Below are 144,179 nucleotides of genomic sequence, written 5' to 3'. Positions count from 1 at the left end.
TCACCTTTTTCTCTCTGGTTATACTGTTTCTCTGGGCTTCCCAGGTGACACTAGTGGTAAAGAATCTACCTGCCAATGCAGGGGACATAGGAGAGGCAGGTTTGATCCCTAAGTAGGGAAGATCCCCTGGAGGAAGGCATGGCAATGCACTCCAGTACTCTTGCCTGTAGAATTCCAGGGCCTAAGGAGCCAAGAGCTGGACGTGACTGAAGCAACTGAGCACACATGCGTAAGAAGCCAATCACTGTGGCCACTGGGAGCATGAGTCAGACTTACTAAAAACGACTGGAACTTTATTCAAACAATGACTTAAAATTAAGCACCAAAAACTATTATCTCCTAAGAAATATTCACTAGCTTCCTTACAGTATAGTCACCAGCCTTCCATTTAATTAGAGGAAGGCAGTGAGTGAGGACGGAGAATGCAATGGCACCCCACTCCAGTGTTCTTGCCTGGAGAATCCCAGGGACGGCAGAGCCTGGTGGGCTGCCGTCTATGGGATTGCACAGATTCAGACACGACTGAAGCGACTTAGCAGCAGCAGCAGCAGTAAGGAAACTTTCCTGGAGATAAGGAAACATCAGTGGTCATAGTTGACTGTGATTATCAAAATAATCTGAAAATTAATCTAGTAATACTGAAACCTGCATGTATCATTGAAAGACAGAAGTGCATCCAAAATGTATCCAAATAGGCCATGCCTCCTCCAACAAAAAGATGACTAAATGGCAATTCCATGTGACCATAAAACTCCAAAGAGCTGCTGAAACACATTATCAAGCATCAGCTCAGTTCAGTTCAGTCGCTCAGTCCTGTCCAACTCTTTGCGATCCCATGAATTGCAGCACGCCAGGCCTCCCTGTCCATCACCAACTGCCGGAGTTCACCCAGACTCATGTCCATTGAGTCGGTGTTGCCATCCAGCCATCTCATCCTCTGTCGTCCCCTTCTCCTCCTGCCCCCAATCCCTCCCAGCATCACAGTCTTTTCCAATGAGTCAACTCTTCGCCTGAGGTGGCCAAAGTACTGGAGCTTCAGCTTTAGCATCATGCCTTCCAAAGAAATCGCAGGGCTGATCTCCTTCAGAATGGACTGGTTGGATCTCCTTGCAGTCCAAGGGACTCTCAAGAGTCTTCCCCAACACCACAGTTCAAAAGCATCAATTCTTCAGCGCGCAGCTTTCTTCACAGTCCAACTCTCACATCCATACAGGAAAAACAGCCTTGACTAGACAGAGCTTAGTTGGCAAAGTAACGTTTCTGCTTTTGAATATGCTATCTAGGTTGGTCATAACTTTTCTTCCAAGGAGTACGTGTCTTTTAATTTCATGCCTGCAATCACCATCTGCAGTGATTTTGGAGCCCCCCAAATAAAGTCTGACACTGTTTCTACTGTTTCCCCATCTATTTCCCATGAAGTGACGGGACCAGATGCCATGATCTTCGTTTTCTGAATGTTGAGCTTCAAGCCAACTTTTTCACTTTATCCAGCTACTTTAACTTACCCCATGTATAACACTATTACTTTCAAAGCTTCATAACAGATTGTTCTATATTTTACACATATTTTACTTACAAATTTTTCAATTTGAAGCTAATATAGTTGTTTCAAATTTTTCAAAAGTATGATATAAGTAATGGTAGTTGAAACTACCTAGCAGAAGAAATGAAGGAGACTTTGACCGTGGTCAGGCCCTGGACACTGGGTTTAAGATTCTCCATCAAAAAAGGGGAAGTAAGACTACCCTGGGTTTAGGATCTAGATGTAGCAGGGCAGGAGATACAGGGGAAGGTCAGGACATCTATCTAATGTTACAATAGAAATATTTGAGTCCCTTATCAGATCCTGGGGCTGCATCAGAGGAAAGTGCTAGATAAGATCATCTCTCTTCTGCTACCCACTTTCTTCCTGGTGATTCCTTCCAAGCAGTAGCCTTTAACTTGGAGTAACTGGGTGGCTGCTTGAGGGTTAAACCATGTAGAGGTCATTCTTTCTAAGGGTTGGTAGAATAACTGGTCCATCTGCAAATTCTTTCTTTAGGGAAGAAGCACCATGGTTCTCAGAAAACTTCGATTTAATAGCACTGGTAGAAATGGGGCAGGAACAGAACCGGTGACAGTTATCTTCTTGTTATCTTCTGCAGCCAACGTATCATCTCTTTTCCAACTCTGCCTGACTTCAACACTTCCTCCTCGATTCCCCAATTTCAGGCAGGCCCCACCATCCACCTTGTTACCCAAATTGCACACCTGGATGTCCACTTGACCCTACCCTTTTCTGGTCAAATATTTTCTTATGCACATATGAACACTGCAATAAATAGAGAATCTAACCCATGTCTAAATATTGTCAAGTGGTTGAAGGAATTACTGAATAAGTGGACTCAGAATTATTGAAGATTTTTCTATATGCAGATGGCCAACAGGCACATGAAAAGATGCTCATCATTGCTAATTATTAGAGAAATACAAATAAAAACTACAGTGAAGTACTATTTCACATCAGTCAGAATGGCCATCATTTAAAAAGTCTAATAAATGCTTGAGGGGAATGTGGAGAAAAGGGAACCCTCATGCTGTTGGTAGGAATGTAAGTTGGTGTATCCATGATGGAAAACAGCATGGAGGTTCCTCAAAAAAACTAAAAACAGAGTTTCCATATGATTCAGCAATCCCACTTTTGGGCATATATCCAGATAAAACTATAATTTGAAAAGATGTATGCACTCCTATGTTCATAGCTGCACTATTTACAACAGCGAAGATATGGAAACAGCCTAAATATTCATTAACAGATGAATGGATAAAAAAGATATGGTGTGTGTGTGTATATATTTATATATGACTATTACTCAGCCATAAAAAGAATGAAATAATGCCATTTGCAGCAACATGAGATTATCATACTAAGTGAAGGAAGTCAGAAAGGGAAAGAGAAATACCATATGATATCAGTTATATCTGGAATATAAAATACAACACAAATGAACATATCTATGAAACAGAAACAGACTCACACAGAGAACAGACTTGTGGCTGTCAAGGGGGAGGGAGGTTGGGGGAGGGAAAGATTAAGAGATTGAGATTAGCAGACACAAATTATTATATATAGGGTGGATAAACAAGATCCTACCATACAGTGCAGGGAACTATACTTAATATCCCATGATAAACTAATTGAAAATAATGTGAAAAAAATATATACATATATGTGTATAACTATCAATTTGTTGTACAGCAGAAACTAATGCAAATCTGTAAATCAACTATACTTCAATAACATTAAAAACCATTTTTAAAAGATTCTGTGTGCAGAATGTGGAAAACTGGAGCTATTTCTGAACATATTTATTACTACACTTCTGTGTATGTTGTTTCAATTAAAATAATTCGGATCAAACATGATTTACTTCAGATTGCTTGTGCCTGGCATACAAGAAGAGTTTAATTGAACTGATAGAGTTTTCACATGAGGTCCATAACCACTAGCAAATTTTTAGTTATTTCTTACAGAAGACAATGATTCAAACAGGCAGAATGCTCTTCTGCTGTGTTCAAAACTTTAAAATTAAAAAAATCTTCTAATCTTGTTTCTTTAACAAATAGATAGCAAGGGAAAAAAGTAGGAGAAGGTGAACTGCAGAAAACCAGGGAGACTTAAGAGACATATGAGAAATATTTGGATCCTCATGTAAATAAACAAAAGGTTAAAAAAGTCTGAGACAAACAAGGGGATTTGCACTATAAACTATAACATTAATATTATAACTTAATAATATTAAAGAATTAATGTCATTTTCTAGATGTGCATTGTGTTTTCATGTCAGAGAAAGACAAATACAGAATGAGATCACTTATATGTGGACCCTAAAAAATTTGAACTTGTAGAAACAGAGTAGAATGGTGGTTGCCAGGGGCTGAGGAGTGGGAGTGAGGGGAATGCGGAGATATTGGACAAAGGGTATAAACTTCCAGTTACAAGATGAGTAAGTTCTGGGGATCCAAGGTATAGCATAGTGACTATAGTTAACAGTGCTTTGTTATATACTTAAAATTGCCAGGAGAGTGGACCTTAATGGCTCTCACCACCGTCACCTCCAAAAAAAAAAAAAAGGTAATTATGTGAGGTGATGGATGTGTTAACTAAGCTTATTTTGGTAATCTTTTCACAATATGTATGTGTCAAATAATCATATTGTACATTTTAAACTTACACACTATTATATTATATAGGGCTCATCCTAAAAATGTTGCTGGACTGAGCATAGTGAGAAATGAGAGGAGAGAAGATAAAATCGAGAATCCAGAGTCAGGCTTTGGATACAGCTTCTGTGATAGCCAGCAGTCCTTTTATTTCAGATCTCCTATTGCTGGTGACATTACTTTGCACAACTTCATCACCTCTGTGGAATCCATTCTACTCTTGCCCATTACGATTGTTTGCTTATTCTATGCACCTACGCAGAGCATTTCTCACTGAGGCTGTCCCCATTCATGACCACATTCCAGTTTTCCTAGTACAGAAAGTTTATTCACTGGTGATTAAAACCTGATTCACTAGTGAGTCGCATACCAAAGTAGATCATATTTTACAAAAGGTCTGAAAATTTCCTTATTTCCAAGAACTGGATAGTTGGTTTTTTCTTGACCAGGTTTAGAACAGCTTATCATGTATGTGAGAGTCCTTTTTTGGAGAATTTCTATTTTAGTAGGTGCTAAGCTACCTGGTAGAATTCATGGTTTCTTTCTTTTAGACGTATCCCTGGAATGTGCCACTCAGGGCTCAAAATTCTTTGCTAAAAAATGGCTGGAGAGGAATTCTATAGATATGAATCTCAAAGGCTTAACTATCTTAATATTTATTAGTGCTTTATGTTAATACATACCTGTAAATTTTCTCGATTTTAATTTTAATATATATTCATCAGCTGCAAACTTGGCTGTAGTAAGCACCTGATGAGGTCAACAAAGTGAGGACTCATTACTGTCAGTTGTGGTTGTTGCTGCTGTTTTTTTTTTTTTTTAACTTTATTTTTAAAAGTTTTAGATTAACAGGAAAATGTTACTGCTATTTTACACAGGTTAGCTACATAGAATCCTTGTGTACAGGAGACCCTGGTTATCCTCTTAGAATCAACCACTCAGTCCTGCCCCTTTCACCATTTCCTAACCTATAACACTGGCTAAATCACTTTGGATTTTTTGACTAGAAAATTGCACTAAGCAGGGGTCCAGTACCCCAAAACCAGACTTAGGGAGGAGGGAGTGGAGGGAAGCCAAGATACCAGACGTGGCTCATTGGATATAACCTGACCATCATTACCAGAAAGTTCTTGAGGCCAGCCAAAGGGGTCAGTTACTGTGTAACAAAAAGATGCGTAAAACTAGAAATCACAAAATTCCTAGAAGAAAAACACAGACAGAATACTGTATAACATAAATTGTAGCAATACTCTTTTGGATCTGTCTAGTAAAGCAAAGGACATAAAAGCAAAAATAACACATGGGACCTAATTAAGTTTAAAAGTTTTTGTACAGCAAAGGAAACCATTGACAAAATAAAAAGACAATCTACTGAATGGAAGAAAACATACACAAGTGAGGTGACCAATAAAAGTTAAATCCAAAATACATAAACAGCTCATACAACTCAATATCAAAAACAAAAAACAATCTGATTTTTTTAAATGGGCAGAAGACCTGAATAGACATTTTTCCAAAGAAGACATATAGATGGTCAACAGGCAAGTGAAAAGAAGCTAACCACTATTAATCATCAGAGGAATGCAAATTAAAACTACAAAGAGATAATCATGCCACACCTGTCTGAATGATTATCATCAAAAAGAACACAAGTAATAAATGTTGGTGAGAATGTGAAGAAAAGGGACTCCTCATATACTGTTGGTGGAAACATAAATTAGTGCAACCACTGTGAAAAATGCTATAGAGTTTTCTCAAAAAGCTAAAAATAGAACTACCACATGAGCCAGCAATTGTACTCCTGGGTATATATCCAAAAAAAAGAAAACATTAATCTGAAAAGACACATGCACCCCAATGTTCATAGCACATTATCTACAACTGCCAAGATATGGAAGCAACCTGAACTTGCACCGATGGAAGAATGGATAAAGATGCAGTATACACACACACAACAGAATATTACTTACCCAGAAAAAAGAATGACATTTTGCCATTTGCAACAACACGAGTGGAGTGGACTTGGAAGATATTATGCTAAGTGAAATAAGACAGAGAAAGACAAACACTGTTTGATATCACTTACGTGTGGAATCTAAGAAATAAAACAAAGTAATGAACATAACAAAAAAGAAACAAGGAGGAATCAAGATGTAATAGAAGGATGTGGAACTCACCTCCCCCCACAAATATATCAAAAATTCATCTACATGTGGAAAAATTTCCACAGAATACCTTACCGAACGCTGGCAAATCATACCAGATGCCCAGAAGTGCAAGAAAGATCTTCATTTAATGGTAGGGTGAAAGAAAAAAGAAGGGAATTAGGACCAGACTTGCACACTGGGAAGGGAGCTGTGAAAGACGAAAGATTCCCACACTCTGGGAAGACCTTACACCAGTGGGAAGATCAGCCAGGACAGAAAGGGAGCTTCAGAGGTTCAGAGAGTGCAACAGCCAGCTGTCAGCAGGCAGTACAGAGACTGGCAGAGAGAATCCATGTACCTTGCTGCAATCTCCAGCCCAAGATGTGTGCCTGCTAGTATGTATGTGGGCAGGGTGCTGAAATGGCAGTTTCCGAAGACAGACCCAGGGAGATGACTGGGGTTGGTGGCTGGAAGACAGCCAGAAGTGGGTGTAGTATGGGCCAAAAATGACAGAGGAGGAGGTATACTCAGAAGCAGCTCAGGTCTGCCTTTGAAACAGAGTATCATTGCTAAACAATGTGCAAAGGGAGGGGTAGGGCCTGCTGCAGCAGCCTCTTTCTTAGCTCTGCCTCTATGAGCTCTGAAGTGGAACACTGGGGGCTTCTGTGGCTAGGATGGGTCCAGCCTTAGCTGTGGACTTTGTGGGTGTGTGCTTGCCCCCTTTTCAATGGAATAACAATAGGCACAATAAAGAACAGAAATCGTATGGACCTAACAGAAGCAAAAGATATTAAGAAGTGGCAAAATACACAGAACTCTACAAAAAACCTTAATGACCTGGAAAACCAGATGGTGTGATCACTCACCTAGAGCCAGAAATCCTGAAGTGTGAAGTCAAGAGGGCCTTAGGAAGCATTACTACAAGCAAAAACTAGTGAAAGTGAAGGCATTCCAGATGAGCTATTTCAAATCCTAAAAGATGCTGTTGCTAGGAACAGCAGATAGAAAGTCAAATACAAAAAAAAAAAATAAAAGCAATACACAAGACCAATGGAATAATATAAAGTTTGTCAATCTATGCATAATAGATACATCAGAAGGAGAATAAAGAGTTCAGTTTAGTTCAGTCGCTCAGTCATGTCCGACTCTTTGCGACCCCATGAATCACAGCACGCAGGGCCTCCCTGTCCAGCACCAACTCCCAGAGTTCACTCAAACTCATGTGCATAGGGTCGGTGATGCCATCCAGCCATCTCATCCTCTGTCGTCCCCTTCTCCTCCTGCCCCCAATCCCTCCCAGCATCAGGGTCTTTTCCAATGGTCAACTCTTCACATGATGTGGCCAAAGAATGGGAGTTTCAGCTTTAGCATCAGTCCTTGCAATGAACACCCAAGACTGTCTCCTTTAGGATGGACTGGTTGGACCGCCTTGCACTCCAAGGGACTCTCAATAGTCTTTTCCAACACCATAGTTCAAAAACATCAATTCGTCAGCACTCAGCTTTCTTCCCAGTCCAACTCTCACATCCATACATGACTACTGGAAAAACCATAGCCTTGACTAGATGGACCTTTGTTGGCAAAGTAATGTCTCTGCTTTTGAATATGCTATCTAGGTTGGTCATAGCTTTTCTTCCAAGGAGTAAGCGTCTTTTAATTTCATGGCTGCAATCACCATCTGCAGTGATTTTCGAGCCCCCCAAAATAAAGTCTGACACTGTTTCCACTGTTTCCCCATCTATTTCCACTGTTTCCCCATCTATTTCCCATGAAGAGATGGAACCAGATGCCAAGATCTTCATTTTCTGAATGCTGAGCTTTAAGCCAACTTTTTCACTCTCCTCTTTCACTTTCATCAAGAGCTTTTTAGCTCCTCTTCACTTTCTGCCATAAGGGTGTCATCTGCATATCTGAGGTTATTGATATTTCTCCCGGCAATCTTGATTCCAGCTTGTGCTTCTTCCAGCCCAGCGTTTCTCATGATGTACTCTGCATACAAGTTAAAGAAGCAGGATGACAATATACAGCCTTGACGTACTCCCTTTCCTATTTGGAACCACTCTGTTGCTCCATGTCCAGTTCTAACTGTTGCTTCCTGACCTGCACACAGGTTTCTCAGGAGGCAGGTCAGGTGGTCTGGTATTCCCATCTCTTTCACAGTTTATTGTGACCCACACAGTCAAAGGCTTTGGCATAGTCAATAAAGCAGAAATAGATGTTTTTCTGGAACTCTCTTGCTTTTTCCATGATCCAGGGGATGTTGGCAATTTGATCTCTGGTTCCTCTGCCTTTTCTAAACCCACCTTGAACATCAGGAAGTTCACGGTTCATGTATTGCTGAAGCCTGGCTTGGAGAATTTTTAGCATCACTTTACTAGCGTGTGAGATGAGTGCAATTGTGTGGTAGTCTGAGCATTCTTTTGCATTGTCTTTCTTTGGGATTGGAATGAAAACTGACCTTTTCCAGTTCTGTGGCTACTGCTGAGTTTTCCAAATTTGCTGGCATATTGAGTGCAGCACTTTCACAGCATCGTCTTTCAGGATTTGAATAGCTCAACTGGAATTCCATCACCTCCACTAGGTTTGTTCATAGTGATGCTTTCTAAAAGGCCCAGTTGACTTCACATTCTAGATGTCAAGGAGATTAAAAATGTCTTTATGCTGAAAAATTCCCATACTTAAAGAAGAAAACAGATATCCAGTTACAAGAAGCAGAGGGGTCCCAAGTAAGTTAAACTGAAACAGAACTACACCAAGACATATAATAATTAAAATGACAAAATTTAAAGATAAAGAGAGAATTCTAAGGGCAGCAAGATAAAAAGAGAGTTAGTTATAATGGAACCTCCATAAGGCTATTTGCTGATTTCTCTACAGAAAGATTGCCGGCCAGAAGGGAGTGATAAGATATATTCAAAGTTTGGAAAGGGAAAAATATGCAACCTAGGATACTCTACCCAGCAAGATTACCATTTAGAATAGAAGAAGAGACAAAGAATTTCTCAGAAATTAAAAACTAAAAGAATACAAAATACAAAACCTATCCTTAAAAAATATTGAAAAACCTTCTGTAAGTTAAAAAGAAGCAAGAATCTAGGAAAGAGAAAATTCCCAAAGTAAATCACTTATATAAACCGGTATAAAAATCTTTTTAATCAAAAATATTTTATGAAAGCAATGATAACCACAATAAACAGCAAAAGGGAAAATATGAATGTGTAAAAGAGAACATCATAAAATGCAGGGGAAAGGAGTAAGAAAATGCAGATTCCACACTGCCCCTGCCATGCCCTGAATGTGTTTGAGCCTATATAACTACCAGTTAAAAGCAAATAGATATCGGAGGAGCCTAACATACATGAAAAATGGAGTAACTGTGAATCAAAAATACACAATAGATTCACAAAAACTAAAAGAAGAGAACAGAAACATAATACAAAATAAAATTGTAAAACCACAAGAGAAAAAAGAAAGGGACAAAAAAGAAATACAAAATTAATGGACAAACAAGGTTTAAAATGGCAATAAATACATATCTCTCAGTAACTACCTTAAATGCCAATGATCTAACTGCTCTAATCAAACGACATAGAGTGGCAGATTGGATAAAAGAACAAGAGCCCATAATATGCTGCTTACAAGACATCCACTTAAGGGTGAAGGATCCACATAGATTGAAAGTGAGGGGATAGAAAAAAATACATTTCATGCAAATGGAAAAGATAACAAACCAGGGGTCACGATAGCCACATCAGACAAAACGGACTTTAAAACAAAGGCTATAAAGAAAGATACAGAAGTACACTATATTATGATGATAAAAGGATCAATACAAGTAGAGGATATCGCTAACATGTATACACCCAACATCAGTTCAGTTCAGTTCAGTTGCTCAGTCGTGTCCGACTCTTTGAGACCCCATGAATTGCAGCACGCCAGGCCTCCCTGTCCATCACCAACTCCCGGAGTTCACTCAGAGTCACATCTATCGAGTCAGTGATGCCATCCAGCCATCTCATCCTCTGTCGTCCCCTTCTCCTCCTGCCCCCAATCCCTCCCAGCATCAGAGTCATTTCCAATGAGTCAACTCTTCGCATGAGGTGGCCAAAGTACTGGAGTTTCAGCTTTAGCATCACGCCTTCCAAAGAAATCCCAGGGTTGATCTCCTTCAGAATGGACTGGTTGGATCTCCTTGCAGTCCAAGGGACTCTCAAGAGTCTTCTCCAACACCACAGTTTTTGTTTTTTTTTTTTTTAAGAGCAATTTTATTTATTTTTATTTATTTATTTATTTATTAAATCTTTAATTCTTACATGTGTTCCCAAACATGAACCCCCCTCCCACCTCCCTCCCCATAATATCTTTCTGGGTCATCCCCATGCACCAGCCCCAAGCATGCTGTATCCTGCGTCAGACATAGACTGGCGATTCAATTCTTACATGATAGTATACATGTTAGAATGCCATTCTCCCAAATCATCCCACCCTCTCCCTCTCCCTCTGAGTCCAAAAGTCCGTTATACACATCTGTGTCTTTTTTGCTGTCTTGCATACAGGGTCATCATTGCTATCTTTCTAAATTCCATATATATGTGTTAGTATACTGTATTGGTGTTTTTCTTTCTGGCTTACTTCACTCTGTATAATCGGCTCCAGTTTCATCCATCTCATCAGAACTGATGCAAATGAATTCTTTTTAACGGCTGAGTAATACTCCATTGTGTATATGTACCACATCTTTCTTATCCATTCATCTGCTGATGGACATCTAAGTTGTTTCCATGTCCTGGCTATTATAAACAGTGCTGCGATGAACATTGGGGTACATGTGTCTCTTTCAATTCTGGTTTCCTCAGTGTGTATACACAGCAGTGGGATTGCTGGGTCATAAGGTAGTTCTATTTGCAATTTTTTAAGGAATCTCCACACTGTTCTGCATAGTGGCTGTACTAGTTTGCATTCCCACCAACAGTGTAGGAGGGTTCCCTTTTCTCCACACCCTCTCCAGCATTTATTGCTTGCAGATTTTTGGATCGCAGCCATTCTGACTGGTGTGAAGTGGTACCTCATTGTGGTTTTGACTTGCATTTCTCTAATAATGAGTGATGTTGAGCATCTTTTCATGTGTTTGTTAGCCATCCATATGTCTTCTTTGGAGAAATGTCTATTTAGTTCTTTGGCCCATTTTTTGATTGGGTCGTTTATTTTTCTGGAATTGAGCTGCATAAGTTGCTTGTATATTTTTGAGATTAGTTGTTTGTCAGTTGCTTCATTTGCTATTATTTTCTCCCATTCAGAAGGCTGTCTTTTCACCTTGCTTATATTTTCCTTTGTTGTGCAGAAGCTTTTAATTTTAATTAGATCCCATTTGTTTATTTTTGCTTTTATTTCCAGAATTCTGGGAGGTGGATCATAGAGGATCCTGCTGAGATTTATGTCTGAGAGTGTTTTGCCTATGTTCTCCTCTAGGAGTTTTATAGTTTCTGGTCTTACATTTAGATCTTTAATCCATTTTGAGTTTATTTTTGTGTGCGGTGTTAGAAAGTGATCTAGTTTCATTCTTTTACAAGTGGTTGACCAGTTTTCCCAGCACCACTTGTTAAAGAGATTGTCTTTACTCCATTGTATATTCTTGCCTCCTTTGTCAAAGATAAGGTGTCCATATGTGTGTGGATTTATCTCTGGGCTTTCTATTTTGTTCCATTGATGCAAAAATCCTCAACAAAATTCTAGCAATCAGAATCCAACAACACGTTAAAAAGATCATACACCATGACCAAGTGGGCTTTATCCCAGGGATGCAAGGATTCTTCAATATCTGCAAATCAATCAATGTAATTCACCATATTAACAAATTGAAAAATAAAAGCCATATGATTATCTCAATAGATGCAGAGAAGGCCTTTGACAAAATTCAACATCCATTTATGATAAAAACTCTCCAGAAAGCAGGAATAGAAGGAACATACCTCAACATAATAAAAGCTATGTATGACAAACCCACAGCAAACATTATCCTCAATGGTGAAAAATTGAAAGCATTTCCCCTAAAGTCAGGAACAAGACAAGGGTGCCCACTTTCACCGCTACTATTCAACATAGTTCTGGAAGTTTTGGCCACAGCAATCAGAGCAGAAAAAGAAATAAAAGGAATCCAAATTGGAAAAGAAGAAGTAAAACTCTCAGTGTTTGCAGATGACATGATCCTCTACATGGAAAACCCTAAAGACTCCACCAGAAAATTACTAGAGCTCATCAATGAATATAGTAAAGTTGCAGGATATAAAATCAACACACAGAAATCCCTTGCATTCCTATGCACTAATATGAGAAAGTAGAAAAAGAAATTAAAGAAACAATTCCATTCACCATTGCAACAAAAAGAATAAAATACTTAGGAATATATCTACCTAAAGAAACTAAAGACCTATATATAGAAAACTATAAAACACTGATGAAAGAAATCAAAGAGGACACTAATAGATGGAGAAATATACCATGTTCATGGATCAGAAGAATCAATATAGTGAAAATGAGTATACTACCCAAAGCAATTTACAAATTCAATGCAATCCCTATCAAGCTACCAGCCATATTTTTCACAGAACTAGAACAAATAATTTCAAGATTTGTATGGAAATACAAAAAACCTCGAATTGCCAAAGCAATCTTGAGAAAGAAGAATGGAACTGGAGGAATCAACTTGCCTGACTTCAGGCTCTACTACAAAGCCACAGTCATCAAAACAGTATGGTACTGGCACAAAGACAGACATATAGATCAATGGAACACCACAGTTTAAAAGCATCAATTCTTCGGCGCTCAGCCTTCTTTACAGTCCAACTCTCACATCCATACATGACCACAGGAAAAACCATAACCTTGACTAGATGGACCTTTGTTGGCAAAGTAACGTCTCTGCTTTTCAATATGCTATCTAGGTTGGTCATAACTTTTCTTCCAAGGGGTAAGCATCTTTTAATTTCATGGCTGCAATTACCATCTGCAATGATTTTGGAGCCCAAAAAAATAAAGTCTGACACTGTTTCCACTGTTTCCCCATCTATTTCCCATGAAGTTATGGGACCAGATGCCATGATCTTCGTTTTCTGAATGTTGACTTTAAGCCAACTTTTTCACTCTCCTCTTTCACTTTCATCAAGAGCTTTTTAGTTCCTCTTCACTTTCTGCCATAAGGGTGGTGTCACCTGCATATCTGAGGTTATTGATATTTCTCCCAGCAATCTTGATTCCAGCCTGTGCTTCTTCCAGCCCAGCGTTTCTCATGTTGTACTCTGCATATAAGTTAAATAAGCAGGGCGACAATATACAGCCCTGATGTACTCCTTTTCCTATTTGGAACCAGTCTGTTGTTTCATGTATAGTTCTAACCGTTGCTTCCTGACCTACATTTAGATCTCTCAAGAGGCAGGTCAAGTGATCTAGTATTCCCATCTCTTCCAGAATTTTCCACAGTTTATTGTGATCCACACAGTCAAAGGCTTTGGCATAGTCAATAAAGCAGAAATAGATATTTTTCTGGAACTCTGTTGCTTTTTCCATGATCCAGGGGATGTTGGCAATTTGATCTCTGGTTCCTCTGCCTTTTCTAAAACCAGCTTGAATATCTGGAAGTAGGAGTATCCAAATACATAAACAAATAAAACAGCCAAAAAGGGAGAAACTGACAGGAACACAGTAATGGTAAGTGACTTTAACACCCTAATCCCAGTCTCTTCAAAAAGTGGTTTTGGAAAAGTTCGACAGCCACAGGCAAATCAATGAAGTTGGAACACACCCCCACACCATACATAAAAATAAACTCAAAATGACTTAAAGCCTTAAATATAAGACAAGACATCATAAAATGGGAACCCTCTTGCCCTCTTGTTATGAATGTAAATTGGTGCAGCCACTATGGAAAGTAGTGTGGAGGTTCCTCAAAAAACTAAAAATACATCTGTCATATGATCCAGGATTTCCATTCCTGGAGATACACTCAGACAAAACTATAATTCAAAAAGTTGCATGAACCCCTATGTTCATAGCAGCACTTTTTTTTTTTTTTACAATAACCAAGACATGGAAACAACCTAAACGTCTATCAACAGATGAAGGGATAAAGAAGATGTAGTGTATCTACGTATACAATTGTATATAATGTATTTATTTGTGTGTGTATATATATATAATGGAATATTACTCAGCCATAAAAAGAACAAAATAGCGACATTTGCAGCAACCTGGATGGACCCAGAAATTATCATTAAGTGAAGTAAATAAGTAAGATTACTTAAGTGAAGTAAGTCAGAAAAAAAAAGATATCATAAAATATTGCTTGTAATGGAGTCTAAAATATGACACAAATGAACATATCTATGAACATATCTAGAAACAGACTCATAGATAATAAAGAACAGACCTGTGGTTGCCAAGGGTGAGGGTGACAGGGCGAGAAGTACTGGGAGTCTGGATTAGTAGATACAAACTGTTATATATAATATGGATAAACAACCAACTACTACTGTATAGCACAAGGAAGTATATTCAATATCCTGTGATAAGCTAATGGAAAATAATATGAAAAATAATATATACACACACATATATACAGTCAAATAACTTTGTTGAATAGCAGAAATGAACAACATTGTAAATCAATTATACTGCAAAAAAAATTTTTTTTAAGAGAAACGGACTCACAGTTACAGAGAACAAACTAATCATTACCATTGGAGAGAGGAAAGTGGGTGAGGGCAAGGCAGAGGTAGGGGATTAAGAAATACAAACTATTATGTACAAATAAATTAGCTACAACATATTCTTGCCTGGAAAATTCCATGGACAGAAGAGCCTGGTGGGCTTACAGTCCATAGGGCTGCAAAGAGTCAGACAGGACTGAATGACTGAGCACAGAACACAAGGAATATAGCCAGTTGTATACAGTGTGGTACAGTATAAGGGAGTGAAGGCAAAGCCAGCAGCCTAGGTTGTCAGACTAACGTATCTTGGAATAGCAGAAAGAAAGAGAACTGCAGGAAAGGGCCACCGTAGAGCAAAGAGCACTGGCGTGAGACTCCCGCCTCATGTGCTTCAGAGATGCCAGGTCCCAACCATCACAAACCCTTCACACATGGTTTGAGGGCTCTGAAGTGGTTGGGGTTTCTGATGTTCCACAGAGAGACTACCTTGGACACTGTGCCTATACCCCTTTTATCCCAACAACTCCCAAAAAATTACCTGCCAGGGTCATTATCTAGAACACCTAGTTGAACATTGGACCCATCTAGGTGCTTCTGAACTTTACCAATGTCCAGACACCAATGCGTTGTGAGTGACTTCTCTCAAATATCAAGCTTCCTTTCTTTCTTTCTTTTTTTTTTTTTACATTCCCAGAGTGGAACCAGAGAGAAGGGAAAAATAGACCCCAGAGGCTGCAGTAAAGCTGCTGGCTAGATGGACTCTTTCCTGGCTTGGAATTTAATTTCTTCTGTCTTGGGGCACCCAGATCTCTGCTGTGCCCTAATCCACCTGCAGAGAACAACTGCATCAGTGCAGTCTCTTACTCTGTAACAAGGCTCTGTCAGATGGGTCCTAGCAGGAAAACCGTGGCACTAAAAACAGGGAATCCAAGGAGGATTAACAAAAGAATCAGTTTCAAAAGGCTGGGCAGTGTGAAGGGGAACCAAGCACAGTACTGCTTTTTGTGCTGGAAGGGTCATGAAAGAGGAGAAGGGCTGGGCCCAGTAAGTGTAGCTCTAGGAAGGGATTGTCAGGTGGCAGCTGAGGGTTCAGTACAGGGAATCCACCAATGCACAGAAACTTGGTTAAGGAGGGAGCCCAGGATCGAAAATCCCTGACGTCACTCTCTTCCTATATGTCCCAAGAGCGACTGATCCTTTAGCTAGGGGCCCTGGATTTGAAGACAGATATGTGGAACAGATTTGTAGTGCCCCATACCCACAGTTGAGCCACAGAGGTATTATCAACTCTCAGTCCTTGTGTCACACGAGAGAGAAACAGGTATTTGTTTGAAACTAATCTGGGCAAAGTTACCAAGGGGAGAAACCCATAATGTCAGCCTCTATAATCATCAGAAGGGTTGTGGAGAGTGGAGACTGGACCTCGAGAGGCACACCAAAGGCATCCAGCTCAAAGGCCTGAGATCCCCATCTCTAGGCATCTTCCTGGGGCAGACATCTCTGCCAGAGGACCAAGGGTCTAGTCGGGGCAGAACTGGCAGTATGGTCCCTGGGTATCTTCTCAGATTGACAGCCCCTCCTAGATGCAGTTCCTAATGTCTCATTCTTCTTTGTATCCTCTGTGCCCAATACCTGCTCATGGAGACATAGTAGAGACATAATAAACACATAGGTGCTGAGTGCATATAAAGCCACTTATTTCTGCCACACGAATTTCAGAGAATCCTATTACTCAAGACCAACTGGATAATCTCTTAATAATTAATCTGAAAGGTTTTCTCCCCTATTGTCATAATGTCTGTTGAGCAGAGTACGGTGTGAGTAAAACAATGTGGTTGCTCAAGTAGTAAATGCTTCATCATAAGTCTGTAGCTCTTAGTTCCCACTCTTCTTCAATTACGTACAAACCAGGATTATTGAAACGTTGATCTTCTACTGAAGTTAAACAATAGAATCCAAAATATTGAGGCCAGTCAAGATAGAAAGGCTGAAAGTTTAACCCGAAATGTTGACTCAGCTATAACTAATTCTCCCCTCCAGTTTTCTCTTGACTTAAAAGCTCTTATTGGGTAATCTGATTCTTCATAGATGCAGAAAGATGAATTTGCGAGAGTGGCAAAATAAAGAGACTCACAAGTGTGTCCTCCTCAAGAGACATTTTAGTAAATAAGATTTATGGTTGGCATCTCCTACAGTCATTGTGACTGGGCATTTCTAGCCAACATCAAAGTACTTTATACTTCAAAAAAGTTTCTATAGTCTCAGTTTTATCTGAGTGGCTTCCCCAAGGAATTTTAACCATAACCCCTTCAAATCTGAACTTGTATTCAAAATACAAATATTTATTTCAATTAGTACTTTTGGAGGGCATAAGTGAATGAGTAGATGATTTTCTGAATTCTTTTTAATAAGACTTTTTGCTTCCATGCCCTGTTGCTTACTTTGAGCCATGCACCATATTAAACACCTTACATGTACTATCTCGCTTAGTCCCATAATACCTATAAAAGGTAGATACTATTTTGTCAGGGAATGTTTAACGGGAGGATTCCTACATGCTGTTTCTCATAAATCCTCTGTTCCTTATCAGCCTCTGTTGGAGGTGAGTAGAACTGCACGCAGCTCTCAGGACTGAGGTCATTGTGTGAGACAGGCTTGGGTCTCCTTTAGTAAACATTCTCTTTATAACAAGACTGCTTAGTCTTGCCCCCCTTTTTCTTGAGATATGGATTGTCTCCTGACCTTGTGACCATTATTATCTCTTGTTCCCTTGGTAACGGTTACTATACGTTTGGTTTTCTGATCTTTATCATTGTCGAAAGAAATTTCTTATACAACAGCCTATATATACACACATAAAAATCATTAAAGCACCTTTGCTCCATTAGAGCTTGGGTCCTGTGTCTTTCTTTCTTTCTCTCTCTCTGGCTGTCTCACTTTCTTATCGTGGACTCCGGACTGCCAGGTCCCGGTCCATTAAAGGACCCCAGCACTATTTATCTTCATGTTACTGATTTATAACTAATGTTCAGAGATGTTAAGCAACTGACCCAAGTCAACCTTCATAAGATCCAGAATTTGATCATTTGTTACCACTTCCATTGCTCTTACCTGGTCTACATCACCATCACCTCTTAATGGGATTATGGCTATAGCCTCTTTTCAAGTCTCCCTGTTTTGACCCTAGACACCCTACAGTCTATTCAGATTAAGCCACTCTTCTGCTAAATGCCTGTGGTGGCTCCCCATTTGTCTCTGAATAAAAAGTCAAGTCCTTTCTTTGAGCCTTAAGGTCCTATCTAACATGCCACAGTCACCTCTTTAAACAAACCCACAGCATGTCCCTTTACTCTCTTCCTCCTCAAAGGAATTCTTGCTATTTCTCAAGGCCAAATGTGTTACCCTAGCCTTGTGGCCTTTGTCTCTGCTGTTTCCTCACACTGGAACAGTTTTCCCCCAGATACCTGTATGATTACTTCTTAATATTCTTGATGAATTTGCTTAAATGACACCTTCTCAATGAAGCCTACCCTCCCTCACCTTCCTATGTTAAATTGAAACCCGTCTGCTTTATCCCTTTGCATTCCTTTCTTTGAGAGCCCAAACCCTCCAGATCAGTCTGAATTTGAGATGTCTTTTTTTGCTTACTCCAGGTTGTTGTGCAAATGCAATTGTTTTCTATATGTCCTAGGTCAAAAGGTTTGACAAGCTCTGCTTTAAGCAATCATGCAGATAATTTAACTTCTCAGGTTTCTTACTATTAAGCAAGACAAATACACAAGAGAGAAATTACAAATGAAAAAGATTTTTTAAAAAATCTTAGATAGATATTCTTAGATATGATACAGAATGAATATTCAATTACATACATTGAAAAAATAAAGCTATACTAATTAAAACAATGTGATACTGTTACAAAAATAACAACGATCAAACTTTTTCTTTGAAAGAGTCTTTGAAAAACAAATTTCAAGTTTTCCTTACTTTAAGTATAGTAACCATGCCACATTAGAATTCCAGGACTTACTCATTTCATAACTGAAAGTTCGTACCCTTGAGCAACACCTCTCCACTTCCCCCGTCCTCCCTCCTGATAACTACCACTCAACTCTCTGTTTCTGCAAGCTCAATTTTTTTTCATATTTCACATATAAGCAAGATCATGCAATGTTTTTATTTACATGTCTGGTTTATTACACTTAACATAATGTCCTCTAGGTTCATCTATATTGCCATAAACGATAGGATCTCTTCTTTTTAATGGCTGAATAATGTTTCTCTCTGTGTTTGTGCAAGTTCTTGTGCCTGATGCACAGTGAGGTTAAACAAAATGAAACGTCAGTTTGGAGCAGAGAAAAGTTTATTGCAAGGCCATGAAAGGAGATGGGTGGCTTGTGCCACCCCAAACCTCGAACTCTCTGTGTTTGTGTATGTTGTATTTACATGTGAGTACACATCCATATTTTCTACACCCATTCATCCACTGCCAATTAGGTTGTTCCATGTCTTTCCTACTGTGAATAATGTTGCAACAAACATGAGAGTACAAATGCCTTCTCAAGACAATGATTTCATTTTCTTTGAATATATACCCAGCAAAGAATATATACTTCTTTGAATATATATTCAGCAGTGGGACTGCTGAATCATATGGTAGTTCTATTTTTAATTTTTTGAGAAGTTGCTGTACTGTTTCCCATAATGGCTGAACTATTTCACAAGCCCACCAACATTGTACAAAGGATTTCCTTTTGTCCATATCCTTACCAGCATTTGTTACTTTTTAATTTTTAAATAATAGTCATCCTAACAGGTGTGAGGTAATATCTTACTATAGTTTTGATTTGTATTTTCATGTATATTTTCTGGCATCTTTTTCATATATCTGTTGATCACTTATGCACCTCCTTCAGAAAAATGTCTATTTGTGTCATTTACCCATTTTTTAAAAGTGAGTGCTGATTGTTTGGCTTACTTGTTTTTTCTTCTGGGAGGATACTGATTTTGGGTCTTATCCTTAAGTCTTTAATGCATTTTGAGTTGACTTTTGTACATGGTGTAAGATATAGTTTCAATTTCATTATTTTGCATGTGGCTGTCCAGTTTCCCAATACCATTTGTGTGTTCTTGATGGCCCTGTTGAAAATTAGTTGACAATATATGTTTAGGTTTATTTCCATGCTGTCTATTTTGTTCCATTATTCTATGAGTCTGTAATGCCAGATCATACTGTTCCTGATCAGAATAGAAAAGAATACATTTACCAAATTGTTTGCATACTATTTACTGAAGGCCTTATCCATCTACTCTAGTAAGTATACCATGTCTGGCACAGAAGATGTTATTAGGCTATTACTTGGTTCAGCTTGCAGTAGCTACAGTCGTCCTTCTGAATCTAGTCAGTTTATACAGGGAACAGACTTATAAATTAAATGGAGATACTATAAGGACCATCACTGCTATGACTTTAAGTCTTTAAAAATGGCACTAATTTCCACCAGCACTGCCCTCCCATCTGCCACAAGGATGTGATACTGTGTTTGACTTCATATGTTGGCCAGCTAGGGGAAGGCAGTTTCCAAAGTTTCTACTTGGCTTTTCCTACTACTAGAGCTCTTTTCTTTAGGTCAAAGGAAATGGGCACTGCTTTTTCTCCAGTATACACTCATCTGAGTAAATGGTCATAAGGAAGAACTGAAAAAATCATTATAGTATATGCTTGCCATCATGTTTTGGGGTCCCTCCTACTCACGACCTAGCTTCGTTTTCAGTCAATGGGTTCTCTGTATAAAAATTGGTTTAGATCTAAGAACTGAGCAAGGTACCATAACTCTACTAGGACTTCTGTGTTCAACTTCTATGTATTCCATGATTGCCCCCTCCCTTTCTTTTTTTGGTTGCACAATACTCTTGAGTGCCTGCCAAAATAACTGCCTGTGTATTTTGCCTATAGGGGTCTCAAACTCCATTAATATATCAATAACCTCCTGAAGATCAAGCTTTCTTGGCAGCCTCTCTGATTTTGCTGGTCATTGTGAAAACTATGACACTTTGGCTTTAAGTAGTCAAGTACTACCACCTGACTTCTACTACTTCAAGGGCTCTATTATCCATATGACATTAATGAACCTGGCTCTGTGACTGCATCTCCTACCAACAGCCTGAGTAAGCAGAAAAGACCTGCCACTGAACTTCTTAATGATCCTGATATCCTTTTAACCAGTGCATTCCTAATATCTGGAGAAACGACATGTACTCTGAGCCCTTATTTGGCGCATCATCATCTGAGAGTCTTTGGTTTCACATAACATATTTGTTTCAGCTTGGCTATTTCCTTTGCCTCTTTATTCCCTACTCTGTTATCTTCTGGGAAACTTGGCATTAGTCACGATTCTTTCCAACCGTTAAAGAGTCACCCTAGAAGGTAACTTAGAGTCACCCAGTTTGTCCTATACTCAAGAGTCCTTGTCAAGGTTTAAATCTCATATTCCATAAAAGTGCTCATAGTTCAGTTCAGTTGCTCAGTTGTGCCGATTCTCTGCAACCCCATGGACCACAGCATGCCAGGCTTTCCTGCCCATCATCAACTCCTGGAGCTTATTCAAACTAATGTCCAGTGAGTCAGTGATGCCATCCAATCATCTCATCCTCTATTGTCCCCTTATCCTCCCACCTTCAATATTTCCCAGCATCAGGGTCTTTTCCAGTGAGTCAGTTCTTCACATCATGTGGCCAAAGTATTGGAGTTTCAGCTACATCATCAGTCCTTCCAATGAATTGTCAGGACAGATTTCCTTTACGATTGACTGGTTGGATCTCCTTGCAGTCCAAAGTACTCTCAGGAGTCTTCTCCAACACCACAGTTCAAAAGCATCAATTCTCCATTGCTCAGCTTTCTTTATGGTCCAATTCTCACATCCATACATGACTACTGGAAAAACCATAGCTTTGACTAGATAGACCGTTGTTGGCAAAGTAATGTCTCTGCTTTTTAATATGCTGTCTAGGTTGGAGAAGGAAATGGCAACCCACTCCAATGTTCTTGCCTGAAGAATCCCAGGGATGGGGGAGCCTGGTGGGCTGCCGTCTATGGGGTCGCACAGAGTCGGACACGACTGAAGCGACTTAGCAGCAGCAGCAGCAGGTTGGTCATAGCTTTTCTTCCAAGGAGCAAGCATCTTTTAATTTCATAGCTGCAGTCACCATCTGCAGGGACTTTGGAGCCCCCAAAAATAAAGTTTGTCACTGTTTCCATTGTTTCTCCATCTATTTGCCATCAAATGATGGGACCGGATGTCATGATCTTAGTTTTGTGAATGTTGAGTATTAAGCCAACTTTTTCACTCTCCTCTTTCATTTTCATCAAGAGGCTCTTTAGTTCTTCTTCACTTTCTGCCATAAGGGTGGTGTCATCTGCATGTCTGAGGTTATTGATATTTCTCCAAGCAGTCTTGAGTCTACCCTGTGTTTCATCCAGCCCAGCATTTTGCGTGATGTACTCTGCATATATGTTAAACACAGCCTTGATGTACTCCTTTCCCAATTTGGAACCAGTCTGTTGTCCTATGTCCAGTTCTAACTGTTGCCTCTTGACCTGCATATAGATTTCTCAGGAGGCCGGTCAGGTGGTCTGGTATTCCCATCTCTTAAAGAAATTTCCACAGTTTGTTGTGATCAACATGGTCAAAGACATTGGCATAGTCGATAAAGCAGAGGTAGATGTTTTTCTGGTACTCTCTTGCTTTTTCGATGATCCAACAGATGTTGGCAACTTGATCTCTGGTTCCTCTGCCTTTTCTAAATCCAGCTTGAACATCTGGAATTTCACAGTTCAAGTACTCTTGAAGCCTGGCTTGGAGAATTTTGAACATTACTTTGCTAGCGTGTGAGATGAGTGCAAATGTGCAATAGTTTGAACATTCTTTGGCATTGCCTTTTTTGGGGATTGGGATGAAAACTGACCTTTTCCAGTCCTGTGGCTACTGCTTTTGATATTAATCATGTTAAACCTTAGGCTAAGTAAATTCCTTATCTTGATTATAACCCCCTGCACCCTCACCCTATAGGAATACAACTTTATCTGATACCTTCAGAGGATGGTGCCTAGTTTAAGAAAAAATCACCCCTGGAAAATATAAGTTTTCTGGCTGACTGACCATTATCAGAAAGGGCCATAAAATGTCAGCAGGCCTCATGGCCATAAGATGATGTAAAATCCCTAAGACCTTTGTACACTTTTATATGAAGCACCTGATTTTGATAAAGGTCAGGTCTGCTGATCCTGCGTGACTCTGTATTCATCCCTATGTATAACAAAAAGTATATAAGCAAACCTGAAAATAAAGAAAATGGATCAGTTTCTGGAAAGACTGATTCCCCCATGTCGTTCTTTCTTTCCCCTTCTGGCTGAATTCCCATCTGGAGCGTGGATACTCGCCAAGCCTGCTAATTTTGCCTGGGCTTCTAAGATCTGACCGGGGAGGCCTCAGTGTCTCCTCTCCTTCAGGAGAACGGAAAGACACCTGTGGCCTACATAGGTGGTGCAAACTCCTTGTCTTGGAGTTTTATTGGTGTTCCACGTAAACCAAGTTATTCAGCATCTTTTTCTCCACTAATATTTCCTACTACACTATCCTTTTCTAATCTCTCTTTATATCTGTAATTAAATAAGTTCTTCCCCAGGATGCCTACTCCATCTCCCCTTCGAATTACCCTGGATCCACCAGGGCTGGACCCTGGCAGATTATCATTTTGTAATGTATAAAAATACTGAATATCTTACATACCTGAAACTAATATAATATTGTACATCAAAAATAAAACTAGATCTGTTTAAAGGAATGAGATATACTGTGCTTACAATTAACATTTAAAACAAAATGATCAAGCTTGAAAATGAATAAACAGAAAGACAATAGGTAATTTTAAGCAAAAAAGAAAGCAGGAATATCAATATTAATATTAGTTAAAATTGAATTTAAGATGAAAAAAATTGCACATGAAAAATAGCATTAAGTTATTTTAAAAGGTACAATTTACAAAGTAAATACAACTCTCATAAATCTGCATGCACATCCCAGAGTATTGGAAATAAAAGCAAAAATAAACAAATGGGACCCAATTAAACTTAAAAGCATTTGCACAACAAAGGAAACTATAAACAAGGTGAAAAGACAGCCTTCAGAATGGGAAAAAATAATAACAAATGAAGTAACTGACAAAGAATTAATCTCAAAAATATATAACCAACTCCTGCAGCTCAATTCCAGAAATATAAACAATGCAATCAAAAAATGGGCCAAAGAACTAAACAGACCTTTCTCCAAAGAAGACATATGGATGGCTAACAAACACATGAAAAGATGCTTAACATTACTCAATATCAGAGAAATGCAAATCAAAACCACAATTAGGTACCATTTCACACCAGTCAGAATGGCTGCTATCCAAAAGTCTACAAGCAATAAATGCTAGAGTGGGTGTGGAGAAAAGGGAACCCTCTTACACTGTGGTGGGAAAGCAAACTAGTACAGCCACTATGGAGAACAGTGTGGAGATTCCTTAAAACTGGAAATAGAACTGCCATATGACCCAGCAATCCCACTGCTGGGCATACACACCGAGGAAACCAGAACTGAAAGAGACACGTGTACTCCAATGTTCATCGCAGCACTGTTTATAATAGCCAGGACATGGAAGCAACTTAGATGTCCATCAGCAGATGAATGGATAAGAAAGCTGTGGTACATATACACAATGGAGTATTACTCAGCCATTAAAAAGGATACATTTGAATCAGTTCTAATGAGATGGATGAAACTGGAGCCGATTATACAGAGTGAAGTAAGCCGGAAAGAAAAACACCAGTACAGTATACTAACACATATATATGGAATTTAGAAAGATGGTAAACATAACCCTGTATGAGAGACAGCAAAAGAGACACAGATGTATAGAACAGTCTTTTGGATTCTGTGGGAGAGGGCGAGGGTGGGATGATTTGGGAGAATGGCATTGAAACATGTATATTATCATATGTGAAACAAATCACCAGTCCAGGTTTGATGCATGAGACAGGGTTCTCGGGGCTGGTGCACTGGGATGACCCAGAGAGATGGGATGGGGAGGGAGGTGGGAGGGGAGTTCAGGATGGGGAACACATGGCTGATTCAAAAATAAATAAATAAATCTGCATGCAGCAAAAACTGTTATAAACAAAGAAAGCACTAATAGCAATATAACTATCATGTATATTAATATGCTTCTTCAAGAATTAATTTTCTAAACAATGAATAACTAATAATACAGAAAATTTAACATGTAAATAAAACTTGACTTAATAGATACATATAGAACCTATATATTTAGAATTGATAACATGTATTTTACCTGAGCATTATTTATTTATAAAAATTAATATTTGGTGGAAAAAATTAAAAAATAAAACAACAAAGGCTTTTAAAACCAGACACTCATTATAATCCAATAAAATCAGAAATATATAATATAAAGATGATCTTAAAAATTAGAAGGAACAGAAGTCAATCTTGACCCACTTAGTTTAGGAGTAATGACTTTGCCTACCTCAAGGGTATTTTTTCATTGCTGAATTAGAACTGCTGCTTTTAATAATGAATTTTAACTATGAGAATGGTTGTTAGGCTTATTTGTTTAGTAAGACAAGAAATGTATAAACATTTTAGCAGCATTTCCAAATTGTGAAGAAAAATTAAAAACTTGATAAAAAAATTAGAACAAATGAGTACTCAAACTAGGAAAATAAAATATAACCTAAAATTGAAGGATTAAACAGAAAAAAAAGGCAGAAAAAAATGTCCATTTAAAAGCTACTCCTTTGAAAATATCAATAAAAATATCCTTCACAAACCTAATTCTAGCAAAACATTGTAAAAAAATAAATTACACCAGATGAGGAATGAAAAGGGATTTACCTGTGGCCATCGCAATATTATAAAGAAATTATTCCCAAATTAAAATAAATAAATTAATTAAAAATAAATAAAAATTATGAGAATATTTTGTACAAATCTACAGGAGCAAATTTTAGGAGTAGAGAGAAATTGGTTATTTCCTTCCACAATGGAAACGGCTAGACCGGACCTAAAGAAGCATAAAACATCAAAAGACTAATTTCCACAGGAAAGATTTGAAAGGTAATATGGTAGACTGAAAAATGATCCCCCAAAGAGGTCTGTGTGCTTGTCCCTGAATCTGTGAACAAGTTGTTTTATATGGTCAAAGGATTATGTTTGGAAGATAAAGAGATTATCCTACATTATCTGGTTGGTCCAAATGATGCAATCTCAGTTCAGTTCAGTCACTCAGTCGTGTCCAACTCTTTGTGACCCCATGTACTGCAGCAGGCCAGGCCTCCCTGTCCATCGCCAACTCCCAGAGTTTACTCAAACTCATGTCCATTGAGTTGGTGATGCCATCCAACCATCTCATGCTCTGTTGTCCCCTTCTCCTCCTGCAATCTCAAGGGTTTGTATATAATAAGAAGAATAGTAGGATAAGTAATGACCCTCAAGTATACTCAGGTTCTATTACCTGAAATTTGTGAACATTACCCTTTGCAGCAAAGAGATTTTTGCAGGTGTAACTTCAGTATTTTATTTAATTATCTAGGTTGCCCCAAATGTAATAACAAGTATCTTTATAAGATAGAGGTAGAAGGTGATCTGACCATAAATGAAGACAGTGTGACTGGGAAGCAGAGATTTGAAGATGCTACACTACTAGCTTGAAGATGCAAGAAAAGACCAGGAGCAAAAAAAATGTAAGTGGTCTCTAGAAGCTGGAAAAGACAAGGAACTAGAGTCTTCTCTAGAGCCCTCAGAGGAGGTGCAGCCCTAATGACTTTAGCCAGTAAGTTGATTTTGCTTATTCAACCTCCATAACTATGAGCGAATCAATTTGTGTTGTTTTACTAATTTTGTGCTACTTTGTTACAGTAGCAATAGGAAACTAATGCAAGTGATTATTAAAGCCATTAAAACAAGGATCGCAAAACCAATACAATATTGTAAAGTAATTAACCTCCAATTAAAATAAATAAATTTATATTAAAAAAATAAAACAAGGATCGATTTTTCGTAACTGTGCTCTAACTCTTACATAACAGGTAATTCTGATGCAATTTAAGCTCCTCTATTTTATAAGCCAGCATAATCCTTTTGCTGAAACCAATTAAAGAGCATGAAAAAGCAAAACTTTCAGGCCACTTTCACTAATGAATCTAGATATAAAAATTCTAAGTAAGTTATCAGCAAACAAAATTTAGCATCTAATAAAATGAATTACACGTATTATTACTAGATGGTAAAACTTTTAGGAATCCAAGTGTATGGTCTAAAATCAATAATTTATTACAACAGAAAATTAAAGAGAAAAACCATATGACCACATGAACACTTGCTGAAAAGACACTGATAAAATCTAGTAGCCTCTCCTAATAAACTCTCTCCGTAAAATAGATACAAAAAGAAATCAATGGAAAAGGTAGTGAATGACAAGTACATGAAATCTAATAAATGCTCATTCATTCAGTAAGTACTTACCAGTACCAGGCACACCAAGGAGACAATGGTGAACATGATAGATAAAATCTGTGCTCCCTAAAGCTTACAGTATAGTGGGAGAGACAAGAAGTTCACTTAAGGTTTTGATGTGGAAGTAGGATATGGAAATTCATGAGAAACCACTAAACCCAATCAGGGTCACGTAAGAATAGACTTATTGCAGGAAGTAACATTTAATGAGATTGAAAAAGTGAGCTCACTGCATCTAGATTAAAGTGAGAGTGACTGATTGTAGTATACAACACGATAAATGTAATTGCATTTTATATACGAAAGTTGTTAAGAGAGTAAATCCTAAGAATTTTAATTATAAGGAATTTTGTCTTTAAGTTTGGCATCTCTATGAAATGATAGAGGTTCTAAACTTACTGTAATAATCATTTCATAATGCATGTAAGTCAAATCATTATGCCGTACAACTTTAACTTACACAGTGTTGTATGTCAATTATATTTCAATAAAGCTGAAGAAAAAGGTAGAGTGGAGAAAATATTTCTGAAAGAGAGAATAGTTCTTAAAAGGTCTGGATATGAAAGACCCAAAGTTGACGTGAGTGAAGTATAGAGCAGGAAGAGAGGGAAATATGTGATAAAATTGGTGAAGAAGACCCAGTCTAGATCAGGAAACAGCTAGAACCATATCAAGGATCTTGGACTTTATCCTATAAGCACAGTGAAGACATTGGTGAGGTTTAAGCAGGGGTATTGTGTTGGTTCTTTTCTGCTTCCCTTACATGAAAACCTATTCTTTGCCTTGATCTTGCCATGGAAAGCTGATCCCCACAGGGTCCACCACCCAGTTTCTCTTGCCTGCTGGCTTTTGGTTCAGTTTGGCCAATGAGTTGTCTATGCCTCATGCCCTCTTGCTTCAGTGCTGTATCTGTCAGTGACTATTTATCTCTCCTGGGTCTCCAGCTCTCACGGAGTAACTATTTCTTGACCCTACAGGCCTTAAAGATGGATATGACTTCCCCTGTTCCTAGTCTCCTTAATTTTGCTCACATCTCTTATAAGTAACTTTTCTATGGAAAGTTTTCATCTGAACCATCTCAATTAAAGTCTATTTCTTTTAGAGAATCTGACTGATATAGGAATGATTAGATCATATTTCTATTTTACAAAGATCCTTTAGGCAGCTTTACGGAAAACAGCCTAGAGGATGGCAAGCCTGTCTTCAAGGAGATGAGTAAGGAGGCTGTTTCAGAGGTAAGAGAGGACAGTGGCTTGGGCTAAGGTTGCAGAACAAGGAATAGGGAACAAGGAGTCCAGCTTCTTGCCAAAATTCTGTTTGTGGCTTTTCAGGTCCTACCATAGGCAATTACAAAGGCTTTACCAGGCAGGCCGCACCAGGAAAAGCCTCTCTCCCACACTAGCCAATGCACTGCAGTCTCTAAAGGGAGTTGCAACCATCTCTTATATACTCTGTATCCTTGTCCAGATATCTCCACTAGGAGGTCTCCTTATCAGGGACCCTAGAAAGTGCTCTTCCCATTCCAACACAATACTCAGTACTTTTCCACTTCTAGCCCTTCTCCATCTTCCCTCTCCTTTGGCTCCACAGTTCATAAAATTGTAGGAGCCTCTTGTTTGGGGTTCACTCAACAGTGAGTCAACTTCATCTGTTCATAATTCCACAGCAGAAAATGAAATGGACTGTGTCAACACTTAGTTCGCTTTTATCCTCTTCCTTGTACTATTGTAGTTAAATGATTAAAGACTTGACTATTACTTTTAGCTCGTTAATCAGCAACTCCAACACCTGACAGCTAAATGTTCTCTGGCTCACTTGAGCTCCCGACAGACAGAAGTATGTGGATTCCAGGGATAACTGGAAGACAGAGTTGACAGGTTCAGTTATTGACTAGATTCAGAGTGAAGTGGATGAAGAGCAGTAAGGGAAAATATAAAGCCGAGGAAGTTGCTTAGTTTTCTCATTTAGACAACTGAGTGGATAGAGCTGTCATTCACTGGAATGTGAAACAAGGAGCAAGAGAAGAGCAGCAGGGAGATATTTCCATTTGAGGTCTGTGGGTCATCCAAGTTAGATCTGCACAAGGGAGGTGGATATGTGAAAAGAAATTTAGGGGAGAGGTCTGGATTGTGGTATAGATTTGAGAGTCACTGGTTTATAAAAGGTATTTGTAGCTATGGACATGGATAAAATGGTCCTGGGAGAATACAGAGGAAGAAGAGATGGCCTGAGACTAAAGCCTACAATGGTCCTTTCTTAAAGCTGACCTTTTGGGATTCTTTAGAGAAATTCTCTAACAATATATTTGTCTATGAATCTAGCAATACCCTTCTTAAACCTACTGAAAAAAGTAGATATAGCAGATTACAACAGAACACCAAAATTTAGAGTCAGTCTCATCATTCCTACTCTCCTCTGGCCTCCACATTGCCCTCCCTGCCCCCATAACTCTAAATTATGCCCTGGCTCACTCTTCTTGGGGAGTTGGGGGATGATGGACCCAGTCAAGCTTTCCATGAATTCACACAATCCTGACCTCCCTGTATTTTGAGTCTCTCCAAAGAGCAAAGGAATAGCCAGAATTTAGAGTTCAACTCTTGAGTTTTTCTTTCTTTGAAGACAGGGATAATAATAGCACTTACTTCATAACATTCTATATCAAATGATATGAGAAAATTAAAGCATTTATGAATGAGCTTGGAACACTGTAGATACTCAGTAAATGTGAGCCCTTTCTCTGAACTCCATGTCCCTCAGAGTTGATAGAAATCCAAAGAGCTGATTAAAGCACATGGTTAATGGCAAGCTGCTCCTAAATGAAAGCAGCTGCCTTCACAACTGCAGGTAATATAGTTCTTGGAATAATGTGTTCTGTACATTTACATCAATGGTGTAAATAATCATTTATACTATTTAGTTCACAAATAATTTCTCCTAATCAGTAAAGAGTACTACCTCTAAACCAAACCTGACTAAACCCTTTTCTCAGGGAGCAGGCACCATGCCTCTGAATAAAACTGCAGAATAATTTCTTGAAATCTTTCTTTTTTTTTTTCCATTTCCTATCGGCAAGCCAAACCAAGCAGAAGGCTAATTCCTAAGTATCAGGAAATATAAAGGTCACTGTGTATAATTCATCTTGAAAGGTTGAAATTAAATCAATCTGATAAAGATGGGGATTTCCTGATTTTCATCCTGTTTATAATGAGCTATTCTTTTGTTATGTTTAAAAGAATTCTTTAAAAACAAAGACTTGGCAAGATGCCTGAGTATCTAATTTCTTTCTAACCCCTTTTCTAATTTCTGTGTCTCCATATGAGAGGCAGCACAGGCCCCACAGTTCTATGAAAAAAACGTAAGTTTTGGAATTAGGCAATCTTGGGCTCAACTTTGAGCTTCACTACTAAGTAGATTTGTGACCTTGGATCAACCACTTAAACTCTATGAGCCTTAATTTTTCTATATATGTAATGATAATTTCACTGGGGTCCTGTGTCAATTAAATGAAATAATATGTATAAAGCCTCAGGAACACAGTAGGTACCCAACAAATGGAAGTCATGATGATATTTACTATGGAGGGTTAAACCAGAGAGAAGAATGGAGTGGGCCCAGAAAACATTTCTTGAAAGGAAGAAAGAAAGGAAAGGAGTAGACAGAACGGGAAGAGAATCTCATGACCTTTTATCCACTTCTCAGGGAAACAGGAAGGGACAATATAAGTGTGGGAGGGTCACTTGGGAAGCTGTCCTAGATGAAAAGCATGTGAATAAAGTTTCACCAGGTCAAAAAAGAGAAGCAAAAGTTCACTAATGCTTCTTTTTGCATTCAAACAAAAATTTCTAAGAAAAAAATTCTAATTAGAGACGGGGTTGTGATTTTCAGGGAAGTGAAATGGATATCATCATCCCAGAGGACTAAACAATAGAATCAGCCTATAGGGAAAACACTAGAGAAAATACCTGGGAATGGGACCTGCAAGTGTAGCTGGTATTATTTGTCTCCGTGTCTGTTTGATTTATATTTTCTGTCCAAGAGCCATTTCTGTATCCGAGTGAGAGGTCCCTATTTTACTTTGGGAAGATTATCTTTCCTAATGAAGTTGCAAAGGAGGAACTAAAGCAAAGACAAACAAAAGAGCCTCTTGATGAAGGTGAAGGAGGAGAGTGAAAGTGGCCCCATTACTTCATGGCAAACAGAAGGGGAAAAGGTGGAAGTAGTGACAGATTTCCTCTTCTTGGGCTCTAAAATCACTGCAGATGGTAACTGCAGCCATAAAATCAGAGGATGACTGCTTCTTGGCAGGAAAGCTATGACAAACCTAGACAGTGCATTGAAAAGCAGAGACATTACTCTGCAGACAAAGGTCCATATAGTGAAGGCTAAGGTCTTCCCAGTGGTTAGGTACAGTTGTGAGAGCTGGACCATAAAGAAGACAGAGTGCCAAAGAATTGATCTTTTTGAGTTTGTGGTGCTGGAGAAGATTCCTGAAAGTCCTTTGGAGAGCAAGGAGATCAAACCAATCAATCTTAAGGAAAATCAACCCTGAATACTTGTTGGAAGAACTGATGTTGAAGCTTAAACTCCAGTATTTTGGTCATCTGATGCAAAGAGCTGACTCATTGGAAAAGTCCCTGATGCTTAGAAAGATTGAGGGCAGGAGAAGAGGGCATCAGAGGATAAGATAGCTGGATGGCATCACCGAAGCAATGGACACGAACTTGGGCAAACTTTGGGAGATGGTGAGGGACAGGGAGGCTTGGCGTGCTGCAGTCCATGGGGTCGCAAAGAGGCAGACATGACTGGGTGACTGAACAACAACAACAATAAAGTTGCCATCCTTTCAAAGACTGATCAACTTAATTATCTTTTCTTGAACTTTGATTTAAAAATGAAAAATGGATACAATGAATTCCTCTAAACGGGAGTGCCTAGCAGAGTTCCTACCCTTACCCTACCCCCATCAGTTTCTGTTTTCCAGTTACAGCTTTCCCCTCACTTCTGTTAGCACCCAATTATCTTTCCAATGAATCTCTTTTCTGCTTAAGCACATGAGAGATGAAAATCCAGTTGCTCAGTGATGGCACTGAATTACAACACAATTTACAAGAAAAGAGAGCTCTAAAAGTAAGAAGATGATCAAGTGAATATTATGATATCACTCCTTGGGAAAGCTGATTTTTAGTTTCATTCACGCTTTTTAGCATTCTTTATATTGAAGGGTGCTGGAAATCTGCAAACTAGATTTTCTAGGTTTCCTTGCCAGGTAGTTTCCAGTGAGATTCCACCAAACGCAGGCCTAGAGAAAGACTAGGCAAGAGAAGAGAGAAGGTGTCTTTACCATTTGCTGCATCTGGATCAGTGGAAACAAGCAACCATAAGCCCCAGAAGTCCTGGCAACTCCAGTAACACCAGTGGAACTGTGGGCTTCCATGTTCTTTCAGCTTCAGTAAGAGTGCAAATTCTCAGCTCCTAGAAGTATCAACAAATACAGAAGGGTCCCAATAGCATAGCCTCAGTACTACGACTCTTGTCAGCTCTGGGTACCATCATATGCCCATTTTGGCCTCTTTGGATTTTATTCCCTTTATCTGAACTGCCTAGAGCACTTCTGCTTTTCTGACTAGGCACTGACTAATAACTGGGTGATTTAATATTAAAGTTTTTATGGGACTATTAACACACAAGTAGAATCAAGCACCCAGGTACTGCATTTTGGACTCTTGTTGAGTCCATTCCTTCTAAGAGATTCTTGTCCACAGTAGTAGATATAATGGTCAACTGAATTAAATTCACCCATTCCAGTCCATTTTAGTTCACTGATTCCTAAAATGTCGATGTTCACTCTTGCTGTCTCCTGTTTGATCACATCCAATTTACCTTGATTCATGGACCTAACATTCCAGTTCCAATGTAATATTGTTCTTTACAGCATTGGACTTTACTTTCACCACCAGACACAACCATAACTTGGCATCATTTCCGCTTTGGCCCAGCTTCTACATTCCTTCTGGAGCTATTTCTCAGCTCTTCTCCAGTAGCATATTGGACACCTTCCTCCCTGGGTGGCTCATTTTCTGGTATCAATTTTTTTTTTTTTTTTTTGTCTTTTCATACTGTTTCTGGAGTTCTCCAGGCAAGAATACTGGAGTGGTTTGCCATTCCCCTCTCCAGTGGACCACATTTTGTCAAACCCTGCCTAGGAGGACAGGTCCTTCAGTAGCTCCACATAGCTGGATGACATTGCTGGTGCCCTGGTTGTCCCACTGCTGGTCTTCCTTGAGTGTATAAATCTTCACCAGCCATTGAATTTTGGTCAACGTGCCACCAGTGAGCCAAGGCAGAGGCCCTGCTGGAGTCCCCCCCAGAAGGGGATCCGAGAAAGGCTGGAGGAAGTGTTCGACGGCACCCAGGAGCAGAGAGCACATAGGCCTCTCCTCTACACTGGCCGCCCTTATAAGCGGACTCTCTCTTCATATTCCTGCTTGAGCTCATGGTTGTATCTGAGGGGCATGGGCAATGACCTTCACACTTATTGAGATCTGTTTTCCTAAGACACATGCTTGATATTCTAGTTTGCACTAAGAAGGTATGTTTGTCCATCTGAACCACAGACGGGTCTGGTAGACAGCCCACAGCACTACCTGCAGGTGGATGGAGGGGGCCCTTCCAGGGCTTATGCCCAACTCCCAAATCTTTCAAACTGTGCATGAGCCTCTGATGATCAACTGCAGACCGCGGTGTGAGAACCTTGAACGATGCACACTTCGTGGTGACTACATTTCATCCTTTAGCCTGATAGAAATCTTTCCTGGACTTCAAGTGCAGAAATAATCATCATCTCAGAAGCGGTTCCACTGTCCGGCCTCTTGGTTATACTGGGACACCTCGCTGAGCTACTGTTTGTCTTCCAGAAAACTGCCGCCATCCAGCTGGCCCACAGCTGCCCCCTGAGCCTGCCAGAACCAAGCAGTCACACCCATGCACAGCACTGCTGGTGCCTGGAGCATCTAGGGATGCAGACACTGGAGCCAAATCATACGGAGGCCCAGAACACATGGCTCAACCAGGAGCAGGGGTGAGAAGGTAGCCGGTATCAATCCTGTGAGCCACCCAGCCCCCACCGGACGCACTGGACAAGCTCCCAGAGCCGCTCCTGGATCCCATGGCCACTGATGCCTGCCAAATCCAAATCCATATCCAAACCACTAATGTCGAAGCTGAAGTAGATTTAGAATGACTCTATGAAGAACCACAAGACCTCCTAGAACTAACACCAAAGAAATATGTCCTTTTCATCACCGGGGACTGGAATGCAAAATTAGGAAGTCAATAGATACCTGGAGTAAAAGGCAAGTTTGGCCTTGGACTACAAAATGAAGCAGGTTAAAAGCTAACAGAGTTTTGCCAAGAGAACACACTGGTTATAGCAAACACCCTCTTCCAACAACAGAAGAGATGCCTCTACACATGGACATCACCAGATGGTCAATACCAAAATCAGATTGATTCTATTATTTGTAGCTAAAGATGGAGAAGTTGTATACAGTCAGCAAAAACAAGACCAGGAGCTGACGGTGACTCAGACCATGAGCTCCTTACTGCAAAATTCAGACTTATATTGAAGAAAGTAGGGAAAACCACGAGGCCACTGAGGTATGACCTAAAAATCCCTTATGTCATACAGTAGAGGTGACAAGGGACTAAGTCTGGTAGGCAGAATGCCTGAAGAACTATGGATGGAGGTTTGTAAAATTGTACAGGAAGTGGTGACTAAAACCATCCCCAAGAAAAAGAAATGGAAGAAGGCAAAGTGATTGTCTGAGGAGGTCTTACAAATAGCTGAGAAATGAAAGGCAAAGGACAAAGGAAAATATATACCCAACTGAATGCAGAGTTTGAGAGAATAGCAAGGAGAGATAAGAAAGCCTTCTTAAGTGAACAATGCAAAGAAATGGAGGAAAACAGTACAATGGGAAAGACTAGAAATCTCTTTAAGAAAATTAGAGATACAGAAATGGCAAGGACCTAACAGAAGCAGAAGAGATTCTGTGCAAAAACACACAGAAGAACTATACAATATAGTTCTTAACGACCCAGATAACCATGATGGTGTGGTCACTCACCTAGAGTCAGATATCCTGGAATGTGAAGTCAAGTGGGCCTTAGGAAGTATTACTATGAACAAAGCTAGTGAATTCCAGCTGAACTATTTCAAATCCTAAAAGATGATTCTGTGAAAGTGCTGCTCTAAATATGCCAGCAAATTTGGAAAACTCAGCAGTGGCCACAGGACTGGAAAAGGTCAGTTTTCATTCCAATCCCAAAGAAGGGCAATGCTTAAGAAGGTTCAAACTACTACACAATTGCCCTCATTTCACATACTAGCAAGGTAATGCTCAAAATCCTTCAAGCTTGGTTTCAATGATACATGAGCTGAGAACTTCTAGATGTAGAAGCTGGATTTAGAAAAGGCAGAGGAACCAGAGATCAAATTTCCAACACCCACTGGATTACAGAAAAAGCAAGGGAATTCCAAACATCTCTTTTATTAACTATGCTAAAGCCTTTGACTGTGTGAATTGCAACAAACTGTGGAAAATTCTTAAAGAGATGAGAATACCAGACCACCTTACTTGCCTCCTGAGAAACCTGTATACAGGTCAAGAAGCAACAGTTAGAAGCAGACATGGAAGAATGGACTGGTTCCAATTTGAGAAAGGAGTTGTCAAGGCTGTATATTGTCACCTTGCTTATTTAACTTATATGCAGAGTACATCATTCAAAATGCTGGGCTGGAGTGGGGAGCCTTTCCCTTCTCCAGGGGATCCTCACAACCCAGGGATCAAACCCAGGTCTCCCACATTGCAAGCAGATTCTTTACCAGATGAGCCACAAGGGAAGCCTAAGAATACTGGAGTGGTAGCCTATTCCTTCTCCAGCAGATCTTCCCAACCCAGGAGTCTAACCAGGGTCTTCTGCATTGCAAGCAGATTCTTTACCAACCAAGTTATCAGGGGAGCCCCTATATGCAGAGTACATCATGCAAAATGCTGGGCTGGATGAAGCACAAGCTGGAATCAAGGTTGCTGGGAGAAATATCAACAACCTCAGATATGCAATTGATACCACACTAATGGCAGACAGTGAGGAGGAACTAAAGAGCCTCTTGATGAGGGTGAAAGATAATAGTTTATGGAAAAGCTAGCTTAAAACTCAACATTCAAAAAATTAAGATCATGGCATATGGTCCCATCATTCATGGCAAATAGATGGGAAAAAAGTGGAAACAGTGACAAATTTCATTTCTTGTTCTCCAAAACCACTGCAGATGGTGACTGCAGCCATGAAATTAAAAGATGCTTGCTCCTTGGAAGAAAAGCTATGACAAACCTAGACAGTGTATTAAAAAGCAGAGACATCACTTTGCTGACAAAGGTCCATCTAGTCAAAGCTATGGATTTTCCAGTAGTCATGTATGGATGTGAGAGTTGGACCATAAAGAAGGCTGAGGGCCAAAAAACTGATGCTTTTGAACTGTGGTGTTGGGGAAGACTCTTGAGAGTCGCTTGGACTGCAAGGAGATCAAACCAATCAATCCTAAAGAAAATCAACCCTGAGTATTCATTGGCAGGACTGATGCTGAAGCCGAAGCTCCAATACTTTGGCCCCCTGATGTGAAAAGCTAACTCATTTGAAAATACCCTGATGCTGGGAAAGATTGATGGCAAGAGGAGAAGGGGTCTACAGAGGATGACATGGTTGGATGGCATCATTCACTCAATGGACATAAGCTTGAACAAACTCAGGGAGATAGCAAAGGATAGGGAAGCCTGGCATGGCGCAGTTCATGGGGTTGCAAAGAGTTGGACTTAGAATCAGCAAGGTGTACTGCAGTCAGACAGACCTGTGTTTAAACCTGGCTCTTTCACCGAGGCAGTGTCTTGGGCAGGTAACCTAACTTAAAGATGCCTCAGTTTCCTTATCTGTAAAATACAGATGACAAGATTTCTCATAGAGATACTATATAGATTAAATGATAATATGTATGTACTTGACACTTAGTAGGCACTTAACAAATTATAGCTTCCTGTATATCTCTTTTTCACCACTTGCCTACACATGGCTTGGGGCTTCCCTGGTGGCTCAGAAGTAAAGAATCCGCCTGCCGATGCAGGAGACGTGAGTTTGATCCTTGGGTCAGGAAGATCCCTTGGAGGAGGAAATGGCAACCCACTCCAGTATTCTTGCTTGGGAAATCCAAGAACAGAGAAGCTTGGATGGCTGCAGTCCATGGGGTCACAAAAGAATCAGACATGACTTAGCAACTGAACAACAACACATGATTTGGGTACGTAAGCACAGACACGGTTCAGAAATTTTTGCTTCAGACAAGCTTATCTCAAGAACTAAGATACAATAAAATTGGACTATAAGAAGAAGTTAGAAATGGAAAGGAAACATTTCCTGTCAGTTGCTGATAGGAAATTTAAGCTGAGTTTGCAGAAAGGATGCTTTCCAGAAGATAAATATGACATACACACACAAAATTTAAATCCTCACTTCATAACAACCTAGCTCAAATCATAAATATAGGGCTCTACTCAGAAAAATTATGTTCTTATGTAAGTGTGGGAATTAGATATTAATTTGGGAAAAATTTACTGCTAATCTTACTGTGGATAATTTTCGTAATCTTACTTGGAAAATGGAATGAGTTATTTTTGACCTATCTGTATAGGTCACATTTTGTGTCATTTAGTATGAGTCATCAAAGATGTTAACAGAGAAAAAATGCCTTTTCATATAGGGCCGCTTTAGCCCTTTGGAGCACTGGCTCTTTAGAATGAATTATTTGAAGTAAATCCAAAAGAGATAAATAAAAATGACTAAATGACTAAAGGATTATTGCAAGGACTTCATGAGGAAATATTAGGGATTAAAGATGTTTAAGCCTAAATAAATTATAAGATACTAGTATTGGATGAGGAGATCCTTACCTTCATTCTTATTTTTGGATGAGGAGATCTAATGTCAGAGGAGAAGGGACCCACTCCTAAGTCACACATATATTTGAAGGCAGAAATGTAATGAGGTTTCTTATATCTGGGAGGGAGGCCCCCAAATGTGCTGTCTTTTGATGTTTTCTGTAATGGCTTTGGCCACAGTCTTTAGCTTCTGATGGTGGGGCTGGAGGATAATCATTGCTATTCGCCTTCTTAGGGGTAACAAGCATTTGACATTTTTTTTTTTAAACCATCTATCAGGAAAGCTCAGCCTCTCTCTCAGGGGGAGCACCAGCTGTTCATTCCTTACAGTGCAACCATACCAGGTACATTGATTCCAGGGGAAGGGCAGCACCATACAGTGCCCTCTGAGCAAACTCTGCCCAGATCTTTGACTTTGGGGAGCTTCAACAGTGATCTCCCATTCTTGGTTAGTAAGGTCACACATAACAATATGCCACTCTGCCACATATGTTTTGATCTAGTATTGAATAGACAGACATTTGCTTTCACATACATCCTTCCATATACTTTCATCATAAGCTTTGCAACTTTTATAATTACAAATGATCAAAAAGGCCTCAATTTTGACAAAGGCATATAAAATGAAGAGTGACTGCTCCACTCTGTTCTAGCAAGGAACAGAAACTGGCTTGGAAAGCATGCCTTTTGATATTCAGTCTTATGTTTTTCCTGCTGCTGCTGCTAGGTAGCTTCAGTAGTGTCCGATTCTGTGCGACCCCACAGACGGCCTCCTACCAAGTTCCCCCATCCCTGGGATTCTCCAGGCAAGAACACTGGAGTGGGTTGCCATTTCCTTCTCCAATGCATGAAAGTGAAAAGTGAAAGTGAAGTCGCTCAGTCGTGTCTGTCTCTTAGTGACCTCATGGTTTCTCCAAAATACCTAACAATAGCTTACAAAAGTATTAAAATACAGTGCCCTGCATGTGTTATAGAAGAAGACTTTATTTTCCCTTAAAAAAGAGACTTGTAATAGCTGGTCTAAATTTCTAGGAGGCACAATCAAAGAATTTAAAGTAAATATTTTAATATTACACTAATGGTTACTAAGGATCATCTAGTATGACTACTATTTCTAGAAAGCTTATTAAAGACTATGTTTCACCATGTGAAGGGATGAAAAGATAGCCAGAAGATAGTTTTAGTTCACACTGTTCTTTGAATGTGTTGACAAGTGATGATGCTGAGAAGTCATCCCCACAGGATCCAGTCAAACGGGAAAGAAAGAGATACGGTATTGGCAGTTAACTTAAGAAAACAGACATTTTGAGTGTTGCTGTTGTTATTTTTAACCACTATGTTTTAAAAAACAGTTTTATTGAAATACAATTCACATATATACAATTCACTCACTGAAAGTGTACAAATCAATGGTTTTAATATATTCATAGGGTTGTGGTACTATCACTACACTCAGTTTTAGAACACTTTCTAAATGAAACCCTGTACCCATCAGCAGTCACTCCCCACTTCATCCTTCATCCCATCTCAGATCCTGGCCACCACTAATCTGCTTTTTGTCTCAATGGAGTTGCCTATGCTGGACCTTTCATATATATGGACTCACACAATGTAGCAGAATGTTTTCAAGGTTTGTCTATGTTATAGTATGTACCAGTATTTCATTCATTTATATTGCTAAATAATATTCCATTATATAAATATACCACATTTTAAAAATTCATTCACTAGTTGATGGACATTTAGGTTGTTTCTCTTTTTGGCTATTACAAAAGTCAGTATGAATATTCAGGTACAGGTTTTTGCATGGACATAATGCTTTCACATCTCTTGACTATCTACCTGGGAGTGGATTTCCTAGGTCATATGGTAACTCTATGATTAACCTTTTGAGAAATTTCCAGACTGTTTTCCAAAGTGGTTACACCATTTTATATTCCTACCAGCAGTATCAGACGGTTCCAACTTTCCACATCCCTTCAAAAATCTGTTATTTTGCCTCTTTTTCATTTGAGCCATTCTAGTTTATAAGGTGTGGCACCTGATAGTTTTGATTTGCATTTCCTAATAGATGGTAATGTTGAGTCTTTTCATGTACTTTTTAGCCACTTGTTTATTTTCTTTAAAAAGTTTTCCTTTTATGAAAGAAAGTTTTGCTGTATATACGTCCTGATAGTCACTTTCTTTCAGTACTTTCAAAATGTGATCTCACTGCCTTCTGGTATCTTGTTTCTTATGCGAATTCAGTGATCAAACTAACTGGAATTCCACTTCATATAATCACTCATTTTTCTCTTAAAAATTTCTATTTTCGGATTTTTACATTTATGATACATTGTGTATCTCTATATTTATCCCACTTAGAATTTATTGAGCTTTATGGATGTGTAAATTAAAACTTTTCATGAATTTGGGAAGTTTTCAAACACTAAATCTTCTTTAAATTTTTATTTATATTTATTTTTTGGCTGTGCTGGGTCTTTGTTGCTGCATGTGTTTTTCTGTAGTTGCAGTGAGCAGGGGCAACTCTCAAGTTGCAGTGACAGTCTTCTCACTGAGGTGGCTTCTCTTGTTGTGGAGCCAGGGCTTTAGGTACGCGGGCTTCAGTAGTTGTGGCTTGCAGGCTGACAGCATTGGCTCAGTAGTTATAGTTCACTGGCTTGGCTGCTCCGTGGCATGTGGGTTCTTCCCAGTGTCCCTTGCATTGCAAGGTGGCTTCTTTACCACTGAACCACCAGGGAAGCTCTCAATCATTAATTCTTTGATTATTTTTTCTGCTCCTTTCTCTTCTCTCTTTAAGGTACTTCCATTAAACAGATATACACATACTTAATGGTGTCCCACATTTCTCTAAGACTGTTCATTTCCATTTTTTTTTCTTTTTGTTCTTCAGATGGCATAATCTGTATCAATTTATCTTTAAGTTCACTGTTTTTTGTTTGTTTGTTTGTTTGTTTTTAAATGCTTGTTGAAATCTACTACTGAGTTCTTCTAGTCAATTTTTCTTTCAGTTACTGTATTCTTCACCTCCAGAACTTCCATGAGTTTATAATTTCTATCTCTTTATTGATATTCTCTATTTGGTAAGACACCATCATCTTGCCTTTTTAGGCTTTAAAGCACAGTTCCAAACAAATATTTAATAGCTTTCTTGCAGTCTTTTTTCTGCTGAGTCCATTTGGGTATTCTCATAGGAAGTTTCTATAGCCTGCTATTTTTCATAAATATCACACCTTCCTGTTTCTTTGTGTTAGGTAGTTAGAATAGGAAAAAGAGCCCAAAATGGCAGTGGCCAAAAGATAAGGAAGGAAAAAGCCCACAAAAATAGAACAAAGGAAGGTCCAAAGACTGGAGTGAGGACCTCAGGTAAAACAACCAGCACTCCTTGCTAGACCAATTTACATAGGGCAGGCCCAGAGGGAGGAGAATAGACATATAAAAACAGGAGCCAAAGGGCCAGGGGTCTCTCTTTTCTTCGCGTCTTTTGAGTCAGCATGCCCTCACATCTCGAGGATATATTTTTTTACTTTCTAAATAAAACTGAGCTGTAACACAAAGCTGTAACACTGGTCCATCCAAGGGCTGTAACACTGGTACCTCGCCTCAAATTTTTGTTGTGACGAGACAGAACCGAGGAAATTACACACTCCCCCGATATATATGGTGCCATAACTCAGATTTAACCTGGCTGAAACAACCTTGGCATGGCCTTTGCAAGGAGGAGGCCAAGCACAGCACAAGCCCAACTCGGTGAAAGCTCCCACGGTGAAAGCTAAATACGAAGAAAACCCAGCACAGGGGCAGTGACAAGAAGCCCAGCATCCTGGAAGTGGGACAGCGAAAAAGGAAATCAGCAGAAAGCTCATGCAGCTCAGTCTCAGATTCCAGAAAACCCCAAGTTAAGGTAGGAGGTCCTTGGTCCTATGGGTGGAAGGACATATGTCTAACAAAATTTTAATTCCTTTACAGTCTCTCATTTCTTGTTTTCTTGAATCCCCTGTGAACAGGTGAGCAGCAGTAGATGCAATTGAGGTACTCTAGAGAGGTTACTCCTCAGTGTGTCCTGAAGACTATCCCCTGCACTCTAGTAGCTGTTACTGAAGCTGGTGGGGGTTCTTCTGTCCTTAATCTTCTTTGTGCCATGGATCAGGCCAATGAAAATTGTGAGCACAGGTCAGGTATTTAGCAGATTTTCCAGCAGGTTATGAAGGAGATTCTTCAGCACGTTTCCCCCCACTGGTTTTTCCTCCTGTCCTTCAGCTCTTCTCTCCTGGGACTTGAGCCCGGTCAAAACCCATGATGCCTGGCTTCAGGACCTAATGAAGCTCAGGCTCTGATGTCTCATTGCAAAAATTCAGTTAGAGACACAGCAATAGTGAAGAGGTGGATTTGTTGGGATTCAGAGAAAAGCACACTCTGCAGGGTGTGGTTCATTGCAGACAGCAAGTGCTGAGGCCATGGAATGTGGTGTGGCTAGTTTTTGTGAACTGGATGAATTCATATGCTAATGAGTGGGAGGATCATCCCAACCTTTGGGGAACCACCCACTCTTCCATCTTTTGACAGTGCCTTGGAACTGTTCTGCCACCTCTGGGTCTGTCATTTAGCTTGCAGATTGGGGACCAAGGTTTAGTTGAATTTGGCTTGTCATCTTGGATCCACTTGATTTTAATCGGTTTATGTTATGCCCTAGGGCTATGTAATTCTTTCAAAAGTTTTGTCCTGCTCCCTTCCCTCCTGTTTCATGCTCTTTTCCTGAGCCCCGGGCCCACAATGTTGCCTCTACAATCTTCTAGAGGGACATCCAGAAAAGAGCTGGCCCTTGGGAGGGAAATACTGTATAATATCCAATCCCTCTAGATATTCAGGCTTTCATTTTCTCTGTCCTATAACATGTGCAACATCAGCATCTCTCAGTGAACCCACTAGGGTGGGAGACAGGCATACAATGCCTGCTAGAAGTCCATCTGCTGGCATCCCTTCAAAGGCAATTGGGCTTCCAGGGATAATGCTGGCCACTTTGGGAATTAGCCCTGCAAGCCATTTGGGCCGAAACCCTTACCACCCTTTTCCTAAAGTTACAAACATAACCCTGGATCAAATCTCCACTCCACTTTTATGCAACATCTGGTCTGTTGCCTCTTATCAATTTGTTCTTAAGCCAATTACTAACTCTTATGACCAGAACCCTGCCCCCCTTGTAGGCAGAATTGACCCTGCTTATTATTAAAATATTCTTAATGCCCCTAACAGGACCACATAGTTCAGTTCAGTTCAGTCGGTCAGTCGTGTCCGACTCTTTGCGACCCCATGAATCGCAGCACGCCAGGCCTCCCTGTCCATCACCATCCCCCGGAGTTCACTCAGATTCACGTCCATCTAGTCCGTGGTGCCATCCAGCCATCTCATCCTCTGTCGTCCCCTTCTCCTCCTGCCCTCAATCCCTCCCAGCATCACAGTCTTTTCCAATGAGTCAACTCTTCGCATGAGGTGGCCAAAGTACTGGAGCTTCAGCTTTAGCATCATGCCTTCCAAAGAAATCCCAGGGCTGATCTCCTTTGAATGGACTGGTTGCATCTCCTTGCAGTCCAAGGGACTCTCAAGAGTCTTCTCCAACACCACACTTCAAAAGCATCAATTCTTCGGCGCTCAGCCTTCTTCACAGTCCAACTCTCACATCCATACATGACCACAGGAAAAACCATAGCCTTGACTAGACGGACCTTAGTCGGCAAAGTAATGTCTCTGCTTTTGAATATACTATCTAGGTTGGTCATAACTTTTCTTCCAAGGAGTAAGTGTCTTTTAATTTCATGGCTGCAGTCACCATTTGCAGTGATTTTGGAGCCCCAAAAATTAAAGTCTGACACTTTCTACTGTTTCCCCATCTATTTCCCATGAAGTGATGGGACCAGATGCCATGATCTTCGTTTTCTGAATGTTGAGCTTTAAGCCAACTTTTTCACTCTCCTCTTTCACTTTCGTCAAGAGGCTTTTTAGCTCCTCTTCACTTTCTGCCATAAGGGTGGTGTCATCTGCATATCTGAGGTTATTGATATTTCTCCTGGCAATCTTGATTCCAGCTTGTGTTTCTTTCAGTCCAGTGTTTCTCATGATGTACTCTGCATAGAAGTTAAATAAGCAGGGTGACAATATACAGCCTTGATGTACTCCTTTTCCTGTTTGGAACCAGTCTGTTGTTCCATGTCCAGTTCTAACTGTTGCTTCCTGACCTGCATACAGATTTCTCAAGAGGCAGGTTAGGTGGTCTGGTATTCCCATCTCTTTCAGAATTTTCCACAGTTTATTGTGATCCACACAGTCAAAGGCTTTGGCATAGTCAATAAAGCAGAAATAGATGTTTTCCTGGAACTCTCTTGCTTTTTGCATGATCCAGCGGATGTTGGCAATTTGATCTCTGGTTCCTCTGCCTTTTCTACAACCAGCTTGAACATCAGGGAGTTCATGGTTCACGTATTGCTGAAATCTGGCTTGGAGAATTTTGAGCATTACTTTACTAGCATGTGAGATGAGTGCAATTGTGCGGTAGTTTGAGCATTCTTTGGCATTGCCTTTCTTTGGAATTGGAATGAAAACTGACCTTTTCCAGTCCTGTGGCCACTGCTGCATTTTCCAAACTTGCTGGCATATTGAGTGCAACACTTTCACAGCATCATCTTTCAGGATTTGAACTAGCTCAACTGGAATTCCATCACCTCCACTAGCTTTGTTCATAGTGATGCTTTGGCCCACTTGACTTCACATTCCAGGATATCTGTCTCTAGATAAGTGATCACATCATCATGATTATCTGGGTCGTGAAGATCTTTTTTGTACAGTTCTTCCGTGTATTCTTGCCACCTCTGTATAATCATAAGGGATTTGATTTAGGTCATATCTGAATGATCTAGTGGTTTTCCCTACTTTCTTCAATTTGAGTCTGAATTTGGTAATAAGGAGTTCATGATCTGAGCCACAGTCAGCTCCTGGTCTTGTTTTTGTTGACTGTATAGAGCTTCTCCATCTTTGGCTGCAAAGAATATAATGAATCTGATTTCGGAGTTGACCATCTGGTGATGTCCATGTGTAGAGTCTTCTCTTGTGTTGTTGGAAGAGGGTGTTTGCTATGACCAGTGCATTTTCTTGGCAAAACTCTATTAGTCTTTGCCCTGCTTCATTCCACATTCCAAGGCCAAATTTGCCTATTCCCTGGTGGCTCAGATGTTAAAGCATCTGCCTGCAATGTGGGAGACCTGGCTTCGATCCCTGGGTTGGGAAGATCCCCTGGAGAACGAAACGGCAACTCACTCCAGTATTCTTGTCTGGTGAATCCCATGGACAGAGGAGCCTGGTGGGCTACAGTCCATGGGGTCGCAAAGAGTTGGACAAGACTGAGCAACTTCACTTCACTTCCAGGTGTTTCTGGACTTCCTACTTTTGCATTCCAGTCCCCTATAATGAAAAGGACATTTTTTTGGGGTGTTAGTTCTAAAAGGTCTTGTAGGTCTTCATAGAACTGTTCAACTTCAGCTTCTTCAGCGTTACTGGTTGGGGCATAGACTTGGGTTACCGGATATTGAATGGTTTGCTTTGGAAATGAACAGAGATCATTCTGTCGTTTTTGAGATTGCATCCAAATACTGCATTTCAGACTCTTTTGTTGACCATGATGGCTACTCCATTTCTTCTGAGGGATTCTTGCTTGCAGTAGTAGATATAATGGTCATCTGAGTTAAATTCACCCATTCCAGTCCATTTTAGTTTGCTGATTCCTAGAATGTCGATGTTCACTCTTGCCATCTCTTGTTTGACCACTTCCAATTTGCCTTGATTCATGGACCTGACATTCCAGGTTCCTAAGCAATATTGCTCTTTACAGCATCAGACCTTGCTTCTATCACCAGTCACATCCACAGCTGGGTATTGTTTTTGCTTTGGCTTCATCCCTTCATTATTTCTGAAGTTATTTCGCCACTGATCTCCAGTAGCTTATTGGGCACCTACTGACCTAGAGAGTTTCTCTTTCAGTATCCTATCATTTTGCCTTTTCATATTGTTCGTGGGGTTCTCAAGGCAAGAATACTGGAGTGGTTTGCCATTCCCTTCTCCAGTGGGTCACATTCTGTCAGACCTCTCCACCATGACCCACCAGTCTTGGATTGCCTCGCGGGTATGGCTTAGTTTCATTGAGTTAATGCTCAAAATTCTCCAAGCCAGGCTTCAGCAGTACGTGAACCGTGAAATCCCTGATGTTCAAGCTGGTTGTAGAAAAGGCAGAGGAACCAGAGATCAAATTGCCAACATCCGCTGGATCATGCAAAAAGCAAGAGAGTTCCAGAAAAACATCTATTTCTGCTTTATTGACTATGCCAAAGCCTTTGACTGTGTGGATCACAATAAACTGTGGAAAATTCTGAAAGAGATGGGAATACCAGACCACCTAACCTGCCTCTTGAGAAATCTGTATGCAGGTCAGGAAGCAACAGTTAGAACTGGACATGGAACAACAGACTGGTTCCAAACAGGAAAAGGAGTACATCAAGGCTGTATATTGTCACCCTGCTTATTTAACTTCTATGCAGAGTACATCATGAGAAACACTGGACTGGAAGAAACACAAGCTGGAATCAACATTGCCAGGAGAAATGTCAATAACCTCAGATATGTAGATGACACCACCCTTATGGCCGAAAGTGAAGAGGAGCTAAAAAGCCTCTTGATGAAAGTGAAAGAGGAGAGTGAAAAAGTTGGCTTAAAGCTCAACATTCAGAAAACGAAGATCATGGCATCTGGTCCCATCACTTCATGGGAAATAGATGGGGAAACAGTAGAAACAGTGTCAGACTTTAATTTTGGGGTCTCCAAAATCACTGCAAATGGTGACTGCAGCCATGAAATTAAAAGACACTTACTCCTTGGAAGAAAAGTTATGACCAACCTAGATAGTATATTCAAAAGCAGAGACATTACTTTGCCGACTAAGGTCCGTCTAGTCAAGGCTATGGTTTTTCCTGTGGTCATGTATGGATGTGAGAGTTGGACTGTGAAGAAGGCTGAGCGCCGAAGAATTGATGCTTTTGAAGTGTGGTGTTGGAGAAGACTCTTGAGTGTCCCTTGGACTGCAAGGAGATGCAACCAGTCCATTCAAAGGAGATCAGCCCTGGGATTTCTTTGGAAGGCAAGAGCTAAAGCTGAAGCTCCAGTACTTTGGCCACCTCATGCGAAGAGTTGCTTCATTGGAAAAGACTCTGATGCTGGGAGGGATTGGGGACAGTAGAAGGGGATGACAGAGGATGAGATGGCTGGATGGCATCACTGACTCGATGGACATGAGTCTGAGTGAACTCCGGGGGATGGTGATGGACAGGCAGGTCTGGCATGCTGCGATTCATGGGGTCGCAAAGAGTCGGACACGACTGAGCGACTGAACTGAACTGAACTGAACTGTGGTCCTAGTGTGATTAGATTGACTAGTTTTCTGGGAGTATGGTTTCAGTGTGTCTGCCCTCTGATGCCCTCTTGCAACACTTACCATCTTACTTGGATTTCTCTTACCTTGGGCGTGGGGTATCTCTTCATGGCTGTTCCAGCAAAGCACAGCGGCTGCTCCTTACCTTGGAGGAGGGGTATCTCCTCACCGCCGCCCTTCCTGACCTTCAATGTGGGATAGCTCCTCTAGGCCCTCCTATGCCCTCGCAGCCACCGCTCCTCGGGTTTCTCCTCCCGCCGCCGGCCCTGGCCTTGGGCGCGAGGCAGCTTCTCCCGGCCGCCCCTGATCTCGGATGCGGGGTGTCTCCTCCGGCCGCCACTGACCTTGGACGCGGGGTGTATCCTCCCAGCTGCCACTGACCTCGGACTCAGGGTAGCTCCTCTCGGCCACCGCCCCTGGCCTCGGACGAGGGGTAGCTCCTCTCAGTCGTTCCTGCGTCGTTGCAGCCTGGCACTCTCGGCCGCTGCCCCTGACCTCGGATGTCGGCTGCGCTTAGTGCACCGGGTCGCAGCCGCCGGCGCTTAGTGCGCCAGGTCCATGTTAAACAAAGACTGATCTAAAACTCTACTGTCAAATATAAGATCATGTAGATTTACCTCTATATTTTCTACTATGATTTTTATGGTTTTAGTTCTTACATTTAAGTCTTTGGTTCATTTTTATGTATTTTGTCTACATGTGCGGCAGTTCAGTTTCATTATCCACTGTCCTAACATAATCTGTGAAAAAGTCTGCTCCTTTCCCTATTGAATGACCTTGGCACCCTTGTCAAAAATCATCTGAACGTATATACAAGAAGTTACTTCTAGGCTCTCTACTCTATTCCACAGTTCTTTATGCCTGTCTTCATGCCTGTGCCACGCTATTTTGATCAATGCAGCTGGGTAGTCAGTTTTGAAATCAGGAAGTGTGAATCCTTTTGTTTTTGTTGTTGTTCTAGATTGTTCTGACTATTCTTGGTCTCTTGAAATTCTACACGAATTTAGAATCAGATTGTCCTTTCTACAAAGAAGCTAGCTGGAATTCTGATAGGGATTGTGTAAAATTTGTAGATCAATAGCCATCTTAACAATATGTAAGCACTTTGATTCATAAACATGGAATGTCTTTCCATTCATTTAGCTCTTCTTTAATTTTTTCAATGTTTTGTCATTTTCAGTGTACAATTCTTCTATCTCCTTAGTCAAATCTATTTTTAGGTATTTTATTCTTTTTTGGCACTGCAGTGGACATTTAGGTTGCTTCCATGTCCTGTTGATTGAAATTAGTGTTGCAGTGAACACTACCAGGAGCCTACCAGGATCCTCTGTCCAAGGAATTTTCCAAGCAAGACTACTAGAGTGGGTTGCCACAGGGATCGAACCCAGGTCTCCCGCATTGCAGGCACACACTTCACCATCTAAGCCACCAGGGAAGCCTGATGAACACTGATGTGCATGTGACTTTTTGAATTACGGTTTTCTCGGGGCATGCTAGTAGAGGAATTACTGTATCATATGGTAGTTGTATTTTTAGATTTTTAAGGAACTTCCATACTGTTCTCCGTGGTGGTGGTGGTGGCAGTTTAGTCTCTCAGTCGTGTTTGACTTTATGACCCCATGGATGCCAGGTTCCTCTGTCCATGGGATTCTCCAGGAGTGGGGTGCCATTTCCTTCTCCAGGACTGTTCTCCATAGTGGATTCATTAATTTACATTCCCACCAACAGTGCAAGAGGATTCCCTTTTCTCCACACCCTCTCCAGCATTAATTGTTTGTAGATTTTTTGATGGTAGTCACTGACTGGTGTGAGGTAGAACCTCATAGTAGTTTTAGTCTGCATTTCTCTAATAATTAGTGATGTTGATAACCTTTTTATGTGCCTCTTGGCCATATGTCTGTCTACTTGGAGAAATGTCTATTTAGGTCTTCTGCCCAGTTTTTGATTGGGTTGTTTTTTGTCATTGAGCTGCATGAGCTATTTGTATATTTTGGAGATTATTCCCTTGTCAGTTGCTTCATTTGCAAATATTTTCTCCCATTCTGAGGGTTGCCTTTTCATCTATTTACAATTTTCTATTCTGTGAAAAAGCTTTTAAGTTTAATTAGGTCTCAATTGTTTATTTTTATTTTCATTACACTAGGAAGTGGGTCAAGAAAGATCTTGCATGATTTATGTCAGAGTGTTTTTCCTGTGTTTTTCTCTAAGAGTTCTGTAGTGTCTAGTCTTACATTTAGGCATTTAATCCATTTTGAATTTATTTTTGTGTATAGTGTTATGGAGTGTTCTAATTTCATCCTTTTATATGCAGCTGTCCAGTTTTCCCTGTACCATTTATTGAAGAAGTTGTCTTTTCTCCACTGTATATTCTTGCCCCTTCTGTCATAGATTAGGTAACCATAGGTTCATGGGTTTATCTCTGGGCTTTCCATCTTGTTTCATTCATCTATATTTCTATTTTTGTGCCAATATTGTGCTTTCTTGATCACTATAGCTTTGTAGTATAGTCCAAAGTTGGGGAACCTGATTCCTTCAGCTCCATTCTTCTTTCTCAAGATTGCTTCAGCTATTCATGGTCTTCTGTGTTTCCATACAAATTAAAATTTTTTTTTGTTCTAATTCTGTGGAAAATACCCTTGTAATTTGATACGGATTACACTGAATCTGTAAATTGCTTTGGGTAGCATAGTCAAAATACTGATTCTTCTGATCTAAGAACATGATATATCTCTCCATCTGTTTGTGTCATCTTTGATTTCTCTCACTGAGAAGAAATAGTTTTCTGAGTACAGGTCTTTTGTCTCCTTATGTAAGTTTGCTCCTAAGTATTTTATTATTTTTTCTTACAGTGGTAAATGAAATTGTTTCTTTCTCTTTCTGATCTTTTGTTGTTAGTGTACAGAAATGCATGAGATATCTGCACATTAATTTTGTATACTGCAATTTTACCATTTCATTGATTAGCTCTAGCAGTTTTCTTGTGGCATCTTTATTTATTTATTTTTTTATGTATAGTATCATGTCATCTGCATGGTTTTTCCAGTAGTCATGTATGGGTGTGAGAGTTGGGCCATAAAGAAGGCTGAGTGCCAAAGAATTGATATTTTCGAACTGTGGTGCTGGAGAAGATTCTTGAGAGTCCCTTGGACAGCAAGAGATCAAACCAGCCAATCCTAAGGGAAATCAATCCTAAATATTCATTGGAAGGACTAGTGCTAAAGCTCCAATACATTGGCCACCTGATGTGAAGATCTGGCTCGTTGGAAAAGACCCTGATGCTATGAAAGATTGAGAGCAAGAGGAGAAGGGGGTGACAGAGGATGACATGGTTGAATGGCATCACTGACTCAACGGACATGAGTTTGAGAAAACTCGGGGAGATATGAAGGATAGGAAAGCCTGGTGTGTTGCAGTTCATGGGGTCACAAAGAATTGGATGTGATTTAGCAACTGAACAACATCATCATCATCATATCTACATGTGTCTGTGGGTCAGCAAAATTTCAGACAGTCAGCTTGCATCTACCCTGAAAGAAGGTAGCTGGTATTTGAGAAGGAATAAGAGAGGAGAAACAACTATATAAGTCATAAAACTGGGGTGACCATATCTCAATGTTCACCTATTACTCTGGACTGATTATTAATAACACTTTTTCATTCTCAAAAGTTTTACAATTTTGATAATAAATTATTCTATTGTCACTTGAATAAAGCTCCAAAGACCTGCAGTCCTCCTGGCTTCTGGAGACATGCTTTCATCTGCACTGAACTCAAATTTCAATTTGAATGGGATGGCATACTTTGTGGCAGTCCAGTATTGTCATTAAGATTAACCAGAAGGGCTGAAAAAGCCCCACAAACAAAAAAACAAATTAAAAATCCATATAAATGTAAGAGAAAGAAAAGAAGCATTGAGGATGAGGAATCAAGATTCCAGGAAGACAGAAGCTGAAGCTACAGCTACTTTTTTCCAGGGGCATTTGACAATTCCATGTGTGTACCAGGAAGCAGGCAATCTGGATTTCTGGGCAGAAGGCCACTGCTAGGAAACAGGAAGATCAACAAAGTCTTTGATTGTCTTGTGGGGATGAAGAGACAAAATTGGAGGGCTGAAGAGCCAAGAATTCAGTGAAAAAAGAGGGCTGGTGAGAACTGAGCCTGATATTCAAGGAATTTTCACCTCAAAACATTTGCCAAATTACACAGCTGCATTAGGCAGAGGATTAAAAAAAAGGAAAGAAAGAAAGAAAGCCACTTAAAAGCAGAGCTGAAGTTTTGGCAGTTTTTATTTTGCAATCTTACTCCACTGAGGAGACAAGAGTTATAGAGCATGAATGCTAGGGGAAATTTTCATAATTTAAACATTTTGTTAATCCAAAAGAAGCAAACATAGAAAGAAAATGAGGCATAAACAAGATTGACAAAATATAGAAAGAATAAAGCAAAATTTCAGAAATAAATGCAAATATACCAGCAACTGAGAGAAGGCAATGGCAACCCACTCCAGTACTCTTGCCTGGAAAATCCCATGGACGGAGGAGCCTGGTAGGCTGCAGTCCATGGGGTTGCAAAGAGTCGGACACGACTGAGCGACTTCACTTTCACTTTTCACTTTCATGCGTTGGAGAAGGAAATGGCAACTCACTCCAGTGTTCTTGCCTGGAGAATCCCAGGGACAGAGGAGCCTGGTGGGCTGCCGTCTATGGGGTTGCACAGAGTCGGACACAACTGAAGTGACTTTGCAGCAGCAGCAGCAGCAGTATACCAGCAATTACAGTCTAGTACAAAGACAAACTGGTAAAAACCAGAACAAAACAAAAGTCAACTATACCCTGCTTATGAGACACTTCTTAAATAAACATCAATACATAATAGATAAAGAGGGACTTCCCTTGTGGCTCAGCTGATAAAGAATCAACCTGCAATGCAGGAGACCTGGGTTTGATCCCTGGGTTGGGAAGATCTCCTGGAGAAGGGAACTGCTACCCACTCCAGTATTCTGGCCTGGAGAATTCCATAAACTGTATAGTCCCTGGGGTCGCAAAGAGTTGGACATGACTGAGCGAGTTTCACTTTCAATAGATAAAGAGGGGCATTTTGTAGGAACAAAGTCAAAGAATTGCACTGTTTATTCTTTGTATTCTTAGTATTTGCAAGAATTTCCAAGGTAAAACATAATGACAGTCCCTTGGTTGCTATTAATACCTGTCGTCTCTCCCTCCCATTTACTGTACACAGCTCAATTCCTAATCAGCACAGATTGTCTAGCTTCCTGTCTGTTTGTGTTCTTTCTTCATGCTTTATCTCAAGGAGTGGATACAGCCGTCTTCTTTCATTCCTCAGAAATGCAAGACTTGGCTTGCTCAAGATCATTGCTCAAGTTTGGGGATGATGAAAGTGTTGCATATGAGTTGATTTTGGTGGGAATTGGAAACATAAAAACACAGAACATCCAATTCATAATTGCAGGATTAACTTAAGATGGAAATGGGGAGAAGACAGTGAATTTTAGCTGACAGGATTGTAACTATTGGTTGTTTACATGCTATTAAAAATCTGCTAAAATATCACCCAATCAGCTCTTCCTTCCACAGCAGTTTGGTTCTCTGCCAAACTTTCAATAACAAATAGAGCCTGCAAGCGCTCTGAACACAGAGCTGCAGCTTTTCAGGGGAGAAATCAAAATAAGATCACAAGGTAAGAATGAAACCAATATTCTGGTACATTTTAATAAGGTCTTACAAAGTAAAGTCTTGAGAACCACAGAGAAATGCTTTTTATTTCTATAAAATAAAGAATTAGGTTGATTTATTATTATTGCCAATAGAATTAAAAGTTGATAACAGTTGTTGCTAACTTAGAATTCCACTTGGTTCTCTTTTGAGTGATTTATAAAATTATTAATAAATTGCTAAAATAAGTTGTCTTTATAGTACATGTTCCCCTTTTGCACCACAAAACTTTATAAAGCAAGTTGATATTCTACTTCTTACTCCTGAAATGCTTATCCAAGGCAAACCTACTCACAATTGTTTACAACTGGTTTTTAAGAAAGAAAGACAAATATAATAACTAAAGATGCCATCCTCTCAAAAACAATTTGTGGAAAAAATAAGGAATTAGTTTTGCTACTATTCTTCATTTACAGTGAAAATTGCTTTTTTTTTTTTCCCCTCCTCTTCAATTCTTGCTGTCTTGCACTTTTCTCTGCCTTATATTTCCTTGCATAAATATGTGCCTCCTGGCTATTTTAATTAAAATAAAAAATGGCACAAAGTCCTAAATACTGTGGCTGCACACAAGTTGATTCTAGAGGGTTTTTGGAGACTTGAGAGTTAAGTAACTAGGACTAGGGGTGGCTGGACTTGACTCTCACTACCTCCTCAGCACTGTGCTTATTCTGTTTGAGTCATCCCTGTATGTCATCCTATGCTGTTCTCTATAGTCCTACCTATTGCTTCTCATATTTGGCTTTTGAATACTTAATGCTCTTCTTTTAATTTTGACTCTGAAAAGGCACAGCTCTGTGTTCAGAAAACTTCAGAATTCTCTATTTCTTAGAGTTTGGGGTGCTTGAGCTGAATCACACAACTGGGTAGTATCCTTAAATTGTAAAGAACTCTCACAGGCATCATTTTCTGCAACTCAAATTTCACATTTTCTTCTACATGCTTCTCTGAAAGAATCCTAGATTTCCTACTAATCTTTAACTGGTGGCTGCCTAATTCATTTTCTCAGCAATGTATTGACCTAGATGTTTTACTCTTTCCCACCACTTTTTAACTTACAATATCTAAAGCCAAAAGATACCTCTTTTCCTTTCCCATTTATAGAGAGGGAAGAATGCTGAGGGGAATTTTCACTGAAACATTGAAACAGTGCTAAAAAGTAAAGGAAGAGATTGAGAAATGGGAGCCACCTCTCCTGAACACAGTCTGTAAATGATTAAAGAAACAGTTTTCAACAAACTTCAGGCAATGTACTGAGTCACTGTAAAAAGTTCTGCTCTATGAAGGAATTAAATCATTTCAGCAAATACTGCAGAAGGTGAGAAGGGGGATAGCGGTGCAGCAATGAGGGAAGAAAAAAAAAAAGCACCAAAAATTGTTCATACCAATAAATCTGATATCATGAGGTCTTTTTGGAGAATATGAGTGCAAAGTTAAATCGTTACATGGAAGTACTCCAGAGGGAGTAGCATTGGGGGAAGAAAGATATTACATTAGAGAAACTTATGCCAGTAAATCTGACAACAGGAGGTCTGTTTTTGAGATGAGAGTGTGACTGTGCCAAAATCATTGTATCTTTCATTCGGCAAGGTGAAATTTTGGAAAACACGGTGGGAATCAAGTGATAGAATTCTTCTTTTATATCTCAATTTGCAGCAGAGACATTTAGAAACATTAAGACCAAAAATAATCTTGAACAGCAGAAAGAAATTTTAATTCCATTAAAAACAACACCAGCAAAAACAATATTTGGTTCAAGGACTTTGGAACATAGTAGAACCTCTAATCTCTTTTCATTTTCCGTCTGGTTTCCCTGGTGTTGAAATCTGTACACAGGAGGAATCTTTAAGGGTACACAGTCTTAGAGGACAGGCAAAGTTCATTGTTGGGGGTGTTAAAGGTGGTATAAGGAGTTTAGGGTACTTCCTCACTGTAGCAGACTCCTGGCATGACATGCTTACATGCTGTCCTTTCTATTAATGGTAAATCATCCTATAACTGTGAAGATTTTTGTTTCTGTTCATTTTTTACCCTAAGTGTAGACTGCAGTATAGCATAATAGTAAAAAACCACAAAATTTTAAAGAAGATAGGCCTCAACTCCATCATCTGTCATTGACTAGCTGTGTGATTTTGTATCTTAACATTCCTAAGCCTGAATTATTTTCTCTTGTGTAAAATGTAAAACAAAAACAAAAGAATAATAAGATACTCTACCTTAGAGAGGTGTTGAAATGCTTTTGAAGGTAAAGCAAGTAAGAAGCAGTCATGAAAGGTAACTATTAATAATCACTGAAATTGCATTAAATGTGAGACATTAATTCCACATTCTCTCATTTAATCTTCATAGAATCTCTATGAAATAAATATTATCTTCTCCATTTATAAAATTAAACAGGTGAGATTTCAAAAGACTGTACTAACCCGAGATGACACAACCAGCAAATTTCAAACCAGCAATTAAAACCCAGAGTCAAGTTCCAGGAAGGAGAAAGAACCGACAAGGAAGATGGATTCCAAATGACTTCATTTAATGCATCTCTAACCATCTTTGTGAAGCCATGTTCTATTTAAGGTTTCAGTCATTTTCAAATAAAAATTTTAATGAAATAACATTAAAATATTTCAGCTATTTTCTTTAGGACTACATTTATTGCCATCTGAAGGAAAGGGTTCCTGTCAGCCACTATTCTCTTAGTAATTTTCTATTGTCGCTGCCACTAGTAATGCAGTACAGCATCCACCCATAACCTTGGCTTCACTTTTAACCAGCAGAGCAGTCTACATCTAGTTCCCCCTCACTTTGCACAGATCATGAATTGGGTCATCATTACAATTTTCCCCAGAAGTGCTAATACACCTGAGACCTTTTGCAAGTGTAAGAATGTTTTGCTCATCACTTCTCTTGGATTTCCTAGCAAAGATTAGATATTTTCTTAAAGAACTTCATAGTTTTGCATATCTGCTGTGTTCAAATCTCAGCCACCCTAACTCCTTAGCCTGCTGGCTCTATCATTGGCTGCTGTTTAAGAAATGCTGTGTAAGTAGTTTATGTGTGTGTTGTGTTTCAGTCACTCAGTTGTGTCTGACTCTTTGCAGCCCCATGGACTGTAGCCCACCAGGCTCCTCTGTCCATGTAATTCTGCAGGCAAGAATACTGGAATGGGTTGCCATGTCCTCCTCCAGGAGATCTTCCTGACCTAGGAATTGATCCTTCGTCTCTTGAGTCTCTTGCATTGTCAGGAAGATTCTTTACCACTGGCACCACCTAGGAAGACTTTAAGTAGTTTATATTTTCTTTTTAAAAAGAAAATTATATGCCTTTCTCCCATGTTCTTTCATCTGGGAGCTTATTAAACCCAATCACGAACTTTCCTCTAACCTGAATTTACCAAAAATTTTTCCTTCCTGAGGTTTTATTTATCCATTATCTTTTATACATACATTATATAGCAATTGTCTACATTCTTTAGCAAAGGTGTTTAAACAGTTTATCAGTAGTCAGCATGGCTACTTCATACTAATCAATGAATAGTAGTAGGATTGTTTTCTTGAGTAAATATTTCTTTTCTTCTAGACTTTTTTTAAAAGTTTGAGCTACAGGTTTAGGTGCCAACATTCATTTTAATATAATTTGGTGGCTATTTTTAGCTTCTTTTTTTTCTTCAATGTGACTTTTATAAGATTCATATTACATCAATGTATATGTGGCATTATTTATCAAAGAGCAGGAACAGTTTTTTCTTCACTTACTCAAGTGCCATATGGCTTGTGAAATCATAAGCATAATCATAATTGTCACTATGTGGTATAAAACAGTATAAGCTGTTTTAATAAACAAGTTTGGAGAGTGCCATGCCTAGGATGTGGCATATAATGCTTATATCTGACTGTCTACCTTTCAAATGTCAAGTGGAAAGACTTCTACTCAGTACTAAAAGTCCATGAGAGCAGACTCAGCATTTAGAAGCATTGAAGTCATTTGCATTGTGGTATGTCAGTTGGAAAAAAATACTATCTGTAAATCCTTGTATTTTTTTAATTCATAGAAGTATAAAAATTGGATAGAAATCCAATTTTTAGAGCATCCATTTTTTTTCTGGTCATTTGTGACAAATGCTCCTAAAAGAGCATCTGTTTTTAGACTTATTGGTTCTCTCTACTATCTAGGTAGAACCATGCAGGGACTAGTAGCCTCAAGGATTGTGGTTCACTGTTAGATCTGGATAACTTCTTTACCTATCCCATGCAACACCCCTTCTTGGCAAAGTAAGAGACCCCAGTTACATTCTTCTACCCTGCATCATTAGATATACCCAGAAAGAGGTCATCTCTGTCCAAAGAAGGAAAATGATTAGGTCTATCTTGGAGAATAAGAGAAGTATCTAGCAGTCTTTTCACTTTAAGCCCAGCTACCAGGTAAGCCTAGATTCCCATGTAAGGATGATGAAGTCAGCAATTTGTGAAATGGTTGCAACACACGAATTAGGCAGGGTGGAGACAAGGTTTATCATTCCATGGTGGACAAGTTTCCAGACCTCTGAACTGTATTTTCTGATCATTGAACAAGGTAACTCTATTGAAACTCTTATGGGAATTAAATATACAGGATGTGGATTGCAACTTAGCCTGTTCAGATCAATGTGCAGGAACTCTAACATCTGTGAGTAGAAAGAGTTTATACTCTTGATTTTTAAATGTCTTCTAACAATAAAATTTAATATCTAATACACAGTGCAGTGTATCACTGGGTGGCCACTGGCTTGAGAAAGAAAATCTCATAGTCTGTACAGGGTGAGGTACAAAACATTTAACAGCTGGCACGGCATAAGCAGGTGTAATAGTGAGAAAGGAACTAGCCATTTGGAGCATGCCAGCTGAATGCCAGCACTGGGAGTGACCTGCACTGTGGCTTTGATGTGTATCAGCCAATCTAGGATAACATGGGAATGTCAGCGCAGTGGAAAAGCTAAAGGTTTACAGAACTTTCAACAAGTTGGCCAGTGTTTCTGTTACTGTTTGATAAGGAAATCACAAACAGAAGAGAAAAATCGTATAAAAGTTATGCTAGCAATAACTTTAGTCTTTGTACAAGGAAACGCTTTCACATACTATGAGACTATATTTATAATTAACTTCTGAATGAAGGTAATGTGAGATAATGTTTGATCTAAAAACAGCTTTTTAGTCCATCATTATGGACTCATGATTTTGGTGATACTACAATTAACTCATTTTCAGACTTGGTCTGATTAGCTACAGTTTTTTGTTGTGCTGAGCCACATGGTCACAATTTATCACACAGAAGCCCCTTGATGGTGGCTCATTTTAAAATTTTCTCAGAACTTTAAAATATGCATCACTGCTTTCAGGCAAAAGTTATTCAGGCTTGTCCTGCATTTCTTTTACCTGAAATAATAAATCAGCCATTCTCCAAAGAACCCCAATTTCTTTAGTGGAGAACATTATTAGGCTACCAAAAATCTGGGCCCTGGGATACACATTGGATTATTTCATCTTAATACTGAAATTAAAGCAGTTCAGTTACCAGATATAGGGAAGAAAATTATATATTATATGAAATCATTAGTTCATATTGGTATTATCATTGGAATTCTATGATATATGTCAAAATACTTCTTACAATTTATTTTTAATATTTTATTTTGTTATGAGTATATAATCATTTGTTTTATTTACACTGTGGTCCAATTGTTTAAATTCTTTTAGCTTTGAAAATGTTGGTGTCTTATTAATTGACAGCTTTTGTTTGGTTCCTATATTAGTTTGGAGTAGGAAATGGCAACCCACTACAGTATCCTTGCCTGGGATATTCCATGGACAGAGGAGCCTGGCAGGCTACAAATCCATGGGGTTGCAAAGAAGTGAACATATTACTGGAGGATATGGTGTAACTGGTGTCCATTACTTTGCCAAATAAAGGTATTGCATATGACAGGTACAGAAGTTATCTGGATCTACCAGTGAACCACAGTCCTCGAGGTTACTAGTCTCTGCATGGTTCTACCTATTAAACAGTTCACTGTATAAGTAGGATGTTAACTGAAGTTTGATCTTCAATGTCTTTATAAGTCATTTCGTTTTGTCATTATTTGTCCACTCGTAACGAGATAATGCATCATTATAAGATATGATTTTCATAATCAATTTTACACACAAATTAATATATATAAAAAATTATGGCAAACAAGCTCAACTGGTGTTTTACAAGAGTAAAATATCAATAAAAGTACTATATTGGCAATCTGTAAAATTAGTAGTAAAAATAGTAATAGTACCATTATTGGCAATCTGAATTTAAAAACAGAAAAAGAACAGAACTGAAATAGTTACTTATACATTTCAAAATTTTTTCCTGATACACAAAAATAATTCAGTTTACCCATTCTGTTTCTGGTGTATCATGCTGTTTTCTGATAAATAATATTTTTATTTATTTTAAAATATCAATGTATATATTCTTATTATTTTACTAAAATTTTGCTTAAAATATAACATTACTTAAATATTAAAATTTTAAATTAGCTGCAATAGGACACAGTATGAAGATTCCTCAAAAAAATTAAAAATAGAACCACCGCATGATCTAGCATTCCCACTTTTGGGTACATATCCAAAGGAATCAAAAATGGGATGTTGAAGAGATAGCTGCACACCTATGTTCATTATAATATTATTCAAAATAGCCAAGAGGTGGAATCAACCCAAATGTCCACTAATGAATGGATAAAGAAAATATAGTATACAAATATGATGAAATATCATTCAGGCTTAAAAAAGAAAGAAATCTTGTCACATGCTCAACAGGGATGAACCTTGAGAACATTATGTTAAGTGAAATAAGCCAAACACAAATACTGTGTACTATATGATCCCACTTACATGAGGTACTAAAGTAGTCAAACACAAGAAACAGAGGGTAAAACGATGTTGCCATGGGCTTTGGGAAGGTGAAATGAGGAGTTTTTTAAGTTTAAAACTAAACTATAGTTTTAGTTTTGCAAGATGAAAAAGTTCTAGAGGTCTGTTGCACAACAATGTGAATGTAGTTAACACTACTGAAATATACTTAAAATGGGTAAGATGGTAAATTTTATTTTATTTTTTTGGTAAATTTTATATTATCCATTTTTACAATTAAAATTTTTTTTAAGAAGAGCTTTGAGCAGGGGATAAGGAAGAATGTTTAAACAACCCAACTGTATTTAGAGATATTATTAATTCAGAGTCCAGAATACATTAGTTGTTAGCTACTTCTTTTTAGGATTTAGAAAAAGCCAATGCAGATCACATTTAGACAAAAATGTATATAAAGATAATTTATATCACTTGATAAGCTTTAACTAGAATAAAAGATAAATTGACTATGTAAGGACACTTAGTGCTCAGTTAACAAGAGGTTCTGAAGTTGGCAGCCCCAGAGTTAGTACAAAGAATCGAGGACATCACCTAAAGACCCAAGCTCATCTTATCCTTCTGCTCTGCCATTCTTAGACTACCCATGATCTCTCCCTTCTGGGGAGAGGATGGCTGGCCTAGCTCTGAGCATCACATCCTCACAGAAGCCAAGTGAGTGGAAGTTAACGGCACTCACTTCCAAGGAGAAAAGTTTTCTCAGAAGTCTCAGACATGCCTCGCCTTTGTCTCATTAGCAAGATCTGTGTCACATGCCCATACTTAGACCTGTTATTAGCAGATGGAAACAGTATTGCCACAAATGGCTTAGGTTTCTGCATATCTAAATTTCTTCTTTGGTAGACGAAAAGATAGTTGTTGGAAAAGAAACAACATTTATACTAGGTAAGTCTCAGCATCATTTCATTTTTGCAGAACTCCAAGCATTTTTGGTTTTTAAGAACTTCTTGCCCATTGCTGAGAAGGGCAGCCAAATTTTTTCAAAGTCATCACGAGGATTCTGCCTCAGTCTGAAAAATATCTCAAAAATCATCTTTAATATGATTTTTCAATTCTTTCAGAACAAAAAACTAGGTCTTAAATCAGGTATATCAGAAGAACTTCTACCATATTAAGGAAAGACAGGAATGTGTCCATTTCCCATCTAACCACTTTCTAGTCAACTCAATTCATTCTTAAATACAGACAATAGTGTTCATTTAGCCATGAAAAAGATTGCTTACTTAGTTCTGTCAATCTCTTTGACCACCGCACTTGAGAATGTAGAATCCATATATTTTAGAATTCACTGACAGTCTCTGTTTCCTTTAACTTAAAAAGTTCATTAACATATAACATACACACAGAAAATTGTACAAGTCATTGCTATACAGCTTAATGAGTTATCACAAAGTGAACAAACTTCAGTCCAGTTCAGTCACTCAGTCGTATCTGACTCTTTGCAATCTCATAGACTGCAGCACACCAGGCTTCCCTGTCCATAACCAACTCCTGGAGCTTGCTCAAACTTAAGTCCATCGAATCAGTAATGCCATCCAACCATCACACCTTCTGTTGTCCCCTTATCCTCCTGCCTTAAATATTGCCCAGCATCTGGGTCTTTTCCAGTGATTCAGTTCTTCCCGTCAGGTGGCCAGGGTTTTGGAGTTTAGCTTCAGCATCAGTCCTTTCAATGAATATTCAGGACTGATTTCCTTTAGGATGGATTAGTTTGATCTCCTAGCAATGCAAGGGACTCTCAAGAGTCTTCTCCAATATCACAGTTCAGAAGCATCAGTTCTTTGAAGCTCAGCTTTCTTTATAGTCAAACTCTCACATCCATACATGACTGCTGGAGAAACCATAGCTTTGACTAGACACACCTTTGTCAGCAAGGTAATGTCTCTGCTTTTTAATATGCTGTCTAGATCGATCATAGCTTTGCTTCCAAGGAGCAAGCATCTTTTGATTTCATGGCTTCACACCATCTGCAGTGATTTGGGGGCCCCAAAAAATAAAGTCTGACACTGTTTCCCCATCTATTTGTCATGAAGTGATGGGACTGGATGCCATGATCTTTGTTTTTTGAATGTTGAGTTTTAAGCCAGCTTTTTCACTCTCCTCTTTCACTTTCATCAAGAGGCTCTTCAGTTCAGTTGCTTTCTGCCATAAGCATGGTGTCATCTACGTATCAGAGATTATTGATATTTCCCCTGGCAATCTTGATTCCAGCTTGCACAAACGTATGCAACCATAAAAAGAAACAGAAGAGTAAAGGATTCCAGAAGCCTCCTCTTTCCCTCTTCTAGTCATTTCTCTCTACCTCAAGAAAAGCCATTATTAGGTTTTCTAACATACAATCAATTCACCTGTGGGGGTTTTGACCTATTTATAAATAAATTCACACATTAGTTCAGTTCATTCGCTCAGTCGTGTCCGACTCTTTGCGACCCCATGAATTGCAGCACGCCAGGCCTCCCTGTCCATCACCAACTCCCGGAGTTCACTCAGACTCACGTCCATCGAGTCAGTAATGCCATCCAGCCACCTCATCCTCTGTCATCACCTTCTACTCCTGCCCCCAATCCCTCCCAGCATCAAAGACTTTTCCAATGAGTCAACTCTTCGCATGAGGTGGCCAAAGTTTTGGAGTTTCAGCTTTAGCATCATGCCTTCCAAAGAAATCCCAGGGCTGATCTCCTTTGAATGGACTGGTTGGATCTCCTTGTAGTCCAAGGGACTCTCAAGAGTCTTCTCCAACACCACAGTTCAAAAGCATCAATTCTTTGGCACTCAGCCTTCTTCACAGTCCAACTCTCACATCCATACATGACTACTGGAAAAACCATAGCCTTGACTAGACGGACCTTAGTTGGCAACGTAATATCTCTGCTTTTGAATATGCAATCTAGGTTGGTCATAACTTTTCTTCCAAGGAGTAAGCGTCTTTTAATTTCATGGCTGCAGTCACCATTTGCAGTGATTTTGGAGACCAAAAAAATAAAGTCTGACACTGTTTCCACTGTTTCCCCATCTATTTCCCATGAAGTGATGGGACCAGATGCCATGATCTTCGTTTTCTGAAGGTTGAGCTTTAAGCCAACTTTTTCACTCTCCTCTTTCACTCTCATCAAGAGGCTTTTTAGCTCCTTTTCACTTTCTGCCATAAGGGTGGTGTCATCTGCATATCTGAGGTTATTGATATTTCTCCTGGCAATCTTGATTCCAGCTTGTGCTTCTTCCAGCCCAGCATTTCTCATGATGTACTCTGCATAGAAGTTAAATAAGCAGGGTGACAATATACAGCCTTGATGTACTCCTTTTCCTATTTAGAACCAGTCCATTGTTCCATGTCCAGTTCTAACTGTTGCTTCCTGACCTGCATATAGGTTTCTCAAGAGGCAGGTCAGTTGGTCTGGTATTCCCATCTCTCTCAGACTTTCCCACAGTTTATTGTGATCCACACAGTGAAAGGCTTTGGCATAGTCAATAAAGCAGAAATAGATGTTTTTCTGGAACTCTCTTGCTTTTTCCATGATCCAGCGGATGTTGGCAATTTGATCTCTGGTTCCTCTGCCTTTTCTAAAACCAGCTTGAACATCAGGAACTTCATGGTTCATGTATTGCTGAAGCCTGGCTTGAAGAATTTTGAGCATTACTTTACTAGCATGTGAGATGAGTGCAACTGTCTAACTCAATGAAACCAAGCCATTTCCGTGGGGCAATCCAAGATGGGCAGGTCGTGGTGGAGAGGTCTGACAGAATGTGGTCCACTGGAGAAGGGAATGGCAAACCACTTCAGTATTCTTGCCTTGAGAACCCCATGAACAATATGAAAAGGCAAAATGATACAATACTAAAAGGGGAACTCTCCAGGTCAGTAGGTTCCCAATATGCTACTGGAGATCAGTGGAGAAATAACTCTAGAAATAATGAAGGGATGGAGCCAAAGCAAAAACAATACCCAGCTGTGGATGGATGTGACTGGTGATAGAAGCAAGGTCCAATGCAGTAAAGAGCAATATTGCTTAGGAACCTGGAATGTCAGGTCCATGAATCAAGGCAAATTGGATTTGGTCAAATAAGAGATGGCAAGAGTGAACATCGACATTCTAGGAATCAGCGAACTAAAATGGACTGGAAAGGGTGAATTTAACTTAGATGACCATTATATCTACTACTGCGGGCAGGAATCCCTCAGAAGAAATGGAGTAGCCATCATGGTCAACAAAAGAGTCTGAAATGCAGTACTTGGATGCAGTCTCAAAAACGACAGAATGATCTCTGTTCATCTCCAAGGCAAACCATTCAATATCACAGTAATCCAAGTCTATGCCCCAACCAGTAACACTGAAGAAGCTGAAGTTGAACGGTTCCATGAAGACATACAAGACCTTTTAGAACTGACACCCAAAAAAGAAGTCCTTTTCATTATAGGGGACTGGAATGCAAAAGTAGAAAGTCAAGAAACACCTGGAGTAACAGGCAAATTTGGCCTTGGAATGCAGAAGGAAGCAAGGCAAAGATTGATAGAGTTTTGCCAAGAAAATGCACTGGTCATAGCAAACACCTTCTTCCAACAACACAAGAGAAGACTCTACACATGGACATCACCAAAATGGTCAACTCCGAAATCAGATTGATTATATTCTTTGCAGCCTAAGATGGAGAAGCTCTATACAGTCAACAAAAACAAGACCAGGAGCTGACTGTGGCTCAGATCATGAACTCCTTATTACCAAATTCAGACTTAAATTGAAGAAAGTAGGGAAAACCACTAGACCATTCAGATATGACCTAAATCAAATCCCTTATGATTATAAAGTGGAAGTGAGAAATAGATTTAAGGGCCTAGATCTGATAGATAGAGTGCCTGATGAACTATGGAATGAAGTTCGTGACATTGTACAGGAGACAGGGATCAAGACCATCCCCATGGAAAAGAAATGCAAAAAAGCAAAATGGCTCTCTGGGAGGCCTTACAAATAGCTGTGAAAGGAAGAGAAGTGGAAAGCAAAGGAGACAAGGAAAGATATAAGCATCTGAATGCAGAGTTCCAGAGAATAGCAAGAAGAGATAAGAAAGCCTTCCTCAGCAATCAATGCAAAGAAATAGAGGAAAAGAACAGAATGGGAAAGACTAGAGATCTCTTCAAGAAAATTAGAGATACCAAGGGAACATTTCATGCAAAGATGAGCTCGATAAAGGACAGAAATGGTATGGACCTAACAGAAGCAGAAGATATTAAGAAGAGGTGGCAAGAATACACAGAAGAACTGTACAAAAAAGATCTTCATGACCTGGATAATCACGATGGTGTGGTCACTCATCTAGAGTTAGACATCCTGGAATGTGAAGTCAAGTGGGCCTTAGAAAGCATCACTATGAACAAAGCTAGTGGAGGTGATGGAATTCCAGTGGAGCTATTTCAAATCCTGAAAGATGATGCTGTGAAAGTGCTGCACTCAATATGCCAACAAATTTGGAAAACTCAGCAGTGGCCACAGGACTGGAAAAGGTCAGTTTTCATTCCAATTCCAAAGAAAGGCAATGCCAAAGAATGCTCAAACTACTGCACGATTGCACTCATCTCACAATTCACACATTATTTACCTTTTTTTGTCTGGCCTCATTCACTCAAGATTATGGTTGTGAGCTGCCTCTGTGTTGCATATAGAAGTAGCTTGTTTACTCTCATTACTAGTTAGAATTCCTCTAAATGAACATGCCATAATTTATCCATTATGATGTAGATGGACATTTGCATTGTTTCCAGCTTGGAGTTACATGACTAGGACTGCTAGGAACATTCCCTTACATATATTTTGGCAAATACTTTTATGTCTTTCTGTCAGATATATTAACTTTAAGTAAACTTGTCAGGTCAAAGGTGTATATATGTTTTATGTGTATATATATATATATACACACACAAATATATATATATATATTTTCCAAAGTGGTTGTAGCAATTTACACTTTCAGCACCCATGTATAAGAATTACAGTTATCTGAAACCCTTGCAAATAACTGGTATTTTCTGTCTTCTTCACTGTATTCATTCTGATAGGCATTGTGGTTCTCCTTTAATGCATGCATTTTTTTGACTTTTCCTAGAAATATGTAGCTTTTTATTTATATATTACACTTAAGTTAATATGTACAGTTAACTACATATTGTTAGTTGACTTAATATGTAAGTCATATTATATATTAATATGTAATAATTACATATTATTTGTAATTAATGCAACTACACTTAAGTTAGTTGACAAACCTAGGTTGCTTCCATGTCCTAGCTATTGTAAATAGTGCTTCATTGAACATCTGGGTACATGTGTCTTCCTGACTATATTTTTCTGAAACCCAACTAACTTAGTTAACAAACACTTTAGAAAAAGATATCTTCCCTATGACTATATTTTGGAGTTGAAGTATTCCTCTCTTGTATACCAATAGCAAGAAAATATTAGTTAGAGAGGAAAACATTAAAACAAACCATTATACTATATTTGGGTTTCAGAAAAATAAAAAAATTGTCAGGAAGACAAATGGACAGATGAATGGATAAATACGTTGTGGTACATATAAACAATGGAATTAAAAAAAAATGCTCAGCCATAAAATGGAATGCATTTGATTCAGTTCTAACGAGGTGAATGAACTTAGAGCCTATTATACAGACGGCAGTAAGTAGAAAGAGAAAGACAAATACTGTTTATTAGCACATATATATGGAATCTAGAATGATGGTACTGATGAACCTATCCCCAGGGCAGCAGTGGAGATGCAGACATAGAGAACAGACTTGTGGACACAGGAGGGAGGGAAAGGGTGGGACAAATTGAGAGAGTAGCACTGAAACATATACATTACATATGTAAAATTAGATAGCTGTATGATGCAGGGAGCTCAAATCCAGTGCTCTGTGGCAACCTAGAGGGGTGGGAGGCAAGAAGGAGTTTAAGGAGGTTAAGAGGGGACATATGTATACTTATGACTGATTCATGTTGATATATGGCAGCAACCAACACAATATTGTAAAGCAATTATCCTCCAATTAAAAATAAAATAAAAAGTTACACTATAGGGGGAAAAAATGGATAATTTCTCTTATCCCCATGATCACAAATGGAGTTTCTACAGACCTTGAACACAACATACTTTGAGAAAATTTAGTCAAGTATTGTTGAATTATTATGAGCTAATAATCCACCTCAATGTTTTCTTAATGAAAACATAGTTCAAATGACATAGAATTTAATTTATAACAAGCAGACTAATAAACCAGATAAAATAGAGGCTCTACTTGTGACATCAAAACTTTAAAGGCTGACAAACTGGCTGGTTTGGGGTCTTTATTAAGCACAAGGACAATTCTTATGTTTATTTTTTAATTTTTTGGTTGTCTATTTATTTTATGATTTTTTTCTTTTTATTTATTTATTTATTTATTTTTAATTTATTTTTTTATTGAAGGATAATCGCTTTACAGAACTTTGTTGTTTTCTGTCAAACCTCAACATGAATCAGCCATAGGTATAGATATATCCCCTCCCTTTTGGACCTCCTTCCCATCTCCCTCCCCATCCCACCCCTCTAGGTTGATACAGAGCCCCTGTTTGAGTTTCCTGAGCCCCACAGCAAATTCCCGTTGGCTATATATTTTACATATGGTAATGTAAGTTTCCATGTTACACTTTCCATACATCTCACCCTCTCCTTCCCTTTCCCCATGTCCATAAGTCTCTTCTCTATGTCTGTTTCTCCATTGCTGCCCTGTAAATAAATTCCTCAGTACCATTTTTCTAGACTCCATATACGTGCGTTAGAATATATTTATCTTTCTCTTTCTGACTCACTTCACTCTGTATAATAGGTTCTAGGTTCATCCACCTCATCAGAACTGACTCAAATGTGTTTCTCTTTAAGGCTGAGTAATAGTCTATTGTGTATATGTACCACAACTTCTTTATCCATTCATCTGCTGATGGATATCTAGGTTGCATCCATGATCTAGCTATTGTAAATAGTACAGCAATGAACAATGGGAAACATGTGTCTTTTTCAATTTTGGTTTCCTCAAGGTATATTCCTCAGGGATTGCTGGGTCATATGGTAGATTTATTCCTAGTTTTTTAAGGAATCTCCATACTGTCTTCCACAGTGGCTGTATCAGTTTACATTCCTAACAACAGTGCAAGAGAGTTCCCTTTTCTCCACACCCTCTCCAGCATTTATTGTTTGTAGATTTTTTGATGATGGCCATTCTGACCGGTGTGAAGTGATATCTCGTTGTGGTTTTGATTTGCATTTCTCTAGTAATGAGTGATGTTGAGCATCTTTACACATGTTTGTTAGCCATCTGTATGTCTTCTTTGGAGAAATGTCTGTTTAGGTCTTTTTCCCACTTTTTGATTGGGTTGTTTGTTTTTCTGGTATTGAGTTGTATGAGTTGCTTGTATATTTTGGCAATTAATCCTTTGTCAGTTGCTTCATTTGCTATTATTTTCTCCCATTCTGAGAGTTGTCTTTTCACCCTGCTTATAGTTTCCTTTGTTGCGCAAAAGCTTTTAAGTTTAATTAGGTCCCACTTGTTTACTTTTGTTTTTATTTCCATTACTCTAGGAGGTGGGTCATAGAGCACCTTGCTTTGATTTATGTCATCTACTGTTCTGCCTATGTTTTCCTCTAGGAGTTTTATAGTTTCTGGTCTCATATTTAGGTCTTTAATCCATTTTGAGTTTATCTTTGTGTGTGTTGTTAGGAAGTGTTCTAATTTCATTCTTAGCTACATTCTGGACATGTAGCTGTCCAGTTTTCCCAGCACCATTTTTTGAAGAGGCTATCTTTGCCCCATTGTATATTCTCCCTTCCTTTGTCAAAAATAAGGTACCCATGGGGCATGGGTTTATTTCTGGGCTTTCTATCTTGTTGCATTGGTCTATATTTCTGTTTTTGTGCCAATACCATACTGTCTCCATGACTGAAGCTTTGTAGTATAATCTGAAGTCAGGAAGGTTGATTCCTCCAGCTCCATTCTTCTTTCTCAAGACTGCTTTGGCTATTCAGGGTCTTCTGTGTTTCCATATGAATTGTGAAATTTTTTGTTCTAGTTCTGTGAAAAATTCCATTGGTAATTTGATAGGGGTCACACTGAATCTGAAGATTGCATTTAGTAGTGTAGTCATTTTCACAATATTGATCCTTCCTACCCAGGAACATGGAATATCTCTCTATCTGTTTATGTCATCGTTGATTTCTTTCATCAGAGTCTTATAATTTTCTGTATACAGTTCTTTTGTCTCCTTAGGTGAGTTTATTCCTAGATATTTAATTCCTGTTGTTGCAATGGTGAATGGGATTGATTCCTTAATTTCTCTTTCTGATTTTTCATTGTTAGTATACAGAAATGCAGGTGATTTAAGTGTACTGATTTTGTATCTTGCAACTTTGCTAAATTCACTGATTAGCTCTAGTAATTTTCTGATACTATCTTTAGGGTTTTCTATGTACAGTATCATGTCATCTGCAAACAGTGAGAGCTTTGCTTCTTTTCTGATCTGGATTCCTTTTATTTCTTTTTCTTCTCTGATTGCTATAGCTAGGACTTCCAGCACTATGTTGAATAGTAGTGGTGAGAGTGGACACGCTAGTCTTGTTCCTGTTCTTAGGGGGAATGCTTTCAGTTTCTCACCATTGAGAATAATGTTTGCTGTAGGCTTATCATATATGGCCTTTACTATGTTGAGGTAGATTCCTTCAATGCCCATTTTCTGAAGAGTTTTAATCATAAATGTGTGCTGAGCTTTATCAAAGGCTTTTTCTGCATCTATTGAGATTACCATATGGTTTTATCTTTCAATTTGTTAATATGGTATATCACATTGATTGATTTGCATATATTGAAGAATTCTTGTATCCCTGGAATAAACCCAATTTGATCATGGTGTATGAGCTTTTTGATGTGTTGCTGAATTCTGTTTGCTAAAATTTTGTTGAGGATTTTTGCACCTATGTTCATCAGTGATATTGGCCTGCAGTTTTCTTTTTGTGTGTTGTCTTTGTCTGGTTTTGGTATCAGGGTGATGGTGGCCTTGTAGAATGAGTTTGGAAGTGTTCCTTCCTCTGCAACTTTTTGAAAGAGTTTTAGAAGGACAGGCATTAGCTCCTCTCTAGATGTCTGACAGAATTCTTCTGTGAGGCCATCTGGTCCTGGGCTTTGTTTTTTTGGGTGATCTTTGAGCACAGATTCAATTTCAGTGCTTGTACTTGGGTTGTTCACAATTTCTATTTCTCCTTGGTTCAGTCTTCAGAGATTGAACTTTTCTAAGAATCTGTCCATTTCTTCCAGGTTATTCCATTTTATTGCTGTATGGTTGTTCATAATAGTCTCTTATAATCCTTTGTATTTCTGCATTGTCTGTTGTAACCTCTCCTGTTTCATTTCTAATTTTGTTGATTTGATTCTCCTCTCTTTTTTCTTGATCATCTGGCTAATGGTTTGTCAATTTTGTTTATCTTCTCAAAGAACCAGCTTTTAGTTTTATTATTCTTTACTATTATTTCTTTCATTTCTTTTTCATTTATTTCTGCTCAGATCTTTATGATTTCTTTCCTTCTACTAATTTTGGGGCTTTTTTGTTCTTTTTTCAGTTGTTTTAGGTGTAAAGTTAGGTTGTCTATTTGATGTTTTTCTGATTTCTTGAGGTAGGATTTTACTGTTATACACTTCCTCTCAGAACTGCTTTTGCTGCATCCCATAAGTTTTGAGTTGTCATGTTTTCATTGTCATTTGTTTCTAGAAATTGTTTGATTTCCCTTTTGATTTCTTCAGTAACCTTTTGGTTATTTAGAGCATATTTTTTAATCTCCATGTGTTTGTGATTCTTGCATTTTTTTTTCTTGTAATTGATATCTAGTCTCATAGCACTGTGGTCAGAGAGGCTTGATACGATTTCAATTTTCTCAAATTTACTGAGGTTTGATTTGTGACCCAAGATGTGGTCTATCTTGTAGAGTGTTCCATGTGCACTTGAGAAGAAGGTGTATTCTTCTGCATTTGGATGGAATGTCCTGAAGATCAATGAGATCCATCTTATCTAATGAATCATAATGTATCATTAGACTTGTGTTTCCTTATTAATTTTCTATTTTGATGATCTGTCCATTGGTGTGAGTGGGGTGTTAAATCTCCTAGTATTATTGTGTTATTGTCAATTTCTCCTTTTATGTCTGTTAGTGTTTGTCTTATGTGTTGAGGTACTCCTATGTTGGATGCAAAGATATTTACAATTGTTATGTCTTCCTCTTGGATTGATCTCTTTATCATTATGTAGTGTCCTTCCTTATCTCTTGTAATATTCTTTATTTAAAGTTTTATTTTGTCTGATATGAGGATTGCTACTCCAGCTTTCTTTTGCTTCTCATTTGCATGGAATCTACTTTCCCATCCTCTCACTTTCAGTCTATATGTGTCTTTAGGTCTGAAGTGGGTTTCTTGTAGACAGCATATATATGGGTCTTGTTTTTGTATCTATTCAGCCAGTCTGTGTCTTTTGGTTGGAGCATTTAATCCATTTACATTTAAAGTAATTATTGATATATGTGTTCCTATTGCCATTTTTTTAATTGTTTGGGGTTGATTTTGTAAATCTTTTTTCTTCTTTTGTATTTCTTGACTATCTAAATCCATTTAACATTTGTTGTAAAGCTGGTTTGGTGGTACTGAATTCTCTTAACTTTTGCTTGTCTGAAAAACTTTTGATTTCTCCATCACTTTTGAATGGACCCTTTCCAGGTACAGTAATCTTGGTTGTAGATTTTTCCATTTCAGTACTTTAAATATATCCTGCCATTCCCTTCTGGCCTGCAGAGTTTCTGCTGAAAGATCAGCTGTTAAGCGTATGGGGTTTCCTTGTACGTTACTTGTTGCTTTTCCCTTGCTGCTCTCAATATTCTTCCTTTGTGTTTAGTCTTTGTTAGTTTAATTAGCATATGTCTTGGTGTGTTTCTCCTTGGGTTTACCCTGTATGGAACTCTTTGTGCCTCTTGGACTTGATTGACTATTTCCTTTTCCATGTTGGTGAAATTTTCAACTATAATCTCTTCAAAAATCTTCTCATACCCTTTCTTTTTCTCTTCTTCTTCTGGGACCCCTATTATACGAATGTTGGTGTTTTTGATATTGTCCCAGAGGTCTCTGAGACTATCCTCAGTTCTTTTCATTCTTTTTACTTTATTCTGCTCTTCAGAAGTTATTTCCACCATTTTATCTTCCAGCTCACTGATTCATTCTGCTTCAGGTATTCTGGTATTGATTCCTTCTAGAGTATTTTTGATTTCAGTAATCATGTTGTTTGTCTCTGTATGTATATTCTTTGACTCTTCTAGGTCTTTGTTAATTGATTCTTGCATTTTCTCCATTTTGCTTTCAAAGTTTTTGATCATTACTATCGTTATTCTGAATTATTTTTCAGTTAGTTTGCCTATTTCCTCTCCATTTATTTGGACTTCTGTGTTTCTTGTTTGTTGCTTCATTCATGAGTATTTCTCTGCCTTTTCATTATTATTATTATTATTTTAACTTCTTGAGTTTGAAGTCTCTTTCTCTCAGTCCAGTGATTTGTGTAAGCTTCTTATAGGGTGAGATTTGTGCTGAGTTTTTGTTTGTTTTTCCTCTGACGGTAAAGGCTGAGTGAGGTGGTAATCCTGTCTGCTGATGATTTTGTTTGTATTTTTGTTTTGTTTGCTGTTTAGATGAGGTGTCCTGCACAGGGTGCTATTGGTGATTGGGGGATGCCGGGTCTTGTATTCAGGTGGTTTCCTTTGTGTGAGTTCTCATTATTTGATACCCCCTAGGGTTATTTCTCTGGTAGTCTAGGGTCTTCGCTTCAGTGCTCCCACTCCAAAGGCTCAGGGCTTGATCTCTAGTTTTGCATGCATCTATATATTCTTTTCTGCTGGTCATTTACTCCTGTTTGCTTTCAGCTGGTTTTCTGCATGCACTTCTGTGTGTGAGTGTGTATTCCTGATGTACCTTGTGCTGTGAACTAGGACAGCAATCACATGTCTTAGGGGTTTAGTTTTCTTCCAGATCTCTTCATGACACTGGGGAAGGCAAATTTTTCATAGGTTCAGTTCAGTTCAGTTCAGTTCAGTTCAGTTGCTCAGTCGTGACCTCATGAATTACAGCACACCAGGCCTCCCTGTCCATCACCAGCTCCTGGAGTTCACTCACACTCACGTCCATCGAGTTGGTGATGCCATCCAGCCATCTCATCCTCTGTCATCCCCTTCTACTCCTGCCCCCAATCCCTCCCAGCATCAGGGTCTTTTCCAATGAGTCAACTCTTCACATGAGGTGGCCAAAGTATTGGAGTTTCAGCTTCAACATCAGTCCTTCCAATGAACATGCAGGACTGATCTCTTTTAGAATGGACTGGTTGGATCTCCTTGCAGTCCTAGGGACGCCTAAGAGTCTTCTCCAACACCACACTTCAAAAGCATCAGTTCTTCAGTGCTCAGCTTTCTTCACAGTCCAACTTTCACATCCATACATGACTACTGGAAAAACCATAGCCTTGACTAGATAGACCTTTGTTGGCAAAGTAATGTCTCTGCTTTTGAACATGCTATCTAAGTTGGTCACAACTTTCCTTCCAAGGAGTAAACGTCTTTTAATTTCATAGCTGCAGTCACCATCTGCAGTGATTTTGGAGACCAAAAAAATAAAGTCTGACACTGTTTCCACTGTTTCCCCATCTATTTCCCATGAAGTGATGGGACCAGATGCCATGATCTTCGTTTTCTGAATGTTGAGTTTTAAGCCAATTTTTTCACTCTCCTCTTTCACTTTCATCAAGAGGCTCTTTAGTTCCTCTTCACTTTCTGCCATAAGGGTGGTGTCATCTGCATATCTGAGGTTATTGATATTTCTCCTGGCAATCTTGATTCCAGCTTGTGTTTCCTCCAGTCCAGCGTTTCTCATGATTTACTCTGCATAGACATTAAAGAAGCAGGGTGACAGTATACAGCCTTGACATACTCCTTTTCCTATTTGGAACCAGTCCATTGTTCCATGTCCAGTTCTAACTGTTGCTTCCTGACCTGCATATAGGTTTCTCAAGAGGCAGGTCAGGTGGTCTGGTATTCCCATCTGTTTCAGAGTTTTCCACAGTTTATTGTGATCCACACAGTCAAAGGCTTTGGCATAGTCAATAAAGCAGAAATAGATGTTTTCCTGGAACTCTCTTGCTTTTTCCATGATCCAGTGGATGTTGGCAATTTGATCTCTGGTTCCTCTGCCTTTTCTAAAACCAGCTTGAAAGGACCTTGAAAACACCATCTCTCAGACTTCAGTCTTCTTGGATGCTCAACAGCAATTCTTATTTTTTGCTGAGTGTCAGAAGCTTTAAAGTAGGAAGTTCAGACAAAGGAAAACATATTTTTAGAATTTACATTTAATCTTCATAATATTGCTAGAACATACTATGTAGCAGTTGACTTCCGTTCTTAAAGAAGCTTTTTCCTTAACCGTTTTTATTTTTAAAGCAGGTCTGGTACATTTATCTTCCACCAATGCAAAGATTTGCTATATCAACTACTGCTTTGGGTTGCCTTCTCTTGGCCCTTAATTTTTTTTTTTTTTTTTTGCCTACACTGTTGCTGTGGAAGTCCCCTTTGGTCTTAAATTATAGAGATTAGATTCCTTATTTCTCCACTACTATAAATATCTGGCTCACCCTTTCAGAAGCTCCTCTTGTTATTCCTCAGTTTTCCACATCTGCCTTCAAATGAAGTTTACTACCTCCAGGATCAATTCCAGAAGTATCTAGTGGCATCCCTTTGCACTGGGAATGGAAGTTAGGTACACTTTCACTGGCTTTAAAGATATATATATATCTGTGGTATCTGGAGGAAATTCTTCTTATCAATGTTTTATGTAGTTAATAAATGCACCACACCCAAATCAGGCTACTACTTTAGGAATTGAAAAATAAATATTGCATTCTTTGAAGATAGGCTTCAAAATCTAATGCTTTTTCATGTCTAAAATCTGATGTTTCTCTTAAAAAAAAAAAAAAAAAACATCAAGTCATCTGATAGAATTTTGGATGCTGCCCAAAGAACCCTATCCTTGTTAGGATTTGGAATTATAATAATTCACAAATAATAAGTCATGTTAGGCTCTGGAATCTGGGCACTATTCCCAGAGTCAATGGTGAAATTAATGGGCAACTTCTTATCTTTGAGTAAGCAATTGTTTTGGTTGAATTGTTGCCATCCAGATTGGTGTTCATACTTGTTAGTATGTATTTGCAGAGACTAGGCAAGATCCAGAAATAACACTTCCAAGCCTACATACAAACAGATACAATTATTATCATTAATAAATAACCAGGAATAATAGAGTTTGATATATCTTCATTGTCTTCCCTTGCAAGTTGTCTTCCTTTGTGGATCTAGGTATAAACTGCTTTTTGGCAGTGCAATTTCTGGTAATATTTATTTTCACAAGTTTTCTGACACATAGATTAATTTTATAATCAGAAAAAGCTTATCATAGTATATTGCTAAATGAAAACAATTATAAAATAGTAACAGATGGTGGCTATTTAAAAATATATGTATATAAAAACACTAAGATAGATAACAGAATGTAAAATAATTCCACTTGAGTAATGGAATTATAAATTTTATTCATCATTTCCTAAATTTCTTATTAAAAAAACATTACTTTGGTAAAATTAACTTATGTTAAGTGGAGTGGGAGTTCTGGCATGCATTACCAGGAAGGGCGTCATACCTCATGATCTCAACTAACTTGACCTGTGGCCATATGGCTACTTCCCATCCTAGTTTTTCTTCTCATTTTTTCACCCCTCCCCACAACATATCTAAATCTGCTCTTTTTACTGCTTAGCTCTGAAATCCCCCAGAAATGGTTCAGGCTACCCTCATAGTCAAGGTGAGAGGTGTGGAACAACACTAGGCAGTGGCATGAGAAGTGGAGAGAGAGGCTTGGCTGGATTGTGGGGATTTTTCTAAGGTGGAAGATTTTAGACTCTGGTGGTGAAGGAGAGGGAAGAGCAGAGATTTCTAATCTGGACAGCTGGCTGGATGGTGGCAGGAATACAGGAAAGGTGCAGGTGTGGACAAGTTGAGTTTGCACAGCCACAGTCCTGGGGGTGATGTGCAATAGGTGGTTAGGTATGTGGATGCTGAAAGTTCAAGAAAGGTCTAGATTGGGCATGAGGAATGCAGGGGTGAGCAGTACTGAAGTCATGGAGTGGGTAAGGTCAGCCACAAACGACAGAAAAGAGTAAATCAGGTTGACAGAATCTTGGGGATTCTCCCTTTAAGAGGTAAAGAGAACTCTTAAAAAGGGAGGGTAGGCAGCAACTAGACTTCAGTGGCTGAAATAAATGAGTTAGGAGAGTGGAAGCAGAAAATATTTAGATATCTTTACCACTTGGTGGTAGAAGAAGCCACAAACTGATGGTCTACCAGGCTTCTGTAAAATACTGAATTTGTTGTCAGGATTTAAGTTAAGTAAACTTCTCATAAATCTGGATTTCTGGCTTTCCTCAGAAATAAGGACAGTTATTTCTGTTTGGCAATAAGCAGCAGGAATCACATACAAGCTACTTCATAGTTCTTAGACATAAGCTTTTTGGAAAACAAAGCAAGGCAAGTCTAAACAGTGAACTGGAGCAAAACAGATGGGATTTTGTCTTCAGTTTTGAATGCTGATTTTATGACCTAGTGACTCAGGTATATTCACACACTGTAGTTTGACACCTGCTTTTACCTTGTGTATTTTTTAGAAAAACCTTTGTTCAGGCTGGAATTTTGCTCCCACTCCTTGTTCCCCTGCCATTAATGTAATGCTATGCCAGTAATATTTTCTGTGATTCAGTTTTAATCACATCTTCTAAAACCTTTCTCACTCCTCCCTCACTTTGTCCTACAAGCTAGAAGAAAACATAGCAAGACTGCATGCCCTTATCCCCATCCAAAAAAGTGAGCAGTTACCTTGGTTCCTAGAGATGGGACATTGTACTGTGGAAGAAGTTATTCAAATATTTATTAAATTCTGTAAGTGAGACAAAACAACAGCATCAAAAAGTTACCTGATAAAATGGAATTCTTCCCTGTACTTTCTTCATTTTGTTTTTATTTGCTGCTGTTGCTTAAATTTTTAAAGAAACAGCATCAGGTTATAAAGGAAAGAGCAGTCATAGCTATGGCTCTGTGAGTTGGGGACCTAAGTTCTGGTCCTGGCTCCACCATGTACTCACTTCCTAGCTGTGTGACCTTGAAGAAGACCAGCTTTGAGTGTCACTTCCCTCATCTGTAAAACAAGGAGTTTTAGACCAGCCCTGCAGTTTTTAATGGTACTCAGTGGACTAAAAAAATGTGCTTTCGTGGTTCTACAAATATCTGATGCTAATTTCATGGATTCTGGACTACATAGTTCTACGACTACATACTCACCCATAAATCCAATAAAAAATTCCTTTCTTCTAATCCAAATTGTTTCATTGTTTTTAGTGGCTGACATTACAATCTTCTCTTTTTAAAAATGTCCTGCAGTTTCATAATTAATATGTCAAGATGTTTATTTCTTTCTTTTGTTTTTTAAACCCACATTGGGATTTTTAGATCTCAGGATTTGAGTCTCTCAATAATTCTGGAAACTTCTCAGCCTTTATTCCTTCAAATATTGCTTCTTTCTTATTCTACTGCCTTTTAAAATTCCAACTAGATACACATTAGACTGTTTCATCCTGTTCTTTCAGTTTCTTACCCCCTTTTTATCTTTAAGTATTCCTTGACTACATTCCAAGGAATATTTTCAGGTATATTTTCTAGTTTATTGCTCTTCATTTGTGTCTAATCCATTTAATCAATCCATGGAGCTATAATTTCAACAATATGTTTTTCATTGCTAGATATTCTACTTGGATCTTTTTCATATCCATTTGTTCTTTGTTCATGTCTTCAATCTTTTTAGAACACTACCTAAACATATTAAAATCAGCTGCTGTATATGTCATTTCTGATTGTCCTAATACATAAAGTCTTTGCAATTTGGTTTCTGTTGTCTGTTCCCTTTTGGGGCTCTCAACATGGTGCCTACTATTCTTGTTTGCTTAACAAATCTTGGCTGCAAATAACTAATTCATCTGGGAAATTTTTTTGTGTGTAAATGTTTTGCAGCTTGGTATGCAGTTCACAAGATTCATCAGATAAGATCTGAGTTTGTCTTTCCAATATGACTTGGGATACTAGCAACCTACAACCATTTTATATTTAATTCTCTATTTCAGGCTTTTGGAAGCACACAGGTAGTGAGTATGATTTCAAGCTTCCAGCACTTGTGGGGGCTGATTTTTCATGTTGTTGTTGTTCAGTCGGTGGTTCGTGTCCAAGTCTTTGCAACTCTATAGTCTGTAGTATGCCAGGCTTTCCTGTCTTTCACAATCTCCCTGTGTCAGTAATGGTATCTAGCCAGCTCATCCTCTGTCACCCTCTTCTCTTCCTGCCCTCAGTCTTTCCCAGCATCTTTTCCAATGAAAAGTTGGCTCTTCGCATCAGGTGGCCAAGTATTGGAGCTTCAGCTTCAGCATCAGTCCTTCCAGTGAATTTTCAGGGTTGATTTCCTTTAGGATTAACTGCTTTGATCTCCCTGCTGTCCAAGGGACTCTCAAGAGTCTTCACCAGCACCACAATTCAAAAGCATCAATTCTTAAGCCCTCAGCCTTCTTTATGGTCCAAATCTCACATCTGTTCATGACTACTGGAAAAACATAGCTCTGACTGTAAGAACCTTTGTCAGTAAAGTAATGTTTCTGTTTTTTAATACACTGTCTAGGTTTATCACAGCTTTCCTTCCAAGAAATAAGTGTCTTTTAAACTTCAGGCCTGCAGTACCATCCACAGTGAGTTTGGAGCCCAAGAAAATAAAGTCTGTCACTGTTTCCATTGTTTCCCTATTTGTCATGAAACGATGGGACCAGATGCCATGCTCTTAGTTTCTTGAATGTTGAGCTTTAAGCCCGCTTTTTCACTCTCTTCTTTTACCCTCATCAGGAGGCTCTTTAGTTCCTCTTTGCTTCCTGCCATTAGAGTGGTAACATTCACAAATCTAAGGTTTGTTGATATTTCTCCTGGCAGTCTTGATTCCAGCTTGTGAGTCATCTAGCCCAGCATTTCACATGAAGTACTCTACATATAAGCTAAATAAGCAGGGTTACAATATACAGCCTTGATGTACTACTCCTTTCCCAATTTTGAACCAGTCTGTTGTTCTATGTACAGTTCTAGCTGTTGCTTCTTGACCTGCATACAGGTTTCTCAGGAGGTAGGTAAGATCTAGTATTTCCATCTCGCCAGGGTCCAGCCCCGGTGGATCCAGGGTAATTCGAAGCAGCGATGGTGTCGGCGATCTGATAAGATTATTTATTTAGAGATATAAAGAGAGATTAGGAAAGAATAGTGTAGTCGAGAAAATAGAGGAGAAAAGAGGCTGTATGCCTTGGTTTACACAAGAAGCCAATGAAGTCTCAAGACAAGAGACTTGCACCATCTGCATAGGCTGCAGGTGCCTTCCCGGTCTCCCAAAGGAGTGGAGACTCAAAGCGCCTCCCCGTTCTGGTCTAAGAAACCCAGGCAAAATTAGTAGACACGGCGAGCCTTTGTGTTCCAGATGGGAATTCAGCCTGAAAAGGAGAATGAGAGAAAAGACGACATGGGGATACCAGTCTTTCCAGGAACTGATCCAACTCTTTATTTTTCAGGGCAGCTTTTATACCTCAGGTTGTACATAGAGATAAATGGAGAATACAAAGTCATGCAGGGTCAGTAGTCCTGACCTTTGTTGAGATCAGACACTTCTTTATACATACGTACAAAGGTCTTAGATGGTTTTACATCATCTGGCTAAGGGGCCTGCCAACATTTTATGAACCTTTCTGTCTGATAACGGTCAGTCAACCAGAAAACTTATTTTCTCCAGAGGTGATTTTTCTTAAACCAGGCACCACCCTCCGAAGGCACCAGATAAAGTTGCATTCCTATAGGGCAAATGTTCAGTGGGCTATAATCAAGAAAAGAATTTACTAGCCTAAGGTCTAACGTGATTAATATCAAAGATTATTACTTATTTTTCTCATATGCCAGTTATATCAATTAATGTATATAAGGGACAAGGGATATGGAGACTTAGCAGCAAATATTGGCTCAACAATAAAATCCTCCACCGGTATATTTCTAAAAACCCACTAATACTACACTAATAATTTCTAACTTCTCATAAGACTTTGCATTTAGAAAGTTCAAAACATCCCATGCCTCTCACAGTTGGGAGGCTGTGAACAATTATGTGTGGTTGTAAGAGGCTGGACAAACTTGTCAGACAGGATAGAAAGCCATCAGAAGAGTTTTTGGACTGAAACACTCTTGTTATGCCCAGGAGACTTATTAACTGGAGCTGCAAGTTAACTCCTTTTAGAGGAAGGTGGTGGGGGACAGCCCCCCTGTAATGTCAGAAGAGTAGGTGGAAAACATAATGCAGTAAGGCAGGCAGACTCTGGTTTGGGGGTAGATGCTCAAGAAAGTCTAGGGGGACCCCTGAGGCCTGATCCTGCCTTTGCGTTTGTCAGGCACCTTTCCTCATGACCTTTGCCATGGGCAGGATTCCCCATGCTGGCTCCCGGCACATCTCTTTAAGAATTTTCCAGTTTGTTGTGATCTACACAGACAAAGTCATTAGCACAGTCAATGAAGCAGAAGGAAATGTTTTTCTAGAATTCCCTTGTTTTTTCTATGATTCAACAGATTGGCAATTGGCAGTTTGACCTCTGGTTCCTCTGCCTTCTCTAAATCCACCTTGTACATCTGAAAGTTCTCAGTTCAGGTAGAGTTGAAACTTAGCTTGAAAGATTTTGAGTATTACCTTGTTAGCATGTGAAATGAATATGGTAGTTTGAATATTCTTTCTCATTGCCATTCTTTGGGACTGGAATGAAAACTGACCTTTTCCAGTCCTGTGGCCACTGCTGAGTTTTCCAAATTGTTGGCATACATTGAGTACAGCACTTTATTTTTTTAATATAAATTTATTTAATTGGAGGCTAATTACTTTACAATATTGTATTGGTTTTGCCATACATCAACATGAATCTGCCACGAGTATACACGTGTTCCCTATCCCCTCCCACCTCCATCCCCATACCATCCCTTTGGGTCATCCCAGTGCACCAGCCCCGAGCATCCTGTATCATGCATTGAACCTGGACTGGTGATTGGTTTCACATATATTATACATGTTTCAATGCCATTATCCCAAATCATCCCACCCTTGCCCTCTCCCACAGAATCCAAAAGACTGTTCTATACATCTGTGTCTCTTTTGCTGTCTCGCATACAGGGTTATCGTTACCATCTTTCTAAATTCCATATATATGTGTTAGTATACTGTACTGGTGTTTTTCTTTCCGGCTTACTTCACTCTGTATAATCGGCTCCAGTTTCATCCATCTCATTAGAACTGATTCAAATGTATTCTTTTTAATGGCTGAGTAATACTCCATTGTGTATATGTACCACAGCTTTCTTATCCATTCATCTGCTGATGGACATCTAAGTTGCTTCCATGTCCTGGCTATTATAAACAGTGCTGCGATGAACATTGGGGTACACGTGTCTCTTTCAATTCTGGTTTCCTTGGTGTGTATACACAGCAGTGGGATTGCTGGGTCGTATGGCAGTTCTATTTACAGTTTTTTAAGGAATCTCCACACTGTTCTCCATAGTGGCTGTACGAGTTTGCATTCCCACCACAGTGTAAGAGGGTTCCCTTTTCTCCACACCCTCTCCAGCATTTATTGCTTGTAGATTTTTGGATAGCAGACATTCTGAGTGGCATGAATTGGTACCTCATTGTGGCTTTGATTTGCATTTCTCTGATAATGAGTGATGTTGAGCATTTTTTCACATGTTTGTTAGCCATCTGTATGTCTTTTTTGGAGAAATGTCTGTTTAGCTCTTTGGCCCATTTTTTGATTGAGTTGTTTATATTTCTGGAATTGAGCTACAGGAGTTGGTTGTATATTTTTGAGATTAATTCTTTGTCAGTTGCTTCATTTGTTATTATTTTCTCCTATTCTGAAGGCTGTCTTTTTACCTTTCTTATAGTTTCCTTTGCTGTGCAGAAGCTTTTAATTTTAATTAGGTCCCATTTGTTTATTTTTGCTTTTATTTCCAATATTCTGGGAGGTGGGTCACAGAGGATCATGCTGTGATTTATGTCGGAGAGTGTTTTGCCTACGTTCTCCTCTAGGAGTTTTATAGTTTCTGGTCTTATGTTTAGATCTTTAATCCATTTTGAGTTTATTTTTGTGTATGGTGTTAGAAAGCATTCTAGTTTCATTCTTTTACAAGTGGTTGACCAGTTTTCCCAGCACCACTTGTTAAAGAGATTGTCTTTCTCCACTGTATATTCTTGCCTCCTTTATCGAAGGTAAGGTGTCCATAGGTGTGTGGATTTATCTCTGGGCTTTCTATTTTGTTCCATTGATCTATATTTCTGTCTTTGTGCCAGTACCATACTGTCTTGATGACTGTGGCTTTGTAGTAGAGCCTGAATTCAGGCAGGTTGATTCCTCCAATTCCATTCTTCTTTCTCAAGATTGCTTGGCTATTCGAGGTTTTTTGTATTTCCATACAAATTGTGAAATTATTTGTTCTAGCTCTGTGAAAAATACTGTTGGTAGCTTGATAAGGATTGCATTGAATCTATAGATTGCTTTGGGTAGTAAACTCATTTTCACTATATTGATTCTTCTGATCCATGATCACGGTATATTTCTCCATCTATTAGTGTCCTCTTTGATTTCTTTCACCAGTATTTTATAGTTTTCTATATATAGGTCTTTTGTTTCTTTAGGTAGATATATTCCTAAGTATTTTATTCTTTTCGTTGCAATGGTGAATGGAATTGTTTCCTTAACTTCTCTTTCTATTTTCTCATTATTAGTGTATAGGAATGCAAGGGATTTCTGTGTGTTGACTAAACTTTACTATATTCATTGATTCAGTTCGGTTCAGTTGAGTTCAGTCACTCAGTCATGTCCGACTCTTTGCGACCCCATGAATCGCACCACGCCAGGCCTCCCTGTCCATCACCAACTCCTGGAGTTCACTCAGACTCACATCCATCAAGTCAGTGATGCCATCTCATCCTCTGTCGTCCCCTTCTCCTCCTACCCCCAATCCCTCCAAGCATCAGAGTCTTTTCCAATGAGTTAACTCTTCACATGAGGTGGCCAAAGTATTGGAGTTTCAGCTTCAGCATCATGCCTTCCAAAGAAATCCCAGGGCTGATCTCCTTCAGAATGTACTGCTTGGGTCTCCTTGCAGTCCAAGGGACTCTCAAGAGTCTTCTCCAACACCACACTTCAAAAGCATCAATTCTTTGGCACTCAGCTTTCTTCACAGTCCAACTCTCACATCCATACATGACCACTGGAAAAACCATAGCCTTGACTAGACGGACCTTAGTCGGCAAAGTAATGTCTCTGCTTTTGAATATGCTATCTAGGTTGGTCATAACTTTTCTTCCAAGGAGTAAGCGCTCTAGTAATTTTCTGGTGGAGTCTTTAGGGTTTTCTAACAAGAGGATCATGTCATCTGCAAACAGTGACATCTTTTCCATTTTGGATTTCTTTTACTTCTTTTTCTGCTCTGATTGCTGTGGCCAAAACTTCCAGAACTATGTTGAATAGTAGTGATGAAAGTGGGCACCCTTGTCTTGTTCCTGACTTTAGGGGAAATGCTTTCAATTTTTCACCATTGAGGATAATGTTTGCTGAGGGTTTGTCTTATATAGCTTTTATTATATTGAGGTATGTTCCTTCCATTCCTGCTTTCTGGAGAGTTTTTATCATAAATGGATGTTGAATTTTGTCAAAGGCTTTCTGTGCATCTATTGAGGTAATCATATGGCTTTTATTTTTCAATTTGTTAATATGGTGAATTACATTGATTGATTTGCAGATATTGAAGAATCCTTGCATCCCTGGGATAAAGCCCACTTGGTCATGATGTATGATTTTTTAATGTGTTGTTGGATTCTGATTGCTAGAATCCTGTTAAGGATTTTTGCATCTATGTTCATCAGTGATGTTGGCCTATAGTTTTCTTTTTTTGTGGCATCTTTGTCAGGCTTTGGTATTAGGGTGATGGTGGCCTCATAGAATGAGTTTGGAAGTTTACCTTCCTCTGCAAAATTCTGGAAGAGTTTGAGTAGGATAGGTGTTAGCTCTTCTCGAAATTTTTGGTAGAATTCAGCTGTGAAGCCATCTGGACCTGGGCTTTTGTTTGCTGGAAGATTTCTGATTACAGTTTCAATTTCCATGCTTGTGATGGGTCTGTTAAGATTTTCTATTTCTTCTTGATTCAATTTTGGAAAGTTGTACTTTTCTAAGAATTTGTCCATTTCTTCCACGTTGTCCATTTTATTGGCATATACTTGCTGAGAGTAGTCTCTTATGATCCTTTGTATTTCTGTGTTGTCTGTTGTGATCTCTCCATTTTCATTTCTAATTTTATTGATTTGATTTTTCTCCCTTTGTTTCTTGATAGGTCTGGCTACTGGTTTGTCAATTTTATTTATCCTCTCAAAGAACCAGCTTTTGGCTTTGTTGATTTTTGCTATGGTCTCTTTTGTTTCTTTTGCATTTATTTCTGCCATAATTTTTAAGATATCTTTCCTTCTACTAAGCCTGGGGATCTCATTTCTTCCTTTTCTAGTTGCTTTAGGTGTAGAGTTAGGTTATTTATTTGACTTTTTTCTTGTTTCTTGAGATATGCCTGTATTGCTATGAACCTTCCCCTTACCACTGCTTTTACAGTGTCCCACAGGTTTTAGGTTGCTGTGTTTTCATTTTCATTCATTTCTATGCATATTTTTATTTCTTTTTTGATTTCTTCTGTGATTTGTTGGTTATTCAGCAGCGTGTTGTTCAGCCTCCATATGTTGGAATTTTTAATAGTTTTTCTCCTGTAATTGAGATCTAATCTTACTGCATTGTGGTCAGAAAAGATGCTTGGAATGATTTCAATGTTTTTGAATTTACCAAGGCTAGATTTATGGCCCAGGATGTGGTCTATCCTGGAGAAGGTTCCATGTGCCCTTGAGAAAAAGGTGAAATTCATTATTTTGGGGTGAAATGTCCTATAGATATCAATTAGGTCTAACTAGTCTGTTGTATCATTTAAAGTTTGTGTTTCCTTGTTAATTTTCTGTTTAGTTGATCTATCCATAAGTGTGAGTGAGGTATTAAAGTCTTCCACTATTATTGTGTTATTGTTAATTTCCCTTTTATACTTGTTAGCATTTGTCTTACATATTGCGGTGCTCCTATGTTGGGTGCATATATATTTAAAATTGTTATATCTTCTTCTAGGATTGATCCTTTGATCATTATGTAGTGTCCTTCTTTGTCTCTTTTCACAGCCTTTGTTTTAAAGTCTATTTTATCTGATATGAGTATTGCTACTCCTGCTTTCTTTTGGTCTCTATTTGCGTGGAATATCTTTTTCCAGCCCTTCACTTTCAGTCTGTATGTGTCCCTTGTTTTGAAGTGGGTCTCTTGTAGACAACATATATAGGGGTCTTGTTTTTGTATCCATTCAGCCAGTCTTTGTCTTTTGGTTAAGGTATTCATTCAACCCATTTACATTTAAGGTAATTATTGATGTGTGATCCCATTGAGTTAAATTCACCCATTCCAGTCCATTTTAGTTCACTGATTCCTAGAATGTCGACGTTCACTCTTGCCATCTCTTGCTTGACCACTTCCAATTTGCCTTGATTCATGGACCTGACATTCCAGGTTCCTATGCAATATTGCTCTTTACTGCATTGGACCTTGCTTCTATCGCCAGTCACATCCACAGCTGGGTATTGTTTTTGCTTTGGCTCCATCCCTTCATTCTTTCTGGAGTTATTTCTCCACTGATCTCCAGTAGCATATTGGGCACCTACTGACCTGGGGAGTTCCTCTTTCAGTATCCTATCATTTTGCCTTTTCATACTGTTCATGGGGTTCTCAAGGTAAGAATACTGAAGTGGTTTGCCATTCCCTTCTCCAGTGGACCACCTCTCCACCATGACCCACTGTCTTGGGTTGCCTCATGGGCATGGCTTAGTTTCACTGAGTTAGACAAGGCTGTGGTCCTAGTGTGATTAGATTGACTAGTTTTCTGTGAGTATGGTTTCAGTGTGTCTGCCCTCTGATGCCCTCTTGCAACACCTACCATCTTACTTGGGTTTCTCTTACCTTGGGCGTGGGGTATCTCTTCATGGCTGCTCCTTACCTTAGATGAGGGATATCTCCTCACTGCCGCCCTTCCTGACCTTCAACGTGGGATAGATACTACTGCAGGCAGGAATCCCTCAGAAGAAATGGAGTAGCCATCATGGTCAACAAAAGAGTTCGAAATGCAGTACTTGGATACAATCTCAAAAACGACAGAATGATCTCTGTTCGTCTCCAAGGCAAACCATTCAATATCACAGTAATCCAAGTCTATGCCCCAAACAGTAGTGCTGAAGAAGCTGAAGTTGAAAGGTTCTATGAAGATCTACAAGACCTTTTAGAACTAATACCCAAAAAAGTAGGAAGTCAAGAAACACCTGGAGTAACAGGCAAATTTGGCCTTGGAATGTGGAATGAAGCAGGGCAAAGACTAATAGAGTTTTGCCAAGAAATGCACTGGTCGTAGCAAACACCCTCTTCCAACAACACGAGAGAAGACTATACACATGGACATCACCAGATGGTCAACACCAAAATCAGATTGATTATAAACTTTGCAGCCAAAGATGGAGAAGCTCTATACAGTCAACAAAAACAAGACCAGGAGCTGACTGTGGCTCAGATCATGAACTCCTTATTACCAAATTCAGACTCAAATTTAAGAAAGTAGGGAAAACTGCTAGACCATTCAGGTATGACCTAAATCAAATCCCTTATGATTATAAAGTGGAAGTGAGAAATAGATTTAAGGGCCTAGATCTGACAGAGTGCCTGATGAACTATGGAATGAGGTTCGTGACATTGTACAGAAGACAGGAATCAAGACCATCCCCAAGAAAAAGAAATGCAAAAAAGCAAAATGGCTGTCTGGGGAGGCCTTACAAATAGCTGTGAAAGAAGAGAGGAGAAAAGCAAAGGAGAAAAGGAAAGATATAAGCATCTGAATGCAGAGTTCCAGAGAATAGCAAGAAGAGATAAGAAAGCCTTCCTCAGCGATCAATGCAAAGAAATAGAGGAAAAGAACAGAATGGGAAAGACTAGAGATCTCTTCAAGAAAATTAGAGATACCAAGGGAACATTTCATGCAAAGATGAGCTTGATAAAGGACAGAAATGGTATGGACCTAACAGAAGCAGAAGATATTAAGAAGAGGTGGCAAGAATACACAGAAGAAATGTACAAAAAATATCTTCATGACCCAGATAATCATGATGATATGATCACTCATCTAAAGCCAGACATCCTGGAATGTGAAGTCAAGTGGGCCTTAGAAAGCATCACTATGAACAAAGCTAGTGGAGGTGATGGAATTCCAGTTGAGCTAGTTCAAATCCTGAAAGACGATGCTGTGAAAGTGCTGCACTCAATATGCCAGCAAATTTGGAAAACTCAGCAGTGGCCACAGGACTGGCAAAGGTCAGTTTTCATTCCAGTCCCAAAGAAAGGCAATGCCAAAGAATGTTCAAACTACTGCACAATTGCATTCATCTCACATGCTAGTAAAGTAATGCTCAAAATTCTCCAAGCCAGGCTTCAGCAATACATGAACCATGAACTTCCTGATGTTCAAGCTGGTTTTAGAAAAGGCAGAGGAACCAGAGATCAAATTGCCAACATCTGCTGGATCATGGAAAAAGCAAGAGAGTTCCAGAAAAACATCTATTTCTGCTTTATTGACTATGCCAAAGCCTTTGACTGTGTGGATCACAATAAACTGTGGAAAACTCTAAGAGAGATGGGAATACCAGAGCACCTGACCTGCCTCTTGAGAAATCTGTATGCAGGTCAGGAAGCAGCAGTTAGAACTGGACATGGAACAACAGACTGGTTCCAAATAGGAAAAGGAGTACATCAAGGCTATATATTGTCACCCTGCTTATTTAACTTATATGCAGAGTACATCATGAGAAATGCTGGGCTGGAAGAAACACAAGCTGGAATCAAGATTGCTGGGAGAAATATCAATAACCTCAGATATGCAGATGACACCACCCTTATGGCAGAAAGTGAAGAGGAACTAAAAAGCCTCTGGATGAAAGTGAAAGAGGAGAGTGAAAAAGTTGGCTTAAAGCTCAACCTTCAGAAAACGAAGATCATGGCATCTGGTCCCATCACTTCATGGCAAATAGATGGGGAAACAGTGGAAACAGTGGCTGACTTTATTTTGGGGGGCTCCAAAATCACTGCAGATGGTGATTGCAGCCATGAAATTAAAAGACGCTTACTCCTTGGAAGGAAAGTTATGACCAACCTAGATAGCATATTGAAAAGCAGAGACATTACTTTGCTGACTAAGGTCCGTCTAGTCAAGGCTATGGTTTTTCCTGTGGTCATGTATGGATGTGAAAGTTGGACTGTGAGGAAGGCTGAGCACCGAAGAATTGATGCTTTTGAAGTGTGGTGTTGGAGAAGACTCTTGAGAGTCCCTTGGACTGCACGAGATCCAGCCAATCCATTCTGAAGATCAGCCCTGGGATTTCTTTGGAAGGAATGATGCTAAAGCTGAAAGTCCAGTACTTTGGCCACCTCATGCGAAGAGTTGACTCATTGGAAAAGACTCTGATGCTGGGAGGGATTGGGGGCAGGAGGAGAAGAGGACGACAGAGGATGAGATGGCTGGATGGCATCACTGACTTGATGGACGTGAGTCTGAGTGAACTCCGGGGGATGATTGATGGACAGGGAGGCCTGGTGTGCTACGATTCATGGGGTCGCAAAGAGTCGGACACGACTGAGCGACTAAACTGAACTGTGATATCGTTGCCATTTACTTTACTGTTTTGGTTTCAGGTTTATACACCCTTTTTGTGTTTCCTGTCTAGAGAAGATCATTTAGCGTTTGCTGGAGAGCTGGTTTGGTGGTGCTGATTTCCCTCAGCTTTTGCTTGCTTCTCTGTAAAGCTTTTGATTTCTCCTTCATATTTGAATGAGATCCTTGCTGGGTACAGTAATCTGGGCTGTAGGTTATTTTCTTTCATCACTTTAAGTATGCCCTGCCATTCCCTCCTGGCCTGAAGAGTTCCTATTGAAAGATCAGCTGGTATCCTTATGGGAATCCCCTTGTGTGTTATTTGTTATTTTCCCCTTGCTGCTTTTAATATTTGTTCATTGTGTTTGATCTTTATTAATGTGATTAATATGTGTCTTGGGGTGTTTTGCCTTGGGTTTATCCTGTTTGGGACTCTCTGGATTTCTTAGACTTGGGTGATTATTTCCTTCCCCATTTTAGGGACGTTTTCAACTATTATCTCCTGAAGTATTTTCTCATGGTCTTTCTTTTTGTCTTCTTCTTCTGGGACTTCTATAACTCGAATGTTGGAGCATTTAATATTGTCCTGGAGGTCTCTGAGATTGTCCTCATTTCTTTTAATTCATTTTTCTTTTTTCCTCTCTGATTCATTTATTTCTACCATTCTATCTTCTACCTCACTAATCCTATCTTCTGCCTCCATTATTCTACTATTTGTTCCCTCCAGAGTGTTTTTGATCTTATTTATTGCATTATTCATTATATATTGACTCTTTTTTATTTCTTCTAGGTCCTTGTTAAACCTTTCTTGCATCTTCTCAATCCTTGTCTCCAGGCTATTTATCTCTGATTCCATTTTGTTTTCAAGATTTTGGATCATTTTCACTATCATTATTTGTAATTCTTTATCAGGTAGATTCCTTATCTCTTCCTCTTTTGTTTGGTTTGATTGGCTTTTATCCTGTTCCTTTACCTGTTGGGTATTCCTCTGTCTCTTCATCTTGTTTATATTGCTGTGTTTGGGGTGGCCTTTCTGTATTCTGGCAGTTTGTGGAGTTCTCTTTATTGTGGAGTTTCCTCACTGTGAGTGGGGTTGTACGGGTGGCTTGTCAAGGTTTCCTGGTTAGGGAAGCTTGTGTCGGTGTTCTGGTGGGTGGAGCTGGATTTCTTCTCTCTGGAGTGCAATGAATTATCCAGTAATGAGTTGTGAAATGTCAATGGGTTTGGAGTGACTTTGGGCAGCCTGTATATTGAAGCTCAGGGCTATGTTCCTGCATTGCTGGAGAATTTGCGTGGTAGGTCTTGCTCTGGAACTTGTTGGCCCTTGGGTGGTGCTTGGTTTCAGTTTAGGTATGGAGGCGTTTGATGAGCTCCTGTTGACTAATGTTCCCTGGAGTCAGGAGTTTTCTGGTGTTCTCAAGATTTGGACTTAAGCCTCCTGCTTCTGGTTTTCAGTCTTATTTTTACAGTAGCCACAAGACTTCTCCATCTATAAAGCACCATTGATAAAACATCTAGGTTAAAGATGAAAAGTTTCTCCACAGTGAGGGACACCCAGAGAAGTTCACAGAGTTACATGGAGAAGAGAAGAGGGAGGAGGGAGATAGAGGTGACCCGGATGAGATGAGGTGGAATCAAAAGAGGAGAGAGCAAGCTAGCCAGTAATCACTTCCTTATGTGCACTCCATAGTCTGGACTGCTCAGAGATGTTCACGGAGTTACACAGAGAAGAGAAGAGGGAGGAAGGAGACAGAGGTGGCCAGGAGGATAAAGGGGGGAATCAAAAGGAGAGAGACAGATCCAGCCAGTAATCAGTTCCCTAAGTGTTCTCCACTGTCCAGAATACACAAAGAGATTCACAGAGTTGAGTAGAGAAGAGAAGGGGGAGGGAGGAGATAGAGGCGACCTGGCGGAGAAAAAGGAGAGTTCAAAGGGGGAGAGAGCAGTCAAGCCAGTAATCTCGCTCCCAAGTAAGAATGGGTACTGAAGATTGGGTTCTTAAAAGTACAAAATTGATAACAAATACCAAAAGTCAAAGATTAAAAAGCTAGAGTAGAGGTTGCACTTTCAAAAATGCCATATTAAAGAAAAAAGTCACAAAAATTATAATAGATATATATGAAGTTTGCTTTAAAAATAGGGTCTCTCTTTTTTTTTTTTTTTGCAAAGTAATAGTAGGTTACAAAAATGAAAATTAAAGGAGTAATACAGAACTTAAAAATAAAAAAAGATTAAAGAATGATAGTAAAAATAGTAAAAATGTATCTAGGACTTTCTCTGGTGTTGTTATGGGCAATGTGGGGTCAGTTCATTTTCGGATAGTTCCTTGATCCTATATTTCTCAAGATCTATAGGCTCTTTCCTAGGTAGTCAGTATTAACTACAGGGTTTTAATCAATTGCACCTCTCACTTCCAACGAGGTTCCCTATGTTTTAGCTTCTGTTTGCTGGTCTCTTCAGTGTCTAATTTCCGCCCTGACACAAGGGGGCAGTGGTGGACACTTTTTTAGGCTCACTTGTTCAGTCGTACTGTGGGGAGGGAGGGACGCTGCAAATGAATAACGCTGGCATGTGCTCACAGTGTCTCGGCCATACTGGGTTTGTCCCCGCTCACTGCGTGTGTGATTTCCCTGTCAACACTGCTTAGGCTCTAGGTTGCTCTGCTGGGAACTATCTGAGGCCAGCCCTGGGTTGTATACACTTCCCAGGTCTAAGCCGCTCAGGTTCAGGTACTCAGGTAGCCCTCAGAGGCGCAGACTCGGTTGGGCCTGCGTTTTGTGTCCTTCCCAGGTCCGAGCAGCTCAGGTGACCAGGTGTTTGGCAAGCGTGGTCACTGTGACTTATCGCCTCCCTCGTCCCTGCCACTCGGTTTTCTGGGTGTACAACTGGCGCACCTTCTCAGGAGGATGTTGAGCATCCAGAATCCCAAGAAGTCTTGGTTAGCAACAAAGCCTGTTTGCAGTTTGGTAGATAATGCCTCTCTGGGGCCATGATTGCCCCTTCTGGCTTTGGCTGCACTGGCCTGCCTGTCCTTTGTTCTGTGAGTGGGCCTGGTGGGGTCTTAGGTTAGGGCTTTTCGCGCGGTAGCTATCCCACAGTCTGGTTTGCTACCTCAAGTTAGTTCCCTCGGATTGCCCTCGGGGCATTCAGGCCCGGTCCTTACTCTAAGCAATGCAGTCCACGCCTCCCTGCCCAGCCCTGGCTTGCTAGTGGCAGATGCAGGCGTCTGTGCTGCTTCTCCGCTGGGGCAGTTACCGTTGGGCACGTAATCTGTGGGGTTTAATTATTTATTTATTTTTCCTCCCGGTTATGTTGCCCTCTATGGTTCCAAGACTCGCCACAGACTCGGCAGTGAGAGTGTTTTCTGGTGTTTGGAAACTTCTCTCTTTTTTAAGACTCCCTTCCTGGGACAGAGCTCTATCTTTTATACTTTTTCCTACCTCCTTTCTAAGACAATGGGCTGCTTTTCTGGGTGCCTGATGTCCTCTGCTGGCATTCAGAAGTTGTTTTGTGGAATTTACTCAGCATTCAAATGTTCTTTTGATGAATCTGTGGGGAAGAAAATGGTCTCCCTGTCCTATTCCTCTGCCATCTTAGGACCGCATCCCCCTGAGTGCAGCACTTTAAAAGCATCATCTTTTAGGATTTTAAACAGCTCAGCTGGAATCCCATCACCTCTACTAGTTTTTTTTGTTTGTTTGTTTGGTTTTTTTTCACAGTAAAGCTTCCTGCGGCCCACTTAACCTCATACTCCAGGATGTCTGGTTCTTGGTGAGTGACCAAACCATTGTGGTTATCTGGTCATTAAGATTTTTTCTGTATAGTTTTTCTGTATATTCTTGCCACCTCTTCTTAATCTCTTCTGCTTCTGTTAGGTCCTCACCATTTCTGTCCTTTATTGTGCCCATCTTTGCATGAAATGTTCCCTTAGTATCTCCAATTAAAGAGATTTCTAGTCTTTTTCATTCTATTGTTTTCCTCTATTTATTTGCATTGTTCACTTAAGAAGGCTTTCTTATCTCTTCTTGCTATTCTGTGGATCTCTGCATTCAGTTGGGTATATCTTTCCTTTTCTCCTTTGCTTTTCACTTCTTTTCTCAGCTACTTGTAAGGCCTCCTCAGACAACCACTTTGCCTTCTTCCCTTTCTTTTTCTTTGGGATGGCTTTGGTCACCACCTCCTGTACGATGTTAGGAACCTCTGTCCATAGTTCTTCAGACATTCTGTCTACCAGATCTAATTCCTTGAATCTATTTGCCACATATGTGAGGCATGAGGTGGGGCAACCAAAGGGAATAAAACAACACATTGAACTGAATAATTCAAAATGTTGATCACACTAAAACCACAGAGCCAGAGACTAAACATAAAGTCAGCTTCTTTAAATGCTTTAGAACAAGCACTGACCCAAGAACAAGAAGACCTGGGTTCTATCAGGTTGAGTCATATAAAAGTGTTATTTTTATAGGTCAAAATTCAGTAGTGCCAGTTTCATATTGCTCAACCCACAGTTCCTGCTACACCACTCTGTGGTGATCTTTGGGATTTGGATAGGGCTTCCACATCTGTCCAGCTGATGATGCCTGCCTTGCCTAGTTTGTAGGGTTTCTGCAAGGACCTATACAAATTATACAACATTTTATTGAGTGTCTGCTTAAGAGTAGTTGCTTGGAAAACAAAAAATGACTAAGGTATAATGTTCGTTCCCAAGGAGCTAACAGCCAATGAAGGAAACAAAGAGAAACAACATTGGATATGATAAGCAAGTAAGGAAGGAAGCAATAAATTCTATTGGATTGGTAGACAAAATCATTTCAATTGAGCTCTAAAGGTTAAATAGAAGTTTCCCATGTAAAGGGGAAGAGACAAATTTAGCAAGAGGAACAACTTGAACAAGGCATGCAGGTGTGAAAGTGCATGGTAACTTGAGGAACAGTAGATCATCCAGTGGGTCTAAAATGTACAGGGTAATGAGGAAAGGGGTGTGTGAGGCCAAAAAGTTTGAAGGGGTGGGTCACACCAGGGTATGAAAATGATTGGATAAGATGCATCTAGAGGAACTGTAAGAAAGCATAGAGTGTTTTACAAATGCTGTTATTTACCTTGAATACATAAAAGAAAGTTTCCCTGAAAACTCATACCATCCCTCCCTGAAACTCACATCATCCCTTCCCTGAAAACTCACAAAAGGTTTGGCTTGAGTCATAGATTGATTTGCCAGATTTCTTAATAGAGTGTTTCCTCTCCCTAGGAGGCACGTAGAAATTTTCAGAGTGGTGGGGAGTGGAGAACAGGAAGTGATTCAGTTTGAGTGCTATCTCATTGTTGCCCCCTTCTTCCATATCAGTTAGTCTGATCTCCCCCAAGAAAGAATTAAAGCCACCACAAACAATGGAGGAGAGGGTCAGTGTAAGCACACTTCCCTCTTATCTTTTCCCTTCTGCTTCCCTGTAAAATCTCTCAGAATTAAGGCATTCAGTGTTGCCAAGCTTAGTCATATTTTCCATTTCCCCTCTCTCCTACCAGCCAGGATCAATTTTGGGGTGCTGACTTCTTTCAATAATTTTCTTGTACCCAACAATGGGTTAGTATAATTCCACCATACCCTCAGAGTTCCTCTGCACAAACAAGAACACGCAAGCCTGACAACACAGTGAATGGCACTGAAGGCCCAGGAATTCAATTTCACCTTATTCTACCAATGGCTCCCATGGAATAAGAGAAAGAACCAAATGGACTTGATTTCAAATTCTGCCTTTGCTACTTACTGACTATGTGGCCTTTTGCAAGACAGTTAATCACTCTGAGTCTCTATTTCCTCACTTCTAAAATGGAGGAAATAATATCAAATACTGGTGATATGGTGACTATTATAAACAATGTATGTAAAATATCTGATCCACAGAAGATGCCCAAGATACTGTAACTGTTATCACCATTAGTGTTATCGCCACCACCATCATGAAGAGTCTGAACTAATGCAGACTCCCTGCTGGTCTCATTCCTTCTCTCTTACTGCCCTCCATCTGTTCCTCACATGGCAGCCAGAGCACTCTTTAAAAAACTAAGTCATATTCCACCTTACTTAAAACCCTTCTTTGGCTTCCCATTGCACTTTGAATGAAATCCAACTCATTCCCCTGGCCTCCAGGGCCCAGCCCTACTTGGTTTTTTCCTCCTTCCATCTCCAACCCCATTACATTATACTCTTCCAATTGCCCAATCTGCTCCAGCCACACTGGTGCTCTTAGTTCCCTAAAAACTGCAAGTTCTGTCAGGGCCTTTGCCCCTGGAGTTTTCTCTATCCAGAAGGCATCCTCTGTCCCCTTTCAGCCATATGTTCTTCACACCCTTTGGGCACAGCTTAAATGCCACCTTCTCTGACCACACTATCTTAGTTCCATTCTAGTCCTTAAACTTCCTCATCAATCTAATTCTTATTTATCATATTGATTTATTTGTATGGTTTATTTTCTCAAAATATATCTCCCCCAAAAAGAATAAACTCCAGGAGGGCAGGAAGAAGTTTGCTTTATTCACTACTGTATCCCTAGCACCTAGCTGAGCACTAGAAAAGTGTTTGATTTATTATTGTTATTCTAAGCACTCTGTGCAGATACAAATCCATACCACTTGTGAACTCGGGACCTCAGAAAGGTTGGGATTTCTCTATAATGATTACTAGCTATATTTCTTTTCAAAGCATTTAACTACTTTGTAGGACATCAAAGATTAAACTTTCTATTTTCTGTATCATCCAAATTGTCCATAATGAACATATATTTTTAATAAAAATTTCTCATAAACTCTGCATTTTAACAAGACTCCTCACTCCAATTTGATTAAATTCATTTATTTTAAAAGTAAAATCCACAAAGAGGAAAGAAAGACCAGCAGCCAACTTAACACTCTTAAGGGTATCAGTTTTGGGAAGAGAGAAATTGCTAATCAAACCTCATATATAAGAGACATTTACTGATTCAATAAACAATTTTCCATTTGATCAAATGTAGATTACATGACAAAGTAAAATGAAAACTGTTGTGCAGTGTCCCATGGGTTAATGCTGCTGGAAGACATAGTCCCTGGCAACTAATGGGCACTCACTATTTGTGGAATGTAGGTTTCTGGAAGCCTTCTCCAGCCAAAGAAGCAATCATACACATGGCAACTTTGGAAACGATAATATCGCCTACATTTTTGTTGTTGTTGTTGCTCAGAAATGAATTACCAACTAATGAATTTCTTTTTAAGACACTATTCCTTGATTAAAATCTCATTTCAGGTTTTTATTTTACTTTTTTGTGATTTAGTGTTAGTCGCTCAGTCGTATCCGACTCTCAGTGACCCTATGGACTGTAGCCAGCCAGGCTCCTCTGTCCATGGAATTCTCCAGGCAAGAATACTGGCGTGGGTGGCGATTTTCTTCAGGGTTTAGTGATTTAAATGTATGTCATTTCCTCTGAAATGTTCCTCTCCACTACACATACACTCTTACCCTCTTCTTCCTCCTTTCTTAAAAAGTTCCTGTTCTTTCCTTGTATTGTCTAAAACATGGCTTTCCCCTTGTGACACCACTATTCTTAAACCCACTCTCCTTCATTGTGTGCCCATTTCCTAGCACCAGTACAGGAAGTGGCACATTTCTCATTTTCCACTGCCCTTGGTAACCTCAACCCTGGGCCCAACTACTTATGTTAATGTCTTTCCATTCTGGTTACCAGGGATCCCAACATCCTTTTCTGTTTGAGTTGCCTCCTCTATCATCACCCTCAGTTGACTTCATTGCCTGTTTTAATGATTCTTTAGACCTCTACAGGGCTTTGCTGGTGGTTCAGATGGTAAAGAACCCACATGCAATGCACAGCTCACTGACAAAGCCTCATCCTGACCACCATTATCATCAGAACATCTCCACCTCCAAGATAAGAACACTGGAATTCACCTGTTTATAATATAAAACAAGCTTCTGTATTTTTACTTCTCCCACTCCCATTTTTAAAACCTTTAGAAATTGTGCTAAAATGTAACAATAAATATAATACATCTGATCTTCATTTTAATCATTTTAAGTGTATATGAAATACACTGACATTAGTGAGCAACCATCATAATCCAGCTCCAAAATTTTTTTCATCTTCCCAAAATGAAGCTTGATATCCATGAACAGTATTACCCCATTCCCTAGTTAAGTCTTTTAAGCATATTTATATTTCCCTTAATCGCTGTAAAGCTTCTCACAACCTACTTTATGAAGAAGAATCAGGCCATTTTACAAGACCCTCAAGTTCATGTTCCTAGACCTGACATTTCACATCTCCCTCATTCTCTCACTTTTCCTCCTCTCCTGCACAAAGAAATATGCCCCCTCCTTTTCAAAGCTGACCTTCCGCTAGTATTCTTTCCCCCTCTCTCTTCTCTGTCTCCTCTGGGACTTTGATATAGAAAACTATTTATATAGTTTTGATATAGAAAACTATATCAGTTTTCTCTTTCTCATTCACTACTTTCTCTCTACATTGAAATACACCTAGGAGTTTAATATTCTAATAAAAAATAATAATAATGGGTTAAGTTTTACTATGTTCTAGCTATTATGCTAAGTGCTTAAAATGTACCTCCTTATATAATTCTCATAAAAATCCCATGAGTTCAAAATATTATAAGAAAAAGTGTTATTATGAGGAAACTGAGGCTTTAGAGACATCAAGTAACTTGCCCTAGACTTTTCACCTGACTAGTTAGCAGCATCCTCCCTTCTCCATACTGCTGTCAAGATACCATTTTCTCTGTGTTTCCCTTTCATTACTGTACTTTTTAAAAAGTCTTTCTTCTTTCTTCTTCACACTGTGCAGTGCACTACAGTTTCCTACCTTGCCTAAAGGACTCTCTCCAAGGCCTCTAATCTGCTAGTTCTCTGCACTGCTCATCAAATGTTCCTTTTTGAGAGGATCTGCTTTCTTAGCCTTCATAATATAACCTTTTTTTTTTGTGTGTCCTTCTCTTTCTGATCTTCTTTGCTAACTCCTTTTCTTCTCTTAACCCTTAAATGTAAGAGTCTCCACAGTTCCATCTAGACACAGCTTTCTCTTCCTGCTCCACACTCAGCTGAGCCAATCTCACTTTGCTCCCACATAATCAACAGTTATACTTTCACAAATGAACAAATCCACATGGCTAAGTCTGGCCTTCTCAACCCACAACCCAGCTCCAGCTCCCTGCTGAAATTTCCATATAACTGTTCCTTAAGTTTGAGATACCATTTGCCCCATATTACTCATTACTTGTTCCTGTCAATGAACTTTTCACCTGAGTTTCCTACCCAGACCACTGGCACCAATTTCACTTCCCTTTGCCTTCCCTTCCCCTGTCCAGAGCTAATACACCCACATCCAAAAAGAGCTATGGAGGCTCTGTGGCAGACACAACACTGAACTGCGAATGAACTTTTGTTCTAATCCTGATTCAGCCACTAAAGACCTATGCAACAATGGAGGTAGGACCAGGGATCTCTGGGGCCCTTCCTCATTCAACATTCAAGGATTCTTATGAAATATGCCTGAAGCACTAATCACATTCATCCCCTCCTGACTGCTCTCACTGACACTGCCCTAGCTCTATCCTCACTGCTTTTTGCCTGGGTTATTTAATTGGCCTCCTAACTGGCATTCTTTCCTTTCTTCTAGTCCTTCATACAGCCATAAAATTACATTCATAAAACACATCTTTGATATTTCTCACTTGCTTAAAAAACTTATAAAAGATTCCTGTTAGCTACAGAGTAAAAGTCAAACTCCTTACCATTATATTCACAGCTCCTTGAATTCTACTCCCCACATAACATATGAAGCCTCACTTTTTCTAAATTGGATTACAAAGGTGTTTGGGATAAGCATTTGGGGAAAAAAAATCCCTAAATTACTCTTTATACTAGACATAATAAGGGATTAAAGATTTAAATATTAAATAGTAAAGAATAAAACTTTTAGAAAGTGGCATGATAAATTAATTTATAATCTTTTATAAATCTATAATTTATAAATTAATTTATAATCTTCAAAGCAGGACACAAAATTCAGAAGTTATAGAAGGAAATGTTGATTAAAATTTACAACATAACATGGGTGTACCTATGCCTGATTCTTGTTGATGTTTGACAGAAAACCACAAAATTCTGTAAAGCAATTATCCTTCAATTAAAAAATAAATAAATTGGCAAAAAATCAATCAAACATGAGTAAACCTATGGCTGATCATCTTGATGTTTGCTAGAAATCAGTGCAACACTGTAAAGCAATTATCCTTCAATTAAAAATAAATAAAATTTTTAAATATCTTAAAAAAATTCACCACATAATACTGGAAAACTTTTATGAAAAAATATTTTAAATGCAATTAATAAAGTAATAATCGGTACTGGGGAAATTTTTTCACAGACAACAATTTCACCTCTTAATTTACAAAGAGTTCATAAAAGTCATTAATTTACAGACAATGACAACAAATATGTTTTTAAAAAAATGTTAAATCTCACTAAATAATTAAAGAAACAAAATTCAAAACCATGAGCTATTTCCCACTCTTTAGAAAGCAAACATTTTAAAGGCGATGACCTCCCCTACCCGCACTGGACCCCTGCTGCTAAGGCAATGGAGAAAGGGCATGCACTTGAATTGCTGAAATTACAAATCAATACAAACTTTTTGAAGTCAGTTGGATAATATCTATCAAAATATAAGATGCTTATACAGTTTGATCCAGAAATCTTGCTACAAGGAATGTATGCTACCAATGAATTTCCAAAGGCTTACCAGAATCACAACACACAAACATACACACACATAGACCTGTAAGTTACAACACTGGTTATAGCAGAAAAGAAGAAAAGGGGAAAACTGGAAACAGCCAAAGGATTGATCAATACAAGATTGCTTATAGTATATTTATATGATTATATATATTGTTGTTGCGGTCCTGTAATGGACCGGAACCTCGTGGTCCAGAGTCGACGTTAAGAAAGTGAAAGAGACAGAGAGAGAGAGAGAAAGACAGACAGACAGACATGGGGACCCAAGCTCTGATGGAGAAAGGGTGCTTTAGTAGCAGAAATGCAGGCTTATATATCTTTACAACAGACTGGTCCCAAATAGGAAAAGGAGTACGTCAAGGCTGTATATTGTCACCCTGCTTATTTAACGTCTATGCAGAGTACATCATGAGAAATGCTGGGCTGGAAGAAGCGCAAGCTGGAATCAAGATTGCTGGGAGAAATATCAACAACCTCAGATATGCAGATGACACCACCCTTATGGCAGAAAGTGAAGAGGAACTAAAAAGCCTCTTGATGAAAGTGAAAGTGGAGAGTGAAAAAGTTGGCTTAAAGCTCAATATTCAGAAAACGAAGATCATGGCATCCGGTCCCATCACTTCATGGGAAATAGATGGGAAAACAGTGGAAACAGTGTCAGACTTTATTTTTTGGGGCTCCAAAATCACTGAAGATGGTGATTGCAGCCATGAAACTAAAAGACGCTTGTTCCTTGGAAGATAGTTATGACCAACTTAGATAGCATATTGAAAAGCAGAGATATTACTTTGCCAACAAAGGTCCATCTAGTCAAGGCTATTTCCTGTGGTCATGTATGGATGTGAGAGTTGGACTGTGAAGAAAGCTGAGCACTGAAGAATTGATGCTTTTGAAGTGTGGTGTTGGTGAAGACTCTTGAGAGTCTCTTGGACTGCAAGGAGATCCAACCAGTCCATTCTGAAGGAGATCAGCCCTGGGATTTCTTTGGAAGGAATGATGCTAAAGCTGAAAGTCCAGTACTTTGGCCACCTCATGCAAAGAGTTGACTCACTGGAAAAGACTCTGATGTTGGGAGGGATTGGGGGCAGGAGGAGAAGGGGAAGACAGAGGATGAGATGGCTGGATTGCATCACTGACTCAATGGACATGAGTCTGAGTAAACTCCGGGAGTTAGTAATGGACAGGGAGGCCTGGCGTGCTGCGATTCATGGGGCCACAAAGAGTCAGACACGACTGAGCGAATGAAATGAACTGAATACATACAAGGTCGCTGACGCTGAAAAGAGTCGCTGCATGTCTCATCCTATGACTTTAGTCCTGAAAATTGCATGCAGCTCTACTCATTCTCAGAATAGGAACAAATAAGGAACAGAGAATGCTTGAGAAATAGAAAACAGCATGCAGGAATAGGCCTGTTAAATGTTCTCTGACAATTTGTAATGCTCCCTGTAAAAAGAATTATTCTGACATGCAAAAATGTCATGTTTATGCTTATGATGTACGTTAACTGTATAATGAAAAAGCTTATAAAATAACATCTGCAGTATGATTCTACTTTTTATTAAAAAATAGATATATATAGTACTTCTTCACTGAAAAAAAGAATGTTAGGATCTACAGTATACATGCTTTCCTGTCATTTACCCATTTCCTAAGTGTATATATATCATTTTCATAACCAGAAAAAAAATTACTTGAAAAGTTTTCAACTTTCTGTAGGAAAGAGAAAGGCAATTAAATAATCTGGGTCCTTATATGTTCCATGGTGAGTAATAAACAGTATGTAGAGTCCAAATGACAGAGGTTTTATCAAAGTTAATGATTAACTGAGTACAGCTCATTGAAAGTGCTATGGCTAAAATAATCTAAAAGCTCTGTTTAGGATTTAGTTGTGGGAATGGGAATGCATTTCCCACCCATTCTAACCCATTCAACTGGCTCTATTAGGATTGCCTCATTCATCTAATGCTGTCACCCAACGTTGCTTAATCCAAGAGTGTGTATATATAAGTAGAGTTGGCATATAACTGCATCAACTACTACCAAGTGTGGACAACAGGAAGCCTCATCATTTGAGACCAGCCCTTCACATTTATAACTTAGGTGGGTATCATAACCAGTATGCGAGAATATTTGCCATATATTATTGGAAAGAACAGCTCAAAAGAACCAGTAATGTTTACAATGCCATACTCTAATATTTCTGATTTTAAAATAAGAGAATAAACAGTAAATTTTAAGCATAAAAATTTTTTAAGAGTGATTGTATTTTTTAAGGTAAAAGATTTGTAGGTTGTTTAAAGAAAATGTTTTGTTTTTCAGACAAAAATTAGAAAATATTTCGTTTTTGACTTATTGCATGCTCCTTAAAAAGCAGTTGACCTTTTCTGTGTCAGTGACTCCATTTTAAATGTTATATTTCAGTTTCTTATCTATCTTACATGAATCTACAGGCTAATATTGGTTTAGAACAGAGTTCCTCCAAGTGTGTTCTCTCAAACTAACCATGGGAATGTTAACAGAGTGAACTGAGGAGATTATTTGAGATCAAATAATCACTGAAAATAATTAATTAAACAAAGGTACCCACAATTCCACAGTGAGGGAATGTCAGCACCTTTACTATGCTAATATGAATTCTGACTTTCCAAGAAGTGGAATATAGATTGAAATATTTCCCAGATTTATTTGAAAATACAACTTTTAAAAATGTCTATCCAAGAGATTTTTTTCTAGGACATAAGGATTCTTGGATAAAAGAGAAAAACAAATCCAGCAATGTAATCTTCATGTTATCAGTAAAATATTACCTGAACACCTACTGTGTGCAGGGTACTATTTGAACTATTTTCTGTACAATTTAAAATTTAACACAGTAAAGCTACTTAAATGCACTATCCCACATTATGGTTACAAATTAAATATCATATTCTGAAATTTATGATTTAAAAGAATTTGGACAATTGCTTGAGCATTTGAAGCTGAATTCTCATTTCTGCTTACTTTCTTTCTACATTTGGAGGGAGAAGAGAATAGCCAGGGTCAGGAAGCTCTGGCATAAAGATGGAAATCATGAGACTAGATTCTAGTCCTGGTTCTGCTTTTGTGAACCTGGGCGAGGCACTTAACCTTTCAGACCTAGCCTACTCAACTACAGAGTTGGGGTGGGTGGGGTGCTCAGGAAATGATGTCTAAGTTTCTCTGCTTCTTATGTTCAACTGTTCTTGATCAATAAAGGCAGCAGAATCAGAGGAAAAAGGTAGGGATTGATGTGAGCCCCTCATGCTCTGTGAGGATAATATTTACTCCCATGGACGATACATTCATTTCTAGGGGCAAAATAGGGAATCTCAATTATGCTATCATTGAAGGATTTTGCTCATCAGACAGGCTATAAATAGAATGGCTTTGTGTAAGATTCTAGTTCCATTTAAACAAGAAAATTTGGAATTTCAGCCTACTGGGGACTTGGCAAGGGACAAAAATAAAGGTGCAGGAAGTTTATTTTCCAATGAATCCTCTAACCCAGGAACTCAATGTTCCTCCTTTAGTCTGCTAGAAGAGCTGGTCCTAATGAAGTTTATAAGAGATTTAAATAGTAACCACTCTTGGGATAATTTGGATTAAAATTTTTTAAATCTAGCACAAAGAGAGCAATGCTTACTAAAAGAAGTATTAACTATTATAGAATTTCAGATAATATTAGAGAAAGTTTAAGACTGGAGGAGCAATCTTGCTCCCTCCACAAAGCACAGCAACAATGCCTTACCTTGACCATGAAGCCTGGTTGCAGTACCCTACTGAAAGAATACATGAAAGTGAAAGTGAAAACGTTAGTTACACAGTCATGTCTGACTCTTTGCGATCCCACAGATTGTAGCCCAGTAGGCTCCTTTGTCCATGGAATTCTCTGTGGAAGAATACTGGAGTGAGTAGCCATTCCCTTCTCTAGGGAATCTTCCTGACCTACGCAATTTATAAGACAACTCCATATTCCTTCAAAATGGTACTATGACCCAGCTTGATAATTAAGGAACAGCATCATTGATGATCCTTGCCTGAATCAAATATTAAATTGGACGCTGCAAAATGGTGATTTTTCTAATTCTATCATTCCTTCCATAATGAATAGAACCCCACCCAAAGTGAGGAAGCTCCATAATAAAGAGAACTCCACAAATTACCAGAATATAAAAAGGCCACCCCAAACGCAGCAATATAACCAAGATGAAAAGACCGAGGAATACTCAGCAGGTAAAGGAACAGGAGAGTTGCCCACCAAACCAAACAAAAGAGGAAGAAGCAGGGAATCTACCGGAGAAGGAATTCCGAATATTGATAGTGAAAATGATCCAAAATCTTGAAATCAAAATGGAAACACAGATAAATAGCCTAGAGACAAGGATTGAGAAGATGCAAGAAAGGTTTAACAAGGACCTAGAAGAAATAAAAAAGAGTCAAAATATAATGAATAACGCAATAAATGAGATCAAAAACACTCTGGAGGCAACAAATAGTAGAATAACGGAGGCAGAAGATAGGATTAGTGAAATAGAAGATAGAATGGTAGAAATAAATGAATCAGAGAGGAAACAAGAAAAACGAATTAAAAGAAATGAGGACAATCTCAGAGACCTCCAGGACAATATGAAACGCTCCAACATTCGAATTATAGGAGTCCCAGAAGAAGAAGACAGAAAGAAAGATCATAAGAAAATCCTTGAGGAGATAATAAATCTTATTTATTCATAAGAAATGCTATGGACTTGCAGCTTTTTTTTAAAATAAAATGCTTTATAGTCAATTACCATCATTTTTTCTGATGCTCAAACTGTGCCAAATTTGTGCAGCAGGAGACCCTTCAAGGGGACTCCTGTGTCCTTTTGACACAGCCTCACTAGTTTTTGAATAATTCACTGCTTTCTGGCACAATGAGATACTCAGTGTTCACTTCTATTATTTCTCAAGCCAGATCTAGAATCTTGGTTTCGGTGGAAAAAGTAGTTAGAAACTAAGATACAGGCACATTGATACTGATAATTCAAATTTAATACTACAGGGATTTTCTTTTCTACTTTTATTTTATATTTATATCTCCTTTTCCCTGCAGTGAAAATCCTATAACACCAATACATTTGTTCTATTGCATAGTATAGCAAAAAACAGTCTCAGAATTTCAGAACCAATATTTCCACTAACAACAAGCCCACAAAGTAAAGTTTAAGATTGGAATCTTTTCACCCTCTGACAATAGTTCTAGTATGTATGTATGTATATATATATATATATATATATATTCAGAATACTACATTCAAATTTTACTGAATTATTTTTCTATGTAGCTTTGTTATCAATTTTATATTGAGTTAGCCACAGTTGTTTCTGTTTGTTTTCAGGTTGAGACAGTTGAACTAACATTATATTTTAATTCAACAGGAGCCTGAAAAATGAAGCCTAAAATGAAGTATTCAACCACCAAAATGTCCCCAGCAAAGATGAAAAGCACAGCAGGCAAAGCCTTGGTAAAATCTCCCAAGTTGAGAAGTAAGGACTTAAGTCTTTCTGATTGTTTTACACACTGTTGTTTATCTGTTACCAAATCTTTATTAATCCAATGATTATACATGTAAACTTATTAAAAACTACTAAGATGGCTCATAAGTGTATAATAGAGAAGGCTTTGGTTGTAAAATCAGACTATAAAGGGCCAACTTTTGTTTATTTGATATACCACAGAACAGGAGAGGCTTAGGTGATTTAAACCTGTTAATAGTGATAAATATAATTACAGCCTGTCATATCAATTTCTTCTCTACCCAAACCTACTGCCACCAAATCCCAAAACCTTTTTCCCAGATCACCTAACAAAAATTTAAACTGACTGACTTTTATTCAACAAACATTTATTAAGACCTTTGGTATATCAAGTTTTTGGTCTTGACTTCAGATAAAGGAGAGAATAACAAGTGAAGATATTTGAATAATCCGGGCACCAAATAAAGCAAAATTGACCAAATGATGCTCAAGTTTATCCAGTTGCAAACTCAACGTGTCTGAAATAAGTTGAAGGGCAGATAAAATCAGAGAGTAGCTATACCTTCAAGATGAAAGAATTATTAACATCTTTGATTCTTAAAATAACCTATCCTAGGAAACAATCATACAAATTTACACTCATGTTTTTCATTTGAGAGCAGTAGCACAAGAGAATTAACAGAGCTCTGGTGTACTGAGAGAAAAAAAGAGAATGAAAAATGGTAGTGGGCACTGGCATATCTTTGTCTTTGGTGCTCCTCTTCATTTCCCTGAACATGTAAGGCTAGAAGAGAAAGCAATGTCAGACAGAATATCATTTCTGTCTTCCCTGAGGCTCTGGCCCATTAATGCTCCTCTCTTACAAGTAGGAAGACCAATCTGCTGTGGTATCTGAATCACCAGGTATCTGAGTCACAGCTAAGTTAGTTGTTTTATTTATGTCTGAGCCAAAATGCTCCTTTCAGGAACAGTGACTCATTAGAAGTGACTCTGTGTCCCCAAATTCCCTCTTAATAAAGAATGCATTTTCTTTGTACCCTAGGAGATGTGGGCTCTCCGTAGATACTGATATGAGGCAGCGGGCTGGGAATATATACCAGAGTCGCTGGCATTAATGGAAAATGAAAATGTAACCCATCCTTTAAGGGTGCAAAGGACCCAACAGCTTATTTATGCCATTTAGAGAAACAATGATTAAGATTATCCCCAAATCACATTACATTATTTTTATCGTCCCTTAGCAGATTTTTCCCTTCCAATAATAACTGGTTCAGTTTAATACTAAAATTGTCATTATTTAAACACTCTTGGCTAAAATTGCAACAGATACCTATGTGGTATCTGACAGATATGAACTGCTTCTCAAAACTGAAGGTGCAAGGAATGTCACACCTTATTTTTGTAAATAAACTGCTCTGAGTACCCAAGCAACAAAGTCTATTTTAATACTGTCTCCTCCCGTGAGCTAGCAGGATCTTACACAGTGGAAAAGCCACAAAACTCAGTACTTAACCTCTACCGGTATCCATACAGTCAGATCCCACATAAGTTCTGGTCAGCACCAGAGCATTTCACCTCTAGTTTTCACCTCTAGTGCCAACACAGTACAGAACTTCAGGAGTTAGAGGAAAGCCTCTCCCCAAATGTATCTCCTTTCCAGGAACCTACTCCTTAGAGTTAGCCCATTCTCCCCTACTATTTCCTCTCGCCATACCCATTAATCCTTTCCCTGCCCTGACAATCCAGTGTCGTTATGGATCTATTCAGAAGTCACAATAAGGAAGCCTTGGCCCATATCCATCCAACAGAAGTATTTTAGTTGGCCTGAACAGTGTTACTGTTGTTTTTCAATTGAGGTAACATTTAAAAATTGGGAGATTTTGCATAAAAATCTGAATTACAGCTTCTCAGGAGAAATTTGAAGATCTAGCAACAACTGGGCCCATATATCCCTACATGAACAGTAGCCGGAGGCAGAATACAGTAGGGATCACCCCCCTTAGTTTGGAGCTGTCTATAAGATAATCTTCTGTTACAGTGAAGGAGCTTTAACTTTATCCTGTGGCTAGCAGGGAACCACTGAAAATGTTTAATTGGGAAATAATAAGACATTTTTACTTTGGATAGATCATGTTGGTGGTAGTGAAGATAGAGTAAAGAGGCAAGAGTGGAAACAGAGACTGGTCAGAGGTCTACTGCATTCATCTTAGGGGACTGATGATGAGGGCCTGCCCTAAGATGACAGAATGGAAAGGAAAAACTAAACTTCAGATACATTCAGAAAATGAAATCAGTAAGGCTTAATGACAAACTGAATAAATTGAAGAATGGAGACAGGTGGGGAAATGATTAATTCTCAGCTTTTTGATTTTAAAGTTGGGCAGATTTGGCAGATAGCAGTACTATTTTTAAAGATGGGGAATTCTTCAGGAATATATTGGGGGTAGAGAAAGATAAAGTTTATTTTTTTTTATTGTAAGTGTATTTTCATTTGGGTTAAGTGTAGGTCATCTGGGTCAAGATATCCAGAATTCAGGAGGCTCTACATAGATAGAAATAGGGATGCTTTCAGTTCAGTCACTCAGTTGTGTCCGACTGTTTGCAATCCCGTGAATCGCAGCACGCCAGGCCTTCCTGTCCATCACCCACTCCCGGAGTTCACCCAAACTCAAGGCTATTGAGTCGGTGATGCCATCCAGCCATCTCATCCTCTGTCGTCCTCTTCTCCTCCTGCCCCCAATCCCTCCCAGCATCAGAGTCTTTTCCAATGAGTCAACTCTTTGCATGAGGTGGCCAAAGTATTGGAGTTTCAGCTTCAGCATCCAAAGAAATCCCAGGGCTGATCTCCTTTAGAATGGACTGGTTGGATCTCCTTGCAGTCCAAGGGACTCTCAAGAGTCTTCTCCAACACTACACTTCAAAAGCATCAATTCTTGGGCACTCAGCTTTCTTCACAGTCCAACTCTCACATCCATACATAACCACAGGAAAAACCATAGCCTTGACTAGACGGACCATTGTTGGTAAAGTAATATCTCTGCTTTTCAATATGCTATCTAGGTTGGTCATAACTTTTCTTCCAAGGAGTAAGTGTCTTTTAATTTCATGGCTGCAGTCACTGTAGTGATTTTGGAGCCCAAAAAAATAAAGTCTGACACTGTTTCCATTTCCCATGAAGTGATGGGACCAGATGCCATGATCTTCATTTTCTGAATGTTGAGCTTTAATCCAACTTTTTCACTCTCCTCTTTCACTTTCATCCAGAGGCTTTTTAGTACCTCTTCACTTTCTGCCATAAGGGTGGTGTCATCTGCATATCTGAGGTTGTTGATATTTCTCCCGGCAATCCTGATTCCAGTTTGTGTTTCTTCCAGTCCAGCGTTTCTCATGATGTACTCTGCATAGAAGTTAAATAAGCAGGGTGACAATATACAGCCTTGATGTACTCCTTTTCCTATTTGGAACCAGTCTGCCACTGGTTCCATGTCCAGTTCTAACTGTTGCTTCCTGACCTGCATATAGGTTTCTCAAGAGGCAGGTCAGGTGGTCTGGTATTCCCATCTTTCTCAGAATTTTCCACAGTTTATTGTGATCCACACAGTCAAAGGCTTTGGCATAGTCAATGAGGCAGAAATAGATGTTTTTCTGGAACTCTCTTGCTTTTTCCATGATCCAGCAGATGTTGGCAATTTGATATCTGGTTCCTCTGCCTTTTCTAAAACCAGCTTCAACATCTGGAAGTTCACGGTTCACATATTGCTGAAGCCTGGCTTGGAGAATTTTGGCCATTACTTTACTAGCATATGAGATGAGTGCAATTGTGTGGTAGTTTGAGCATTCTTTGGCATTGCCTTTCTTGGGAACTTAAGTCAAAATGCCCCATGGAATCAAAATTTCTGTGGAGAGAAAACAAAAGATACAAAGCTTGGGAGAGAGACCAAAGGTCTACTTACTTTTGGGGAATCATCAACATATAAAAAGATGATTGAAGTCATTGGAGCAAGCAAGATTGCCTGGAAAGACTAAACTGAGAAGAAAGACAAAGGACAAAACCGTTAGGAAGACCAACATTTTAGGACCAAGCAGAGAAGGAAGAACAACAAAGAGACAGAGATGGAGTGATCAGAGGGAAATAAAAATAATCCAAGAAGAGTGCTAATTCAACAGTAAGGGAAGAAGGATTCAGAAAGGATGTGGTCCCCAAATCAAATGTCACAGACAGGTCAAAGATAGTAAACAGTAAGGGGAGGCCTTTGGTGAAATTAGTGCTTGGGGAATAAAGAAAGATGAAGTCACTCACTTCTGCAGTTCATGTCAGCCATGGTCTGGCTCTCTCTGTAGCATATTTAAAAAAAAAGATTTCTGGGCCCATCCTCATGACATGCCTGAGAAATCTCATCATGCTGTTGCTATGATGAAATTATAGGTTATGAGAATTTCCTTAAAAGACTTTTAAAGACATTTCCCTCAGATATCAAACAGGATGGAGACATAGGAAATGGCAACAGTAAGTCTGAAAGGCTTTGACCCTAATGGAACACTCTCTTCAACAGAGTTCCCATAGCCATGACACCTTTATGCTTTCCTCTCAAAAACACAACCTTCATACCAGTTTCAGCTACCCCAAATATTAAAGTATACCTTCTTCCAAATTCTCCCATCCTGGAATGTGAAGTCAAGTGGGCCTTAGAAAGCATCACTACGAACAAAGCTAGTGGAGGTGATGGAATTCCAGTGGAGCTATTTCAAATCCTGAAAGATGATGCTGTGAAAGTGCTGCACTCAATATGCCAACAAATTTGGAACACTCAGCAGTGGCCACAGGACTGGAAAAGGTCAGTTTAATTCCAATCCCAAAGAAAGGCAATGCCAAAGAATGTTCAAACTACTGCACAATTGCACTCATCTCACATGCTAGTAAAGTAATGCTCAAAATTCTCCAAGCCAGGCTTCAGCAATACGTGAACCGAGAACTTCCAGATGCTCAAGATGGTTTTAGAAAAGGCAGAGAACCAGAGATCAAATTGCCAACATCTGCTGGATCATGGAAAAAGCAAGAGAGTTCCAGAAAAACATCTATTTCTGCTTTATTGACTATGCCAAAGCCTTTGACTGTGTGGATCACAATAAACTGTGGAAAATTCTGAGAAAAATGGGAATACCAGACCACCTGACCTGCCTCTTGAGAAACCTATATGCAGGTCAGGAAGCAACAGTTAGAACTGGACATGGAACCAGTGGCAGACTGGTTCCAAATAGGAAAAGGAGTACATCAAGGCTGTATATTGTCACCCTGCTTATTTAACTTCTATGCAGAGTACATCATGAGAAATGCTGGGCTGGAAGAAACACAAGCTGGAATCAAGATTGCTGGGAGAAATATCAATAACCTCAGATATGCAGATGACACCACCCTTATGGCAGAAAGTGAAGAGGTACTAAAAAGCCTCTGGATGAAAGTGAAAGAGGAGAGTGAAAAAGTTGGATTAAAGCTCAACATTCAGAAAATGAAGATCATGGCATCTGGTCCCATCACTTCATGGGAAATAGATGGGGAAACAGTGGCAAAATTTATTGTTTTGGGCTCCAAAATCACTGATGGTGATGGTGATGGTGACTGTAGCCATGAAATTAAAAGACACTTACTCCTTGGAATGAAAGTTGTGACCAACCTAGATAGCATATTGAAAAGCAGAGATATTACTTTGCCAACAAAGGTCCGTCTAGTCAAGGCTATGGTTTTTCCAGTAGTCATGTATGGATGTGAGAGTTGGACTGTGAAGAAAGCTGAGTGCCCAAGAATTGATGCTTTTGAAGTGTAGTGTTGGAGAAGACTCTTGAGAGTCCCTTGGACTGCAAGGAGATCCAATCAGTCCATCCTGAAGGAGATCAGTCCTGGGTGTTCATTCGAAGGACTGATGCTGAAACTGAAACTCCAATACTTTGGCCACCTCATGCAGAGTTGACTCATTGGAAAAGACTCTGATGCTGGGAGGGATTGAGGGCAGGAGGAGAAGAGGACGACAGAGGATGAGATGGCTGGATGGCATCACCGACTCGATGGACAGGAGTTTGAGTGAACTCCGGGAGTTGGTGATGGACAGGGAGGCCTGGCATGCTGTGATTCATGGGGTCACAAAGAGTTGGACTCGACTGAGCAACTGAACTGAACTGAAAGTATTCTAAATACTTCAAACACAGTCAGCTCCCAAGGAATTATATCCAGAGTTTGTCTCACTAGATGCTACTTGCTACATTACTGTCTTCAGCCCCTAATCCTCTTTCACATCCACAATATTTCCTCAATTCTAGGACCTTCACTTCTAACTGCCCAAGACCCATATCCTACTCCCCACAGAGTCTACTTTCAATATTGGACATACCTGGCATGGCCCTATGGGACGCTACACATTAAGATAAGCATATAAGGAATGAACATATTTAGAGTATCATCTATGCATTTTAACTCGGAAAAGACAATGGGATACAATATAGTGTAAGCCATGACAGTTGAATTTTGCTTTTCTATTTTGTAATGCAAGTGCCTGACTTAAGCTTTGATTGCTGAGGCATCTACTTCAAAAATGATCATCTCAAATAAGTCCATGGAATTATCCAGGCCAGAATACTGGAGTGGGTAGCTTTTCCCTTCTCCGTTGGATCTTCCCAACCCAGGGATCGAACCCAGGTCTCCCACATTGCAGGCAGATTCTTTATCAGCTATAGTCCATGGAATTATCCAGGCCAGAATACTGGAATGGGTAGCTTTTCCCCCCTCCACTGGATCTTCCCAACCGAGGGATCGAACCCAAGTCTCCCACATTGCAGGCAGATTCTTTATCAGCTGAGCCATAAGGGAAGCCCAAGAATACAGGGGTGGGTAGTCTATCCCTTCCCCAGTGTATCTTTCTGACCCAGGAATCAAACCAGGGTCTCCTGCATTGCAGCCAGATTCTTTACCAACTGAGCTACCAGAGAAGCCCAAATATACACAGCCAGTCACAAAGCTAGATAAAGATCAGAAGATCTTGGTTGATTTCCATAACTGACCATTTGGACTACTTGCTTTTTTTTTCCTACTCTTACCATGCTTTAAGGGGCTTCTCTGGTGGTTCAGAGGTTAAAGTGTCTGCCTCCAATGTGGGAGACCTGGGTTCGATCCCTGGGTAAGGAAGATCCCCTGGAGAAGGAAATGGTAACCCAATCCAGTATTCTTGCCTGGAGAATCCCATGGACGGAGAAGCCTGGTAGGCTACAGTCCATGGGGTCGCAAAGAGTCGGACACGACTGCGCGACTTCGCTATTCACTATACCATGCTTTAAATTCCTGCTCATATATTTTAAATTCACCAATAAACAGTGAGCTCTCACTATCCTAGGATCACACACTCAATCCCAATAAAAAGCAGAACCTCAGGCCCATGCACTCTCTCTACCTGTGACCTCTCTCTGTGGTCCCATATATGCAGTGTAATTTCCAAATCCTATAATTATAGTCAAAGCTATGGGTTTTACAATAGTCATGTATGGATGTGAGAGTTAGACCATAAAGAAGGCTGAGTGCCAAAGAATTGATGCTTTTAAACTGTGACGTTGGAGGAGACTCTTGAGAGTCCCTTCGACTGCAAGGAGATCAAACCAGTCAATCCTAAAGGAAATCAACTCTGAATATTCATTGGAAGGACTGCTGCTGAAGCTGAAACTCCAATATTTTGGCCACCTGATGTGAAGAACTGACTCATTGAAAAAGGCCCTGATTGTAGGCAGGAGGAAAAGGGGACAACAGAGGATGAGATGGTTGAACGGCATCACTGACTCAATGGACTTGAGTTTGAGCAAACTCTAGGAGATGGTGAAGGGCAGGGAAGCCTGGTGTGCTGCAGTCCATGGGGTTACAAAGAGTCAGACACAACTGAGTGACTAAACAACAACAACAAATAATTAATTAAACTTTATTTCTTCAATTTCCTGATGGTTATTGCTGAAGGGCATTTTGCAATCATAATAAGAACATTAAGGGCCAGTCCAAATACAATATTGGTTATTATTAACAGGCTAAGATCAGCACAAAACATACAATTAATAACATATTGTATTAAATTATTGTCAGGAGGCCAAGTTCAGGGTTGACTCTGGCACAGCTTTGTAAATTATCTTTGTGTTAAATACATGTAAGATACCACAGTTAACATATCTAAAGTTATAAAGGAATATTAGGAATTTCCAGGGCAAATGAGTATGATTAAATGGCCTTACCCTGTTCAAACAGTTGAAGACATCTAAAGGTAGATGCTCATCTGAATTAGAGGCAAGATATAGAAAAGTCAAACCAGTAACTAACAAAAGTTTATTCCACTTAATTTTGTTAATCATGTTAGGAAGGCAAATCTACAGAATTCAAGAAAAGATCATAGAATGTATCTGAAAATCACAAGTAATTATTTTCATTTTCTGAATTACTGTGAATTATTGAATTTGGCTATATTGTGTAAATTTCTTGATAATTCATTGGCTATTATGTTGAAGATGGAGATCTTATCACCTAGGTGTTATCACTTTCTTTTCTATTTGACTTTTAAAGGCTTTTTAAAAAATGATTTTCAAGTGGCAAATTTAATTTTTATTTGAAATTTTAATTTTTATTTGGATAAGTTAAATGAGAATTAATGAATAACTGATTTTTTTTACTTCAACTGATTTAATCTCAGTTTGTGTTTTGTTAGTCTCTAAAATTGCAATATAGCATTTTCTTAGATGGAGTAGATGGAAGTATAGCTTTAATATTAGACACACTTGAGTCACAACTTCTCATCAGAACTTTGGCAAATGTCACGACTGCTAAGAACTTCAAATCATCATTTGTAAAGTGAAATGAATAATATCTACCTGTAATATTATTTGTGAAGGTTTAAATGAAAATTATGCACAGTGCTTGGCCCACTGTAGACACACTAATATTTGACAAGGAAGCTAAGAATACTCAGTGGAATAAAAAAACAGTCTCTTCAATAAATGGTGCTGGTAAAGCTGGATTATAACATGTAAAAGAATGAAACAACCCCTATCTACACCACTCACAAAAATTAACTCACAATGAATTTAAAGAGTTAAACGTAAGACCTGAAACTATGAAACTCCTAGAAGAAAACATAGTCAAAAAGCTCCCTGACCTGGGTCAGTTCAGTTCAGTTCAGTTCAGTCGCTCAGTCATGTCTGACTCTTTGTTACCCCATGAACTGCAGCATGCCAGGCCTCCCTGTCCACCACCAACTCCTGGAGTTCACTCAGACTCACGTCCATCGAGTCAGTGATGCCATCCAGCCATCTCATCCTCTGTCATCCCCTTCTCCTCCTGCCCCCAATCCCTCCCAGCATCACAGTCTTTTCCAATGAGTCAACTCTTCACATGAGGTGGCCAAAGTACTAGAGTTTCAGCTTTAGCATCATTCCTTCCAAAGAAATCCCAGGGTTGATCTCCTTTAGAATGGACTAGTTGGATCTCCTTGCAGTCCAAGGAACTCTTGAGAGTTTTCTCCAACACCACAGTTCAAAAGCATCAATTCTTCAGCACTCAGCTTTCTTCACAGTCCAACTCTTACATCCATACACGACCACTGGAAAAACCATAGCCTTGACTAGATGGGTCAGCTATTCTTAATAACCTTTACAGACAATAGTCATCTCTCTAAAATAATTAAAAAATAGATTCTAGATAAGTAGAAAGGAGTATAGATTTCATATAACCAAAGAGCTCCCTGCCAGCTAGGCAAAGATTGATATATGTTGGATGTAGAGCCACAGTCTCTTAAGCCAGTTTTTAAACCAAAATTTTTTCTAAAGACCTAAAGCTTTTCATAACTCATTTAACAGCAAAATATGACCTGAACTCATTAACAGTTAAATCCTGACCTAAACCAACATGAAGTCTTTATTTATTTCACTTGATGTATATTTTCCTGTGCCTCACTATAAATTTATTAATTTTTTATTATGAGGTGTTCCCCTAGTCCCTGCTGGGTGTGTTTCCCTAGCCTCTTCTCAATGTGCTAGTTATAGACAATATGTACTCTACACAACAATCTTAAAATCTAAAAAACTCTGAATTTTGAAAAACAACTGGCCCCAAGGTTTGTGATAAGATACGGTGGACTGTGGTTGTTTTCTTGATCTGCTACACTCAGGGTTTGTAAAAGGATAAAGAAGGATGGAATGAAATGGTATTACGATTTTTTTCAATTACTTAGAATCCCAACAGAAGGCTGAAGAAGTTTGTCAGATGTACTATATGCAGCTACGCTCCGGCCTTAAAATAGAAAAAAAGGTCTGTTACTTTAGGAAAGAAACCACCAAAAGGCATTCATCAACAGGTAAGGAGAAACTGTGCACTTCCTGATAATTTTTCAACATAATGATGGACACTGATTTGCCTTCACTTATCACATCAAGATACACAATTTCTTTCCTCATCCAAATTCCTTCTGGAAAAGAGTAAGGATGAGGAACTATTTTTTAGTCATTTTCAGAATAGTGTGGAAGAAATGGTTATATCATGTTAAGTAAAAATAGAGGATACAAAATTATAAATATATTTTATAATATTTTAAAATGTTTTTCCTTTCATTTAATGAAAGTAAACTAAAACATTAATAGTGGTTGCCTTTTGGGTATTGAGACCATGAGTGACTAGTTTTCTTCAGCCTGGACTCCAGTGAGTGTGTCCTATTGGGATGTAAGTATGTAGAAAGTATTGATTCCTTCAGAGCATAGCATGACCAAAGCCCTGGGGTCAGTCATCACTGTGAGCAAGCAGCCTTGACTGGAAGTCCTCAAAGGGGTGACGGGAAGGGGTCTGCACTGAGTGAGGACTGACAGCCCACTCCTATCCCCACCCATGTCCTGCAGCTGAGAAGTACAAAGAGCATCTGGCACTATTTACCTGTAAGCAGACGAAACACTTTAGTCAGTCTGTGGACCAGGGCTTCACCTTGGGTAATACAACGGTCAAGAAATACTCTACAGCAAATCACCTATCAAGTATCAAAGGTAAGATTGGTCACAGGGGTGTGTGAGGGTGAGAAGGGAGGTAGGACATGGGACCCTCACGAGTGCTAGTCCAAGAAGCAGCCCCAACTCTACAATTTCATGTATATCAGAAACTTCTGTCCTTTTTAAGCGGTATCCAAAGTAGTACAGGGTATCTGCTCTAACAGTACTTGTGCCTTCTGTAGTCAGAACTATATTATTATTTTGAAATGCTTGCTATGGACTGGAATCTCATCTACATAATTCCTGAGATAAATATATTATCTTTTTTGGGGAAAAAAACCACACATTATCTCTCCAAATTTCAACATTTTGACAATGAAAGAAAAGGAAGAGCTATTATATTTTCAAATATAATTTCAACTCAAAAATTTTAAATAATTGTTGATTGTTTTAACTTATATCACACATGTGCAAATAAATTCAATATTTAAAGTTCTTAATGTTATATATATTATTTTCTTTAGCATAATTCTACACTATAAATAAAATATAATTATTTTTTTTCATCTAGGGCCTATATATGTAGTCTCTAAATCTGACCCAGTTTACCCCAGCATGCTGCAGAAATATCATTTTCTGTGTGTGCTGATATATTAAAAAAAAATTGAGAGTACTGATTTAAGTGTTGCAGTTTTTTGGCCAGAAGACAAAATGAGGCTCACACCTGCATCCTCCAGGACTGTTGAAAGTCTCCAAGTAACTCCATCTTTACAGTTGTCTATCCATGTCTATCAAAATACAAAATCTTATACATGTCTATCAAAATACAGTCCCCCGTTGCCCACAGTTCCCTAGATCATGTGAAATTAAGAAGCAGAGTTTTCTTTGAGCAATGTCTATCACTTTTCCAGTTTCTTTCTCCCCATCAAACCCTCCCCTAAGCACACTAATATGGCCTCCCATGGCCTTCACACAGGAGGCTAGCATCTTTGATATCCTTCATGCAGGAGGTTAGCATCTTATGATCCCATAACATAGCTCAACCTTTGAGCTATGTTAAGTTTGTGCCTGAGACTTTCATCTATTCAACGGTGATAGAAAAGTACAACTCAAGTTGCAAAGACAAAAAAACCACAACACATTTAGAAGGTTTCTTAATTTTCAAAAGATTTTTCATGGAAACAAGTCTTTAAATTCTTAATGACAAGATTTTTACTTGTTACAGAACATTCTGCTTCCCTGAGTACATACAACGATCAGTTCATTAGTTTTGTTTTTGAGGATGGAAACTATGAGATCTGTGTTGAGGACTTGATAGGAGACCGAGAGAAAGGTAGACTATTTCCTTTTGTCTATAATGATATAATGATGACCAGTAAAGTAAAAATTAATAAATTTAACAAACTGTAAACAATAGATTAACTCAGATATGGCTAATAGATTTCATGCTATGTGCTAACTCCAATGCACTGGCAATAGATGCTTGAATATCACTGTATTGGGGAGGATTCAGAAGCTTATTCAGGGTTCATCAAGGAAGAATGATGATATTGAGAAGTTGTATCTGTTGTGAAATACAGAAGGAAGTACCACACATATTTACTGTCATTAAATTATTAATATCTACTAGGTCTTTCCAGTTTTATCAATACCACTAGAGTGTAATTCTAGCAAAAGAGTATACCAATGCTATGAACAACATTTTAAATATTTTAATACCAACATTGTTGGGGAAATCCTCAGAGCATATTTATACATTTTTAAGACTTTTCTCAAAGCCACAAAAGTTTTGCTTTTATTGATACATAATAAGAGGATATTTTCTGATGTTATATATGTTGAAACTGAAATCATTTGGTAAAATTGTATCTCACTAAAGGGATTTTATGCATTCTCTTTCAGACAAGGTGTTACTCCGTTACTATGAATCCCAATTCCCCTTAAGTGAAACAGGTAATTTGGGAGGCTGGGTAGCTCTGGGGCTTGAATTCTTAAATTTAGGGTAAAGACACATCCAAACATGTTCCATGGAAAAGGAAGGTGTCTCAGAAGGTTCTCTCCTACCCAATTCATGGTAAAAATATTGGATTTTAGATTTTAAAAGGACTGATTCCATCTCATCCATTTTGCAGTTTAATAATCAGGATAAATTGGCTGCATTTAACAGAGATTCAGAATAACAGTGTCTTACTGAGTGACTTCACTCTCACTTTTCACTTTCATGCATTGGAGAAGGAAATGGCAACCCACTCCAGTGTTCTTGCCTGGAGAATCCCAGGGACAAGGGAGCCTGGTGGGCTGCCGTCTATGTCCTTCTTATCAGAACAAACTATGAGTTTTATTTCCTTTAAGAACACAACCTGGAAGTTGTACCTGACACTTAACATTCACCTTATGTTGGTCAGAACTAAGACATATTGCTACATAAGGCAGGCCTGGAAACATTCTGTTATTACACAAAAGGAGGAATTCGATATTGGGACAACTATCAGTGGCTTTCTATGCAGACAGGGAAGCTGACACTGAGAGCAATACTCATTAGATTCTCAATTCTACTATTAGAAAGCATGTAAGAAAACTAACCTCTCTCCTAAGGGGACTTAGAATGACACCTTACTGTCCAATGACTCTTTAGTTTTATCTGGGTACAAATATTTCTAATAGATGTGTTGGTGAATGAAATAGTCATTTTACATCTGGGACTCTTTTCCTGGGTGTTAAATTCATTTAAATTAAAATGAGTTACAATTCTTAAGTTTATAATTTGTGTGTTTTAATTGCAAGATGGTGATGGTAGTCATCGGAAGTTAATGGTAAACCTGAGCCCCACGAAAGACAAAGACTTCTTGCTGCATGCTAACAGTAAGGAGCACTCTGTGGAGGTAACAGAAACATGCACCTAATTATCATGACTGACTACTCATCTGTGCAGATTTGGGGGTTTGGGGTACTTTGAAGAAGTTTTGTTTGTAATATTGTAAATAAAACAAAACCAGTTACAATTAATACCTTGCTTCTGAAATAGGGAAGGGAGTAAAATTGGCATGTGTCCCCTTCCGACTGAAAGTCTGGTCTCTGCCAGCAGTGCAGCATTACCCGGGAGCTTGTTAGAAATGTAGACTTCCAGACTCCCTCACAACTGAATCAAAACGAGCATTTTAACAAATCTCCAGGAGACTCATAGGTACTACTGGGTACATAGGTACTCCTGGGTACATAGGTACTCATAGGTACATAGACTCATTAAAGTTTGAGAAGCACTGCTGAATAGAATGATATAAAATCCTTTCTCTTTGGCTGTAGGAACTACTGTTTTTGTTCAGGCAGTATTTCCTTGTAAAATATCATTATCTTGGGCAACTGAAAAGTAATTTCATAGTCTGAAACTGCTAAAGGGATGGGTTCATAAATATTTCCATATGCCAAGATATAGAGATAGCATAACAACCTACATTCTGATCATAGGATTCACTGCGCTGTCTTCCTCAGTTAGTAAATAGAACTGTTATATTGGTCATGATAAGTGAACAATGAAAAGAAATAGAGGAAAACAATAGAATGGAAAAGACTAGAAATCTCTTCAAGAATATTAGAGATACAAAGGGAACATTTCATGCAAAGATGGACACAATAAAAGACAGAAAAGGTATGGGCCTAACAGAAGCAGAAGATACTAAGAAGAGGCGGCAGGAATACATAGAAAAATTGTGCAAAAAAAGATCTTAATGACCCAGATAACCACAATGGCGTGATTAATCACCTACAGCCAGACATCCTGGAGTCTGAAGTCAAGCAGGCCTTAGGAAGCATCACTACAAACAAAGCCAGTGGAGGTGATAGGATTCCAGCAGAGCTATTTAAAATCCTAAAAGATGATGCTGTTAAAGTGCTGCACTCAATATGCCAGCAAATTTGGAAAACTCAGCAGTGGCCATAGGACAGGGAAAGGTCAGTTTTCATTCTAATCCCAAAGAAGGGCCCTGCAAAAGAATGTTCAAACTACTGCACAACTGTACTTGTTTCACATGCTAGCAAGGTAATGCTCAACAATATGTGAACTGAGAACTTGAAGTTGTACAAGCTGGATTAGAAAAGGCAGAGGAACCAGAGATCAAATTGCCAACATCTGTTGGATCATAGAAAAAGCAAGGTAATGCCAGGAAAACATCATCTTTTGCCTTCATTGACTAGGCTAAAGCCTTTGACTCTATGGATCACAACAAACTGTGGAGTATTCTTAAAGAGATGGGAATACCAGACCACCTTACCTGCCTCCTGAGAAACCTGTATGCAGGTCAAGAAGCAACAGTTAGAACCAGCCATAGAATGGACTGGTTCAAACTAAGGAAAGGAGTACATCAAGGCTATATATTGTCACCCTGCTTATTTAACTTATATGCAGAGTACATCATGTGAAATGCTGGGCTGAATGAAGCACAAGATGGAATCAAGATTGCCAGGAGAAATATCAATAACCTCAGATATGCAGATGACACCACCCTAATGGCAGAAAGCAAAGAGGAACTAACGAGCCTCTTGAGGAAGGTTAAAGAAAAGAGTGAAAAAGCTGGCTTAAAACTCAACATTCAAAAAACTAAGATCATGGTATTGGTCCCATGACTTCATGGCAAATAGATGGGGATAAAATGAAAACAGTGACAGACTTATCTTCTTGGGCTCCAAAATCACTATAGATGGTGACTGCAGCTATGAAATTAAAAGACCCTTGCACCTTGGAAGAAAGGCTATGACAAACCCAGATAGTCTGTTAAAAAAAAAAAACAGAGACATCACTTTGCCTACAAAGGTCCACATAGCCAAAGCTAAGGCCTTTCCATTAGTCATGTATAGATGGGAGAGTTGGACCATAAAAAAGGCTGAGCACAAAACAATTGATGCTTTCCAACTGTGGTGCTGGAGAAGATTCTTGAGAGTTCCTTGCACAACAAGGAGATCAAATCAATCAATCCTAAAGGATATCAACTCTGAATATTCATTAGAAAAATTAATGCTGAACCTGAAGCTCTAATACTTTGGTCATCTGATTTGAAGAGACAATACTCTGGGAAAGACCCTGATGTGGGAAAAGATAGAGGGCAAGAGAAGAAGGGGACAACAGAGGATAAAATGGATGGCATCACTGACTCAATGGACATGAGTCTGAGCAAACTCAGGGAGATAGTGAAGGACAGGGAAGCCTGGCGTGCTGCAGTTCATAAAATCACAGAGAGTTGGACACGACTTGGTGACTGAACAACAGCAGCAGTGTAGCCATGCAAGGTACTAATGTAAACTCTGGATGCATCTCCCTCAACAAAACATTTCTAAGTTTATATAACAGTGTTTGGCATATATAACTACTCAACAATACAAGCTGACTCCTAATGAGCTTTATTATATATACCAAGTTGTATGCTAAAGGTTAAGTAATGTCTTATTTAATTCTCACAGTAACTGTCTTATGAAGTCATTGTATTGGTCAGGTACACTGTGTAACGAACCACTTAATAACTTAAAATAATACTCATTTATATCACTCACATATCTATGGGTAAGTTAGGGGTTGAACTAGAAAACTGGCTGCAATAAATACTTGAGACTTGAAACATAAAGCAAAGTGTCTAGTTCTCAGAGATACCACATGGCAAATAGAGAAGTATGAATCCAGAACTACTGCATCAAGATCCACTTATTCTAAGCCATTATGTCTCTCAAAATATACTATCAGTGAATCAAATCAAATTCCCCTGCTTGGGCCCTCTGCTCACTTTCTCCCCACTTCCTATCCCCTATCCAGTAAGCAGGCTTGCTAGAAATATCAAGTTATGAATAATTATTCTCTTTTAGTTTTCAACACAGGGATGTAAAGTTAACTCTGAACTTCCCACTCACATATTGATTACTTTCTCTCTTGTTTTCCTCAGCTACAAAAATGTGAAAACCAGTTGCCAGAACAAGCCTTCTTTGTCCTTCATGAGACGTCCTCCCAGTGTGTTTCATTTGAATGTAAGAGCAATCCTGGAGTGTTTCTAGGAGTAAAGGATAACCAACTAGCTCTAATTAAAAGAGGGGAAGACCCTGAGGATTCAAATACACAGAATATCACATTTAAGCTCTCAAACTTAATGTGATGGAAAGCTGCAGATCTTTGGTTGAGTAGCCCCAATAGCTACCACTGAAAAAAAGATGAGATATAAAGAGACAGATAACACGAAGGCAAACGGAATGTTTAGTATGGTGTGGAATGTTTTCCTTATTATGTACAAAAATTTTTTTATAACCCTTCAGTTCTGTTTTTCATTTCCCTCTGTATATCTCTCTGTATATTCTGCATATTCAATACAAATATTGGAATATTTAATAGCATACTGGTAAAGAGACTTGCCAACATTCTGAAGTATACACCTGACCTTTACTTTTTTCCCAAAGGTCCTTATCCCTAGTCTTGCTTTAGTCAAAGATCAATTTTAAAGAGCTACATAGGGACATCATTTTCCATGATTCTAAACAATAGCCTCAAACACTTAAAGGCTTAATGAAAAGACAACTGGAAGCTACACAGATTGACCATTTCACAACCAGAATAAAACATCAAGATTGTTTATAAATACTCAAAACTTCAGACACCTAAATGGCTAAGCAGGTAATATGAATATGTGAAAAGGCAAGAATAATTTTAAAATTAAGAAAATTAAATCTAGTATTTAAAACTGAATAATTTCATCTCTCATTTTTTAAATTCCAATTTTTATAGATTGCGTTAACATTAAGCAAGGCATTCTTACATTAAAAAGTAAAATAAATTTTATTTCAGACATAAAACTGAAATTATTAGGAATATCTAACAAACTAGAATTTTTTTTGAAGCATTGAACCACAACATATGTTCAGGCATGCAAGTACCATGGGCTGCAAGCACTATGGAGGGGCTAGAAGTCCTCTAACCTATTAGAGCTTATATGGGACATAGGATTAATATTACAATTTCAATAACTGGCTATCCCTCATATGTTCTTCTGACCCTGACTTTCAGGAACCCATGACTTTTGATCTACTCATCACCTTAAACAAAATTTTTTCTAATCCTTTCTTCTCACATGTGCAAGTCCTTTTCTAGTCTGATTTCCCAATGACCCTGCTTACTATGGAATATACATATACATTTCTTTTGACCAACTATGTCATGTACTCCCAAATGTACTCCCTGACCTCACTTCTACATCACCTGATCTCTCATGCCAGTATCTTTATTCTGCTTTTTCTACCTGATGCTGTAGAATTTTACATAAACCTATCAGTGGCAATATTTTTCATTAAACATCTTTGTGTTTTATTGTTACTAAGGTACTAAAGTTTATAGTCAATCATATAATAACATTTCTCAACTACTAAATAGCTTTTGCTTACTTTAAAACCTTTGCAATTTCTACTGTAATTTTTCATAGGTATAATACTGACAATAAATGATAAACATAATGACAAAATACTTACAAAATAAGACTTTTTCTGAAAGTGTAGGCTTTTTAAGTTGTTGAGATATATTGACTATAACTGCTGGTGCCACATAAAAGAGGCTGCGAATTACTATATGAGGGCAAAAACTTATAGAACAATATATCTTTGTTTCATTACTTTGTCAATAATTTAACTATAGAAACAACAATAAAAACAGAATCTATATCATTCCCTCTGAAAAACACTAAATGTTGATGATGTGCATCTGTATAATATACTTAAAATTATTATTATTAAGTAACCAAATATATCCATTACATTATTCATATTCTTAAATAAACTGTGTTTTTCAAAAGTATATGAGACCATAGTGATTTTATCATAAAATGACTCAATATTGTGAAATTCTTATACCTTAACCCATCAATGTTAGTAAGTGGAGGAAGTTATTTGCCTAATATTTCTGGTGATTCAAAATTAACTAAAATTTTCCAGAGAAGAGATTGTGTCTTTTTCACCTTTGTGCTCCCAGTGCCCATCATGGTGGCCAGCACAAAGTAGGTATTCAGTGACTTAAACCCAAGATCAAATAGCCAACACGTACTTGCATTATAATTTTAACCTAAGACTTCCAACCTGGTTTTCTTATTTTACATGATTAATTTTCCTTTAAAAAACACTCTCTGTCATCACTATAGTCAGTGTTATTTGATTAAAATATTCAAATGTATGGTGGTTTTTGTCACTTAGATGCCTGTGTTTTGATGGTGGATAAAAGCAATGCCAAAGAATGCTCAAACTACCGCACAATTGCACTCATCTCACATGCTAGTAAAGTAATGCTCAAAATTCTCCAAGCCAGGCTTCAACAGTACGTGAACTGTGAATTTCCGGATGTGCAAGCTGGTTTTAGAAAAGGCAGAGGAACCAGAGATCAAATTGCCAACATCTGCTGGATCATGGAAAAAGGAAGAGAGTTCCAGAAAAACATCTATTTCTGCTTTATTGACTATGCCAAAGCCTTTGGCTGTGTGGATCACCAGAAACTGTGGAAAATTCTGAAAGAGATGGGAATGCCAGAACACCTGACCTGACTCTTGAGAAATCTGTATGCAAGGCAGGAAGCAACAGTTAGAACTGGACATGGAACAACAGACTAGTTCCAAATTGGTAAAGGAGTACGTCAAGGCTGTATATCGTCACCCTGCTTATTTAACTTATATGTAGAGTACATCATGAGAAATTCTAGGCTGGATGAAACACAAGCTAGAATCATGATTGCCGGGAGAAATAACCTCAGATATGCAGATGACACCACCCTTATGGCAGAAAGTGAAGAAGAACTAACGAGCCTCTTGATGAAAGTGAAAGAGGAGAGTGGAAAAAGTTGGCTTAAAACTCAACATTCAAAAAACTAAGATCATGGCATCCGGTCCCATCACTTCACGGCAAACAGATGGGGAAACAGTGGAAACAGTGTCAGACTTTATTTTCTTGGGCTCCAAAATTACTGCAGATGCAGCCATGAAATTAAAAGATGCTTGCTCCTTAAAAGAAAAGCTATGATCAACCTAGACAACATATTAAAAAGCAGAGATATTACTTTATCAACAAAGGTCCATCTAGTCAAAGCTTTGGTTTTTCCAGTAGTCTTGTATGGATGTGAGAGTTGGACTATAAAGAAAGCTGAGTGCCGAAGAATTGATGCTTTTGAACTGTGGTATTGGAGAAGACTCTTGAGAGTCCCTTGGACTGCAAGGACATCCAACCAGTCCATCCTAAAGAAAATCAGTCCTGAATGTTCATTGGAAGGACTGATGTTGAAGCTGAAACTCCAATACTTTGGCCACTTGATGTGAAGAACTGACTCATTTGAAAAGCTCTGATGCTGGGAAAGATTGAAGGCAAGAGAGGAAGGGGATGACAGAGGATGAGATGGTTGGATGGCATCACCGACTCAATGGACATGAGTTTGAGTAGGTTCCGGGAGTTGGTGATGGACAGGGAAGCCTGGTGTGCTGCAGTCCATGGTGTTGCAAAGAGTTGGACAGGACTGAATGATGGAACAACAAATTAATTCTTTAGATCTTGGTAAAGTCTTCTCAAGTGTACCATATTATTGATGCAAAATACTCACACTGGGAAAACAATTCCCACATTAATGGGGTAAAGGAGTGAATATTGATAGATAAGGCTAAAAAGTTAGGCATGGAACATATCACTCAGGGTTTTATAAGTCATGTTAAAAGCTCGAATCCATCAAACTTTCGAGCAAGATGACAAGATTCAGTGGATTGGAAGAAAGGAAGAAAAGAAGTAGAGAGATTATGTGGAGAGCTATTACAATAATCCAAGTTTTTAAAATGATGTTTGGTTTAGGGTGATGGCAGCAGACAATGGAATTAGTACACAGATTGAAGATTCATTTGAAAGAGTTTTAAACAGCACTTGGAGATAAACTGGATTGAGAACTGAAGGATGGAGTGATTTGGAAATGATTCAGTTTTCTGACTTGAGCAGAGATGCACAAAGGCACTGAGATGGCAAAACCTGAAGAGAAACAGATTCATGGATGAATGAACAAGTGCTTCATTTTGAATAGTTTGAGATGGTTGACATATCCACATGTAGATAACAAAACAAGTTTCAATTCTGGAGCTCAGAGGTACTATGCACAGAGATAATCTGCACCATAGTTGTTTTCAGTCAGTTCAGTTCAGTCACTCAGTCATGTTCGACTCTTTGTGACCCCATGAATCACAGCAAGCCAGGCCTCCCTGTCCATCACCAACTCCTGGAGTTCACTCAAACTCACGTCCATCAAGCCAGTGATGCCATCCAGCCATCTCATCCTCAGTCATCCCTTTCTCCTCCTGCCCTCAATCCCTCCCAGAATCAGGGTCTTTTCCAATGAGTCAACACTTTGCATGAGGTGGCCAAATTATTGGAGTTTCAGCTTCAGCATCAGTCCTTCCAACGAACACCCAGGACTGATCTCCTTTAGAATGGACTGGTTGGATCTCCTTGCAGTCCAAGGGACTCTCAAGAGTCTTCTGCAACACTACACTTCAAAAGCATCAATTCTTGGGTGCTCAGCTTTCTTCACAGTCCAACTCTCACATCCATACATGACTACTGGAAAAACCATAGCCTTGACTAGATGGACCTTTGTTGGCAAAGTAATATTTCTGCTTTTCAATATGCTATCTAGGTTGGTCATAACTTTCCTTCCAAGGAGTAAGGGTCTTTTAATTTCATGGCTGCAGTCACCATCTGCAGTGATTTTGGAGCCCCCAAAAATAAAGTCTGACACTGTTTCCACTGTTTCCCCATCTATTTGCCATGAAGTGATGGGACCAGATGCCATGATCTTCATTTTCTGAATGTTGAGCTTTAATCCAACTTTTTCACTCTCCTCTTTCACTTTCATCAAGAGGCTTTTTAATTCCTCTCCACTTTCTTCCATAAGGATGGTGTCATCTGCATATCTGAGGTTATTGATATTTCTCCCAGCAATCTTGATGCCAGCTTGTGTTTCTTCCAGTCCAGCGTTTCTCATGATGTACTCTGCATAGAAGTTAAATAAGCAGGGTGACAATATACAGCCTTGACGCACTCCTTTTCCTATTTGGAACCAGTCTGTTGTTCCATGTCCAGTTCTAACTGTTGCTTCCTGATCTGCATATAGGTTTCTCAAGAGGCAGTCAGGTGGTCTGATATTCCCATCTCTTCCAGAATTTTCCACAGTTTATTGTGATTCACAGTCAAAGGCTTTGGCATAGTCAATAAAGCAGAAATAGATGTTTTTCTGGAACTCTCTTCCTTTTTCCATCATCCAGCAGATGTTGGCAATTTGATCTCTGGTTCTCTGCCTTTTCTAAAACCAGCTTGAACATCTGGAAGTTCACAGTTCACATATTGCTGAAGCCTGGCTTGGAGAATTTTGAGCATTACTTAACTGGCGTGTGAGATGAGTGCAATTGTGTGGTAGTTTGAACATTCTTTGGCATTGCCTTTCTTTGGGATTAAAATGAAAACTGACCCTTTCCAGTCCTGTGGCCACTGCTGAGTTTTCCAAATTTGCTGGCATATTGAGTGCAGCACTTTCACAGCATCGTCTTTCAGGATTTGAAATAGCTCAACTGGAATTCCATCACCTCCACTAGCTTTGTTCATAGTGATGCTTTCTAAGGCTCATTTGACTTCACATTCCAGGATGTCTGGCTCTAGGTGAGTGATCACACCATCATGATTATCTTGGTCATGAAGCTCTTTTTTGTACAGTTCTTCTGTGTATTCTTGCCACCTCTTCTTAATATCTTCTGCTTCAGTTAGGTCCAGACCATTTCTGTCCTTTATCGAGCTCATCTTTGCATGAAATGTTCCCTTGGTATCTCTAATTTTCTTGAAGAGATCTCTAGTCTTTCCCATTCTGTTCTTTTCCTCTGTTTCTTTGCACTGATCGCTGAGGAAGGCTTTCTTATCTCTCCTTGCTATTCTTTGGAACTCTGCATTCAGATGTTTATATCTTTCCTTTTCTCCTTTGCTTTTTGCTTCTCTTCTTTTCACAACTATTTGTAAGGCCTCCCCAGACAGCCATTTTGCTTTTTTGCATTTCTTTTCCATGCGGATGGTCTTGATCCCTGTCTCTTGTACAATGGCATGAACCTCCATCCATAGTTCATCAGGCACTCTGTCTATCAGATCTAGTCCCTTAAATCTATTTCTCACTTCCACTGTATAATCATAAGGGATTTGATTTACTGTTACCTAATTTATTTTCAGTAAGAGAGCAATTTCATAACTGTATCTTCTAGATTTAGTCACCACAAAATTGCAGCTTAAATCCTAGCATAAGCTTGGCAGTATGGAGACTCTTTTTAAAGACTTGTTATAAAAACACTTATAAAGCAAACTTCAAAAAATGAAATGGATCACTGAGTTCATGAACCCAAGGGCCTTCAAATTAAGGTCGATTATGCACCCACCATGCGCTAAGCTACATGCTTTACATGCATTATCATAGTCTGCAAAGTGGTTCTATTACTCTGCCTAGTTTACAAATGAAGAAACCAAGGCTTAGAAAGATTAAGGCATTTTCTCAGTGATATTTGGCATCACAGCTTAGTGACTAATAAGGCTAGGACTAGAAGTCAAGTTTATCTGTCATTGTTTTCTTGGAGGTCATTTTATGTAACATGACCACCCAAAATGTCAGCAGCAACATTTTCTTTTCCTAGAATATGAAATATTACTTCCTTCCCCAGTCCCAAGTCTCCTTTTTCTCTACTAGATTTTCTCCCCCAACCCTTTTCCTTCTCTCTGCTGTTTCTTTCTTTCATGGAGCCTATTATACAGAGTGAAGTAAGCCAGAAAGAAAAACACCAATACAGTATACTAACACATATATACAGAATTTAGAAAGATGGTAATGATAACCCTGTACACAAGACAGCAAAAGAGACACAGATGTGTAGAACGGACTTTTGGACTCTGTGTGAGAGGGTGAGGGTGGGATAATTTGGGAGAATGGCATTGAAACATGTATACTATCAGGTAAGAAACGAATCACCAGTCTATGTTTGATACACGATACAGGATGCTTGGGGCTGGTGCACGGGGATGATCCAGAGAGATGATATGGGGTGAGAGGTGGGAGGGGGGTTCAGGATTGGGAACACATGTACACCCGTGGCTGATTCATGTCAATGTATGGCAAAACCAATACAGTATTGTAAAGCAAAATAAAGTAAAAATTAAAATTAATAAATAAATAAAAGGTAAGATTCAAAATGAAAAAAAAAACAGTTCCTATCTGAGTGATGGATGAGGAAGGATGGGTAAGAGTCAAATATTCCAATGATACTGGTTAATTTTGGCTTTCTCGAGACACTGTTAAATATGCTACTAACTGAGAGCTACAGGGAGAAAATAGTCACTCTGGTCTGGTACTGGAAAACTCATTTGCCTTCATTATAAAACCATTATGATTTGATGGATGGGGAATGAACTGTTGTTACAACAGCTGTTATAGTCATTAATTACTCAAGTAGACTATAAGGAAAGGACATTCTGCTTTTGCAAAACAACTTACCACACCCTTCATATGGTCTCATTTTACTGTGTGTAAGTCAGTCTCAAAATTAATACAAAGTAATTTTGCAAACTAGAGACTGCCAAAATTGATTTCAGTGTTGGTGTTGAAATTGTCTTTTAAAGTATTTTATTGTATATTCTCCCTCTAGACTTCCAGAATACCAATGGTCAATTTGGCAAATTATTCCTCTCATATAGCCAATTGTTGACACCATACTTTTATCCCTAAAGACCTATGAATTATTTTTTAAATGAAAGGGAAAAAAAAGAACATAATGGACTATGTTAACACTTCCTGGGTTTAAGAAGTAATTTGAGCTATTGTGAATCTTCCTGTTGGATGGTATAGCAGACACTGCTCATGATCTATATAACATGTGGGGTAATCAGACCATCCCTCCTCCTAGTTCATGAATAATGAGGCTTATCATTTTCAAAAGACATCTGAAGTGTTTTCTGTTTTTCACTGTTACAAGCTGCATTGCGTTTAATATTCCTATACTTTCTTTATATGTCTTCCAGGGCATATGTGCAAAAATTTCTCTTTAAAAGTGGGACCGATGAATCATGGGGTATTGTATTACTTTCTTTAATTTCAGAGTGCTTATACCAATTTACATCCTCATCCACAGTCTAAGTATTCCTCTTATTTCACATTCTCACCAAAACTACTTATTGTTAGCTTTTTATTTTTGCAAGTCTCATGGGTAAGATGACATGGTACTATGTTATGATTTTAATTTGTATTTCCTTAACTACTGAGGTAGAACATTCTTTAATAGGTTAATTTGTTATGCAGCTTTCTGTTTCTATGAAATGCTTTTTGAGCTTTTTCCTATTTCTCTATGAACTTTTCTCTAACTTAAATGTAGAACTTACGTATATATCCTGGATACTGACTTTTTGTCAGTTTTATCAGTTGCCAACGTCTTCTTCCAATTTGTGCCCTATATTAGTAATTTCTCTTTGTGCTGTCTTTGGTAAAGGGAAATTCTTAATTTTAACATAGCTGAGTTTATGCACCTTTAATGATTTATGCTTTCTGTATTTTTTAAAGAAATCCTTCCCTACTCCATGTCATCCACATCATTAAGACATTTTTCTATACTGTTTCTAACAATTTCATTATTTTGCTCTTCATGTTGAAATCTGAATGCATCTACAGCCTATTTTGCCACGTGGAGAATCGATTTTCCCAGTATCGTTTCTTTAAACATTCATTCTTTCCTTCACTTATTTGCTGTAAGCTTTCATATACAGTGTAAGTTTTCATATATACATGGACCAGTTTTCTTATGCCTCTATTCTGTTCCATTACTCTATTTGTCTGTCTTGATATCTAATAGCATTTTGGTAAAGCAAGTCCCCCAAGCTAATACTTCTTCAAGAATGACATGTATTCTTATAGTTCTTTGCATTTCCACATGAATTTTAGAATTGATTCATCAGGTTTAAATATACAATTGGGGGACTTCCCTGATGGTTCAGCAGTTAAAAATCTGCCTTTGAATGCAGGAGACACAGGTTCAATCCCTGGTTGGGAACTAAGAGCCCACATGCCACAGGGCAGCTAAGCCCACGCGCTGCAGCTACTGAGTCTGTGCACTCTAGAGCCTGTGCTCCACAGGAAGAGAAGCCTGAGCACTGCAACTACAGAAAGACTCTGTACCACAACGAAGACCCATTTAGCCAAAATAAAAAGTAAAATAAAGTCTTTTTAAATTATAAATTAAAATAAACAGTTGAGACTTTTGATTGAAATTGCACCGAATCTGCTGATCACTTGGAACAAGTTAAATATTTACAATAACACATCTTCTAATCCAAGAATGTGATTTATTTCTCCATTTAGGTATTTTCTAATGTCTGTCGATAATGTTTTATAATTTATGCCAAAACTTATTTGGACTCACCTTGTTAGGTTTGCTCCAGAACTTAACATTTCTTAATGTTATTGTAAATTTTATTAAAGCATACTTTTTGTTGCTATATAGAAATGCATACTTTTTGTTGTTGTATAGAAATATAATATTTTTGGCATATTTATATCGTGCCAAATAGGCTTGCTAAACTTTCTTATTAATTCTAATAATTTATCTATTGATTTTCCAATCTTTATACATTTTATTCTTTTTTCTTGCTATATCACACTGGCTAGAACCTTCAGTACCATATTAAAAGAAAGCAGATGATAGACACTCTTCTTGTTCCTAATTTAAAAGCAAATTCTTTCAACATTTCAACACTGAATTATGCCTATATTCTAAAGCTGAAGAAATAGTACTGCTCAGCAGTAAAGCAGTTGCTCAAAATCATAAAGCCTTTAAGTGATAACTCGAGGATTCAACATTAATCCAAGACCCATGTTTTTTGTTTTTTTTTTAAAATCAATTTGTGTCAGTGGCCAAAAGTTTGACCAGAGAGACTTAAATTAGGCAGAAGCAAGGGGATACATTTGGATTTAAGACAATCTAACCCAACTCATGTACACTCGTGGCTGATTCATGTCAATGTATGGCAAAACCAATACAGTACTGTAAAGCAAAATAAAGTTAAGAAAAAAAAAAGACAATCTAACCCAAAGTAAAAATTAAAAATAAAAGCCTTAAAGCTTTGCTAAAACTTCAAAAAATTCTGGTAATCATCCTGAGGTTCAAACATGGACATAATCCTTAAAATATCCTGATAGTTCCTTGCTTCTCACAAGGGTAAAGTCCCAATTCTCAGCAGAATACCCTTTCAGATTCACTTCTAGCTACCTTATCCCCAAACACCTTCAACACTGCACGATCCACTATTCTCTAAACCTGTCATACATTTTCATCTCCTGTGACTTTGAGCATTCAGTCCTACCTGTTCTACAATTAAGAATCTTAAACATCAATTAATTCATTCATTCAACTAACAAATACTTACAAGAGCCTTGAATATGGCAAAAGTTGTGGTAAGCACTGAGGATATAATGGTGCAAAAAACAGTAAAGTCCCTGCATTTGTCAAGGCTTTAGAAAATAGGAAATTGTGAGAAAAGAACAGAAGACAGAATAGCAGTGTTCTAATTGTATTTCTGTTTGCTTTAATTGAATCTTTGATTTGTAAGCTGGGTTACCCATTCTGAAGTCCCCTATCTTTCTTACTTATCCTTTTACTTCTCGTATTAGTCAGTTCTCCAGAACAAAGCAAATGGATCAATGTGTACCTGTGAATGTATGTACAACACATATAGAGAGAGAGATTTTAAGGAGTTGACTCACATGACCGCGGGGGCTTGGTGAATCTAAACTATGATGGGTAGGCCAGCATGCTGAAAATTCAGGAAAGAGCTGCAGTTTGAGTCCAAAGGCAGTTTGCTGGCAGAATTCCTTTTTACTTTGGGAAGGATGGAGGAAAGGTGTCAAGTCTATTGAAACTTTCAACTGATTGGATAAGACTCACCCACCCATTATGGACGACAATCTACTTTACTCAAAGTCTAACAATTTAAATGTTAATCTCATCCAAAATATACCCTAACAAAAACATCAAGAATAATGTTTGACCAAATACCTGGGCACCATGGCCCAACCAATCTGACATATAAAATTAGCCATCACACTTATCCTTTCCTCTCTTTTCTACACTCTTGAATTAATTTTTTAAAAGGAGAACGAGCAAGAGAAGGGAGAGGGGGATAGAAGGAAAGTTTCAAGAATAACCATCTGCTTTTTTCTCTTTTTCTGCAAGCTTAAGCTATGAGGACAGTGTGGTTGAAGAAGGGCTCAGTTGTTCAGTCTGTTTGTCTTCATGCTCATCTCCCTCAGAAGCTCCAAGTACATCCATAGATTATTTGGCAAATGCTCCTACAGCTGGAGGGAAAAAAATCTTTAAAGTAGAGTAGTTATTTTCTTTCTTAGGAGAAAATAAATGTAAAACTGTTTCAGATTTGGGGTTTATATTCACAAAAAGGGCCCACATAGACTCCCCTTTCTGAAAGAAATTTAGTTTCAAATGTTAAATAACAGAAAATAATCCTTTAAAGTCATATAAAAATAATATAGGAAAGAAAGACATACTGAATATAAAATGAGGTCCTTTTGGGGATATCAGAAGCAATAAGTATTTATTTTTCTAAATCTCTCTTCCATACAGATTGAAAAAAATGTATCAAATAAAAAAATGTATCCTGCGTGCAAAATCATGTGAAATAGTTCCTTCAGGATAGGAATAAAGCTCTGTGAATTGACAGGGAAATATCAATAGACAAAACATTACAAGGGTGCAAATATACAAATCTGAATTCACCCTGGATTAGCTGAAGAGGCCATCATGAGAAGAGTCCACACTACCATCTAGTGGTTCATTTAAGGAAATGACATTTGTACCCTTCAATATGTTTCAACTAGTTAGGCAATCCAGTCCTTATAAATGGACCATTTTGCTCCCAGAGAAAACACGCTAAGAAAAATTAAACAGATATACAGTGTGCCATGGCAAACATATCACTGGACTAAGAAGCCTGATATCTGAATTCTAGCTGTGAGTTCTACTTTTCATAGCTGTGTGATTTTGAGCAAACTTTACCTTTCCATACTCGATCCTCGTCTGTAAGATAAAGTGGCTGCACTAGGGCTTCTCTCATGGCTGAGTGGTAAAGAATCTGCCTGCAAATGCAGGAGACACAGGTTTGATCTCTTTCTGGGAGGATTCAGCATGCCATGAGGAGACTAAGCCCATGCACAGCGACTCTTGAGCCTGTGCTCAAGAGCCTGGCAGCACAACTACTGAGCACACAAGCCGTAAGTACTGAAGCATGTGAGCCCAGAGACCATGCTCTGCAACAAGAGAAACAACGGCAATGAGAAGCCCTCTCACCGCAACTAGACAGTAGCCCCTGCTTGCCACGACTAGAGAAAAAGCTTGACAGCAATGAAGACCCAGCACAGCCAAATATTTAATAATAAATATTTATTATTTATAGATAAATAAATGGGACTGTGTTAGATTAATGTTTCTCAGGGCAATTTATAACACAGTAGTCATACAATCAATTTAATGGGTCATTAAATACAGTACAATCAAAATAATGGGTCACGGGCTCATTTGCTATGTGGCAGTTGCGATCTTTCCAGGCCAGGGATCCATGTCTCCTGCCTTGGCAGGCGGATTCTTTACCACTGAGCCACCAAGGAAGTCCCATACTAGGCAGTTTTAAACCAAGTCCCAATCCTTTCTCTCCCAAATTTCAAAATAAATTGTTATTGTTGTTGTTCAGTCAATAAGTCCTGTCTGACTCTATGTGACCTCATGGATTGTAGCATGGACCTCATGCTACAACCTGTCCCCCACTATCTCCCAGAGTTTGCTCAAATTCATGTCCATAGAGTCGGTGATGCTATCTAACCATCTCATACACTGATGCTCCCTTCTCTTTTTGCCATCAATCTTAACCAGTTTCAGGGGCTTTTCTAACAAACTGGCTCTTCACATCAGGTGGATAAAGTATTGGAGCTTCAGTTTCAGGGCTTTCCATGAATATTCAGGGTTGAGTTCCTTTAGGATTGACTTGTTTGATCTCCTTGCTGTCCAAGGGACTATCAAGAGTCTTCTTCAGCACCACAATTTGAAAGCATCAATTCTTTGGCATTCAGTCTTCTTTATGGTCCGGCACTCACATCCATATATGTCTACTGGAAAAATCATAACTTTAACTATACAGACTTTTGTTGGCAAAGAGATGTCTCTGCTGTTGAATACGCTATCTAGGTTTGTCATTGCTTTCCTTCCAATGAGCAAGAGTCTTTTAATTTCATGGCTGCAGTCACTGTCAACAATGATTTTGGAGCCCAAGAAAATAAGTCTCACTGCTTCCACTTTTTCCCATCTGCCATGAAGTGATGAGACTGGATACCATGATCTTAGTTGTTTGAATGTTGAGTTTTAAGCCAGCTTTTTCACTCTCCTCTTTCACCTTCATCAAGAAGCTCTTTAGTTACTCTTCACTTTCTGCCATTAGAATGGTGTTTTCTTCACATTTGAGGTTATTGATATTTCTCCTGGCAACCTTGATTCTAGCTCGTGACTTACCCAGTCTAGCATTTCACATGATGTACTCTGCACAGAAGCTAAATAAGCAGGATGATAATACACAGCCATGTTGTACTGTTTTGCCAATTTTGAACCAGTCTGTCATTCCATGTCCGGTTTTAACTGTTGCTTTTTGACATGCATACAAGTTTCTCAGGAGACAGGAAAGGTAGTCTGGTATTCCTAGCTCTTGAAGAATTTTCCACAGTTTGTTGTGATCCACACAGTTAAAGACTTTAGCGTAGTTGAAGCAAAAGTAGATGTTTTTCTGAAACTCCCCTGCTTTTTCCATGATACAACAGATGTTGGCAATTTTATCTCTGGTTGCTCCGCCTCTTTGAAACCCAGCTTGTACATCTATGTTCTCAGTTCACACACTGCTGAAGCCTAGTTTGAAGGACTTTGAGCATTACTTTGCTAGCATGTGAAATGAGTGCAACTGTACAGTAGCTTGGACATTCTTTGGCATTGCCCTTCTTTGGGATTGGAATGAAAACTGACCTTTTCCAGTCCTGTTGGCCACTACTGAGTTCTCCATATTTGCTGGCATATTGAGTGCAGCACTTTAACTAGATGATAATCCTAAAAGTATCATCTTTTAGGATTTGAAACAGCTCAGCTGGAGTTCCATTACCTCTACTATCTTTGTTTGTAATAATGCTTCCTAAGGCCCACTTAACTTCACACTCCAGGATGTCTGGCTCTAGGTGAGTGACCATACTGTTATGGTTATCCAGGTCATTAAGACCTTTTTTGCATCAGTTCAGTTCAGTCGCTCAGCTGTGTCCGACTCTGCAACCCCATGAACCACAGCATGCCAGGCCTCCCTGTCCATCACCAACTCCTGGAGTTCACCCAAACCCATGAGTGGGTGATGCTATCCAACCATCTCATCCTCTGTCGTCTCCTTTTCCTCCCACCCTCAATCTTTCCCAGCATCAGGGTCTTTTCAAGTGAGTCAGCTCTTCGCATCAGGTGGCCAAAGTATTGGAGTTTCAACTTCAACATTAGTCCTATCAATGAACACCAAGGACTAACCTCCTTTAGGATGGACTGGTTGGATCTCCTTGCAGTCCAAGGGACTCTCAAGAGTATTCTCCAACACCACACTTCAAAAAGCATCAATTCTTCGGCGCTCAGCTTTCTTTATAGTCCAACTCTCACGTCCAGACATGACTACTGGAAAAACCATTGCCTTGACTAGACAGACCTTTGTTGGCAAAGTAATGTCTCTGCTTTTTAATATGCTGTCTAGGTTGGTCACAATTTTCATTCCAAGGAGTAAGCGTCTTTTAATTTCATGGCTGCAGTCACCATCTGCAGTGATTTTGGAGCAGCCGCTGTTTCCCCATCTATTTGCCATGAAGTGATGGGACCAGATACCATGATCTTCGTTTTCTGAATGTTGAGCTTTAAGCCAACTTTTCCACTCTCCTCTTTCACTTTCATCAAGAGGCTCTTTAGTTCTTCTTCACTTTCTGCCATAAGGGTGGTGTCATCTGTATATCTGAGGTTATTGATATTTCTCCTGGCAATCTTGATTCCAGCTTGTGTTTCCTCCAGCCCAGCGTTTCTCATGATGTACTCTGCACAGAAGTTAAAGAAGCAGGGTGACAATATACAGCCTTGACGTACTCCTTTTCCTATTTGGAACCAGTCTGTTGTTCCATGTCCAGTTCTAACTGTTGCTTCCTGACCTGCATATTGGTTTCTCAAGAGGCAGGTCAGATCATCTGGTATTCCCATCTCTTTCAGAATTTTCCACAGTTTATTGTGATCCACACAGTCAAAGGCTTTGGCATAGTCAGTAAAGCAGAAATGGATGTTTTTCTGGAACTCTCTTGCTTTTTTGATGACCCAGCGGATGTTGGCAATTGGATCTCTGGTTCCTCTGCCTTTTTTAAAACCAGCTTGAACATCTGGAAGTTCATGGTTAACATACTGTTGAAGCCTTGCTTGGAGAATTTTGAGAGTAACTTCGCTAGCATGTGTGACTTAGCTCGCTTTAAATCAAAACAGCAATGAAGCAGTACCGCACACCATTTCAGAATGACTATCATCAAAAAAGTCTACAAGTAATAAATGCTGAAGAGGGTGTGGAAAAAAATTCCCTCCTACTCTGTTGGTGGGAATGTAAACTGGTAAGCCATTATGGACAACAGTATGGAAGTTCCTTTAAAAACTAAAATTAGGGCTACCATCTGATACAGTATTGTCACTCCCAGGCATACAACTGGAAAAGATGAAAACTCTAATTCAAAAAAAATACATGCACCCCAATATTCATAGCATCACTGTTTACAATAGCCAAGACATGGAAATAACCCCAGCACCAATCAACAGACATAAAAAAGAAGGAAAAATTGCCCCACTTGCAGGCACATGGATGGGCCTACAGAATATCATGGTATGTGAAATAAGTCAGACAGAGAAAGGCAAGCATATATCACTTACATGTGGAGCCTTAAGAAATAATACAAATGAATCTGTATACAAAACACAAAAGAGAGAAAATAATCCTACAGTTAGTAAAGGGGAAAAGAACTGGAGGAGGGATAAATTAGGAATAAAAGATGAACAAATATAAGCTACTATACATAAAATAAATAAGCAGCAAATATTTACTGTATAACACAGGGAACTATAGTCAATCTTCTAATAAACTCTAATGAAAATAATCTGAAAAAATATGTATAACTGAATCACTCTTCTGTACACCTGAAAATAACACAATACTGTAAACCAATGATACTTCAACTTTAAAAAAAGAAGAAGAAGGAGAAGCACTGCTCTATGCGGGACTTTCCTGGTGGCACAGTGGATGGGAGTCTGCCTGCCAGTGCAGAAGGCACAAGTTCAACCCCTGTTCCAGGAGGATTCCACACGCAGTGGAGCAACTAAGCCTGTGTGCCACAACTACTGAGCCTGTGCTCTAGAGCCCACAAGCTGCAAGTACTGAACCCCAAGGGTGTCTAGAGCCAGTGCTTCACAAGAGAAGCCACTGCAATGAGAAGCCTATGCAAGGCAACGAAGAGTAGCTCTGCTAGCTGCAACTAAAAGCAACAAAACCACAACACAGTCAAAAATAAATAAAAATAGTGGATGTGAACTAGTCAGTTAGTAATTGCACAAGTGACTGTGGCCAGGATTTTTGATGAAGCTCACATAGAAAAAAAAAAAAAAGTAATGGCTTCTAAGCATTGTTATAGCCTCAATGTTTGTGTCCCCTCCAAATTCATATGTTGAAACCCTAACAGCCAAGGCGATGGTATCTGGAAGTAGGCACTTGGGAGGTAACTACTGAGGTCGGGTCATATGAGAATAGGGCCATATGATAGGATTAGCATCCTCATTAAGAAGAGACACGAGATTTTTCTCTCTGTTGAAGAGAGCCCTGCAAGCCAGGAAGAGTTCTCACCAAGAATCACATCTGCTGGCACCCTGACCTTGGACTTTCTAGCCTACAGAACTGTGACCAATAAATATCTGTTGTATAAGTCATCTGGTCTATGGTGTTCTGTTGTAGCAGCCCAAGCTAAGACAATGCTCTAAATAGTCTTTTCCCAAAACCTGGAGTCTGTCCTATTTTCAAAAAGTGGGGATCCAAATACCCCTCCTGCCTGTGTAGGAAAGCTCAGAGCAACACACCAGAGAGTGAGACAGAGATAGACATTGAGAGAGAACTTTTTTAGAAAGGACTATAAATTTTCATGTAGTTATTGAAGGCACTGTATTAAATGAAGTAGTTGTTCAGGTGGAAGGACTGGAAAATAGTGGTATTAGTATGAAGTTTGTGATACAAGGAAATGAGCAAATCACCTCCTGGAGAATCAGACACAGAAAAAGATCAAGGCCAACCTAAATTAGTAAGTTGTTGTAGCAAGACTATAGTATTAATAGTATTTCTTTAAATGATACTTGCAGTAGAGATTCCATTACCTAGAGTCACCAAAGCAGATATTGCTATCTGGATGTTCACATGTTACATAAACCCCATACGTGTGTGCTAATACATGCTAATACATGCGTGCTCAGTCATGTCTGACTCTTTTGCAACCCCATGGACTGTAGCCAGTCAGGCTCCTCTGTCTATGGGATTCTCCAGGCAAGAATACTGGAGTGGGTTTCCATTTCCTACTCCAGGAATCTTCCCAACCCAGGGATGGAACCCAGGTCTCTTGCATCTCCTGCATTGGCAGATGGATTCTTTACCACTGTGCCACCTGGGAAGCCCCTAGTTGCTATCACAATATTTTAGAAAAGCTGAGCCTTTGGCGGGGAACTACCTAGACAGAAGGGACACAATTTTAAGACTTAAGGCCCAGGGGCTTGACAGTTTTGGTCCTAATGGAAAGCAATAATAAAACCATAATTGTTATATTCTTGGTCACTTATTTCTCAAGGCCACTTCTTTCTGAAGAAGCGAGGATGAAATAAGCTATACAGGAATAAAATACCAATAAAGGCACAGTCAGGAAAGGGATGTTCTTTCTCCAAGATCCAGGTGGAATACATGGCTCTTGGAGAAAAAGCATTCCTTTCCTATTAGTAGATGGTATCTCTACTATGCTGATACTTCCTACTCTGCACGATCTCCCATGTCTGAATCCGCTTTTGGCTTTATCTCTGGCCTAATTTTGTTTCCCAAGTTTGAATTAATCTCTAGCACTTTTAGAGAGTAGTGTGAATCTGACTTGAGAAATCCATATGTATCAGGTAATCAATCAATTATATCTTCCAGAGCCTTCTGAGATGTTCCAATCTGGGCTAGTTAACTTCAATGCCTTGGTACATAACTCTCATTCTGGGACCATCCCTCATTATCAATCCTGGGAATTCCTTGACCTCATTTGTATCACAAGTTTCATGTACCCTATGTTTTCCCCTTCCTTGTTTTGGTGGAGGATATCCTCCAGTAACTTTCTGGGAAAGGGTACTTGATAAATAAAATTTGTCACCTTGCATTTATTAAAATGTCTTTATTCTGTCTTCACAGGTGATTGATAATTTGGCTCAGTACAGAATTATGGGTTAAATCTTGAAGGCACTGTTCCTTTGCCTTCCAGATTCCAGTGTTGCTTGTGAAAAATCTGAAGTCATTCTGATTCCTAGCCGCTCGTATTTCACACCTCCTTCTCTCTCTCTCTGCACCAATATTTGCTTTGAGTTCTGAAAATTCACAATGAAGTCCTTTATGAAATTAGATTGAAACTGATTTCTTTAGTTCTGGGGGATTTTCTTGAGTTACTGACAAATTTCTTCCCTCTATTTTTGCAGTTCTCTATTTTGGAACCTAACATTCAGCTGTTAAATCTGCTAGAATGACACATTAATGTTTTCTTTTCTTATTTTTCATTTCCCTTATTTTCTGCTCTACATTCAGAGATGTTTTCAGTTTCATTGCCTAATTTTTATACTGAGTTTATCATTTTGGTAATCATATTTTTAGTTTTCAAGAGTTCTTTTTTATTCCTTAAATATTCCTTTTATAGTGTTCTCTTATTTCAAGATTATAGTATCTTATCTCTATGAAAATATTAATGATCATTTTTAAACTATTTTCCTTCTTCCTACATTGTCTCTGTTTTCTAAGTTATTACTTAGTTTGCATGCTTTGGCATTAATAGCTTCCTTTTGTGTACACAGCTTTCCTCAAATCTCTGATATTCTTTAGTTGTCTTCTCACAGTTAAGAGAGCAGACTAAAAAGCTAATTGAATGTCCAGAGTACCTGGGTGCCATATGCTCACTGTGAGTTTCATCATTAGATATTTCAGAGAGTCTTTTAACTGGGAATCTAAAATGCCAGTATGTGATAAAGTATGCCAAAAGTTGTTTGATAGCTAACCTGTTGACCATTCTTCCCTACACAGTTGCTAACAGAACACCATTTTGTTTTTCTTTAGAATGGTAAATTTCCTCCATCCAAGGTATGAAACATAGTCCTGTGGGAGCAGCTGCATACCCTATAACACAGCTTCCAAAAGGCACAGCAATTCTTGGCCACGAGTTAGGCAAATGTCAGTACCAAAGGAGTTCAATCTAGGAGTACAGAGCAGAGTGGAAGTGGAAGGTATTCTCAAAGCCACAAAGGTAACTACATCATGATCCTAGATTGTATCTACTCATTTATAGCAAGACTAAGGAAAGTGACAGGGGAGGGGGAGAGTCAAAGGAAGTTCAGTTCAGTTCAGTCGCTCAGTCGTGTCCGACTCTTTGCGACCCCATGAACTGCAGCACAGCAGGCCTTCCTGTCCATCACCAACTCCCAGAACCTACTCAAACTCATGTCTATTGAGTCAGTGATGCCATCCAACCATCTCGTCCTCTGTCATCGCCTCCTCCCGCCCTCAATCTTTCCCAGCATCAGGGTCTTTTCAAATGAGTCTGCTCTTCACATCAGGTGGCCAAAATATTGGAGTTTCAGCTTCAGCTTCAGTCCATCCAATGAACACCAAGGACTAACCTCCTTTAGGATGGACTGGTTGGATCTCCTTGCAGTCCAAGGGACTCTCAAGAGTCTTCTCCAATACCACACTTCAAAAAGCATCAATTCTTTGGCACTCAACTTGATTTATAGTCCAACTCTCACATCCATACATGACTGGAAAAACCATTGCCTTAACTAGACAGACCTTTGTTGGCAAAGTAATGTCTTCGCTTTTTAATATGCTGTCTAGGTTGGTCACAACTTTCATTCCAAGGAGTAAGCATCTTTTAATTTCATGGCGGCAATCACCATCTGCAGTGATTTTGGAGCCCAAAAAAATAAGGTCAGCCACTGTTTCCACTGTTTCCCATCTATTTGCCATGAAGTGATGGGACCAGATACCATGATCTTCGTTTTCTGAATGTTGAGCTTTAAGCCAACTTTTCCACTCTCCTCTTTCACTTTCATCAAGAGGCTCTTTAGTTCTTCTTCACTTTCTGCCATAAGGGTGGTGTCACCTGCATATCTGAGGTTATTGATATTTCTCCCAGCAATCTTGATTCCAGCTTGTGCTTCATCCAGCCCAGTGTTTCTCATGACATACTCTGCATAGAAGTTAAATAAGCAGGGTGACAATATACAGCCTTGATGTACTCCTTTTCCTATTTGGAACCAGTCTGTTGTTCCATGTCCAGTTCTAACTGTTGCTTCCTGACCTGTATACAGGTTTCTCAAGAGGCAGGTCAGGTGATCTGGTATTCCCAACTCTTTCAGAATCTTCCACAGTTTATTGTGATCCACACAGTCAAAGGCTTTGGCATAGTCAGTAATGCAGAAATGGATGTTTTTCTGGAACTCTCTTGCTTTTTTGATGATCCAGCAGATGTTTGCAATTTGATCTCTGGTTCCTCTGCCTTTTCTAAAACCAGCTTGAACATCAGGAAGTTCATGGTTCACGTATTGCTGAAGCCTGGCTTGGAGAATTTTGAGCATTACTTTACTAGCA

The 144,179-nt window shown here is 38.9% G+C and overlaps 1 protein-coding gene and 1 pseudogene across 5 annotated transcripts; one reads left to right on the top strand and one right to left on the bottom strand.

Moving 5' to 3' along the window:
- On the bottom strand, positions 33,841–34,634 carry LOC102174740 (annotated as a pseudogene).
- On the top strand, positions 53,701–124,591 carry IL33 (interleukin 33). Of its 5 annotated transcripts, XM_013965943.2 has the most exons (10): positions 53,745–53,778; positions 93,523–93,574; positions 102,558–102,713; positions 106,047–106,154; positions 116,390–116,512; positions 117,048–117,188; positions 118,357–118,464; positions 119,034–119,084; positions 119,916–120,013; positions 123,056–124,591. In XM_013965943.2, the coding sequence occupies exons 4-10, from the start codon at positions 106,058–106,060 to the stop codon at positions 123,260–123,262; spliced, it is 825 nt and encodes a 274-aa protein (XP_013821397.1). In that variant the 5' UTR covers positions 53,745–53,778; positions 93,523–93,574; positions 102,558–102,713; positions 106,047–106,057; the 3' UTR covers positions 123,263–124,591. The 5 variants fall into 5 exon arrangements, with proteins under 5 accessions (XP_005683738.1, XP_005683741.1, XP_005683740.1 ...); XM_005683681.3 differs by lacking the exon at positions 93,523–93,574 and having other exon boundaries at positions 53,701–53,778; XM_005683684.3 differs by lacking the exons at positions 93,523–93,574; positions 118,357–118,464 and having other exon boundaries at positions 53,701–53,778.

This window comes from Capra hircus, chromosome 8 (assembly GCF_001704415.2).
Source record: "Capra hircus breed San Clemente chromosome 8, ASM170441v1, whole genome shotgun sequence".
In the NCBI taxonomy this organism is placed as follows: Eukaryota; Metazoa; Chordata; class Mammalia; order Artiodactyla; family Bovidae; genus Capra; species Capra hircus.
Note: the sequence above shows the minus strand (reverse complement) of the source record. Positions and strands in the feature narration are given on the sequence as shown.

Bases quoted from the DNA above. Each gene is read 5' to 3' on its own strand.
- IL33 (XM_005683681.3), top strand. From the start codon at position 106,058: ATGAAGCCTAAAATGAAGTATTCAACCACCAAAATGTCCCCAGCAAAG. The intron at 119,085-119,915 runs GTAATTTGGGAG...TTTAATTGCAAG, and splicing joins ATTCCCCTTAAGTGAAACAG to ATGGTGATGGTAGTCATCGG. The intron at 120,014-123,055 runs GTAACAGAAACA...TGTTTTCCTCAG, and splicing joins GTAAGGAGCACTCTGTGGAG to CTACAAAAATGTGAAAACCA.